General features: G+C 43.0%; 3 protein-coding genes and 2 pseudogenes across 10 annotated transcripts; 2 read left to right on the top strand and 3 right to left on the bottom strand.

Moving 5' to 3' along the window:
• The first annotated feature begins 35,195 nt into the window (after positions 1-35,195).
• Fam241a (family with sequence similarity 241 member A) lies at positions 35,196-62,183 on the top strand. The gene is made up of 2 exons (XM_050157273.1): positions 35,196-35,486; positions 60,213-62,183. The coding sequence occupies exons 1-2, from the start codon at positions 35,343-35,345 to the stop codon at positions 60,456-60,458; spliced, it is 390 nt and encodes a 129-aa protein (XP_050013230.1). The 5' UTR covers positions 35,196-35,342; the 3' UTR covers positions 60,459-62,183.
• On the bottom strand, positions 50,032-60,206 carry LOC126510529 (mortality factor 4-like protein 2; annotated as a pseudogene).
• A 24,911-nt stretch (positions 62,184-87,094) lies between the features above and the next one.
• On the top strand, positions 87,095-115,048 carry Ap1ar (adaptor related protein complex 1 associated regulatory protein). Of its 3 annotated transcripts, XM_050149361.1 has the most exons (11): positions 87,095-87,426; positions 90,226-90,277; positions 98,710-98,758; positions 99,809-99,835; positions 102,583-102,608; positions 106,545-106,641; positions 107,896-107,994; positions 110,099-110,154; positions 110,742-110,815; positions 111,004-111,132; positions 113,319-115,048. In XM_050149361.1, exons 1-11 carry the CDS (start codon positions 87,345-87,347, stop codon positions 113,594-113,596), a joined length of 969 nt encoding a protein of 322 aa, XP_050005318.1. In that variant the 5' UTR covers positions 87,095-87,344; the 3' UTR covers positions 113,597-115,048. The 3 variants fall into 3 exon arrangements, with proteins under 3 accessions (XP_050005318.1, XP_050005379.1, XP_050005450.1); XM_050149422.1 differs by lacking the exon at positions 90,226-90,277; XM_050149493.1 differs by lacking the exons at positions 87,095-87,426; positions 90,226-90,277; positions 98,710-98,758; positions 102,583-102,608 and having other exon boundaries at positions 99,816-99,835.
• Positions 115,049-128,897: 13,849 nt separating this feature from the next.
• LOC126507966 (ubiquitin-conjugating enzyme E2 variant 1-like) lies at positions 128,898-130,477 on the bottom strand (annotated as a pseudogene).
• Positions 128,898-141,696, bottom strand: Tifa (TRAF interacting protein with forkhead associated domain). Of its 6 annotated transcripts, none has more exons than XM_050158785.1 (3): positions 141,574-141,696; positions 137,017-137,077; positions 128,898-131,086 (listed from the first exon to the last, which is right to left on the bottom strand). In XM_050158785.1, the coding sequence occupies exon 3, from the start codon at positions 131,071-131,073 to the stop codon at positions 130,516-130,518; it is 558 nt and encodes a 185-aa protein (XP_050014742.1). In that variant the 5' UTR covers positions 131,074-131,086; positions 137,017-137,077; positions 141,574-141,696; the 3' UTR covers positions 128,898-130,515. The 6 variants fall into 6 exon arrangements, with proteins under 6 accessions (XP_050014742.1, XP_050014902.1, XP_050014610.1 ...); XM_050158945.1 differs by lacking the exon at positions 141,574-141,696 and adding an exon at positions 138,520-139,160; XM_050158653.1 differs by lacking the exon at positions 141,574-141,696 and adding an exon at positions 138,530-139,160.
• Between the last annotated feature and the right edge of the window lie 2,483 nt (positions 141,697-144,179).

The raw sequence follows: 144,179 nt of genomic DNA, 5'->3' as shown, positions 1-144,179 counted from the left end.
AGTGTCATGTTCCTGTTAATATCATACAAGTAAGCATCTTCCTGTGCCCACCCTGGCATCTCCTACACTTCCACACACAGCTGTACCTAGCTAGCTCTGTCGCTGCTCAATCAGGCTTCATCAATGGAGCACGTGGTCTAGATGTAATAGAAGGCAAACAAGCCAGGGTAGACACCTCCTTTTAAACGTGGTGTATAAAATCTCTTCTTTTCCCAGTAATTTTAACATCTTCAATAGATTGTGTAGATTGACGAGTATTTCACTTATTGATGGATAGCTCGGTCCACTGCACTAATTACAGCCTTAATTCAATTTGGGATTGGTTTCTTTCCTGAAGCTAACAGCAACCCCACCCAGCCTGTGTCACGTGGAAAGTGGCTGTGATCGGGAGGCAGAGGCAGGCGGATCTCTGTGAGTTCGAGACCAGCCTGGTCTACAGAGCTAGTTCCAGGACAGGCTCCAAAGCCACAGAGAAATCACGTCTCAAAAAAAAAACAAAACAAAACAAAAAAAGAGTGGTTGTGAACACTCTGTTCCTTCAGACTCCTTTATCCTCTACTACGCGGCACACCTCAACAGCTACCACTTTCACGTCTCAAAGGGTCCTCTGTTTCTAATTAAGAATCATGAGCTTTGCCTTTTAAAGCACATAGAGATAATTAAACCAAGCGGCTCCTCTTTCAGAATGGCACTTTGGCTACACTGTGGAGAGCTGATCAGAGAGGGAGAGACAAGGCAAGGTTGCGCAGGACAAGAGTTCTCTTGAGTGCTCCCTGGCCTCCGCTCAGGGTCCTTCTCACAAATGTCCCCTATGTGCCACGAAACCTTGTTGATCTTGAAAGCCCTTCCTCTACCCTGGAGCAACTTTCACTGTCATTTGGAGGACTTTCAAAAGCCCACTATAGGGACAATGACACTCCTACCCAAATAATCTTGATTTAAATGTAGTAAAACATTCAAATCAGGTTCTTTCTCCTTCAGAGTTTCCTCTGGGGCTCCAAAGTCTAAGGGCAATTGAAGTTGAAATGCCAGGCACTAAAGCAACACTTTCGGGAGCTGTAATGACTATGAGACTGATTTCACTAGTCATCCCCACACCCAAAGCAGTCAAATGTTCAGACTAGGAAAGCCCACCCAGCACATGGCTCTTGGGAGGACTTCTGGCTCTGGAAGTGAGGACAGGACAAGGAAGAGAAGAGAAGCATTCCAAAGCTAGGCCTGCAGGCTCTGAGGATGGGAGACTCAGAGACGAACTCCACCTCCACAGCAGGAAGGAGTCTGTCCGCACAGAGTACTGGGCAAGATCTGTGGTCGCAGCAAAAGTGGGAAAGGGGGCACTTGTCTCTCTGGAGTCAGAGGTGGATCCTGGTACAAAAGGCAGCTGGGACTAGTAGTAAATAAAGGTTAACACAGAAAGAGCCACACAGAGCACAGAGTTCTACTAGGAGGTTAGGGCTAGTGCGCTATGATGAAAAAAAAAAAAAAAACAGAAAACAAAAAAAAAACGCAGTCCAGGCTGTTCTTTAGAAAGGGGCTTCCAGAACGATGCAGTTCAGGAGAATAAGAGTCAATACTGAATTATCATCTCTGACAGGCTCTGGTCTCTACTTCCTGTTATTGGCTCTGGGGATGCCTATAACTCAGGTTTTGTTTATGGTGTTTTGTCTGTCTATTTTTCAGTACTGATAATTACTATTATTGCTGCTGCTGCTCCTGGTGATGACAATAATGATGATGTTGATGTTTTCAGATAGGGTCTCTCTCACTAAGTAGTCCATGCTGGCCTCAGATTTATGGGGCCCCCTGCCTCATCTTCCCAACTAGCTATGATTATAATCGCGCAACATTATGCCTGAATGGTACTCACTTTTAGCCACTCACCAGACTAGAGAAGAAAAGGCAACCCAACCCAGCTTTCCGTTTGTGTGCTGAGACAGGAATGTTTGGATTCCCGACTCTACTAAGATTGCCACCTTTGAAAAAGCCCAGGCCATAAGGAGCAAGGCTGAATGGAGCTATTCGGTTTGAGCGCTTGCTGTCATCGCGGCATAGCACCTGGAAAACCATATCTGCTGCCCGATGAGTGATGAAGATGCCTTCAGGAGATCCCAGCCCAAATTCCTGAATCACCCCTAGCCCTGAAAATGAGCCCAGACAAGCCACTGGAGCCACACTTCACACATATTCTTAATGAGCAGAACCTTTCATCACAACAAAATGCTTATTTTAAACTGCTAATTTGGGGGTGATTTCTTACATAGAAGTGTAAATATAACAACAAAAATCTGGCGAGCATTGCCTAGTGTGGCTAATTTCTAGAATTCACGAGCTCCACCCATCCCTTATCTGGCAGCTCCAATTCTCCCATATTTGTCTCTTGTAGTTTGAAGTTAGTCCCCCACCAAGTTCATCTGAGAGCCTAGAGCTCAGGTCTTCAGCATGACCTTCTTTGGTAATAAATTCTTTCTGGGGGTAGTCAAGTAGAAACTGGGAGGAAGGTTGTTTTCACGTGGTTAGCCCAGTGACATTTTCATTCAAGCCTGTGTTTAGGTCAGTCTCTGAGACAGTTGTTTTACATACAGTAAATCTGTATTAAGTGCTTATTCTTAAATAAATAATAGAAAGGTTACGGAATTTCCCTGAGCCTGGCCCAAAGCTCAACCAGATGATATTTCAAAGCCATCCAGCTTCCTGCTAGTTTCTTTAACAATGCAGTTTAAGAATTTCTAAGAGTCTATATTCGGACATTCTGACCGTGTAACTGTAATAGTTAAAGCAGAAGAGGCCTTGAATTTGAGAAGGGGTGGAGATGGCAGAAACTGAAGGGGGAGTAGGAGGGGACGGGAATTAAGGGGCCAGTCTGTGATCACACCATCCAGTTCAGAGCAGCCCATGTCAGGGATCAGTCTGCGATCACACCATCCAGTACAGAGTAGCCCATGTCAGGGACCGGTCTGCGATCACTGTTGTACCTTTACTCCAAAACTAGGAACACTTTCCAATTCATTGCTCCTGCGTCCCAGAAAACACTCCAGAGAAGTGCAGGCTGCAGTAAGGGGTTCGGCAAAGCGTTGCTAGAGATCGGTGAAGGGATTTTGACTAAATGGTTTCATATCTTAACCCAGCATGAACTTGGGGTTAAAATTGGAACTTCAGATAAAATAAAAAAAAAAAAAGTGGAAGATGGGCCAAAACCACAGAACCCAGTATACTGGGAATTTAGCATTGTAAAGTTTACGCCCTTTAATGACAGTACACAAAGAACTAAGAAAGCAAAGCCATTAGCAAGAGGGCAAGAATAGGCCATTCACTAAGTGGGTATAAACTACAAACAAAAATGCATGCTTGCATTTCAGTTGTAAAAACTGGAAGTCAAAAAGAACAAAAAACCCATACTCAGCTTATTAGCCAGCATTTCTTTTAAAAATGAGATAGAACAAGAGAGGGAAAGGTGAGCAATTGAGCAAAGAGGTCAAAACCATGATGGGGGACACCCACTGAAACAGCTTTCCTGCGCTAGTGGGAGCTCACCAACTCCAGCAGGACAGGCTAGAACCAAAGTGTCCCTCTGAATGTGGGTGACAGTTGTACGGCTGGGTACCAGGATATACCCCTACTGCTTGTATTGACTTTGGGGGAACCTATTCTCTTTGGAGGGATACCTTGCTCAGCCTAGATATAGTAGGGAGGGCCTTGGAGCTTCCCCAAAGAAATATTCGTACATACCAGGGCTGAAGTCCATCACCTCATATGTTTCCGTAGAAATTTAAGTTTTGAAAAATGACAAGAGCCGATAAATCTGCCTAAATAAATTTAGCGGGAAAGAAGGTGACTAGGAATGTGTAAGCTAGTATCATAGTATCAGTGTCCACCAATGTAAAGATCGCTGTCTAGAGGGCCCAGGCCGGTCATACCCAGAGGAGTTCCCACAGTAAGACGAGGTGATGCGCATGTTGAAATCGGGACTAGGACTACGTTGCGGAGCAGTCAGAAGTCCCCTTCTCCTCTCCCCTCCCCCATCAAAGACCAGAAACGAACTCAGAGAATCACCAGACAGGTGATGGGTAGAGGGTGAGGGAAGGGACGGGGCTCAAAGGAAGTCTGCGTGTGCTGAAAACCCAAACTCCCCACTCAGAACAGCAACCTGACGGTGGTGTTTCTAACGACTAGAAACATCGACACAAAGAGCTCAGCAAGCCTGGCACATGACAGCTGTGGGAGACTTAGCAAGTACAAAAAAAAAAATACTCCTCTACCCATGAGAGGTGGTGTGGGGCACCGTGCACCTCCACAGAGCCAAAGGTCTCTTCGTGGCCACAGTAATGCAAATCTTGGCTGTTGACTTAGCCAGGAAGGAATCTGGCTGGGCTCCCAAGTGAGGAGCTAGGACACGAGCGTATCCCAAGTGCAATCAATCCAATCATTGACCTTTGCTGTAAGTCCTCACCCCTTTAATGTCGATAGGAAACAAATGGCATTTCCCCCAGACTCTTGCTTCTACAGCTCTGAAGGGAATTTCTGTCCCAAAGCACTGCTGGAAGAGAGGGAAATGCTTGTGGCCGTGGCTGCTGGCCATTGAGGTGTTTTATTGATAACAATGTTTGCAGGGAGTGGCCTTGCACATTCCAGCGTCAACCACTTCTGGGCTGGCCCTGGGCTTTGCAGAGCTGAGAACAACACCTTGACCTTGGTGCCACGCTGCTGGGGTGCCACTGAACCCAACAGTTCCAAGGTGCCTTTGTGCTTGTTCAACTGTTCCCCTCCTGCCCTGCCCCAGCCATTGGCTTATCACCCACTTCCCTGTGCTTAGTCCAGAACGGATATAATCCCATGGGCTGAACACAGACTAACGCAAACAGAGAGCTAATTCTCAACTGACATTGAAAAATAGGAGAATGAGCCATTAGTTCTAAATCCAGAGTGGCCAGGGAGAATCTAGCAGAGTGCCGTCAGTCCTACAGGGCAGGCTTAGGAAGAAGTGCCAGTGAGGGCGTCTACCACCAAACCTTAGGCAGCCCCAAAGCATACCATGGATCTGACCTCATTCATATAATACGGTTCTAAGATTAGTGATAATGTACCACATAGGGTTGCTTTCCCCATAGGCGTATGCGCTGATTCTCTTCTCTAAAAAGTTCTGGTGTCAGGTCGATGGTCTTGCCGGAGTCAACAGAAGCAGTCTATCCAAGGTATCACAGGGTGTCTGACCACACGTCCTGTCATTGAGCTCTAGAAACAATATAGAGACCGGAAAGTGTTAACACAGACAGGGTGTTTTCACACTTGCCTGTGCACACCCATGCATTTCCCACCATTTTCGGGACACTGTATCTCTGTGATCACTTTTGGTTCTGCTTCTACGACATGAGCCTTCATCTGCGGCTGTCCGTCTGAGAGATTCCCACCAGGAGCTTAGCGTCTTGTTCTCCCTTTCTCGTCCCTGTTCTCCACGTCTCACCCCCCAGAACACTAATGCACATCTTTTCCGCACAAGCCTTCGGAGAGGCTGCTGTTACTGAAGTTTTGAGGTCGAGGGGATTGACTTTGGAGTGCTACAAACATCGAAAAAGTCTCGTTCTAAATCCTTGCTCTTAGCAGGGCCTGAAGTCTTTCTCACAGCTGGCCTCTTGTCACACAGCTGAGGCCTCTAGATCATCCCTCTCCTGGGCTCTGCCCCTCACAGGGGACAGAAAGAACAGATAGGAGCACTTTCATTTCACAAAGACACACGTCCAGTCCATTACAAAGAAGAGAATCCATACAGACGTGTTTTAACGGCTTAGCATGTACCCACGGCTAATGGTTTGTCTGTTCTGAGTCAACTCCTGCTCCTCCAGCCCAGAGGACCTTGATACCAGCAGACATTCACTTGACTCAAAACTAAGGAGTATGAGGAATGCTAATGAGAGAGGCACAGACAGAGCTTGGAAGATTGCTCCGCGGGTAATGCGCTTATCCTGTAGGCCTAGGGACCTGAGTTCAGATCACCACGCCCCTTGTAAAGCTGGATGCAGTAGCATGCATTTGTAATCCCAGCATTCTACAGCAAAACAGGGAAATGGGGGGCCCTCCTGCACACAGCCAGAGGAGATTTTGATATGAGCACTTGTCCGTGACAGCGACAGCTCATTTTCAGAACAGAACCATGGTTCAAGTGTGGGCTTGATGTCTCAGGCTCTAACTGGTGGCATTAGGAGTGGGTCCTCTATGGAGGGAGCGGTAGTGGGTCCATGGGGTGCACTTTATGGATCTTACAGCCCGTCTCCACTTCTATCTGCTCTCTGCTTTCTGTCGGGCCAGTGCTTGAGCAGGTGAGCAGTGTGGCTGCACTGCCTGGCGACTTCAAGACCCCTGTCACTGTGCCTTCCCTCTGAGGTAGACGTTGTCTCCTCAAACTGGGAAGCTCGGTGAGCCCTTCCTCCCCCACGTTCTTGTCAGATATTCAGAAACGGCAGCAAGTGACCCAAGGTAAGCCGTAAGGACAGCGTTCCTAAGTCAAACTGCATGAAGAATGACTTCCTGGTTAGGAGTGCAGTGGAAAATTTGAAGGCAATGCCAAGAGGAAATGTGCCACGTTTGAAAATATTATGAAAAGAAAACTAGCCAAGCCCCTGGATAGAGTGCATATGTAAGAGTAGGCAAAGAAACTCCAAACTGTCCTGAAAATAAGATCCTTAGTGTGTGTGTGTGTGTGTGTGTGTCTGCATGCGGTGTGTATGTGTGATGTGTATATATGGTGTGTGTGGTGTGTATTGTGGTGTGTGGTATGTATGTGTGATGTGATGTGTGTCTGTGATGTGCGTATGTGGTGTGTGTGTGGTGTGTATGTGTGTGGTGTACTATGTGGTACATCACACTATGTGTGTTGTGTGTGTGTATGTGTGTTGTGTGTGTATGTGTGTGGTGTATGTATGGTGTGTGGGGTGGCGTTGGGGGTAGGGAGTAGTATGTGTGTGTGGTGTGTGTATGTGGTGCATGTGTGGTGTGTGTGATGTGTGTGGTGTGTGTGTGAGAGAGGTGAGGGTAGGGGTGAACGATCAGGAATCAGAAGGTGCTGCAGCCTGGAGCAGACTCACCCAGCCTTGTTCCTCTTGCCCCACACCTCTATAAGAAGGTAACCTAGGGCCCTCCAGAAGAACAACTGCAACCCCGTTTGCCTCCCAGTGCTCCACCCCAGGGGAGGAGACCCAGGTCGGGACAGGACCACAGCCTTTTCTCTTCTCCCCTGGAGGCCAAGTAAGGCACCCCGCAGTATCCTTGAACAAGTCAGTCTTCTTGGTGGCTTTCCAGGAAAAAGGAAAACTCAGAGGCTGGAAAACACAGTATATCAGGTGAGCACCAGTCCAGCGTGTCTGTCCAGTTTCCCATAATTCCTAATGCTGCCTGCTAAGACTTTAATAACTGCCCCATATACCTTTGTCCTCAGTCTTTTCTTTAAATTCTCAGCCTCAAATGATAACAGTTTCTAATAAATACAGATAAAATTTCAAAGGTGGGATTAAAGCTTGTTCTCTATAGCAAAAGGCTTTTCTAATAGCTTCCTTAAACTCTTATTTTAGATTATGTGTATGGGGAGGAGGTGTGTACACGTAAGTGCAGTTGTCCGCGGATGTCAGAAGAGGGCGCTGTATCCTGGAGTTACGGGTAATCGTGAGCTGCCCAGCATAAGCGCTAGGAACCAAACTTCGTCATGTGTGACACTAGAGCTCACTCTTAACCTATGAACCGTCTCTCCAACCCCAGCAACACGCCTTAATATAAGAGCAGCGATTTCAAGATCAGCCTTTAACTTCAATAAGCCTGTTCTAAACAGATAGGTCTTAACTGGAGATAGTCTAGGCCAGCCTCTCTCATGCTTCGGGAAAGCTTAGCGTCAAGCATCCGATCCGCGATAGACGATGCACGATGGATCTTTCCCTCTGCAGTCCGCTCCCCAGTCCTGCTAACGCAATAGAGACCTGACAGTCTGCACAGCTGTATGCTAAGCTGGGGCATCCTGTTTTATACACACGGATACTTTCTGGGCGTTCCCCTTTCACACAGACCACAGGTTTCATAGTGGCCTTGCTGACAATGGTGGATCACCTCAGTTGTCAAGTTGATTGGCTCTGGAATCAAGTAAGAGACACATTGCTGGGTAGGTCTGTGAGGACATTTCCGAGGATTCCCTGAGAGGGTGAGACTCCCCCAGAGGGCGAATCACCTTTTGTTAGTGGCCCAGATATAAACAGGTCTGGAGGGGAAGCAGGGGCGCTCTTTGCCTGCTTGCCTTTCTACCTCGCTTGTGAGCACATGGTGTTGGGGGTGCCGCAACTACCATCCTTCACAGGCGGAGGAATCCGGTCACTTCGGGAATCCCTCAGGCCGACAGCATCAGACAGGGACTCCTAAGCCATGGTACCTGCCTGGACGAAGCAGATACCAGGCTCTCAGCCCCTTTAATGTACAGATAGACACAGCTGGGCTACTCAGACCATATGGTGTCGGCTTATTAGTAAAGTTCCTTTGCCATATATATGCATTTGTTTGGTTCTGCCCTGTAGAAAGCCCTGGGTAACACACTGTCTAGAGATCAATGCAACCTGACTTTACACATCTTCTAAACGCCCCAGCCTCTGTCGCTGTGTATTTAGGTTACTATAACAATACCAAACACAGTGGAACTCTGAGACCACGGAAGGCCTTCTCACAGTCCTGGGGAAGTTGGTGATGAAGACGCTGACAGATGCACTGGCCTGCAAGGGACTGCTTCCTATTTCACCAGCTGCACCTGGCTCACGAGATCCTCGTGTGGAAAAGAGGTGGCCAAGGTCTTCGGGATCTTTGGGAAGATGCTAATGCCATTCCTGAAGCTACTGGGCCTCCAGATCTATTGTGGTTATCTCCTACAGGCCCTGCTTCTGAATACACATCTTTGTGCAACCTTCTCAAACCTCTATATTTTCAGCAGTTTTGTTTAGATCTTTTACCTGTTTTGAGTTTGTTTTTGTACTTAATTTAAAGTAAAAGTCCAACTTCATTCTTTGGAGAAGATAAATAAATAAATAAATAAATAAATAAATAAATAAATAAATAAATAAATAAATTGCTAGTGATTGACAGGTGACTTGCTGGCAGCTAGGGAGTACAGCTCCAGTTTGTCTGCACTGTTTCTAGTCACTGTGTAAAAATAATCCCCCCCCCCCCCCTAGACAAATTTAATGAGCTGATAGCTTCAAAACCAGCTGAATCTTTTCCACAAATCCGAGAATGCCTAAAGAATCGGCTTGATCTCACTCTCATGAATGTCCCGGATGCCCATGTGTGAACTGAAAGTAAGCCTTCGACAAAAGTGTATTTTAAAATTTTTTTTAAAAAAATTAGAAACTACAGTGGAGGGATTAATATGCAGATGAATAATAAAGAAGTTGCTGATTTTCCCCATAAAAGTAAAAGAAAGATACAGTTCTAAAAAAAAACCTAACTTGATGGATTGTAAAACTACATAAATAAGAAGCCCTGCAAAGGATGAAAGGTAAAAGAACACCAGCCATCCTCAGAGCAGAAGATAAGACACTATCAGATAACAGCAGAAAGCCTTACCCACAACCCAGCAAGCCGGACAAGCCAGCTATGGGGATGACGAGGCCACCAAACGGCCTGGCGCCATCCCATTCCCTTCTAGAAGCAACACCCCCATGGTCTCCACAGTCTGTGAATAGTACGCCTTACTTCTCTATTCGTCTCCATTGGGAAAGAGGAAATGGGTCTGCCTCTTTCCAGAAACTTCTCTGAGTCATGTGCTGGCAGGGGCCATACAGAAGCATACCTCAGACAGGAAGATGAGGTGGGGTTGCAAACCATAGGTGACAAATCGCTTTTCTCTCACCACTTCACAGCTACGGCATTTGAGAAGGATTTAGAATACCAAGCGTCAGCCAGGCAGCAGTGGTGGCACACGCCTTTAATCCAGCACTAGAGAGGCAGAGGCTGGTAAATCTCCTGGTTTGAGGCCAGCCTGGTCTACAGAGAGAGTTCCAGGACAGCCAGAGCTACACTGAGAATCCCTGTCTCAAAAAAAAAAAAAAAATAAGCGCCCCATCTGCTGGTCCAAGTTAAGATGCACTCCGTAGCTACAGTGACTGACGGGACGGCTCCAGTCGATGCAAAGCTCAAGACTCCCTGGACAGCAAGAGTGCACACTCGCTTCCCAATGAGGTGACCCACTAATTCCTGGGGGCCATGAGAAAACAGTCACATGAGGAGTGTGGCAAAGCCTGAGCATCTGCAGAGAGCTCCAAAACTCTGAAGGGCTGACTCTCAAAGAAGGTCCTACTTCTTCACTCTTTGAACAGGTAAGCAAATGCCTTTCCTTGAGCCAACTGAAATTTAGCTTACTACTGTAACAAAGGCATTTTACTGGGTTTAACTTAAAAATTGCACTTGTGTGTGTGGGGGGTTGTTTTCATTTTCCTCTTTAAAAAAAAGATTTCTGTGCTTATTTGTTTTTATTTATTTATAGCATATGTATACGTGTCTGAGAGTGAGTTTAAGTGCATCGCAGGTGTGCAAGTACCCAGAGAGGCCAGCAGAGGGCATGGGTTTCCCTGGTGCTGGGGTGACAGGCAGTTGTGAGTAGCCAGATTTAGGTGTTGGGAACCAAAGCCAAGCCCTCTGCAAAATCGGTAAGGGCTCTCAGCTGCTGAGCTGTCTCTCCAGCCCCGTTTTCACTTCTCCTGGTTATTTGACACTTTCCCAATGTTGCCTTCCTGGGTCTTACCCGTCCGTTTTCCTTCTGATCTTTAAAGCCACCCCATGCACGCGTGTGTCACAGGAGCCAGTTGCTGTAAATCCGGGCTCTCCTCTCCCTTTCCACTAGCAAGCTGTCCCCGCAGAACTGCGTGACCCAGATTTGGTCAGCTTGTCCTCACTCTGACCTTGCCTGCTGACAGATCACCGCACCTGCTCCCTGGGGGAAGCTCTGACACCTGCCTTGGAGTCCTGCCCAGGCTACTGTGAGCTAGCTACTCTACCGGAGGAGTCACCTGCCAAGAGAGCAATCAGATAACAATGGAAGTGCTTTCTCCTGCCTTTCTGTTTTGTCCCCGGGTTTCCTGACAGTTCCACCCCCTCCCACTTTGCTGTCAGAAGTGCCCCTGGCTGTGCCTGCCCCATTAGCACTGGTGTTTCCTCAGGCTAAGAGCCACACAGGAACCCCATTGTTCAAAGCTGAGAAAGTGAGTGTTTTGCCCAAGTCCACAGTGACAAAACCAAGCTTGGAACTGGATCTCATAAAGTCTAAGGGTGTTTGGTTGTTTCAAGGACCAAACTGAGCAGTCCTAGGACAGCACCCATGGGACCACCCCTAGAGTGTCCCACTGTGGACTGTGGAGGCCACATTTTAAACAGAGGGCTGCTGAAAAAATAACATCCTAAGAGCAGTGGATCCAAGAGGCGTTTTCAGGTGAAGACAAAAAACTTGTTCAAGAAGAAAACTCTTAGAGATGACACCCACCGGCTTTGAATACCTAACTGTCTGGACAATGGGAACCAGCTTTCTTTTATGCTCCTCCTGATGAGGATTGGGAATAATGGGTAGGAAGAACAATGAAGCCAGTTTGGGTTAAATGCACAGGAAAACATGTTTTCCAAAATTAGAATTGTTCCAGATAAGCCAGGCTGACATGTAAGACCCTGAGCTCCCATTACTAAACTTGGTCAGCAGTTAGATGCCGGGGAGTTAGAGACACATGCTCCTAAGCAGAATTGATCAGACAGATTTCACAAGCTCATGTCTTCTCTAAATTCTGCAGTGTGCCTCAAATGAAATGCAGTCAGTAAATAATAGCCTTTCTGTACCCCGATAATAGGTTTCTCAGATCAAGCCTAATTGAAGAAGCAGAAGAACAGGTTTATTTAAGCAAAGCAACTCCTGGGTGGATGCTCCAGTCCCAGAGATCAAGGCTGGAGAAGTCACGCAATGAACTACAAAGCAGAGAGACTGTATAGCCTGTAGGTGAGGGGTAATGACGTGTCAGCCACAAGCTGAGTTTGTGCCCAGTCAAAAGCCCGAATGCTTAGGTGGGAACTTAGGCTCCTGGTGGCAACAGGGGAGGAAGTTGCAGTAGTCACCAGAAATGCTGAACTGGGTTTTTAGGTGCCTTTTCTTTGTTGGGGATTCTCGGAGAGGGTGGGGTTTGGAGAGAGACTGACACCGGAATGGGGTTTTCAGGACCATGCAGGGGCAAACTGGAGGTTCTACCTGGACAGTACGATCTTAACCGATGCTCCCCAAACTTTGACTTGCATGGGAATCTCCTGGAGAAGAGATCGGCTGCACACGACCAGAGTGGCACACACCAGGGATCTGGATGCAGACAATCCAAGGCAAAGGGCCAAGAATTTGCTTCTCTAATAAGGTCCCTGGTGAGGCCAATTCCTCTCGTCCAAAGGCCAAGCTTTGAATAGCTCCATAAATCAGAATTATTTATCAGCTATCTGTGAAGAGATGATGGAAAATTAACAGGCTCTGGCAAGCAAAAAGGAAAAGACTAAGTAATGCGCACTTGGCAATCGTCTAGGAAATGAAATTAAACAGTGTCATGGCGACTTCAAAGGGAAGCAACCCTTCCGGAGCAGGCAACTTCTACTCAACGGTATGAAAACATTGGGAGGGGAAACTAAAGGGTACGTATGGAGTTGCCTACTATCTCCAGTGCCTTCGTCATCAATCCCTACCAACCTAGTAACAAAACTAAAGGACACCTGTTAGGGACAAGCGGAGAAAATCGGTTTGTAAATAAATGTCTTTACTCTTAAAGTGACCAGGGGCAGTCAGCTTGGAAACGAGAGCACGTGCAATCCTTTTTCAGTTCTCCCAGGTTCATGTCGTACTGTTCATTAAATCATTTTACACCCCACCAGTAGCCTGTGAGCCCCAAATCTTCCTCTTCCTCCTGGTTTTCTTAACATACTACCTCCCGTACCAAATAGCTTTCTTGGATTATAGTGGGTGAAGCAAGAAGAATGTAAGAAAGAATTAGTAAACTCTCATCGAAGGTAAACATAAACAAGTGTAAGAAAACTAGACCTGAGAGAGGTGGCCAAGGGTGGATAGAGCTGAAAGGGCAGAGGCAGTCCCTCAGACTTCAATCGAGAAGGTATAGTTTGGGTTCATTATGGAAACAGAAGTGTTTGTTCTGGCCAGGACTTCTCTGGGGTCACCGCGAAAGCAAGAGGCTTCCCAAGAGAGGCCCAGTGGTGCTGCTGTGGAGGAGTCACCAGAACAGACTGTGAGGTCATGGGTTTAAGCCAATAGAAAATATGTATTAGCCAGCCAGGAACTGAACTGGGTGTTCAGGATCCCAGTGTAGCACCGAGCCTTATTTCAGGTGAGCTTTTCAGCAAACAAAAAAAATTCCTGAGTTGACATACTTTAGTTAAGAAGGACAGTTAGCCAAAAATGACCTACAGAAGCCAAAAAAGAAAAGTTAGCACATTTTAGAGGCTTTCCCGGAGCTCTGGACTTTGATGGATTAGGTCTTTGTTTTCATCATGGCAGGTGGTGCTGTCCACATACTGAGTTTTATGGCGTGAGTGGTACTTCCATCATGGAGTCAGTTGTACTAAGGTCTGGGGCCTTGGTACAGTGCCAGCTGATCAACTACCAGCGATGCAGATAGGCACTAGCTGTGGGAGCCCAGGGAACAGGCCAGCCACAGAGCCTGGAGAGAGATTGATGTTTCGATAAAGCCCTGTACTGGCAAGCCCCACGCAAACAAGAATTGATATAGGCAAGAAGCTCCAATTTCTGTAATAGGGAGTCTATAGAAAGCTTTCTGCTAGGCTGGCTTTGTCCTGGAAGATCACCCAAGGGCTACACATTCTAGGTATGTTGCCAAAGCAGAGTTTCCCAGGATGTCCTCCGACCCACACTTGGCTCACCAGGCAGCAGCTGTCAGGAAGAGCAGTAGACATGGTTCTAACACGGCTGCTGCTGGGAAAACATGGCATTGAAGGCGAAGGCGTGGCCAAGAGAGAAGACTGCAACCCTGTCAGTCACCCAAGAGCATGTGGAACAGGGGGTTCTGGACTTGGGAAGAAATAAATTGATAACTGACATATTTGTAAATTATTTATTCTTGCAAGAGTACGAATGGTGGGACTTCATGTAGTTTCATGTGTCTTTGACCCCAGGGCTTAGGAGGCAGAGGTGGCAGATCTCTGAGATAGAGACCTGTGTGGCCTACATAGTGAGTACCTGGACAAGCCAGGGTTACCTAGTAAAAAATCCTGTCTCAAAAAGACAATGGAATATCTCTTTTTTAAAAAAAGATTTATTTGTTTATTATGTATATGGTATACTGCCTACATATATCCTATAAGTCCGTAGAAGGCACCAGATCTCATTAAAGAGGGTCAGAGGGTTGTGAGCCACCGTGTGGTTGCTGGGAATTGAACTCACGACCTCTTGAAGAGCAGTCAGTGCTTCTAACCTCTGAGCCACCCCTCCAGCTCCCTGGAATTTCTTTTTAAGTCTCTGATTCTTAGTTATTGTAATAAACTATTCCTCAGTGACTACTGAGAACTCTAGAGCTATTTTCTTTTACATATTATTATTTTGTTTTTTTTTTTTTTAGACAGGATTTCTTTTTGTAGCCTTAACTATCCTGGAACTCTCTATATAGACAAGGCAGGCCTCAAACTCACAGAAATCTGCCTGCCTCTGCTTCCCCAGTGCTGGGATTAAAGGCATGCTCCACCACCGTCCAGGTTCCTTTACAAATTATTGAAGAAATTAATGAACTGTCCTAAAAGTCACATAGAACCAGGCAGAGTGATCCAGTCAAGCATGTGAATATCTTAGTAACTTTTCTGTGTCTGTGGTAAGACACTATCACCAGAAGTGAATTGTGGGAGAAAGGTTCATTCTGGCTTAGGATTCGAGAGAGAGTCTGTCACAATCGGGAGGCAAGGTGGGAGGCAGAGGCACCATGTCCAGAGCAAGAAGCTGGAAGCTCACATCCTTGACCATAAACACAAGCAGAGGGTGCTAACTGGAAGTCAGATAAGGCTTTAACGTCTTGAAACCCACTCCTGGAGACACACTTCCTCCAGCAAGACCACACCTCCTCAACCTCCCGAAACCATGCCACCAACTGGAAACCAAGTGTTTAAATGGCCACAATGAGGAGGGCCACCACAGTTGCCAGTGGCACAGCCCTATATGGTACTGGCATTAAGAACAAAATACAGATAACCGGGGGAGTATGAAAATTATTTATTAAATTTATCATAAAGTGATGTCTAACATATATGCCAAGATTATTTGGTGGAAGGGCATCATCTCTCAATAAGCAACTCTGAGACAATGCAATCCCCATATGCAAAAGAATCTATCTAGACTGATACTTCACACCACATACAAGAACTCTCTAGTGGGTAACAAATTGCAGTTTAAGGACAAAAAGTACAAAATTCTTAGAAGAGATAGCTTTAAATCTTTGTGAGTTTACATTAGGAAGTGCTGTGGAATGATCTTTTTTTGTATGCTGTAAAGATTTATCACTTGAATTGGTTTAATAAAAAACTGACTGGCCAGTAGCCAGGCAGGAAGTATAGGCAGGACAACCAAATTGGGGTGCTGGGATGAAGAAGGGCAGAATCAGAGCAGTCGCCAGCAGATGCAGAGAGAAGCAAGATGGGCATGCTGTACTGAGAAAAAGTATCAAGCTGCATGGCAAAGCATAGATAAGAAATATGGGTTAATTTAAAAGTAAGAGTGAGTCTGCTGAGAAGTCAAGAACAATGACACTGGGTTTTGATCCCACTGCACTTACTGGCTTTGTGGGAACCTAGGCAGTTTGGATGCTCACCTTACTAGACCTGGAAGGAGGTGGGAAATCCTTGGACTTCCCACAAGGCAGGGAACCCGGACTGCTCTTTGGGCTGACGAGGGAGGGGGACTTCTTGATTGGGGGAGGGGGAGGGAAATGGGAGGCGGTGGAGGGGAGGAGGCAGAAATCTTTAATTAATAAATAAATAAATAATAAAAAAGTAAGAGTTAGGTAGTAAACAAGCCTAAGCTATTGGCTGAGCATTTGTAATTAATATAAACCTCAGTATGTTTATTTGGGAGCTGATGTGGAACAGAAACTTCCACCAACAAGGAAGTGGTTTCATAGGTATCACATGAGAAGTACAAATGACAAAATAAAAAAAATAGATAAACTGGACATCATCAAAATTCAAAACTTTTATTCTTTTATCTGGTTTTAAAGAACTCTTTAAAATAGCATATTATATAGGCTACATAAATATGTTTTTATATTAATTTAAATGTTAATTAAACAAAAAATGTAAAAAGATAGCCCACAATGAGAGAAAATAATTATATGTCTGATAAAGGATGTACATCCAGAAAATACAAGGAACTTTTATAAAGGAATAATCAAAACTCTAGTCTTAAGAATGGGCAGAGCTTGAAGTGTGGCTCAGAGTTAGAACACCTTTGAAGTATTTCGGACCCACCAGGGAGACTAGGGGAAACATAATATGGTAAAATTTCAAGAAAATTAAAAATATACATACAAAGAATGTACTTAAATGTAATTTCATTAGCAACATTACTAACCACAGACAAAAAGAAAGAAATGACTCAAATATCCATGAATCTATGAAACTAGAGAAAACATTATATTCATACAATGAAATATGGTTCTGTATCCATGGCCTCAAGTGACAGAATATCAAAAACATTTGAAAAAATGTATTTGCACTGAAGATGACAGCTTTTATTTTTCTTTTTAGTATTCTTAAATAATATAGATATTAACATATTATTTACATTGCATTAGATATTTCAAAGAACACAGAGATCATTTAAGGAGGAGGTGCCTAGGTTATACACAGAAAAATGCTAAGCATTTCTGTTTATTTATTCCTTTGCTTAGGTTTTTGTTCATTATTTTGGTTTGTTGAGATAGTCTTACTACATAGCCCAAGCTGGTCCCAAACTTGTCACCTTCCTGCCTTGGCCTCCTGGGTGTTAGGATTATTGGTGTTCACCACCACACCCAGCTCCCACCATGCATTTACTACAAGGAACTTAAATATTTGAGGATTGTGGCATCCAAGGGGGCTCCTGAAGCCGATCATTCCTAGATAATAAGGAACAACTAAACACATTCCACTATTAGACGAATAAAGTACTGTTGCTAAAATCACTTCCCTGTTCTAATAGAAACAACATCCACCCCTCCTGCTAAGTTTCCAACAACAAACTCAAGTACGATTCCACAAAAGTCCACCCAGGAGAAGCAGCCAGTTTAAGCTTACCTGCAGAGCAGTAGGGGAGGAGTTATGGGCAGAAGCAGCCACACAGGAAGTGCTGCGCCCTGCAGGGATGATGGACAGCTTAGATGAAGGCCCTCCCCTCAATCTTCCCCATCTATAACCAGCCCAGCCCATAAGACCATAAGGACATACAAAGCTAAGGAAAAATTCGTTACAACTGGTAGGGACTGCTAGCTGGATACTCAGGTGAGGGCCCTTTGACCTTCCTCATCTGCTCCTTCTACAGGGAAAGGAAAAGAGTCAACCAGCCCAGAAATCTTTTGCAAGCAAAGCCTAGCAGAGCTCTCGAAGATGGCCCCAGTTTGGCTTGAAAGAAAGTCCTGTACTATGAGTACTGATACTCATTAGAACATGAATAAACATGACCGTCAGTGAAACGAGACATACAACAAAGGCTGCATATTGCATGATTCCATTAATATGAATGCCCCAAACACTCAAGTCGATAAAGAGAAAGGAGATGAATGTTTGCCAGGGACCTGGGGGATGGCAGAGTAGAAATGATGAGCATGGGTTTGGGGAGAGAAAACGGAGGTGCTGCAGGATGGTAAGCAACAGTGCATGCACGACATCCTACAGTCGCTGAGCCGTGTGTTTTCACGGAGGTCATCATGGTATCTAAAATATAGCTGTGTAAAGCTGTTAGTGGAAAAACTGATCTAATAGTTTGATATTTACTGCCATTTCCAAAGAGTTACAACCAGAAAACTTGTAACGAAAAAAAAAAAAAATCAGAAAAATGGCCAGGCGGTGGTGGCGTATACCTTTAATCGCAGCACTCCGGAGGCAGAGACTGGTGGATCTCTGTGAGTTTGAAGCCAGCCCGGTCTACAAAGCGAGTTCCAAGACTGGCTCCATAGGTACTGGGAAACCCTGTCTCAAACAAAACAAAACAAACAAAAAAAATCAAAAAAAAGGAAGTTAATCTCCCATCTCAAGTCTGACATATTCTTATTAAAATTCCCCATTACAAGTATTGGCTGTCATGAACTTCAACAGACCATGAAAACAATGGAATAATGGGGAATCCAGAGGGTGGAATGCCAACAGGGCACGGGATGCTTAAACCCCTTCTCCCAGGGCTTCCAGTGTGCGAGCGAGACAGAGACTCTGATAGACTACCGTCAACATGTTTTGATTATTGACCACCACGAAATTAGCTTTCAAACAAAATTCTCAAAGACCTATCATAATTAAATAAATAAATAATTTGAGTGACTCCGCCCCCCGAGGGAAAATATCTCTATTAAATGCAGGTGAGATTGTACTGTGTTCATCTCTCTCCCTTCTGAGAAAGCTTGTACCTCCTTTTCGCTGGATTAAAGTGCATGATCCTAGCTATGTGAGTGTAAATTATCCTTACATTTGAGCGTGTGACATCGTTTGAATGACTTCTTTACCTAGTTAGCCACTTCGAGCTTCTAATGCTGCTCATACTTGTACTTTAATTGTATAGATTCCATTTTTCTCTGTATCTAGTTAAAATACTGGCAGCTAAAAAAAAAAAAAAGCATGAGCTATTTCTGTCAGCCCTCTCCTGGGACTCTGCTCCCTCGTTAGGCAATTACTTAAAATTGAGCAATTGCAGTGTCTTTTCTCCTGGTGGTTATCATTTCAAAAGCCTCACGCCGTGTCTCTGTAAAGAAACAGCTCAGAATAAAGCAAAGGCTTCCCTCGGCTGGCCAGTGTGCCGCCTTTAGGCGCAGTCAGAACTCTGCAGTCTGTATTTAGATTGTCATCTATATTTAGACTATCCCAGGGAGTCCGAGGGTTGTAGGCAGAGCGTGTGTTCTTCTGTTACTCATTTTAAGAAGTCTTTTCCCACTTTGACATTTGGGTGGTGGTGGGGAAGCCATGAGGGATCACAGAGAAGAAATAAACTGTTGATTAAAAGCAGGAAGGAAATATCATGAGTAAGAAAAACTCAAATTAAGCCAAGTGTGTGTGTGTGTGTGTGTGTGTGTGTGTTTCCCCAGGGCCCTCCACAAGGGCAGAGCCTGTTGCTGCCCCCTGCTCCTAGCATACCCTGCCATTACTCTGAGCATCCATGCTCCCACTGATGTCTAGAACCCGTGTATTGATTGGTTATCTATGTCTGTCTCCTGCCCGCTAAATTCTAAAACAGGCAGCAGTGGTTATTCTTTAAATGGTCCACCGGACAGTGATTTTGTAACAGATTGAAAGGGTTGTCTCCTTGGGTCAAACATTGGCAAGATTTCTGTTTTCTTTCTTTCTTTCTTTCTTTCTTTCTTTCTTTCTTTCTTTCTTTCTTTCTTTCTTTTTAATGGTCTTTACAAGACAGGGTTTCTCTGTAAAGCCCTGGCCGCCACCTCCCAGCACCATTGGCAAGATTTCTAATTAACCCTGACCCCAGGTTCTCCTTAATTATGCACCTTGACTTCAAGGGATTTTGTAAATTTTTCTTTTTTTTTTAAATATAATTTTTTATTGAAAAAAATTTTTTCCGCCTCCTCCCCGCCTCCCATTTCCCTCCCCCTCTCCCCTTTTCCCCCCCCCCCCCCCCCCCCCCCCCCCCCCCCCCCCCCCCCCCCCCCCCTCCTCTCCCCCTCCCTCTCCAGTCTGAGGGGCAGTCAGGGTTCCCTGCCCTGTGGAAAGTCCAAAGTCCTCCCCGCTCCATCCTGGTCTAGGAAGGTGGACATCCAAACTGGCTAGGCTCCCACAAAGCCAGAACATGAAGTAGGATCAAAACCCAGTGGCATTGTCCTTGGCTTCTCAGCAGCCCTCATTGTCCGCCATATTCAGAGAGTCCGGTTTTATCCCATGCTTTTTCAGTCGCAGTCCAGCTGGCCTTGGTGAGCTCACAATAGATCAGCCCCACTGTCTCCGTGGGTGGGTGTACCCCTCGTGGTCCTGACTGTCATTTACTGAACACCACAGGGCAACAGGGGCTTGGAGCGAGCAATTGCTCCTTGTCTTTCAGGATGGCCTAGGGACTTGGAGAATCTGGAAGGAAACCTGGCTATTTGGAGCTGGGGTGTAGCTCAGTGGTAGAGCGCTTGCCTAGCATGCGCAAGACCCTGGGTTCAATTGCTAGCACCAGAAATAAAAAAGGACCCTCTCTCAAAACAACAAACAAAAATCACCCCCCCAAAAAAAACAAAAAGGAAGAAATATATATATATATATATATTTCCCAGAAAACATGCCAGTAATCCCAGCAGGCTAACAGGTCTTCCCACTTCTCACACATCACACCCAGAACATAAGCACCCGGCAAGTCTGGCTATCCACACATTTACTACCGCTTGCTTCTCTGTGTGACACACACAAGAGAAGCACAGAATATTTTGTCTCAGCCAGGATACTTTTAAAGGGGAAAGGAGCAGTAACAAATGCACCAGGACAACAAACAGGCTTATAGTCCATAGAAAGAAAATACCATTAGCTATTTTGACAGTTCATTAATTTTTATATGTTTGGGGCATATGTGCTTACATGCATGTGCCAAGCCCCCACCCCTGATGTGTGTGTGTGTGTGTGTGTGTGTGTGTGTGTGTGTGTGTGTGTGTGGTGAAAGGACAACTTGAAGGAGCCAGTGGCAAGCTCCTTTATCGACTGAGCTGTCTCCCCAGCCCTCTCAGTTCATTTCTAAGAGGCATCAGATCATTACAATCCAAATAACTGTCCCGTTCCCCAGCTTTCCAAGCAGGGCTGATGTCTGCCACTGTAGATGTGATCACATTTGAATATTTTTCTTCTGTAGAGACTTCACTCTCTAGTAAGCTAAATTCTGCAGGACTCAGCATCCTACCAGGGAATAGATGCTTTCTTAAGGTTTATTTCATGCTCTAGACTCCTATAAAACTAATCTGACAAAGTTTTGTTGTTGGTTTTTTTTTTAAGCTCATATGTCTCTAGTAAAAGAGTTTCTAGGCCTCTGATATGGGGAAGTGGGAAGACTAATAATATTTTTGTAGAAGTAAATAAATTTAATTGAGCAAAATTTCTCATAGCTTTTGTCAGACTTAATGGCCGGTATTATAAAGCATCAGTCTGTGATGTTAAGCTGTACGTTTAGCTGTAATAAGTTCATCACATATTCTCTCGATTAATCACCACCGTGAAGCAGCTACCTGAGTCCCATTCTCCAGAAGAGGAACTGGAGTTTGACAGAGGTTTCAGTGCTAGTGAGTGACAGGCCAGGGTTAGAATCCACTCTGTGGCAGCTACTGGACTCTTCCCTGTCAAAGTCCATGTAGTTACCAAGCGCTCTTTCTCCTTTGAACTTTCCTGTCACTACCTGTAGCTCTGGCATAGCCCCAAGCACCATATTCCCTAGACAACATAGCAAATATCTCTGGCAAATCAATTAGGTGCTTATTAACACAATGAGTGATAATAACCATCATAGTTTAGACAAGCGCACAGTATTCTCTGTGCTTGTTAGTAACATTAAAAACCTCAAGTCTTCTGAGATCAATTTTTTTTTTAAGAAATCATTCACAAGCCGGGTGGTGGCACACGCCTTTAATCCCAGCACTAGGAAGGCAGAGGCAGGCGGATCTCTGTGAGTTCGAGGCCAGCCTGGTCTAGAAGAGCTAGTTCCAGGACAGGAACCAAAAGCTACGGAGAAACCCTGTCTCGAAAAAAAAAAAGAAAGAAAGAAAGAAAGAAAGAAAGAAAGGAAGGAAGGAAGGAAGGAAGGAAGGAAGTAAGAAAGGAAGAAAGAAAGAAAGAAAGAAAGAAAGAAAGAAAGAAAGAAATCATTCACAAAGGGCCACCTCTTTGAATATGAAATAGCTGTAAATGTGAGGGCAGAAAGGCAGCTAAAAGAATTCACTAAATAATCTAAAAACCACCCTGTGCATTTTCAAAACCACCTGTTATCATGGTTTTTAAAATAAAACCTTAAGTAATAATTTGTGTGGGCATGTATGTATTGGTGTGCGCGTGTGGATAGGTATGTGTGCATGTGTAGTCATATGCACATACGGGTCAGAGGTCGATGTCAAGGGTCTTCCTCAATTGCTCTCTACCCTATTTTTTGGGACATGGTCTCTCACTGATCTTGGAACTTGTCAATTTGTCTTGGCCAGCCAGGAAGCCCCAGGACTCTTCCCATCTCTACCTCTTCAGCACTGGGACTACTGGAGCTTGCTTCCCTGCCTGATTTTAGGATGTGTGTTGGATTAAACTTAGGTTCTCATGTTTCCATGTCAGGCATGTTACCAAGTGAGCCATCTCTCTAATCCGCTTAAAATATAATCTATGTATGTATATAAAAATAGAATATGAGCCGGGCAGTGGTGGCACACACCTTTAATCCCAGCACTCAGGAGACAGAGGTAGGTAGATCTCTGTGAGTTCAAGGCTAGCCTGGTCTACAAGAGCTAGTTTCAGGACAGGCTCCAAAGCTACAGAGAAACCCTGTCTCGAAAAAAAAATAGAATATGAAAATTTTAACTGTTTTCAGCATTAAGTAATGCTTACCAGGTAGTGGTGGCACGTACCCTTAATCTCAGCACTTGGAGGCAGAGGCAGATCTCTTGAGTTTGAGGGCCACTAATAAGAATTACATAGTCATTTTCTCTCTCCAAGTAGGGTGAAAATAGCATAAACATCCACTAGGACATCACTGGTGTTGAATCAAAAGCAAAGTCAACACTAAAAGACAGCCGCCACCTAACGAGCATCTACTTCAAACCAAAGCTGCGCTGCATTGTCAGGCAAACACATGAAGTGTGATCCTGCTCCGTCAGGGGCAAAGCTCCCAGGCTGTCTCAGCACAGGGACCTGGAAACCTAAAGCCAGCTGGGAACAGAAAAGCCAGAAGGAGGCTTCTTCAAAACCACCTACACGGGGCCTACACTGCTCCAGGATGGCCCGTGGAAACAGGCTTCCTGCCCAAGCCCAAGGAGCACGTGATGTCCATGGAAAACTGTGAAGCTCGCCAAGTTCCCACCCACAGCAGCATCTGTCCTCAGAGCCCTGACAATCCCCAGGAACAAACAGGCTCAATGTGATGTCAGAAGAAACCGCTTGTCAGGGGAACCTTCAGCAGCTTTGCAGGGATGTGGACAGACAGTCTAAGAGAACCAAGAGTATCAAAAGCAAGAGCTGGAAAGATGTGTTTCATCAGAAAAGGAGATTTGGGGCAGAAAAAAAAAATGGGAGTTCTTTGAGTATAAATGGGGAAATGAACATAAGATGTTAAGGAAATTAATGTGACAAACGAAACCTATTTTACAAGAGGTAGAAAAGTGAAAGCTAAATAATTGAGCAGTAGGAAGTGAAATTGAGCCTTATCTGCCCATAATCATTAGTGACTGCCATTAAGATATGCTCTTTTCTAGAGAGCGCTAATCCTTTAATATACACTTAAACAAATTTAACCATCTTGAATGCAGATCTTTTTAAAGTCTATTGCACATTGCTTTGACTTCTTCAACATGACTGTTCTTAAAAGCATGTGAAAGAAAAAGCTAGCGGGGAAGCAGTGGTGCATGCTTTTAATGCCAGCACTCGGAAGGCAGAGTCAGGCAGATCTCTGTGAGTTCGAAGCCAGCCTTGTCTACAGAACGAGTTCCAGGTAAGCTAGAGCTACATGAGAAACCCTGCCTTGAAAAACCAACAAACAACAAGAAAAGAAGGAAAGGAAGGGAAGAGGGAGGGGGAAAGGAAGGGGAAGAAAGAGAGGGAGGAAATACTGAACACTGATTTGACACTAATGGCAACCTGAGGGCGTATGCACATTAGAATCAAGTGATAAAATAAAAATGCAGAGAAGAAATGCCATATTTGTGGGAGAGGGTGAGTGCTGGAATTTTGGGCTTAGTAAAAACAACACACACACACACACACACAAATACTTCTTATATGAAATAGATCCGCAGTTCACGGCACAGAGCAAGTGTGCAGTGGAATACCACCCTGGCCATCTGTGCTCAGGCTCTGTGATTGCAGGTGTCCGTGCAGGCATTCCCCACTTACTTACTGAGACTCTAATATGTCCTAATATTGGGCCCAGTTTTATTCCATTTAGGCTGTCTTAATCAAGTGTCATATCCTAGGTGGAAAATAGATAATAGGAATCTGGCTCTGGAGAGATACAGTGGTTAGGAGCACTGGCTGCTCTTCCAGGGGACCTGGGTCCAGTTCCCAGCACCCACATGGTAGCTCACAGCCATCTATGACTCCAGCTGCAGTTGTAGTTCTGGGCTCTGTGGACTCAGCATGCATGTGGTTAACAGACAGACATGCAGGCAAATCCATACATACAAAGTTAAAATGGAAAGGAAAGAATCATCGAATTCAATACCTGTTGAAATTCCACATTTTGATTCATGGGCAGTCATCTTTCTGTCTCATCATATGACAGAAAGAGCAAAGGAATTCTCCGCTGTCTCTCTTATAATGGTAAGTTTTGATCTCTCTGCCCCTAAAGACCATCATATTATACAGACTGTATTTCAACACGGGAATTTGGGGGTATGGACACAAACATTCAGTCTGAAGCAATATCCTAATATGTTCTCTGACAAGCAAAGATGAAGAAAACAGAGTTATTGAAGAATTCCCGTTCAGTAAGAGAGGAGGCGGTGAGGAAAAGATAGCCATACTTCAAGGTTTATCTTAAAGTCAGATTTACAAGAGGACTATCAGATAAGTGAAATGTGTTTGGGGTGGTGGTGTTGGTGGTCATGGTGGTGGTGGTTGTGGTGGTGGTGGTCATGGTGGTGGTGGTGGTCATGGTGGATGTATTTGTTTGCTTTTAAGACAGGCTCTCACTATGGATCCCAGTCTTGCCTGAATTTGAAATCCAGACCATACTCTCCCAAGTGCTGGAATTGCAGGTATACATGACCACACTCTTCTTGGAAAGGAGATTAAGGAAATGAAAGCAAAAGTATGAGTCATGGAAGGACCTGAGACAAGCAGACCTGATACAAAGGCGGGGCAGGGAGAATGACTGACTAGAAGAGAATTGGGTAAGAAGGATGGGAAAGAGCCCGGCTTCCTGACACAGCAATGCCGGAAGCCTTATAGCATCCCCAGTCCTGATTTCCTTTGTCTCAAAGAAGCCAGATAGATGATAGATAGACAGACAGACAGACAGACAGACAGACAGATAGATAGAGAAAGATATACTGATAGCTTCATAAGAAAATAAGAGAGAAGAAAAGAAAAGGAAGGGTAGGAAAGGTAAGGAAAAAGGTGTGTCAGGGATGGTACAGCCCTCTTAACTGATAAGACACTTATCCTTTGTAAGCGTCTTTCATGCAATTTGGAGCCCAGATGGCCTCCAAGGGAACTTCTAATTGCAAAATCTACGAAGCATTAGAGTACTGGCTATTGTATTGTTCCGTGATGACCTCAAAGTTCGTCCCTATCCTAAGTGACTCCTGGACTTCGGCTCAGGTACTATCATAAAGTGCCTCTAAGTTTCCACTTTGTGCTAACTAGAGAAACCTAATTGCGGCTGCTGACAAGGCAACGTCCTGCCGAAAGCACTCCCCCGCCTCCTGGTGTTGCCACCTCAGCTGTGTGCCCTAGGTGTGAGTAATCACCCTGCTTTGGAACTGCATAGTAGTCCATTTGCAAGAACCCACGAGACTCGAGTTGGGCTTTACTCTTCAGTGCCCAAATGCTCTAGAATCTTCATCAGAGTTTAAAAATTGAGAACAGGAAAGGCTCCTTAATAGTCCTTGTGCCCCCCCCCCTTTTGTTGCCCTTACACACACAGTACAAACAGCACCTGGCCCCTTTGGGCTCCCTGACTATTGCAGTTGTGGTTTATGAATAAGCAGGCTTCCTCCGAGGCCCTAAGAGGTACTTATTTCTAAGTGGAGGAACTAATTAATACTCAGGAGGCTCTAGAGTCATTTAGAAGGCCTTTGCATACTTTCTGGGTTCTTCACCGTGTTCTAGGTTATTCAGATCTGGAGAGATGGAAGGATAAGACAAGAAGGAAAAACGGAAGCTACCTCATCTAATTTGCTAAGAGGGGCAGCTGTGCAAGAGAATAACAGCTGCCTTCTCTGTTTTCTTTCGTGTATTTGCGTACCTTTATTTAAGCATCAGTCAAATGTGTCCCTTCTCAAAGGACAAAAAAACCTGCAAAACTCTGTGGATAATCCTTGAGGAATAATGCTTGTGTTGTTTTTTAGATTTAATTTTGCACGCGTGTTTTGCATGCCTGTGTGCATGTGCACCATGTGTGTGCCGTGCTTGGTGCCCATAGAGGTCAGAAAGGGGCACCAGATCCTCTGGAACTGGAGTTACATATGTTTGGGAGCCACCTTATAGATGCTGAGTTTGTAACCCAGGTCTGCTTCAAGAGCAGCAAGTGCTCTTAATCATGAAACCCTCTCTCCAGTCCCTTGTAGGAATACTGTCGAGATACATGTCTACTCTTCAATTATATTGTCTGCCCTGATATTTAAATCACACAAAGAAGCAACTTAAAGGTAAGTAGCATGTTATAGATGACAATGGCGCCATCTGGCATGTCCTGGATGATTTTTGACCTTGCTTAGCTATGAGTGTTTGAGGACTACATCTTCTCCACACATCTCAATCCCATCCATGAGGGCTCTGCTCTGATCTCTTGCAGGCCTCATCTCATGATAATGTTTTACTGCCCATCAGGTTTCAACATGTCAGTTGGAGGGAACACCTGAGACCATAGGAACACTGGGACCACCAGTCTTTCTTCCCTGGTAGGTGCTCACAGCCTTCTTATACAGCGTGCCAAGTCACCACTACCAATACTCAGTACACTATGTGAAATCCACTCACCTCCCTGGATCTAGGCATCCATCCACTCCAACCCCATCAGCGCGTCCTGGTTACAATCTCCTTTCCAGTCCATTTAAAATACAAATCCCATACATCCCTTCTCAGTGTTTCAAATTTCTTTACAATCCAACGACAAATGGATTACCTCTGTAAGGAAACACAAGTCCAGCCCCGTTTGCAGAGCAGATAGAACTTAAGATTTCCCTTTTACAGTTAACGAAAGAAAACAATAATAAACCAAGCCTCACCGCACGTCATCAGTTCCTCTGTTATAATATTAATGCTGACTACCATGGTTTGAGTATGAAAACAGAAACGCAGAGAGCCAGAAATTCAGACACAGCCAAGACCTAAAATTTCTAACCCCTTATACTATACCATTTCCACTCTTCCAGATCCTTCTAAATGCTCCCTGGAAAAGGTAGCACTCTTCTTAGAAGCCTGTGGTTTTCTTCATGTGTACACGGAGAGCAGCAGATCCGCTCAGGAAACTCAAACCCAGGAAAGCAAACACAGAAAAACACCAACTAGGACCCTGTGAGTTTAGTTCACATGGCTATTCATTGCGTTATTCCCGCAACTTTCCTGGAGCTATAATTTTTTTAATACAGGCATAAAAGAGCACGAGACCTACTATTGGCTGAACAAAAATTACAGTCTGAAAATTATGGGTGTCTTACCACAGGACAAGTTATATATACATCGAGATATTTCAAAAGATATCTTTACGGTGGAAGAGGATAAAGAAAGCAACTTTACGTGGCTTAATTACTAGTGATAAAAGAAGATGTGCCCTGAGAAAATTGCTTCTGCTCTTTGATTCCTATGAGTTAACCTCTCCAGTAAGAACAATTTAACCCTAATTGCAATAAATGCCGTGAACAGTAGAAGACACTCAGCTTAGATCTAGGAGTAAAGCCATACAGAGGTCAAGGAGGTCTAGACATGGGAAGATGCTTTTTAAAACGTCTACTTCGACCTGCTCGTTTTTTTTTCTGATGATGAAAGCAGAAGCAGGCATCCTAAAAGCACTGCAGCCTGGCTTCTGCAGACCGACCCTAACAGGATCATTCTTTCCCCTGCATCCCAGAGTCTGTCCTTCCGACTCTTCTCGCACTCGGTGAAAAGCCAGCAGCTGACTTACCAGGTTGTAGGTTCTGTTGGGCTGACTCAATCTTGAATGCTGTGAGATGGTTTCCCGGCAGACATACGCATGTCCTCTGGACAAGAGGCTGGTTTTTCTGCTGTACAAATCAAAGTCCCAGAGATGAATCTCATTTATCCTGACTGCCCTGAGTTGGGTGATGTGCCAATCTTCAAACCAATCCCAGTGGCCACTGGAGGTGAGGACGGGTGAAGTACATTTGAATGTTTAGTCGATATAGTCTTCTATACTGGGCCAGGAGTAGATACACTGACATTGAAATCACAGACGGCACTGGAAAAATGTAGATTTTTTTTGGGGGGGGGGTTGGTTTGGTTTGGTTGGTTGTTTTGAGACAGGATTTCTCTGTGTAGCCCTAGCTGTCCTGGAACTCATTCTATACATCAGGCTGGCCTTGAACTCAAAGACTCACCTGCCTCTGCTAATCTAGTGCTAGGATTAAGGGCGTGTGTCAGCACTGCCTGGCTAGATAGAATAATTTTTAACAGTCAGAGTATTCTTAATAAAAGAACTAGGTGCACCCTGCTTCTTGGTAGTGACATATCTGTGTTCCCTTAAAAGAAAACAAAAGGGGGTACAGATAGCAACACCAAAATCTAATATCAGCCTATGGATAATAACGGAAAGAATAAAGATGAAGATAAAACTACTTTTAAAAGAAATCCATAAAGGGGCAGCGAGATGGCTCAGCAAGCCTGACAACCTGGATTCAATCCTTGGAACCTATCTGAAGAAAAGAGCCAGCTCTGCAAATTGTCCTTAGATCTGAATACACATGCTGTGGAATGCATGTTCATACACACATAAAAAAGAATAATAACTACTCTTTTTTTTAAGTTTTTGAAGTATTGTCTTGAGGGGAGAAAAAATTTATTCGCTCTCTTGTACTTGAGGAATTAATTTGGGTCAAAAAGAGGAGGAGATAAAGATACAAATTCAAGTTAGCCGATGGGGGATGCCAGCAAGATGTCTCAGCAAGGAAAGGAGCTTGCTGTCAAGCCCAACCTTCTGAGTTTAATCCTAAGAATCCACTGGTGAAAGGAGAGGAGCAACTCCTGCAGGTTGTCCTCTGACCTCCGGGGCTGCACTTAGGAACCTCCCCCCAGAAACAAGCAAATAAACAAACGTGAGTTTAAAAAAAAAAAATGTGAAGGCAATTGGTGGAAACAACCTGCTAGCAGTTAGGGAGTTATCCAGGAACTGAGCAGATGGTATCAGGGAAAAAGTGAGTTTGCCACAGCTGGCAGCTATCCTTCTTCGCTTTCTGTGCCTGTGATAAACCAGTGACCAAAACCAACATGGCGAGAAAGGGGTTTATTACGTGTTACAGTCCCTGGGTCACATTCCATCACTGAGGGCATCCAGGGCAGGAGTTCAAGACAGGAACCTGGAGGCAGGAACTGAAGCAGAGGCCGTGGAGGAACATTGCTTATTCCTCCATGGTCTGCTCAGCTTGCTTTCTTAAACAGGTCAGGACAACCAGCTCAGAGGTGGCACTGCCTGTAATGGGCTTGGCCTGCCCACATTAATTACTAAGTAAAAGAAAATGCCCACAGGCCATTCTGATGGTGGCAGGTTTCAATTGCAGTTCCTTCTTCCCAGGTGATTCTAGTCTTATCTGAAGGTGACAAAAATCCAGCAGTCCCAGAAGCCTTCCTGAAGGGTGAGGAGGGTGACCAGCTGTCAAGAGTGTTGGAGGACTTCCGCACTGGGCGGAGGTGTGCTCAGAGCTGCCTCTTAAGTTCCTTCCCAGTTCGGATTCTAAATTATTGAGACTAGCATGAATAAAAGATCCAAGCCCGTTCACGAACTAAATTATTCAACAAACAGTAATAGAACTTTCGGCTATGAAGTTGAGTCCGCTAGGCTTTGGGTGATAACAACCCTGCTTTACAAGGGGGATAGATATAGATCTTGGATACTGTGTTTTTAAATCAAGACATTACAATTAATTTTATAAGAAAGCATCATCCATAGTCACGTTCTCTGAATGGAAAAAGCCACACACACACACACACAATTTAAAATTCTATTTGATCTATTCATCCACAGAATTCCATATCTGTAATTTGTAACACCTAACCTGAAAAAAGCTAAATCTTTGACTGCCATTTTCTGCCTTGCTCCTGGGATACAAGATAACATAAAAGATGTCATTGTTCTTGTTCATTTGGTTTGGTTTCTCTTTGTTGTTGTTGTTGTTGTTGAGAAACGTTCTCAATATGTATGGAAGCCAAGACTGGTCTCAGACTCACTGTATAGTCCAAGCTGGCGTTGAACCCTCCATCTTCCTTCCTCCATCACCTGAGTGCTAGGATTACAGGTGTATTCCCCCAAACCCAGCAGTATTTCACTACAGTCTTCCACTTACCTTATACTTTTCAATTGTTCATCATAAAACTTCATCTTAGACTCTAGTTCTACTTGAATATCTTTATACAAACAACTTTAAAGCATTTAATTTTATTTTTTATATGCATTCACGAGGTAATGTGACATTTTGACATATGCTAGTATAGAATTATTATGTCAAGCTAACAATCGATGTATCCAGAGCCTCAATTGCTTACCATTTTTTTATAGTTAGAACCTTTTAAGTCTGCGTTCAGCAACTTTGAAGTACATAATTGAGTGTTATTAACTATGGTCAGCACACTGTACAAGTGGAAAGCTTACTCCTCCTATCTAATGGCAACTTTGTTCCCTTTGAATTGCCTTCCTTTTGTCCAGGACACACCCTTTTGAATTAGCTCCTATCTGAGCTTAGTGAGCAACAGGGTACAGATATCTTTACAGATGAGTGTGTACTGTCCTAAGAAAGTCATCGGCTTGTACAACCATCTCCTTAAAGCATTATCTATATTTTGAAGACATCAGACAGATGTTGAATAGTAGTTTGTAAGTGGCTCCTTTTCCTTTTTTTTTTTTCCTTTTTTTCTGTCTCTCTCTACTAATAAGTTTAATAGTTTTCCCATGTTTCCCACCCTCTCCCCCGTGATGACAACATTCTTATTGCATGGAAGGAAATCAACAGGGTGTGGAGACAGAAGGAACACGCCAGAGAGAAGAAAGAGAACACAGGATGTGAATTAATTCCAAGACGAAGGGCAACCATTTCCCCAGACACCTGACTCCCTGGGGTGGCTAATCTGTATCCCTGATCCAGTCTCTAGTTTGCTTTCCCATGCTCTGATAAACAGCACGACCAAGAGCAACTCGTGGAGGAAGGGGTTTAGGTGACCATACAGAACGCAGTCCATCACTGAGGGAAATCAGGGCAGGAATCCAACGCAGGAACTAAAGCAGAGATCCAGGAACTGCCACTTCCCGGCGCTCATACCCTGCCTGGCTGCTACCTTTCTCACACATTCCAAACCCACTCGTCTGGGAATGCACCACACACAGTGGCCTGGATCCTCCTTCATCAGTTAGAAATTAAGAAAATACCATATAGATTTGCCACGCCCAAAGGCCGTTCTGATGTAAGCAACTCAATCGCAATTCTCTCTTCCCAGGAACGTGGAGGTTGTGCCAGGTTGACAACAGCTAACTCTGTCACCCATTTGCCTTTGTCTGCAGGAACCCAGAGCAATGCAAGAATTCAACAATATGTCCCTTTCCCTTTAAACTCACACATACTGGCGAAAAGCTAGGGGTTCCTGAACATTTACCTACGATTTCAAACATTTCAAAAATGGCCCCTCATTCTGAAGGTTCTGACAAAGAAGAAATAAGCAGATGCAAATTAGATGAGGAGCAAATATCAACAATATTGAAAAATTGTAAGAAATAATACCATAGTGTGCCAACAATCCAACAGAAGAGTGAAGTCTGGGATTACCACTTTTCTTCCCAAAGTCGGGTAGGTGTGGATCATGACCGCTTGCTTGTTCATTGTTTCCCCTGGAAAGAAGACCAACTGAAACGAATCAAGGAGGATTAAAAATGAAGTATAAAAGGGGTGGCGGTGTGATATTAAAACCATTCTTAGAGGAGCGACTTAGGCATGTAGTGCTACCCAGGACATGCCTTACACAAGCACACGTAATTCCGGGGGATGGGGGGGGACAGGTAAATATGCTAATAAAATTGCAACCTGACATGTTGCCGTTGTTTAGGTAATAACAACTTTATATTTCCCGCGGGCAAGTGCTTGATAGCTTTCTTTAGATGTTACTCATATGGCTCAGAGAGTAAAAATAGCCCACTCTTCCCATGAAAGTGCCCTTGAAAGTGTATGGTCTAGCGTGTAATCTAAATAGTGCCTTGTGTAGATACTATTATTACATTTGTAGAAAGATGTAATTCTCTTGGTCTCTAAGAAAACAGGTTCTTGGGAACAAAAGCATATCATTCCAAAAAAAAAAAGTATATAAAAAAGACTACTGATGTAGAACTCTGCCCGTGCCTTGTTGCTTTATTTATTTATTTATCTTTATTTTGGCCAAGAAAAGCATACTAGAATGAGGTGCTTAAAATGGAAGTTTCCTGAGAGTAAGAGAGAAGTTTTCTGAGCTCAGCGCCTCCTAGTCTTCAAGAACAACCCACTGAAACACTAAATGATGACCCTTCTCAAACAATCAAGAAGCCCGAGTCAGGCGTGTTAGCATTCACCTGCCGTTTTGCCCCCCTGAAGGTAGAGGCAGGAGAGACTTGAGTTGAAGGCTCTCTCCTGTCTCACAAGCAAGACCTTGTCTTGAAGAAAATGGAGAGGAAGTGGAGAAACCAGCATTAATAGAAAACCAGACGGTGTGTTCTGAAGGACCCAGCCACTGAACAAGCTTAGCTCTGCGTGTTTCCACAAACCCATCTGGACGCGTTCTGTTCTCACATGTACGGGCACTTTCTGCTCATTCTGCACCTAACTGACCAGTGCACAGCTGCTGGACTCACCGCATCAGTGGATGCAGGCCAAGGAGAGCCATGCTGGCCTAAGTTCACAGGGTTGGCAGTAAAGGCTAATGTTCTCTGTGCCATCACATATAATTCTAGAGCTGTTTTTGTAAAGAGGATTTAATTGTTAAATAAAATACTGTTTGTTGATAAGAAACAAAAGCCAAAATAAAATTTCAAAAATGAACTGAAATGTTGCCATTAGAGAAAAGGAGTGAGGCCCATCCCAGATGCTTGAGTTCTCGAAGGTGACATTTCTCTCCATTTCTGTTAATTATACAAGATAGTGGGATTCATCGTGACATTTTTATACATGTGTATAATGTATTTCGATCATATTCACACACACACATTGCTCTCTCCTATCCTCCCACTAGGCACCTTCCTGTTTCCACACAGGGCGACATTAGCTTCTGATCATGTACATATACCATTAAATTACTGTCATCTAAGATGTTAAAGTCCTGTAAGAGAGAGACGTTAAAACACATTCGTTTTCTTTCTAATCTGTGATGTCTAAAAGCATATTTTCTAGTCTCCAGGAAGCGTGTGTGTTCGGGAGAAACTATTAAAGAGGATTTGTGAGAGTCTGTGTGAGAGAGAAACTGGGTTCCATTACACACTGACATGTAGACTGTGGGTAAGAAACTATGTTTACGTGAGATAATGCGTACGAGAGAGAGAGAGAGAGAGAGAGAGAGAGAGATGACGTGAGTTAGGTGAGAGTGAAAGGATGAGAGAACCTTCTGATCACCCCTACACAAAGCAAATATTTAATATACACTGGTAAATTCCTGCATATTTAACTCCTTGGCTAGGCCTGAAGACATTTTAAAAGAGAACTCCCAAATGACTGACTCATCTCCAGACCTATGCGTCCAATATGGAAATAATTTCCATTGACAGTCTGATATGCCTTCTACCCCACAATCTTTTTCTCAGTGCACAGGTAAAAGGCAAGCACAAGAGCTTGATCTTTTTGTTTCGTTTTTCTCAGTTTATACTTATAGGGGTGAGCTAGCAAGAAACAGAAACTGGATGGCTCCCCCTCGTCACTGGGAACTTTGTACTCATATGCACAATGGCAGGTAGTTCCCTAAATGATCCCAGGACTGCAACAAACAACGCACAGCAGAAAGCACAAAGAAATAGGCACAGCCACTAGAAGACGCACTTAGGGAGAGGAAGCAAAATGAGTGAAGCAAGTGACTGAGATCCTGCATTCCTTTCAAAGGATAAGCAGCCATCAACACACCCAGGCACACCCCAGCGGCTGCCGCCGAGTGTGTGCAGGTACATGTGCCTGTTTCTTGTTCTGTCTTTCACACTCACGCAGCCTCTCACTTGGGCTCACATCTTTACACACACAGCTCCCCTCTCACATGGAGTTTCTCACTCTTTGTTGTCCTTTCTCTTCTACCTATATTCTCACACAGACTTTCAACACCTAGGGTCTCCCACACTACCACTATCTTGTCACAGTAGACTTGGGCACGCAGTCTTCCACAGTCTGTTGTGTGGAGATAGGAGTCTCTCACAAGCTCACAATTATACACGGGCTTGCATAATACAGATACAATCTCATGCATCTAATGGCTTCTTTCATATCAACTTCATGCAGTTTGTTACAGTCTGTTACAATGCTTCTCACAACACTTTACCACAACTCTCTCTCTCTCTTTCTCTCTCTCTCTCTCTCTCTCTCTCACACACACACACACACACACACACACACATCACACAATATCTGTCCGTTGTGTGTACCGATAGTTACAGACACACAATTACACAGACGCTCTCATATACATTAGTAGCCTGTCAGACACACCCAATCTCCCCTTAAGCACCTAAGGCTTCTTTCACAGTCTCTGTCCTGCAGTGATAACATTATCCCTTGGTTCCGCCCCTGGCTCCGCCCCTCCCAGAGTCCTGCCCACCCTACCAACTCCAGCCTCTATTGGGCAGCGGTTCGCCTCGGCCCCGCCCCTACCTCCATAGCCCCGCCCTTGGAGGGCTCCTCCCCCTGAGCTTGGGGCGGGGCGAGTGGCTGACAGGAGGGGCGGGCGGCTCCAGCACTTCTGGCGCCCAGGCCGGTGGGTGCGCTTCTGGGGTTCGCGTCCGCGCCGGGCTGTCGAGCGGGATCCCGGTGTGGCCAGCGGCGGCCGTGCTGGCGGACGGTGTCAGCGGCGGGATGTGTTCGGCCGGGGAGCTGCTGCGGGGCGGCGCCGGCAGCGGGGAGCGCGACGAGGACGGGGCGGCGCCGGCAGAGCCGGCGGAGGAGCGGGAGCCCCGGGCGAGCCCGCGGCGCAGGCGGCGGCAGGACGAGGGCGAGCAGGTGAGCGCGGGCCGCGGGCAGGCGGCTGGGCACGCGGCGAGCAGTTGACGGGCGGGGCCGGGCTCCGTGGACGTGCCCTCCGGTGCCGCACCTGAAAACCCCGGGCAACTTGCGCTCCGCGGGCCCTCCGCTTGGATTCAGAGCCCTGCACGCGCCCTGGACGGTGTGGGCGGCCGGCCGGCACAGCGGGTGGGGAAGCATGTGTCGGTGCCTGCCGGGGTGACACTGGGACTCTCCCGTAGCAAGTTTCGCAGCCCCACCGAGCAGAGCTCAACTTCATTTTAGAAGTGAAAAAAGAAAATCACCAACGCGAAGGAAGCTTTACTAAGAAGCCAGACATAATAGAGAGAGAAACTGGGTACTTTTTAAGTTCTCTGAATTTGATCTCATTTTGAACGTAAAAATTGAACTCTACGTAGGACGATTTTTTTATAGGCAGTTACAGTAATTAGCTACTCAAAAATCTTCCCAATAAGCAGCCCTTTAGAAATCACATAAGTAAGACCATACTACTGGAATAATCAGTTAATCCGTGTCTATTGCCATCACTCTCCGTTTTTGTCCTTTATTCTCACATTTCGAAAACTCTAGTATCACTAAATAAATCATCAACTAAATACATTAGTAAAATAAAAACATTTCAATATATTGAGAAACAGATACAATGCAGTGTGGCCTTGAGCTTGGTCACCTTGCGCAGAGTAATTGTTCATCTGTGTGACAGTATAGGAGCTAGGGACAGAAGCAAATAATTGGTAGCTAGGAGATCTTGCTGGCTGCCTTTCTGGGGGCATTCCTATCCAGCTGTCCCATGCCTGACTCAGTAGATGGGGTCTTGATTTCCTCTTACTGTAGTTGCTCAACTGGAAAAGAGGGCCACTAAAACTCCTTTTCCCAAAGGAGATGTAGGGATGGTTGTCATGACATCTGGGAACTACTTCTCTGGACTTTACCAAGGCGATGACATGGACAGCATCAGGAACTCTATCTAGTCTTACTGGGACTGTCACTAGAACTAAGAAAATGATGAAACAAAAGATTAAATATACGTTCTAGGGAAGAGATACCCTATCTCATACCTGCTTGCTTCCGTGTGTTGTGAAATTTCCTTTTTCTGCTCTCCTTAGACTGTGTTACTTGTGTCGCTTTATTTTGGCTACATTATTTACCTGCACACTCACTCACGATCATGGAGAAAACACACCTGAAATCTTGCCATATCTGTCCCTGGGAACCTCTTATCAGGAAGTCAGAATTGGTACAGCCCACTGATGCAGAAAGCAAACTTTTGTGAGCCATCATATTTTGGTAACAGTATCACAAAGCCTGTTTTCTATGGGTTTTTTTTTTTTTGCAACCTGCAAATGAAATTTAGAAATCTATGTAATGTCACATAGAACTATCTTTAGACATACAATATCTGAAGGAGAATACAGCTGACAACTATAAAACATATTCCAACGAGTCATTTTGATTTTTTTATTATGGAGATAGTCCCTTGTTCATTTTTTTTTGTTGTTGTTGTTGTTGGTTTTAAGGGTGCCAGGACTCCAGATTACAAACGGGATAATTGTGGAAAATTGCTTCTTACATTATTTAAAGTTTACACTGAAAATTTCCATAAAACCAATGATAGAAACCAAAATGGTGAGACGCGATCCAAGTATCCTGATTTCAAGCTAGTTAGCTTGAAATGAGGCAGGGGCCATTTTCCTGCTGTCTTTCAGCTTAGAGCGTTCACTTGGTCTGAAGTTCAGAGTCTCAGCCTCCTAGAAGTCAAGAGGGGACTGAAGGCCACAGCCCTCCTGGGTGGGGTCACTGTGGTTTGCCCCAGAATTACCTGGAGTGTGTTTCTCAGCTTTTTGCCCCTTCCTAGTCCTGTGTGTTTTGTATCTCATTCTGTTTTCTGTTTCCTTTTCTGATAAGAAACAGGCCCCTCCCCTGGGTTCCTTCCCAGCCTCTAGTCTCCAAAGGCTTCTCTCCCATCCTTTACAGTCTGTCCTTAGCTCGTACTCTGAAGAAAAGCTAAGTAGTATTCTAGCCTGAGTCTTTGCAGGCAGGATGATTGACAAGGGAAATATGGCTAAAATCAGGTACCTTTAAGAAGAAAGCCTTGAGAAACAGTAACTGTGCCTGGTTAGAAGTACAAGCCAAGCCTCATGGAGAGATAGGCAAGAGGGAGGAGCAATGTGTGCTGCTCCCCGGGCAACCGAAGGGACTGGGCATGGCTCTACCACATATGTTGATAATTGCATTCATGAGACATGATCCAAGTATACTGATGACAGTGACCACGTGGTGGTTTTATGGAAGATAAGTGTCCCACTTGATAGCTGGAAGGCTAAAGCTCTCTGGGTTTTATTCTGTGTCCGTAATGTCAGCGGCATTTACTTTTATTACAGCGTAGATTGCCATTCACAATATCCTGAGATGGCTGTATTTACAGGAAGACATTTTATTTATTGTACAAGTGATGTGTACTTCAGAAATTTAAAAAGTGCATATGAAGAAAACAAATGCTGGTAAGGAACTGGTCCGATACCCTCAAGTCAAGCATTGGTGTTACCGTAGTGCTGTGTTTTCCCTTACGGATCCAAGTAGGCATCATGTGCTTTAACCAAGTTTTCTATCCGATTGCATAGATTTGGAAGTTGACATTATTTCCCATGTCGGAAACGTCCCAGGAAGGAATGATTTTTTTTCAGAGCTCCCTAGTAGTCTGTTCTCCTAACAGTGTTCACTTGTGGCTTCAAACTTTCTTAAATAATGCTGTATAAAAAAATCCACTACTAATCATAACACTTCTGTGCTGGAATAGATTCCTAGAAAGTGGAAAAAGTAGGTCAGAGAGTCAGACTCCTAGAAGTGACTTGAAGCAGCCCTAAGAATGCTCTTTTTTGCTGTTTTGTTTGGTTTGGTTTTTTTGTGCAGCTCTGGCTGGCCTGGAATTTATAGAGATCCACCTGCTTCCTTTAAAATAATGATGCTTCATTTCTGGTTTTTGCCTTTTGCAGCGTCTAGACTTTTACAAAAAAATGATACTGGCTTAGAAATTTAAGTAAATAAGAGGGACTTCCATGACAGTATTTATCAGAGCTTTTCACAGACGATCTGGAAATTTTAGTGGGGTAGCCTTTGTGTCCTTTTTGATCTTACTGTTAGAGGTAGGAGTCGCTATGGATTGTGGGTCCAGAGTACGTAGGTCTGTACTTAGAACTGAAGCTTTTGGTGAGTAAATTAACCCTCCTCTGTGGGCTTCAGTTTCTTCATTTGTATAATGAGAATTAGCATGATGTCGGCCTCGTAGGAGGGTTGGGGGACCACACAATAATAATGTATGAAAAGTACACATGGAGTGATCCTTAGTATGTTAGCTAGCTAGCACACAAGTGTTAGTGGTGAGACCCAGAGGGTTGGGGGGACCACACAATAATAATGTATGTAAAGTACACATAGAGCGATCCTTAGTATGTTAGCTAGTACACAAGTGTTAGCCGTGAGACCTAATTGTCAAGTAAGCCAGAACTGAAAAGCAAGCCGGCCAGAGTGGTTTTTAAGATTTTCCACTCCTGTGGTTAACAGGGAGCCTGGGCTGAAGCTGCTCTCGAGTGGCACCCTCGTACGTGAGCAGTAGGTATCATTGTTTGCTAGGATTTTGATGCAGCTAATCTGAAGTAAGGTCTCACATTTGGCCTCTCCTAACAGATTTCTCGGGTGGTGTCGGTGCCGTGACCACAGACCACACTTTGGCAAGGAAATGGGGGGAAATATAAGCACACCAACCCACAGTATGCACTGTACTTGCCCTTCAGCCATGGTATCAGGCACAGATGTATGTAAGGAAGGAATTTAACACTTTTTCCCTCGAGTGTCTATTTGAACTCGCGGTAAAGCAAGAGTTCAGAGGCAAGGCAGGCTGACAAGGCAAGGGATTTGCTCTTGATCCTATTGTCTGTGCCAGAGCAGAGGAGAACCCCGGGTCTCTAGACTTCAAAGCCAGTTCTCTTATCTTAGACACCGTCACTGTCGTGGAGAACAGTCTCTGATAGTTCTATTGCTTTCCCTTAGATTATTTGTGTAGCTCAAAACTTTGTCTATACCCACATTGCTTCATATCTCTTAGAAGCAGTTTGCAAACAAAATTGTGCTGATGCTGAGTTTAGATGATCGATTGTTCTCAACTGAAGACAGTGTATATAGCCTTGGGATCCATGTGACAATGTGTTGATGGTTTTGGTTGTTGATACATGGTGTAGTAGGTGCTATAAGGTATCCAGTAGAAGTGGCCAGGAATACTGCTAAACAGCCTGTGATATAGAAAACAGACCCCTTGGGATGACTAGTTCTGACTGACAACATCACTGGATTAAGAAAGAGTAAAGTAGGAGTACACACTTGTACTCCTAGCCCGGACGGACAGTGAGTTCAAAGTCATCTTAGACTGTGTGGTGACTGAGACTGTCTAGAGAAGGAGGAATGCATGGATTAGTAAAACACACCTCTGGGCAGTCTGCAAGGTCCCAGGTTAGAGACAGTTAGATTGCAAAGCTCTTACCTAGTGATCCTACAATGGATTCATATTATGGTAACCCTGGGAGGTAGGGAACACCTCTTCTTGTGTGTATACTTCTTTTTCTGCTCCGGCTGTCTGGTGGGAACTGTTCTCTGCCACACCCTCTACCCTAACTCTGAATCCATGAGCCAAAATAAATCCTTGCTTCTTTAAGGTATCTAGGTCAGCAGCTTTGATCAGAGTGAGGGAAAGGAACCAATACCACCGCAAAGGTACTGTCTGGCTTAGAATGCCAGCCATGCCAAACCCTGCTCAAAAATTCGAGGTGGGTAAGTGCGGTGCTGTGGAGGTGTAGGAAGTAATTACCCTGATAGTCTGTCCCCAAAAGAGAAGTAAAAATAGCTTATATCTTGTCCTGAAGTCTATATTCCCAGCAGATAATCCCAACTGACCACTTATTTCTTTGTCTCTGCTAGAACATCTAAAACTTGCCTTGCCTCCTCCACATTCTTTTCTGCGATTTTCCTATTGGGCTCATTGCCCCGTGGCCGTCTGTCCCCTTCCATTCTCCTCTACTGCGTGCGCTTTTCCACTTCTCTGCCTCTTCTTTGTGGTATGCGGTTTTTACTGTGATAGTTCAAAGTCTGAACCCTGGCTTTCCTGCCTTCTTAACCTGAGTCTGACGACCAGTTTCCTCGTGTGTAATAGGTATAGTGCCATCCACCCCTTCAGTGAGATGCTCTTTATACGAAATGCCCAGCGCACAGTGGGTCTTCAGTAAATATTAACTCATTTCTACTCCACGTTTCCTCCTTTTCACCTTTCCCTCGGCTCTATTCTTATCCGCCTCAACTAATCACACTATACAACTGCATTTTAGTAAATGTTACTCTCTACTTTATGGAAGTAATGCTACCTATTGAATAAGTACTCCAATTTTCTGATCTAAAAAGTTAGATAAATTGTTCCATAATTGTCTAAGGAAAACCTCATCAACTTAATTTTTTTAAAAATAAAGATCTTAAATTGAATTTTTTTTCCTCTTTGTATGTCACTAATCTTTGACAAGAGAAAGAATAACCGCGATAACATTTTCTCGCTCTCCTACTTGAGAGAAATGATAAAGCAAGATGCAAGGGCGCGGTTGAAGACACCACGACTGTCAGGACGCCTCAGGGGCATAAGTAGAAACCTTGGCTTTGTCTGTACCTCTGCACCTTAGTCTGCTATCTTCAGGTTTTGTTCTCTTTGGGCTCACAGTCTTATCTTCAATAGCGATCATTTATCTGCAAAAAAACGTATTACTTATGGGGTGTGTATGTGTGTGTGTGCACGCGTGTGTGTGTGTGTGTGTGTGTGTGTGTGTGTGTGTGCCTGTGTAAGGGAATGGGTAAGATGTCTGAAAATTAGCTTAATTTGAGCAGATAAACTGGATTTTCAATAAACTCGATATAAAATGTATTTTCCACTCAGCAATCTAATTTTTCCCTGCATCTAAAGGGCTTTTCTGTTTTCATTTAACATCATTAGCATCTGCCCTTAATCTTGGCCTAGGAAGAGGAAATGGCCGGCCTTGCCTGTGCCTGTTTTCCCACAGCAACAGCTGCAGCTTATCAGCATTCTGATCAAAAAGAAAGCCTAGTGCAAGTGCTCCGAACTTTGGGGAAATGAAGAACAAAATCATTGATATCTACTGTTGAAACATAAGCTTAATTGAAGTTTTGTTATATTTCCTTTGATGTATTTCTCTGAATTCCAGTTTTAGGGGATAGTTTTCATTCTTCCAATTAGTAAAAATTACTTTAATCCCTTTGATCATATTTTCACCCACATATGTGCAGACTGTCTACAGAGGTAAGAATTTCCATCTGAGATCTTGGGCGTTACAAATTTCCTCAGTCTTTCCCAGAATTTCTCATTCCATCGTTTTCATAGGTGATTTTTCATATGGCAGAAAGCGATCTTACACTGCTATGAACTGATAATTAGGAGAAAAGTTCCAGTGTAGGAGAAGTGTGTGACTTCAGCCAGTGCCTTCGTAGTGACTTCTAGCTTCTGTGTACACTACCGTCTCCTGTTTCCTACGAAGTCCTGTCGTATTTCAGTCATGAGTTTGTTTTTTATCATATAACCATCCTCTTCTTCTGCAACTGTGTTACTCTCTTGGATAACCGTCAGTGAAGCCGAGCATACTTTTGGATATCGTGTTATTTTGCGTTTGTCACTATGAATTATGACTTTAAAGTCACTGGCGACGATTAGATACAATTAAAGCCAAATAAAAATTCTAGTATTTCTCAGCTCATACTAATTTCAAAGACTACTTAAGATCCAGCTCAATAGTTTCAGTGACTTTTATCTATTCCTCAACAAGTCCGTGTACCTTTATTGGCTCTGTCTAGTTTAGAGGGAGATGGGTATAAAAGAATACTGTAACTCTGCACATGGTGACACATGACTAGCACCTATAAACACTGGACGGTTATATAACGTGAAGTGCTATGATTGGGTAAAGCTTTATAAAGTTAGTGATCATAAGTCTGTATCATTGTTACATCTGTAGGAAGCGAAAATGTAGCATGTGCAGTAAACATGAAGCATATCCAGTCCTGTTAGAAATAAAAGAACTCAGGGTAGGGAGCTAGGAGAGGATCTTGGAGGAGTTGGGGGAGGGGAAAATATGATCAAAATCTATTATTTGAAATTCCCTAAGAACAAATAAAAATATATAAAAAAAGAAAAAATTAAAATACCAGAGTGACTTTTCACCTCAAGTTATCAAAGAATAAAACAAGATGAGTGGTGTGGGTGTGAGTTTATAGCAATAAAGTCCAAAATAAGAACATTCTCCAAGAGGCACAAGTGAGTCCAGTCTTCTGGTGAGAAACCCATTTCCCACCACATCACAGTCACAACAGCTCAAGTGTACAGGAAAAGGTGTGGTCATTATCCTTAGCCCAGATCTGTAAGGTGTATTATAAATCATAAGTAAATTTCATATTTAGTGATATGTCCTGTCCCCTTTTGAATGCATTGATCAGTGTTACAAGTGCGTTTAACAATGTAATGGAAACGGTGTAACAATTGTGACAATTGTGGATGTTTCTACAGTCCCATAGAGTCTGTCTTTAGCTGCTCTATATTTGCTTACTGCTTTAAAACTCAGTTGCTTTAACAACCTGGCCATATACTAAAAGTGGGCTCCTCCTATCCACTTATATTGAACGTTAATTGCTTTCGAAAAAGATTGTACTACAGAAAGTTTTCTGCATTCTGTCTGTTGTTTGTTTTTGGTTTTGCTTGCATATTTTCCCTTGGTGGCTTTTCATCTATTCAATCAAAAGTTCACAGTGGAGTCACCTACTGTTTTCTGGCCCTGCTCTAGGGTGGTATCCACATAAAAATATTTTTAAATTTTTCCTTTAATTAATCTAGCACTACACATGGGGTGAGGGGAGACTAAACAGAAAGGTACTAGTTGATCAGTGGATTATCGGGACTGTGAAAAAATAAAAGTGGAGAAGGTGGCTAGGGATGACGGACATAGATGGGATTGTTGTTTAGGATGAGCGATCCCAGAAAGGTCCCCTGAGGTGATGGCGGACACACTCAGAGACCTGCTCTGCTGTGCTTCAACTCCCTAGTAGGGCAGAATCGGTCCAAGGCTCCCTTTTAGCGACTGTGATAACATAGCTCCCCAATCCAGGTTCTCAATTTTTTTTCCCAGACATCCTTTTGCTTCTCTGTATTTTATTACTATTTTACTCATTTCTACTGTAGCAAGTTCAAATCCTTCTGGAAAAAAAATCCAAGGATAAGTAAATTTCTCTTGACCATGATATGACTTAAGAAACAAATCATTTTAACTGTTAAGGGGTGGAGACAGAGACATTAGGAGGAGTTCAAGGTCATACTCAGCCATATAGCCAGGTAGCATACCACCTTGGGCTAAATAAGACCCTGTCTCAAAAAATGCACCTTCATCATATAAACTATATCAGCATAAATAATATCATTAAAGTAGATGAAATCTCAATCGAGAGAAAGTATGAAGTAAATAAGATCACCTCCAAGTACATGAGTTTCTAACATATGCCTCAGAAGGAAATGACTTGGCAAAAGTAGAGCAAAGGATGAAAGAGGAAGATGTCGAGAAAGAGCAGCAGACTTTTCAGTTACACTTCAGACAGTGCAGTTTGCTAAAGCAGGGTTTCCTGGAGAGAAAAACAATTTGAGAGCAAGTGATTGAGTGAACTTGTTGTATTTGGGGCTCCAGGACATCTGCTAGAAAGTGTTGAATTTGGGGTTCCAGGATCTGCTAGGAAGTGTTGAACTGCAGTTGAGCGTATCAGTCAAGAACCCTGGAGAGCTGCACGGGCTCAGAAGCAGTGCTCTGAGCTGCCTCTCGGGATTAGGAAGGCATGGGCAGCCATGTTTAACTATGAGGATCTAGATGTGTGCCTGCCTTTCTTTACACACACTAAACAGCATGGTGACAGGGAGCTGCTTTGCATACCTCGCTGCGCCTGCCTTGCTTGTGATGTGTAGTCGATCCTTTGCTAAACTGGAGCAAATTGATACGAGTCAAGGATTGTGAATCATCAGAGTTAGTGTTTAGCAATCCAAGTTAGGTGGTACTCAGGTACACCAAGAGCCAGGGTGGGGTTTCCTGGAAGAAAGCAGCCATCAGTCAATCTATCAAGTTCATAGCGTCCTGTCTGCCTCAAGCAGAGCATAACACGTCCTGCACAAAATACCAGGCAAAACTTGCCATGAAGAAATGTTTTAGTTTTGGAATGTTACTGTAAACTGTGTATCTAAGCACAAAGTCCCCAGCGTCATCATTCACCTAAAACAATGAATAGACTGATAAACCAGCTGACTTTACTTTATTTACATGTGCTATTTTCAAACATTTTTTCCATAAGAAATGCAATAAATCCATGTTCTTTTCTTTTTAATTATTCTCTTAATCATTCACATTAACATACAAAGTATCAAGCTTCACCATGGCCTATGAATATCACATGTATATCATCCTCCTTGCTTCTCACTTCTTCCTCACTCCCACTGTCTCTGCCCCTGCAGCTGGTCTCTTCCCTCCTCCCAGCTAGTCTCCACTTCTGCTTTTCTCCCTTGTCCTCTCTCCTGCCTCTCACGATTTCGTCCTCCCTCCTCATGATGCATTTTCTATTTGTAAGACTTACGCATGAACACATACACAGATTTAAACCTAGCCTCCCCATCTAAAGAAAACATAGTATTTCTCTGTCTGGGTCTGACTTACACCCTTTAACATAATGGTTTCCAACTCCAGCTATTTCCTATAAATGTCAGTTTTAGTTTTCATTTTCCCAATGACTAAAGATATTAAATACTTTTTCATGTTTGTTTGCTATATGCATTTTTTAAAAAGTATTGTCCAGTCTGTTTTCCCATTTATTGACTGATGGGTTGGGTATTTAATTTTTGCTGTTCTTTTTATACCCTTGCTATTAATCCCTTCTAATGTGCAATCCACCAAGATTCCCCCCCCCCCATCAAATTTTATTTAGAGTCACAGTAGCAGAAACAGCTGGCCGTAAACTTACTTCTTAGAATTGTTTTTTACTTTATTATAAAAATTCTGGTAAGTTATGCTTTTATTTTCAGTTGATTCTATGAATTTTTAAATTGCCTGCCTTATTTCTTCAGTGACTTTTTGGTCATTCAAGAGTGTTTTGTTTGTATCTAAGATTTGTACACTTTCTGTGGTCCGTGTGTGTGTGTGTGTGTGTGTGTGTGTGTGTGTGTGTGTGTGTGTAGGTATGCATTCACATGTGTGGATACTAGAGGTCCACATTGGGTGCATTGGGTGTTACTCCTCTGGACAATGATCTACTTTGTGTTTTGAGACCTGGAGCTCAGCAATTAGACTAGGCTGGCTGGCCAGAAAGAACCCAGGGCACCACCTATCTCCATTTTTCCAGTGCTGGAGATACACGTATGCCAATAACTCCTGGCTTCTTATTTGGGTACAGGGAGCCAAACCTGAGTCCTCGTGCTTGCCCGGCAAACACTACCAAATGCCCAGCTTCCCAGCCTGTCTGAGATCTCTATTTACCAAATGCCCAGCTACCCAGCCTGTCTGAGATCTCTATTTACCAAATGCCCGGCTTCCTAGCCTGTCTGAGATCTCAGTTTACCAAATGCCCAGTTTCCCAGCCTGTCTGAGGTCTTGCTTCCTAAGGTGTCTACGTTTGTGCCACTGTGATCTAATAAGATACAAGAAATTATTTTAACCATCTTATATGTGTCAAAGCTTGCTTTTTGACCTAGACTGTGCTCTGTTTTGAAGAAGAATCTGTCTTTGGTTACTGAGAAAAAAAATGTTTATCTTGTATCTGTTGGATGAAATACTCTGAAAATACTTGTTTAGTTTGATATACTATAATCTGACTGATATTTCCTTGTTGCCTTTCAGTGTTAGTGACCTTACTGGGGGTGAGAGTGGCAAATTGGAGTCACCCTCTGCTTTTGTATCTAGATCCTTTTGACCTTTATATCCACTATGTCCCCTAGTTGTTTGCTTTATGAAACTGGAAACCCCAACATTGGGTGTATTTACTCACAGCTGTTAACTGTTCTCAAGGAAGTGTTCTCCTTACTAATAAACAGTAACCTCCTTTAGCTTTTCTTAAGAACCTTGTAGATAATAATGTACCCAAAATATCTACTTTACCAGGTATCAAAATAACTGTGCCAGCACGTTCGGGGTTTCCATTCACTTCACAGTTTGTTTTTTATCCTTCAACTCTCAGTCTGTGGGTGTTTCTTGGAGACAGCAGATAGTTGAATCTTTTTATTTTTTGAGATTAGTCAGCTAGTCTGCATCTGTTGATGAGTTCGGGCACGCCACTGACATTTATTCACCCCCCCCCTTGGGAGAGATTTGCTAATTCCTGTAATTTTCTGGATGTTTTTCTTATTAGATTGTCTGTTCTTTCCTCTCTCCCATGTCAGCATTAGGAGTTAGCTGCTTATCATGTTGGACATGATGGATTCCTTCCTAGCTCTCATTACTTCTTTGGCTCTTCTTGTGAACTGTGTTCTTGTGAGAGAGACTTTCTTCCTTCTCTCTGTGCTTCTCAGCCAGGCATCTTCTGCAGTGCTGGCTTATAGTCACGAACTGCCTTTCCTTTGCTTGTCTTGATATGTTCTTATTTGTCTGTCCATTTTAAAGAACAGCCTTGCTAGAAAAAGCAATGTTGGTTGGCAATTATTTGCTTTCTGGCCTTGAAATGTAACAATTCCAGACTCTTTTTGGCTTTTGGAATTGCTGACAAGACATCTGATACTATTCTGATGTTTCTGCCTCTGTTTGTGACTTGGTTTTTTTTTTTCTTTCAGTTTTCAAGATATGTCTTGTATTTTTTTAAGACTCACTGTTTTTACATTATGTGTATGTGTGTATGTTTGTAAATGTCTGGGGTGCATTTCCTGTGTAGGCCAGAAGAGGGCATCAGATACTCTGGAGCTAGGTAACAAGCAGCTGGGAATCACCGTGATGTAGGTGCTGGGAACTGAACTGGAGTCCCCTGGAAAAGCAGCAAGCACTTTTAACCAGTGAGCCGTCTCTCCAGTCCCAAATTTTTAATTTTGATATCATGACCATAACATGGTATAGAGAAATTCTAACTTGGTCATGCATGTTTCTCATGTTTGAATGTCGTACCTTCCTCTAAATTTGAGAGGTTTCCTGCTATAATGTCCTTGAATAGATTCACTAGATCTGTAGTTAACCTCCTTTTAGAGTTCAGGCAGGCGTTAAGTTTCTCTGCTGATGTTTGAATGCACTGTTCATTCACCCTGTCTTCCATCCCCAATTCTTTCCTCATGTAGCCTTTCCTTGGCTTGGCCAAGTGTGAGGGTGATGCTGTTAACTGTGTTTTTATTTCAGTGCGGTTCATCCACGGGCCTCGGCCTCAAAGCTTTCAGCCACCAGGGTTCTTGTCAGCTGATGAGACCTGCTGCCAGCCTGTGGCAATGGGCTTCCCTGCCTGAGCCAGTGTCCTCCCATCTGCACCCTTCGGCTTGTCAGTATTAACCCTAACTCTTCCAATTCTCTCTGAGCCTTCTCTTACCTAGGAGTTGTGCCAGGCCGAGTTAAGTCTCTCTGACATGATCTGAGGCCTGTGGAGTCAGTTTTTAACACTAGCTCCTCTCTCAAGATGGTTCCAGGCCCTGTGGGTCATAGAACATGACAAAATGGAATTTCTCTCCACCACTGACCCATATGCCAGAGAAATTACTGCTCACCAAACCCCAGGAGTGGATCTGAGGCTCATGAAAGCTATGGCCTTGTCCTGAGGGTGGGGTTGCCCAGCCTGTACCTTGTTTACCTTCTAGAGTCTTCTATTTCCCTCCCATGGCTAAGGAACAGCATGGAAGAGTGAGTTCATTTTCACTACATTAACCGTCCTGGCTTTCTGATCTTTTCTGGTACCTTTTCATTCCCCTTGTGAGTTTCCCAAGCTCTTCCTTTACTTCTATCCCTGAGGCATGGTCTGTCTTTCCATATTCTGACTCTGCTATCTCACACACAAACCCTTCATTCATTCATTGTACACTTTTCTTTATCTGCGGGGTAGATACCTGCAGATTCTTTAGTGCTGTAAATAATGAAACACTATTAAAACCATTTTCTTCACCTAGTCCAGTGACTGATAACTTAGACACTTCTCTTAGTAAGAACTGCAAAGTTATTTCAGAACAGAAAAGAGCTGACCAAGTCACTAGACGTGACAGAAAGAGCGGTGTACACGACAGAAAGCCTTTGTTGCACAGGATGTAATGAGCAACTCCCAAGCCTCGCTGTATGAATAATATTTGTGTATGTTTTTGAAAAATTGTCAGACTCATAAGTACTGTTGACTTTGTTGAAACAAATCCCACTATAGGCCTTAGAAATTAATGAGAGAAGAATTTTAAAGAAACTTAATTCTAGCAACGGCCATTCATGTTTTTGAATATTTCTTATAAACACCCCAGCATATTCTAAAACAAGAACGACAGAGCTTATTAACATCTGTCAAGCTGTGCTTCCTTGGCCTGGTTACAAACTGGAAAACTCTATTCTAAACTTTAACAGAGGAGTATTTACAAGCCATAGTTTTTAAAAATCCTTTTCAATAGATTATGTTCAGACCACCCAAACAGCGGCACTGTGCTCTGAGGGGCTAGCCCTCGTCTAGACAATGTTTTGTCCATAGCTTCTAACTCTGCAATATCCTTACCTGGTTTTTCTCTAAAGGGAAGCATAGCTTGCCTAATATGAATCTGTTTTAGTTCAACTCAAGATTTTTTATTATTGATATAAAGAATATATCTCTAGGAATAAAAAGTCTATGTTATAGTACAGAATCCATGAGTTCCGTTGGATGTTTTTTCCTTTTTCACTCATTGTGGTCCCATCACCCAGCTCCCTAGTAAATAATATGTACAGAGGCTTCTTCTCTAGTCATCTTTTCTTAAATTATCCCATCTCTCTTTTGTCTCTGGGCTTTTTCCTTTTCTTACTTCTGTATCTCTTACTTTCACTCTTAGTCTGTGGCTGACTATATGGCTGGGTGACTGGCCCCTTGCATCCTCCTCTCCTTCCTTTTCCTGCTCCTTGGTCTCTCCTCCCAGACTTCTGCTTCTGTTTAGTCTCTCTGCCTGACCTGCCTATCCTTTCTCCTGCCTTGCTATTGACCATTCAGCCCTTTATTAGATCAATCAGATGTTTTAGACCGGCAAAGCCTCACAACTTCACAGAGTTAAACAAATGTGACAAAAGAATGCAACACACCGTTGCATCATTAAACAAATGCTCCAAGTGTAGCACATCTTACAATAATATTCTACAACACATGAGTGGACCTGGAGAGATGGTTCAGTGAACCAAGCACTTAGTATACAAGTGAATTTGGATCCTCAGAACCCACATTCTAAAAAAAAAAAAAAAAAAAAAAAAAAAAACTGATAAGTAGTGTATACTCCTGTTATCTTAGCATTTCATATTGGAAGATGGGCGAATGAGACAGGAGAACTGCCAGAATATTGTGGACCGGTTAGCCTGATATGTGCAACAGTGACTTCCATGAGACACGCTTCTCAAACAAGGCAAGGGTGGAGACTTGAAGGTACCCTCTGACTCCCATATTCATGCCATGCACTCATGCACTCTTACACAAACACACGCACAAGCATACAACAAAGCATGCACGTGTAAATAGGAAGACGAGATTATACACTGAATTTTAAACAGAAATAGTAGTATATTTAGGAAGGAGAGTATAAGTAAAATATTTGGATCAATTCCCATGAGAAATTGAATGAACAGTTCTTGAGAAGCGACTGAAAGGATTTGGGAATGTGGGAAAAGTACTAGGAACCATGAGACATGCTCCTCTTATAACAACGTGACTGGACCCAGTAATTACCAGCAACACATAGCAGCCTATCATGAGGAGTAGGGAGAATGGAGATCCTTCAGGAGAAATGAGGAAGAGCAGTGTCTATAAATTCATAATTTCTGTGATAAACTGGGGTTCTAAGTTGCAAGGAGAAAATACAAGCCAAAAGAGCTAAATGTGGAAGCAATGCAGAGGCTTTCAACATTCGTAACTCCTTAGTAGATTGCCATGCGCATCTTCCCTGTACATATGATGTTCTGCCCTATTGCTGCTTTGCATGTCAGTCTCCTCCCGAGGGGGTAACAAGGCATTTTTCAAATCAAGCTTTCTTCTGAGAGGTTGAGGGGGATACGGAATAGGTTTGGATTAAGTGGAAGAAGGAGACTTCAGTGTAAAAGGCCTTAGAGAGGGACTCCCAATTTATTTTATGATGTCTGTAGGCAGCATCACCATGATCATTGGAGCTCATTCTGCAGTCCTTAGCTCTGAGATATTCATACGTATATTGCAACCAAGTCAAGAAACATTTGGTGGGGAAGGGATGGTAGTTAGCTCTGGTTGACTAAATTCATTTCTTTCTTTACTGTGTATAATTAGAAGACTGGAAAAATTACCAATCTGATGTTTCTAGTCTGTTAATTTTATTTTTTTGTGGCAGCCAGGATTGAATTTAGACTACTTTGGTGAACTCTACCACTGGTTTATGAGACAGGTCTCATCAAGTTGCCCCTAAAGACTTTAGAACTTGAGGTCCTCCTGACTCATCCTCCTGAGTGGCTGGGATTTCAGACTTGTGCAGTGTTCCTGTTTCCATGCTTGGTCTTTGTGCCAACTTCTCTTGATTTTTTTTGGTTTTCATCTGACAGACAAGAATAAGATTAAGGTTAGAGAACGGTTTGAATTTGTTTTTCTTTTTATAAAGAAAATTTTAAATCCTGACCAAATCATAAATCTCACAGTTGAGTGAAATATGATAGCCAGCCTCATATAAGGCCATTTAAAATTATTTTTACTAAATAAACTTAATGAAAATATGTATTGCTCAAAACTGTCAAAAACTGATATATGAAGGCCATTAGAATATCAATGATGACATGATTGATTTTATATTGATAAGAAGGCCTTAGGAACATGGTCGTTGGAGCCATGCTGCCAAATGCAGTGCTGAAGTTACATATACCCTTCTCTTCAATTTCTTCCTACTTTGAATATCAATACAATTTAAACTTTGACCCATGAACACTAGACATTTAACAGATTTTACTTTTATTAATGACTGTGTTGTAAAATCAGTTTAAAACTTTATTTCAACATTATCTATTTCTTATTTTTCAAGATTAACAACATATTTCATTTTTGAGATAAAGAGAAAATGGAAGAAATTAATCCTTGCAAGTAATTAAATATTGAAGTAAAGTGTTTTCTTGTTTGTCAGTAGATGACGAAACCTATGTTCTCCAACTAAGAAGCAAGGCCACAGAGGATTTGATTGTCTTAAACAAGATTGTGTGCTGGAGACGATCAAGTTGTTTTCTATGCTACAAATAAATTGACCAGCCCTGCAGAAGGGTAGATAGAATAACAGGCTCTCTGACACGACAGTAGGTTCTCCAAAAGAAGCCTGTGGTACAATTCCACACCATCTGGCAAACTGAAATTGCAAGTTGTTTTAAAGTCCTTTCAGTTAAGCTTTTTATCTTTTTCATTTTTATTTCTTTTTTGAACCATGGAATATAATAGAAGACACTTAAAAACCATTTTTTAAAACATAAAGTTAATATTTGAATATTTGTATTTCACCAGCTCCCTTCTAAATTAATTTTTATTCAAATTAAGCCAAAATACAAAGCACTTTATAACTTTTAAAATATCACATTTCAACCTAAAATATGCTTAATACTAACTTCTTAATACTAACATCTTATACTAGGTTGCTATGCCTTTGAAGTTAAGGTATAGTCATTTGCTTAATAAAGTATTGACATCAGGAGTATTTGTTGAATTGTTGTATTGGATCAACATATTTTTGAAAGCAATAAGATGACAAATTGCTGAATGTAAGTGCCTCACTTTTACTTGTCTTAATGTGTATGTTTTTGTCCTATAAGAATGGAAAGGAGATCGTCTTGACACAGAACATTCTTTGTTTAATTCTGACACCTGAATTTTTTAGTTTTTATGGAACTCTTTCATATATATGTTATTGATAGAAGATATTTTAGTTATACAAAATGGGCTTTTTGCTTTGAAATTTACCAACAAGTTTTATTTAAGATCTAGAATACAATTCCTAAAGTATCGACTTTTCTGAAAACTATGGCTGCACAATAATGCATTGCCTCTACCATGTTAGAACGTGCGTTGGACCCAAGTACAAAAACCAGGAAGCAAGCCACCATCCTTCAACAATTTGAGCAAAGATAGAATGAATGCCTACGGAACAACAAAGATGAATTTGCAGAGAATGGACTGTTTACGTCAATCGAGCACCATTATTTAAAAAACACACACACACACAAATGCATGGGTTTTCAGCTGTATGCATTAAGTTGAACCTTTGGCACTAGGAACCAGGGCATCTTATCATGTAGCGTTAACATATTAGAAAACCGTGTGGTGTCTAAGGGATAGAACCACCAGCATTCAAGCGGTGTTGTCAACTCGGCAACAAAATGTTCTACTGAATTTCTTCTTTGTCTAATCACTGCATGCACTGGTAGCAAATTTGAAATTAGGAAAGGAGCCAGGCACTCCGTTTATTTTCTGTTTACAACGGAACAGAAAACAAACTGAAACATAAGCCCAGTTTTACACTGACAGTTTTGAAGAACATCAATTATACAATGAAAGGACTAAACAGAAGTGTTTACAGATACCAGACAATAGCGAGTGGTCAGTACACCTTCACAGGGCTTTGCATGATACTCAGCAGAAGCCACTTTGTAATCACTGGCAGTAAACAGGCAGAATCCTTTGCCTAGAACTTTAGCGAATCCTGCAAATAGCCCAACAGTAATGCAGGCTTTTCCTAAGGGGCATATAGGCCAACATCACCCCAGTTCTCACAAATAATCTCAGTAGGTGTGGTGCCCCATAGATCTGCGACATTGGCATATCGGGGTGAGCCAGAAGAATCTCAGCATATCGGGGCCTCTCAAACTTGTAGAGCAGCTGAGTGCCCGGCACCACAGTGAAATGCTCTTCCTCCTCCCACAGCTTCATTAACTGCAAATGCCTCATCGGCATTTCCCTGCGCTCTCCTACAGTTGGCATACTCCTCAATAACGGCATCTACATTCTTGTTAGCGGGGAGCTGGAACAACCGCTTCTGCCTAGTAACCGAGTCCCAGTCCTCCACAGCCGCGGCTTTAATTCTTCAGGACTCGTCACTTTCCCTTCCCTTCTTTTCTTAAATGCCTCCTCACTCTCCACAGCCGGGTCTGCCCTGCGCTCTTCTTCTGAGGGGGTTGGGGGAGACTTGGGCACTTCGCTAGCACTACCACCATCTCTGTTGCCGGGAGTCTTCTGCTTGTTCTTCCTTGTCTTCCGCACTGAACCAGAAGGGGGATTCTCAGCAGAGCAAGCCACCCCCCATTTTCCTGGGAGAGCGGATTCAAGATTCTTTGGCTGTGAACCAGCCGACTTCTCTCCTGAGGCAGATCCCGTCAACGTACTTCTCTGCACGTTGCTTCAAGTGGGCTTCTTTAAGTTGTCTTCTTCAGCAGATTGGTGTCCACGAGTTTGAGAAGCCTGCTTTCTGGAACTCATTCAACCCTGTTTTTATTCCAACAGTCTTCCTTCTTTCCCTTCCAAGGACTCCTAGTAACTTCCCAGATGGAATCTTACAGATCTCCTAGGATGGTCTGGAAGGATGTGTTGGGGAATACAACTGGTATTCTGTAAACAGGAATGGTTCTGCCCCCAGGGTCAGATCTCATGGTCCTTACTGTGTAGCAAACTTAGATTTTCTGATGATGACTTGAAACGAGAATCCAGTTCTTTCCGGCAGCCGATGGTTGGTCACTGCTGTTCCTCTAACCACCATCTATACTAAAATGTTTTAACACACAAATTTGTGTATGAAGTTTAATCTGTTAAACACAACTAAGGGAAAAATAGGACAGTTTGGAGATTAGATTCCCGTTAGCTTTCCATGGGCTTAATGAAAACTGAATCAATTACTAACTAAAGAACATGGTAGGATCTACGGAGCAATAAAGGGAAATTGGCTGTTTAATAGTATATGTGAGAATAATGAGAAGGAGCAAAGAGGGCTTTAGAGGACTAAGAACTGTCTGACTAAATAGATTCCCAAAAGTCAAACTTTCATCCCCTGAATTTGACAATCATATGATAATAAAATTTTTTAAAAATACACTCAAGATTGCTTAAAATTCCAGACTCATTTCAGAACACCTGGAATCCTCTGGTTAAGCCTTATAGAAATTGACCTTCAATTTGCCATCAAAAGTAACTAATACCCACAAATAACCAGTATCAAGCTTTTGGAACGATAAGGAACTCAGCAGAGTTCCCTTCCCTGCAGCGCAATAGTTAACTGGTGAGATACTAACCACAGCAATAGTTTAAAGTCTAGAGTGGTTTTAAGGGAGCTGGCAAGTACAGAAACATTTACTGTGTCTTCATGAGAACAGTGTCTGTGGCATTTGAGCGACACCCATGCAGTCATCGCCCCTCGTGGTGCTGCATTGGACTCTCTGTTCCCATCTCTGATCCAGAGCTAGAATTTCACCTGAAAGGTGGCTTCCCGTGTTTCTCACCCCTTCCCCTTCACTCCCAGCTCCCTTTATGGAACTCTTTTCTGTGTAGGCATGACCAGTGGGAGCAGGCCTCTTCAGCCAGCCTGCCCCCCCCCCCCCGCCCCGAGAAAGGGACTATAATTCATAAAGGGGACAGACAAAGAAACAAGCAGCTGTGATCATTGCTTTACATCTGCACCACACTGGACATGTCCACACACACCTTTAACCCCAGCACTCAGGAGGCAGAGGCTGGCATACGACAGCCTGGTCTACATAGCAAAGTCCTGTCTCAAAAGAAAAAAAAATATATTGCTTAAAAAAATGGAGGAACCAAAGGACTGAATTTTCTTCTGAGACTTCTGAAGTTGAAAACACAGTAATCCAAATGTAAGTCAACAGAACTATTTACTCTCCAAATCTGCGGGGCAACTCCAGTCGCATCAGTATAGAAGTAATGGGATACTGAGCAGAAAGAAAGGACAGAACATTTAAAATAAAACTCCTCAAACTTGATGAAAAAGTTTAAGGTACACATAACTCAGGCAAATCCAAGTAGCATAAACACGAGAAGATACACAGATATGCATTTGTTAAAAGGTAGAAAGGTAGAAAACCATAAAAGCAACAGGAGGAAAACAATTGATCACATACAAGAGAACTTGAGGAAACTAACAACTGACTTAGAAACTGTCACTGTGCTAAGTGGAGGAAAGAGATTGGTTGAGAGCGAGCAGAGGCCAGTAGACCAGAATGCCAGTGAAGCCGAAAACCAGTCCACAGAAGCAGCTGATAAAGCTGAGAAAATCCATCTAGCTTTGAGCTGCCATCTACTTCTTTACTCTTCTAAGAGTAAAGCTCAGTTCTCAAACTCTTCACAAATGCTGTCCAAAAAAAATTTCTCTTTTATATGTGTACTTGCAATAAATTTACCTTTCTTATTATAACTTTCATGGGTTCGTATTACTGAAAATAAATCCAATCTTAGTTTTTACTAAATTGATTTGTATCTTCTGAACATTTACAATATGGTTTATCTATATTTTTGCATGCAGTATTTTTAAACCGCCTTGTTTTTTGTTAGCAGGCTTATGGAACCTGACCTCTTTATACTTGGATTCTAAAATATGTAATTATTTTAAGGATTCTTCTCAAAACTCCTACTTAAAGTCTTACCTTTAATTTGTTATAATTGAGAAGGATTTTGAGGGCTAGCAAAAAGGCTCAACTGGTAAAGCTGCTTGCTGCACAAGCCTGGCAACATGCGCTCAGTCCCCAGAACCCATGTAAATGTGGAAGGAGAGGACCATCTACACAAAATCATCCTCTGGTCACCACGTGTGTGCCGTGTATACCCACCCAAACATCACACACTCGTGCATTCGTACACACACACACACTTGCATGCAACAATAGTAAGAAGTAACAGAAAACTTTTAAAAGAATTTTGAATAGGTTGGGTCACTCTTGTATTTTCGTGTGTGTCTTCAATCATGGACAAACAAGGGCTGTCAGGGCCTCACTGAGAACACTCTCTGGCAGTCCCGTGTAACCCTAAAAGGAGCCGTCCGCTTGACAAACGTTCTTCATTAGAGCCTCACATACAAAGAAGAAAGTCTGGCAGAAACACAGATGATTAATGTCACAGCGGGGAAAGCTCCATCTGTGTCTCTGCTTCGGTTTACTGTGCGTGCGAATTAGATTTTCCTTCTGCAACTATGCTAGGTGTATTTCTTCATTCTCGCTGCCCTTTTTTGACACTTTAGTGTGAATTCCAGTCACTACTTTATAAGCTATGAAAATGTGCTAGTCTACAAATAGCATTACCTCATTTCAATTCTTACACGAGATGAAAATAGAAGTCCCAACAGTTTTCCTGTTTGATAAACTTACTTTGAAACTGCTAAAAAGGACGTAAAGCGAGAATCACGCTGACACTCAGTTTGCTCTGCTAATGGGTTAAACTAAATGTTACAGTGGCCTTTTTCCAGAGGTGAAATATACAAACTGTTTCTGAAAACTGAGGTAGTCATCACTTCCTAGACACTAGCAATGAATGGGGATGAGGGTGTGGGTGCTCGCAGTCCTGACCGCTGCTGAGTGTAAGTCAACGCTGGCAACTTCCTCGCCTGTCTATAGACAAACATTGCTGGAGAAATCAGCAAAGGTAGCGCTGTGCCCAGCACATAGTAGGTGCTCGGTGTCGGGACTCCTGCTAGATCGGTAATAGCGCTACTGAAATCACAGTTACCTGGGAAGTAACAAACCTCTGAGAAACATGCAAGGACCCCAGACGTTCTCCGTGGGTACAGAAAGCACTGAGGCCCATGGGACCTTGCAAATTTACCAACACTGCCCATTTCTTCCCTTTGTTTGCGGTGTCATCTTTGGGTCATTAGAACCCCTATTCAGTTCACTGTAGGAGTCTGATGTTTTCACATAACTGCGTTTATGAAAATGCATTTGGGGAGCATTTCCCTAGTAACCTTTTCTTAGTTGGCCACATTGAGCAGCGAGGGGGCAAAATTTAGTAATCATTAAATTTGGCTGATAGGTACATAGTTGCCAATTGTACTTATTTTCTCCAATTTATATATATTTGAAGGATACAATATTACCTGCATTATATATATGCAATATGTATATGTACACATATGCAATAACTACAGCTTGTCCAAATTTACTCTTCCTACCTCGCCATCTCAGTCCACCAACTCTTAAAGGATCCTTGCTGTCGCTACACCTGGACTGTAGAGTTAACTAATTCCCTGCAGGAGTTAAGTATTACAACACCTACCTCTTACCCTGAAAAATTCAGGAACATTCATAGACTTAATTCATTTTACAAAGATATTAAAGAAAACACATATTAGGTTTGGTCTGGATACTTTGTTCATATTAAAACCACAAAAATACTAAAAGTAAAATCTTAGAAACCTTCAAGTTTCTAAACTGGAAGTACAATGCGTACGTAGATAACAACTGATTACAAAGAGGGTTTTTAAGCACTTTAAAAAGAAACCAAAACCGCTATCAACATTATTAAACACTAGAGAAATCAAGATATGGACCCAGAACAATTGCAAGCTAAATCAAAGATTCTTCAAATGCTGCTGTAGAGGGAAATAGCTTAATATCAGACAAAGACAAATTTGCATTAATGCAGTATAGTTATCATGTAGCACATAAAAGTATGAGAAACTGGCCGGGTAGTGGTGGCGCACGCCTTTAATCCCGGCACTCGGGGGAAGAGGCAGGTGGATCTCTTTGAGTTTGAGGCCAGTCTGGTCTACAGGAGCTAGTGCTAGGACAGCCTCCAAAGCTACAGAGAAACCCTGTCTTAAAAAAAAAAGTAAGAGAAACTAATAAATATAAAATTAATCGAAGCAAATTACTTTCTCTCCATCTTGTGGTGTCTTTTTGGTCCTTCTGTTTGCAGAGCCTAATAGGAATCAGAAATGTTTCCAAAATTCCAAAGGACTGTTTTATTGGTCAGTTTTTTGTTACTGTCATGAAATACCAAAGAGAGGCTAATTTGTACAGAAAACCTGTTTTATTTAGCTAATGGTTTGGGATTCTAAAAAAAATCTACCTTGTCTGCCTCACCTCAGGGTAGACTGCAATCTCAAGAGCGATGGCTACATGGTAGGACGGGAATCCAGACAAACACTGAGGTGAAACAAGGTTTAAGCCTTTCCTCACAATCCTCTTGAAAGAACTGATAATTGCTTTTTAGAACCCCCATTTGGCATAACTGCCCACGGAGCCCCACCTAATAAAGCTTTCACCTCCTATCATCATACTAAAGACCAAGACCTCAACACATAAACCTTTGAAGAAACAAATATCAGAACCCCAGAAGTGGGTTGAAAACATTAAGAACTAGCATGATGTTCTGAATTGTAGTAAGACTGGGCAATAAGAAAAATCAGTACTCTTGGAAGATATTGTGGGTGTACATGGAGATTTCCCAGGCGCTGACTTCTTAGTCAGTTTTCTGCCTTGTGTAAAAGTAATCCTATTTCAAAACTTTGTTTCCCCTGTTGAGATTAACAGGAAGCATTTATGGTCTCAGTAGTGTTTTGACAGGAAGCTATGCAAGGGCCCCATGTAAGCCCGCATAGCTGGCTGAGGCTTACAATGAAAGATCGCAACAGCAATGGCTGAAGACTACTCCAACAGTAACTAGGCATCCTCCGGACAGCTGAGCTTGAACGGTTAACGTCTCAGTTTGCTGGAATGTCTTCACCGAGAGAGAGACCAGGAGCCCTGCTTCATGAAACAGGAGATGGGCAGAAAGGTGGCCCTGCAAACAGGTGCTCAGAGAAGAGAAATAAAAGCATCATTCTTCGTCTACATAGGCACCCTGGTGCAATTCCAACCACTGGAGAGTGAGTGGAGGTGAATGAACTGTACCCACGTCTTACAAATCAATGGTCTAGTTGGGGATTTAGCAGTGGTAAGTCTACAAAACTCAATTAGTGCTTTCTCGGTTCTTGAAAGGTAGGACAGACAGTATGTCAATCCCAAGGAACAAGTATTTTATTCTACAAGACAGATTTATCATCTTATATTCTTGGAGACCAGCAGTCTAGGGCAGCAAGGATGTGTTCCTTTCAGAGGTATCAAAGATCTGTCCGTTCTCTCCTCCAGCCTCACAGTCTGCCTACATTCCCCACCCATGGCTCCTCCCTCCCTCTACCAACGAGGAACACAGCATCTTATTATGCTTCGTTCTGACTCCCTACTCTAAAGGTTCTTGTGGTTAGATTAGCCTACAAGGGAGTTCAGGATGACCTTCTTCTCAGCATCAGGGCCTTGCTTGCATCTGGAGACTACCTCTGCTGTGTGAAGTTATGTACTCATGAGTTGTGGGCGTCTTCATAATATGTATTTACTAAATGATTATCACAAGTATACGCCCAGTTATTTGGAGAAGATGTAGTGAGCGCATTGTTATTAAAGGTATTTACATGTTTCTTATGTCCATCTCTTTGTTTTTTTTTTTTTTCTTAAGGATGTTGAAGAATCACAAAACCACCCTGGCGAACCCATTGGAGATGACTACAAAAAGATGGGAACACTTTTTGGTGAACTGAACAAAACCCTCCTCAGCATGGGCTTCACACGGATGTATTTTGGAGAGCGAATTGTGGAACCAGTAGTGGTCATTTTCTTTTGGCTCATGCTATGGTTCCTTGGCCTACAAGCCCTTGGACTAGTTGCTGTTCTTTGCCTTGTCATTATTTATGTACAGCAGTAAAACACTGGACATTTGGTAGCCATGTATGTGGGTGATAGAGCTACAGACTTGGGCTTTTTGAAAGCCAAAGAGTTTGGCATATTTCATATTGTATACTAACTGTTTTGTAATTAAAGTTATAAATGAATTTCTTTAAAATGCAACTTTTTGTTAGTACAAGGATGAATATATATTTTTGACTATATATTAGCTTATTCAAACTCTTTTTCACTCCTGTGATCTGTACCTACCTTTCGACACCTGCTTCCCCATGCCAAATCTGATGGGGCAAATAGCCTGGCATGGAGCAGCAGTGGAGCAATGCAGATCTTGTAAAGTTCCAGTGAATCATTTTGGAAGAAAAAGGAAAAATGAACTAAGAATAAGTTTTAATTGGAAAACTGTTCCACCCCCACCTTCACTGAAAAATCCCATTTGAGGGAGATACTTGTCTGTCTGTCTTCTCTGCATAGTCCAAAACAAGTAAGTGATAACTGCCACACACCACCATGGAGCTATGAAAATGAACGATGCCAGCTGTTTCCTAAAGACTGAAAATACCGTATTTATTATTGGTGGTTAAGTTTGGGGGCTAAATGTAAGTTTTTATGTGTTATACCTGAGCCTTCATTACATTGTAACGTTAGAGATGATTCTGGTGCTCATTTCTTCCTGTGAGTTTTTAAGGCTGCACGCCTGGCAGTGCCTGTAATTTGTACCTAGCCAATTGCATGTTTTTCCTAGAGACGTTCTCAGTGCATTTGTTTCCAAAAGTTTATAATTTTATAGTTCTTTTCTAACAATTATTCTAAGGTTTAAAACAATGCCTTTTTCTGTCATGGCATGGAGTTTTTCCAAAAAAGAATGATTTCTATCTTATAAAAGAAAAAAATCACATCATTTTTCTTTGATATCTGTATTGAAGAATACAAAAGTACAAAATAAAATACATGCTTAAATTGAGAACTCAGTAGCCATTTGTAATATTCTAGGATTAAAGTCAATTGACTAGCCATGTTTTTAATGTTTACTATGGGGTTTTATATTGAAGTAAGCATTTCTTTAAATATACTTTGAAAAATAAAAATGGCTGATACTTTTGGTTTTGTTAAAGAACCTAAAATCTTTATACTTTTATCTAAGAGTCATCTAATTGAACAAAGAAACTTAAATACAAAAATGGGGCAGCGAGGTATTTTTGTTTGGCAGGGCGTTAACTAAAGCAATAGGGTGTTTACTGGGCCACTTTGTAAAGCCCTTACTCATGCCATTTTGAACATTATTCTGTAGGAAATTTCAAAATAGAAAATTATGAAAGCAGGAACACTAACATGTACTGTGCATCTGTGTGTTGTGTATAAACACGGGCCTCTAAAATTTGGCTTTTGAAAAACAAAAAAAAAGTTTGTGCTGTCCGTGTCTTTATTGTGTTCGCGATATTTTTGTAAATCACCTTTCTGAGATGAGTATCAGGGCAGGGTGTTTGGAAAAAGGGCCCTTTGCATCCGGTAGGATTGCAAGGTTCTAACAGAGGCCGGGAGACTTTGCATATGTGCACAAAATGCTAATGAGCACTTTCTTCCCTAGCACTACCAGGAAGGCTGATTTCCTTTCAGAATGCAAAATAAAAGCAGTGGACATAACAGCAGCTCTGGTCCTACCCGTGCTTCTCGTTAGGAATGCTTTAAAGGAAGCCCTAGCATTTATACATAACACCCTCTCAATGCTATGTATGTGCACACTCGTGTTAACGGGCGTGTTTTATGGAGAAATAGGCTGCACTTGCTGCTCTCACCTCCACATACATTATGGATTAATGTAGTGTGCCATTAAAGTTTTGCTTAGTATTGAAAAAAAACGTGACATAAAATATTTTCTCTTCTTCAACATGTTAGAATATCGATTGTACTGTTATCCTGAAGTCAAACCTCATTTCTTTGGTTCACAGTGTAAAAAAAAAAAAAAAAAAAAAAAAAAAAAAAAAAAAAAAAAAGTAGATTCAAAATAATTCTCAGTTATCTCAGTTTTAAACGTAAATTATAGAAAAGTTACTTACAAACCAAGAAACAACAGTTAAGTGCTAAGGTCCTTGAACTGCTGGTGTGCATGGCGTCCTGTGTTCAAAGGAAAAGTCAGGAGCTAACCCCAGCCGACCACACATCAGCAGACCCCTTCGCTTTGAACTGAGCAGTATTTTGCACAACTCACTTTCTTGTGTTACGTGGCCATTCTAATCAGAACAGGGTACATCTGTACACAGGAGCCGCTCGCACTGGCTAACAAGAGCCTCTACTGTATATTGTCCTGCCTCTAGTGATAGCAAGTTAGTAGATTAAATTGGCTATGGTGAAAATATTTACATCATAAAATTTGCTAAAACTACAAAGAAGGACGTTTTTTTTTTCCTAGAGAGCCAGCTAAAAAAAAAAAAAAAAACTCAGCATATTCCCAATCAGCCACCCTGGAAGCCACATTCCCATGGCCACCACAGTCTTCAAAGAAAAGACAGCATGTATTATGAAACAAGAGAAGCACATGCAGTATGTCCCCACAAACCCAGGTACCCAGAGCCACTGTGGCGTCTTCTCCACGTGGAGGTCGGACCACAGTTGTCTCTGAAGTATGTGTCTGATTGGACATTTTGATGAGAGAAAAGTCTCTCTGAGCTGTCAGTGAGCTGCAGATCCAGAAAGGAAGAGGCAGGAGATCAGGAGAAGAGAGACAAGACTTAAGACACCATGATTTGGGGCTGAAGTAAAAGCCAGTTGAAATTTCAAACCTTAGAAACAGTCCAATCCAGGCAGTGGGAGGCCCAGAGATCTTTGGTTTATAGCGTCTATTTAAGTCATTTTACAGATGTTTGTTGATTACAATGATTGAAACCGCTTTCGCCTTACAAAGTGAACAAAAGAAAACAATCAGATCATACTTTCAGACCTGTTAAAACTCTGGTAAATAACTGGCCAGGACACACGTGTGTGTTAAAAAAGAATACACAGGTCAAGGCTTTGACATTATTGGTGGATTTCATCTTTTATAACTACTATTTCTCTGCCCGAGACTTAAAATTTGGTCCTTGGAGGTCAGACCAGCGCCTGCTCTTTCATTCCTCCACACATCTCCTGTTTGTTGCTCTTTGTCTACTAACGGCTACATTTGCATCTCCAGGTCAGAGCACTGGGCAGACTAGAGGATCCCCCAGTTTAAGGGCTGGCTTGCTTGCTTGCTTGCTTGCTTGCTTGCTTGCTTACAAAATTCCTCAAAACAAAAAGACCTCACCATCTTTCTCCAAAGGCTTTTCTTTGCATACCTCTCCCCTTCAGCATTGGCACAATTCTCTCCCCAGCTATTGAGGAGGAACGGTAAATCCAATCTCCAGCTCCTATCTCTCCCTCGCTGCCCACATATAACCAGCTGCCTGTTTTGTTTCTAGGAACTTCTTTTCTCTTCATTCCCAGCATCACTCAGCCCACGCAGCCATCTTCTCACCTGGGAAAGTCTCACCTCTGAGAATCCTAATCAGTATCCCCACCTTCACTGCCCACTCCGGATTTAAGTAATACTTCTAAACTATGACTTGGAGCTCCTTGATTTCAATGTTTTTAATGCTTCTTGTTGCTGCTATGGCAAAACCTACACTCTCTAATAGCTGTGTGACCTTTCATGAACTATTCTTCCCCCCTCATCTTTCCACGCCACTGCCCTTTCCAAGACACTAAGTGCTTTTCTCAGTTCCTTGAAAGAGACACACTTTCCCCCAGAACTTCATATGTGCTTGACTCTCTGTAGCTCCAACCCCTGCCTCACCTGGCCAACAACTACATGGAGTACTCAAAGTAAGCATCCTTTAACTTCCCCCTTAAGTACACTTTGGGCACCTCATGTGCCCCTTTTTATCCAGAAATTGATCAGCACACTCAAGCCTATTTGTCAGTTCCTTCCACTAGATAGTGGGCTTCTCAGGGGCAGAGAGCACGTCTACTGGTCTACTGTGTCTATAGTTACACTGCCAGTGCCTACCAGGACACCTGCATGGACCAGGTTCTCAATGAGTAAATCCACCTCATATCTTCACATTCTCCCTGTTGTCCATTAATAGAGAAGCCCAGAGGTAGTGGCTTGTGACCCTATGGTAGTATGCTTGCCTAACGTGCTTAAAGCCCTGGGTTCCTTCCCCAGTATTGAGAAGGAAAAGGAAAAAAAAAAAAAAAAGAAGGAAGACCTAGAGTTGGTTGTATATCAGAGTTCTTTGGCTCCAAAAGTAGTAGTTGTTCATAAGGAGAATGGTTGGGCATGTATATTATAATGACATTTATTCATTGATTACTGTAGCCGTTTGTACACATACATATACAGCATTGCTACCATACGTTCACACTTTTAGGGGACATGCATGGTTGATGCCGATAGATATGCTTACTGATGGTACTAAAATTTCATCCTATCAATATTTTTCTGTCGAGTTTTATCTGCTAAATTTACATTTTTTTTCAAGGACAACTTATAAACAAAAATTTTCAAATATCTGATCTAAATATTTTGGGCTCCAGAACAAGTTCACCATTCCACTTAGCCTGGTAGCCCAAATGTTCTATTTTAAAAGCAAGTATATGAGGCACTTTGCTAACCTGTCTAGTAAACAATGTTCTTTTCCAAGCCTGTGGATGTTCTCAGCATCTCCTCTGTCCCCCTGCACCCTGTGTGACTGACTCCTCAGGTAATCGCTGCCACATCAGGTTTGGAAATTGCCAGAATAACAGCACACCTGAGGCAGAGTAAATTGTACCTACTCATTGCTGCAGCTGGAGCAGAAAGCCAGAGCCCACCGTGTGTGTGTGTGTGTGTGTGTGTGTGTGTGTGTGTGTGTGCATGTTTGTATGTGTGGACCTTAACCCAGTAGAGAAGTAGGAAAACTGAGGTCAAGATCACCTTCTACCTCCATGCTGTGTGTATTCTTTCTGTTGATTTGGCTGTTGTATAACTTAGAATTCTGGAAGAATTTTAGAGGCCCAGTGAAGTTCAGAACAGGCATTCATATGCTTAGAAAATGTGAGCTAATTTGCAACAATTAACATCTTAATTTAAATTTCCCAGAACATTAGAGAGTAAAGTGACTTATCAGGAGTATGAATCTTTACCTCCATGTTATGATCATGCAATTTAAAATGCCTTTTTTTTGATTAAGAAATTAAAAGTCTACATACAAGTATTATTAATTGTGCAAGTTGACTTTAGAAAAAAATTTAATTCTTCCTCTTTAGAGTAATATGTAAAAACACCGCCCCGGCCTGAGAATATACGTCATGCACTGAGCCCTTCTCTGGCTTGTTGCAGTCACTTTGTTACTGAGCTTTCTAGGTTCTAGGTAGGTGACATTAAAAACAGACATGATGCATTCCAATAGCGAACGCATTTTCTCTTCTGAGGCGTAAGCATATGTGTATGAGTACAGCATAAAAACAAAGCCTAAGAAGACAAAAGGAACCATTCTCCCTTGATGTTTGTTTGGAAGATTGTTTTAGTTAGGGTTCCTATTATTGTGAAGAGACACCATGGCCGTGGCAACTCATATAAAGAAAAACATTTAACTGGGGCTCACTCACTGCTCAGAGGTTTAGTCAGTTATCATCACGGCAGGCAGATATGGTTCTGGAGAAGGAGCTGAGAGTTCTTACATATTAACTGATGGGCAACAGGAAGTGGTCTGTCTCACTGGGTGTGGCTTGAGCATATATGAGACTTCAAAGCCCACCTCGCTGGTGACACACTTCCTCCAACAAAACCACACCTACTCCAACAAGGCCTCACCTCCTAAAAGTGCCACTCCCTTTGGGGGCCATTGTCTTTCAAACCACCACAAAGGTGAACAATAAATTAGTCTTGCCTATAAAACCATGATGATATAATTTTCCTTACTAGGTGAAGTATTTAAGTGTGAAATCAGTTTGATTTGCTTTCACTTCAATCCTACTTGAGTATTCTGTATACAGAGGCATATAAAACTGTGGTTGTGTTCTGATAATTCCAACATGAGTTAAAAATATCTTTCATGGGTCAGCAATACATTTAACCTTAACGCACAAGACTATCATAGTTTAACAGATTGGCATGAAGAGTGTTAATTATTTACACCCATGATCCTATGAATGATTTGAGAGCTGTGGCTCATTGCCGTATCACACAAGACTGCCTTCCTGCATATCCCTAACCTGGGAGCTGATCAAAACCAAATTTTGAAGTACAGTCTATACTGAATGGTGGTGTTTTTACACCATTATAAAGTTAAAAACTAGTTAATCAAACCATGTTCACCGGGGATAATCTATGCAACTAAAGCAGAAGAGCAAGGCTGCTGTGGTACTGACTCTAGGTCAAGTTCCCTGGGAAGCTGGCTCAGAACAATTTAGCAGGCAGGGAAACATCAGGGAGGCCCTGGGACCAGCACTTGAAAAGGCATGAGCTCTGGTGGAGAATGTCTAAAGCATAGTCAGAACATGCCTAGGGAGCACCGTGGAGTCCTTCTACACTTACATACTGGCAGAAGGCAGTGATCTTTGGCCAAAAACAATCTTCAAATATGTCTTCAGGATGGAGTTGGCCAGCTAGCAGATATCAATGTAAAGCCTTCAGTCTCTGGGAAAATCAGTATCTACATCTACAGTAACAGCATCTACTCTACCCTCCATTCTTTTCTTCCCTCCCCTTCCCATAGTGCCTGAGTCCTTCCAGAAGACCCGTTCCTAGCTGGGTGTAGCAGTGTACCTCGTCAGCCCCAGCACTCAGGAGGCAAAAGCAGGCAGATCTCTGAGCTGGAGGCCACCTGTTCTTTGGAGTGCTATGTAAATTATTTCACTGTAAATGAGTTTGTCACAGTGGTCAGAGGAGGGCTGAGCTGTGTGGCCTGGCGTCTCTCACAAGGCTAATAATGGATGGCAGTAAAGTTTGTGTGCACTGTTAACAGTGTATGCAGCAAAGACCTCCAGACAGTATTCGGAAGTGGCGGAAAAGTACATAAAATGCCACCATCGAGAGTCACAGGACATCCATTTTGTGCACATAAACTACTTAGATTACTATCTCAGCCAACCCCTCAAGTGGGGCAAGTCACCCTCAAAGCTTGTCTTTGAGCTGGTGGGTTCAAGGGTAGATGTAGGAGTTTCCAAACACTCTGGGTTGAGCTTTCTGGCTCTGTTCCAGTTCTCAAGGCAGTTTGAATAAATAAGAATAAAAAGACTTTCAGAACATCTTTGTCATAAAATATTCAATGTCGGAGAAGAACTCATTTATCCAGAAACCAGGTCCTGTGCCCCCCACCTCCACCCCAGCATGCAGTTGCAACCTATTTATGACTTGGCTTTAATCATGATTTTCCTACTTATTTTTAGCACAAAGGATCTTTGCATCCAGATTTGGTAGTTCAGCGGGCACACACACAAAAAAAGTTTTCTCCAGTCTTAGTAAAGAATACTGTAGAGCCCTTACAAGTCCTTCTAGCTTCTATTTTTATCCCTAGAATCTTAGTCATATTCCAAGATCAAGTAAGACAATGACCCAAAGCCAGTTATATACCAAAACTATAACAGTGCTTAGCCATAATTTTCCCTTTTGCTTATAGGAAAACATTAGAACTATGTTCAAACAAACTTTCAGATCAAAAGATTTCTTAATGCCAGATTTGAATTTGAGAGTTGTTTACTGACTGCAGGATTTGTAAAAATCTTATCTACATCTTTTAAAGTTCAAATACCTACCTGTGAAATGGTAAAATTAATATAACTAAATGAAGTGATTTACATATAGAAAACTTTCAGTCAACTTACATTATTAAATATAAATATTAGTATCAAAGACATGGCATTCACTTTAAATTTCATGCATTGAAAATCATTAAAGCTTATTTTGTTGTTGGTGCAAGAAAAGAAAATATAATTCTAGAAAAGAAAATTTGCTTTCAACTCTTTCTAATTTAAGTCCTTGTGAACTGTTGTTGCTTCTTGAGGACCCCAGAGTTGATGAGCAGGATACAGGGTCCTGTGTAACCACATCGTCTTTGGCTTTGTTTGCCTGAAACACTTAACCACAGACCCACACAGTTTCTGTTGCCCCCTTGTCTTAGCAGTCAGATGGGAAACCACACTCAACAGAATACCCACAGTTCTGCTGTGAATTTGAACATTTACAGCATAAAAACAATCCTGAAAACACTTCTAACTTCTGTGTGACATAAGCCCAGAGTATTATGGTATGTTTACAGGATCAGAGAGAACATATTAACACTTTGTCATCAAAGTAGAAGTTAAAAACTTAGCTGTGTGGTGGCGCACACCTTTAATTCCTGCACTTGGAAGGCAGAGGCAGGTGGATCTCTGTGAGTTTGAGGTCAGCCTGGTCTACAAGAACTAGTTCCAGGACAGACTCCAAAGCTACAGAGAAACCATATTTCAAAAAAGAAGAAAGAAAGGAAGAAAGGAAAAAAGAAAGGAAGGAAGGAAGGAAGGAAGAAAGGAAAGAAAAAAGTTGAAAACCTAATGCACTAGTATATATTATAATTTTAGTGCACTGATTGAGATACTTTATCAGTTAAACACAATTGGACTAGGCGTAATTCCCACTCAAAGTAGTATTCTCACATAAAAAAACAAAATCCAACCCATGCCAGTGTCCACGGATGCAGTCTGTACACAAGAAGATAGATGCCAAAGCAATGCGATAAATGGGTAGTATTATTTTCATAAGTCTTATCTTTGTTGGTCTATGGAAGTATGTTGCATATATAATGTGATATTTCTTTGGCTTTGTTTTGATCACGCCAACTCTGCCATTAAAAGTGTTCTATCTTGACCCACCCATTAATATTTTCAATCTGGCTCACCCTTCACGCTTCCTTCCTCTACACACAATTCTCCAGGCCTGAGAGTAGTTCCTTGCGGTAGATGTTCATGGATATGAACTTCTATGAACACCTGTGGCCAATCTTTTTTCCATCGCACGGAGCTTCCAAAACTGGTTCTCCCACATTTTCTGCACTGTCAGGTTGTGCTCGCAGGGACATTTATGAGATGTTCAGATAGGCCAGGTAGAGTGCTCCTCGGGCATTTCATTCGCCAGCCAAGAGGGACGTTTCTTGGACGCTCTGTGCAGGGCCAGCTGATCACAATTGCCTCTGCCGTGGAAACTCTGCGTTTCCCCTGCACACCACATGGCTGACACCCAGGTCATAGGTGGCATAGGCTTTCTCCCACCAACCTGGCTTGCAGATGTCTTTAGGGTATCAGAAGACATTTGTTTTCCATCCTAGCCACAGTTTCCCCCCTCTTCCCATCCCCTCCCCATGCTCCCTCTGTTCCCCCTGCCATCAACTCCTCCTCCACCAGAGGACATTTTTTAAATGACAGAAATACCTAAAAAGAAACAAAGACCTGGAGTTTAAGTCTTGGGTATGATTACAGGGCTTTTCCTAGCACCCTTTCCTGACGCTGGGTGGTGCTCTATGGTCTCTGTCAATCAAGTAAGACAAAGAACCACTGAAACCACTCTATTTCACCAAATGAGTCAGGTCTCTGTCTCTGCTTGCAGAATGCTCATATCAGAAGCATGCAACTGTTGAATCCTCAGGGTATATCCATACTTCATATGCCCTATCAGCTTTGCTAGTCAGAGAGCATCGTGGCTGTCCCTCGTGACCAGCTTGTTGGTCTTGTGAGGTCTATGCAGGGCCCTGTTCCCAGAACTATGATTTTACTACAATCTAGTTTTTCAAAGCGGCCTACAGATAAGATTTAAGATACTGATTTTTGAGTAGTTTGAGCATGCAATCATAGCAAAACCGAAATAGAATTTCCTGTGAGACACCATCTGCTGCCATTTTTTTTTTTTTTGCCTTTCAGTACATAGCAAGGAACATCAATATGAACTCATCTAGAGTTTAATATAGATGTAGATAAATACATATGGAGATAAGCTCGGAAGTGAGTACACGTGCTAAAGATGTTGTGATTTAACTGTGAAATGCCCCTGTGTTGTCAGCATGCTCATATATACTGAGTTATTAGAGTGGCTTACAGACTGTGACCCAGCTAGCCCAACAATGGCTGTCTTCTAACAGAAAGTCAAAGAATCTAGCAGTTATTCCATCCATGAGGCTGGATGTCTCAGGTGGTCTTCAGTAGATGTGGGAATCCTGAAAAGGAGGCTCTATTGACAGCTAAGTATTAAGCTTGCCAGTGAGGGCTAGAATAAGCAGGCAGAGCAAAAGCTTCCTCTTTCCACGTCCTTTAGATAAACTGCCACAAGAAGGTGTGGTCCAGATTTAAGGTGGATCGAAAGGTCTAGTTTAAAGATGGGTCTTCCCACTTCAAATGATTTAATTAAGAAAAGTCTCTCAAAGGTGCTCAGCTGCATGGGTTTTAGTTGATTCCAGATGTAGTCTAGTTGACAACCAAGAATAGCCACAAGATCACCCCTTGTCTACTTGACACACAGTTGTATCTCCTTATCTCATGGTTAGTTTCCAAATGCAAACAATTCCCAAGTCATAAGTACGTCTAACATGATATAACTGTCCCATGTACTATGGCAAACACATGTATTTTAGAATAGGTGGCACTGTCTCTTAAGGAACATTCATTTAGAATTTCAAACTTAAATATAACAACTACTGGTATTCTCTCAGTTGATGTTATATTACATGATAAATCAAGAAAATAAAATACAATACCTGCACAAACATATTCTGTTTTTAAAAGACTTATTTTTGTTATGCATACGGTGTTTTGTCTGCATGTATATGCGCACCCAGATGAGAGCACCAGACCTCATTACAGATGGTTGTGAGCTACCATGTGGCTGCTGGGAATTGAACTCAGCATCTCTGGAAGAGGAACCTGTGCTCTTAACCTCTGAACCATCTCTTCAGCCTCTTCAGCTGATAGCTAGGTCTCTTCACTCCCTGCTTCCTGAGTGATGGATGCAGTCAGCCTGCAGCTCCTGTCAAGCATGCCTTCATGCCTTATTGCCATGTCTTCACCACCATGGCAGAAGACTGTAGCCTTCTAAATTGTAAGCCATAAGCCAAGATATACCATTACTCTCCGAAGTTGCTTTCATCCAGGTATTTCTTAACAAAATATGAAAGAAACACTGATGCCAATTATAATCCTCGTTTTTGTAACTGGTTACATGACAAGCAGTTAACTACCTTCCTCTACTACCCATTCTGTCTTTCCTCTTCTCTCAGCAAGCTCCTTGGCAGGTCTTTTCCTAGAGGGGAGGAGTGACCATTAACTTTATTACTGAAGGGTCTGTGCCCTTTGTCATCCTGGATTGGGGTGTTGTAGTTTCCTGTTGTCTTTAAACTTCTGTTTTATCTACTGTTCTATTATATGAAGAGACACCATGGCCAAGGCAATTCTTATAAAAGAAACCATTTCTTTAGAGGGGGGGGGTGTTTACAGTTTTAGAAGGTTAGTCCGTGATCATCATGGGAAAAAGCAGACAGGCATAGTGCTGGAGCAGTAGCTGAGAGCTTTACATCCTGAACTCAGGCAGCAGACACAGAGGAGCCTGGGCTTAGCATGGGCTTTTGAAACCTAAAAGCCTACCCCTTGATGTAAAACCTCTTCCAACAAGGCCACACCTACTCCAACAGTGTTGCACCTCCTAGTTCTTCCCTAATAGTTTCGCTAAGTGGTGACTAAGCGTTCAAATACACAAGCCTATGATGGTCATTCTCATTCACCTACTGCCTTAGGCTCAAATGTTTGAACACTTGGCCCTCAATTGGTGACGCTCTGTAGAAAGGTCATGAAACCTTTCAGAGGTGGAGCCTTCCTGTAGGAAGTGGAACACAGGCTATAAGATTTGATAGCTAGTTCTCTTCACTCCCTGCTTCCTGAGTGATGGATGCAGTCAGCCTGCAGCTCCTGTCAAGCATGCCTTCATGCCTTATTGCCATGTCTTCACCACCATGGCAGAAGACTGTAGCCTTCTGAATTGTAAGCCAAGATATACCATTACTCTCCGAAGTTGCTTTCATCCAGGTATTTTATTACCGCAAGGGGGAAAAAGCTAAGAAGTTAGTATATACTACTCCTCCAAGCTTAGAGTGCCTGGAAGCAGACCCATCACAAAACCAATCAAGAATCCCGAAGTGGGTCTCTGTTTCTAATACTGTTCTCCAATAAAAGGAGCCCAGAGTCCCTGGAGAAGTGGCTGATTTCACTGCTGGCCAGGCAGCAGGCAGCATGAGCCTGAAATATCTCCCTGTGCTCGTGCTCAAGAAGTGCCAGGACCACATGAAACTCTTTCATCTCATCTCTCTCACCCTCCGCGTTGTTCCTCCCTCCCCTTCTCCCCTAATACACTCATGATCATGTGCACACGTGCGCGCACACACACACACACACACAGTAGGGAGTAAATTGAAGAGACAATTAAAAGAGCTCTCAATAACCAACTAGCTGGTACAATCTGCGCAGCAAAGCCTTAAAGGACTCTGGAGAGGAGCTGGAAGGAAGGCAGCCTGGCAACTTCCCCTTTATTGATGCTAGCCATGGAGCCTCTTCCATACTTCAGGGTATCCCCGAGAGTCCCTCTTTGGGAGGAAATAGCAGGTGCTCAGTCCTCTCTGGAGTAGAAGTTTCTCCGAGACCTGACAACCCCTTCTGACAGCGCCACCTGTTTTCTGCTCATTAGGAGAGCCTCCAGTTCTCGGGAACCTGAGTGTCTCCACCCTAGGCACGGTTCTGCTGCCTGGGTATCCGGTAATGACTGTGACACTGTGCGCAGTGGACATGCAGAGCTGCAAAGCAAGGCAGGCAGCACACCCAGGCTGCTCTAGAAACTGCACCGTGTTTTAGTTTCCTCCTTATAAATACCAACAAATAGTTCTCCAAGAGGCAAATATTGCTGGAGAATGGCTAAAGCATGGTTTCCATGTGTGATAATTTATGTACTTAGTGCGTAAGATTCTCTACTTCTTGTCTGTAATTTGTCTGCCACAGGGAAGTGGTTTTCCTTTTATCTCCTAAAGAATGGTCTTTATTATTTTTTAAGTACCACAAAAATATTTTAACTGGGTTTCTTTAGTAAATAAAACTCTTCTCAAAGTTTTCCACAAGGGGCTGGCCTTCACGATAAAACTTTCCAAAGTATTTTTATTTGCCACAATAAAAACTGCATGAGTGGTCAGGCCTGGTCGCAGAGGGTGGAAGGCGGCGATGCCTGGGTGAGGACAGAGGGTTTCAAGGCCCAGATGTGAAGCTTTCTCCTCCGGGCCGCGCTTGGTCTGTGGGGGGCCGCGCTTGGTCTGTGGGGGGCCGCGCTTGGTCTGTGGGGGACCAGGGGCTGTGTCATCACTGACTGCTGAGACAGCAAGTTTAATGCCAAAAAAGGTCAGGCATGACGCTGAAGATTTTTGAAAATGGAAATTTACCACTACTTATCCCTTTAATTTAATTTTTAAACAATTACTTGCACAACTGTTTGCAACTGGGGGGAGGGGGACAGTGATGAAAGCTTAACTTCTGGAATCCCTGAAGACATTTTTGCAGAAAGTTCCCTGCCTCTGCTTCTCTTCCGTTGCCAAAGCAGAATGCCAGGAAACTGGGAATAAACACAAGTGGGGGTCAAGAGGAGTTCCTCGCAAAGCCCTTTGGGGTGTCTGCTTAGCGCCCTTGTGATTTTTTTTTTTCCAGTTGTTAATAATGCCTGTCTTCACTGGACTAAATAAACAAGTGACCAAAACTCATTTCTTACATTTAATACTTCTTCTATGATATCTCAAAATGTGTTGGGGTCCTGCTTAGGTGATCCTTGCTGTATCCTGGGTAGTTTAGGAGTTGGACGTAATAGCTCAAAATAAAGAACCACAGTAAAGGAATTCAGTGAGAGCGAGTCCAGCCATCTACACGCTGTTGCTAGCACAGCCAGCCATCTTTACAGCCCCCACCTCCCTGTGGCAACGGACCATTAAAAAGGTGGGTCCTCCAAGAGTTCAAGGCGTTAGGAGGAGAGCACTGGAAATGGGGGGGTTTCCACATTTACTTGGAGGAAGGGACGGCCAAGGTTTTTTAGGACAGACTCAGAGGAGAGCTCAGCCACAGATAATGGGGTAGATTGGAACTTCCCACAGAAGCCTAAGTGCCTCCATGTCCAATCTTAAAGAGGCAAGCAAATCTCATCTAGAGCCTGCTGTTCCCATAGCAACGCCAGCAGCACAGCACAGGGCCATCCAGCGTTCCTGGGGCTGTCCAAAGGCAGAGACTGAAGACTGGAGGAAACTGAGAGGGGCTCCCACTAGGACTTGTTCTCCTTGGGAACTTACAGGCATACGTACAGAAAGTCAGAGAGAGAGAGAGAGAGAGAGAGAGAGAGAGAGAGAGAGAGAGAGAGACAGACAGACAGACAGACAGATAAACAGATAAAGAGGAACTTTCTGAAATTGATAGATAGATAGGTGATAGATAGATTGATAGATAGATAGATGATAGATAGATAGATAGATAGATAGATAGATAGATAGATAGATAGATAGATAGATACTTTCATTGCAATGGGATCATGAACTTGGCTACTTAAATATTTTTATCACTGAACTTGAATTAGCATATAGTGAAAACTGACAATATGGGCCAAATATCAAGTCAGAATCATAGCAGTGCACTTCCTGTTTTACACATAGGTCGTACGTTCTATATTTTAAATACTATAAAACAAATATTTTATGACTGAGACAAGGCTGCACTAAGTAGCCCAAGCTAGTCCCTTTTGATTCTGATGCTGAGGTTACAGAATAAGCCACCCATCCGTTATATATAGTAGATCTATATAACAGCTGCCCAGCTATTCTGGCTGATGTGAAAACAAGGATCCCTTTTGAATGTTGAGGTATCACAGTAACTTGTTAAATTTTAAGTCCACTGTTGATACGTTCCAGTGAAAATGGCTACTTAGTCTGGGGTTTTCTTGAATTATTTGGTAATAGGTGTTAAATATAAGAAAAGGCCATGGAGCTATTGACAATTGTTAGCTTCTGGGACAGGGAGAGCATACATAGCCCCTGGAAAGCCACCAGAAGCCCACATCCAATAGGTCATCCAGACAAAACTCAACAGAAAAATGCTGGAGCTAAATGATGTCATAAACCAAATGGACCTAGCAGATCTTCCTATTACATTTCACCCAAACACAAAGGAATATAACTTCTCAGCACCTCGTGGAATCTTCTCTAAAACTGACCACAATCTGGACAAGTCTCAACAGATACAAGAAAACTGCAACAATAGCTCGTATCCTGTCAACCATAAGTTAAAGCTGAATATCCAGAGAAAGAGGGAAAGATGGGTGGTGGGCAGGGCCCTTTTGAAGGGGAACCTAGTGGCTGTGCAAGGAGGTGTTCTTAGTGACTAACAGCTGAGGATATGTACCCCAAGATCAGGCCGTTACAGATGCCTGAATACTAACATTCAGGACTCCACGGACAGACTCAAGTCAAGAGACTGAGATCTCTGTGCATGAGGCTTCTGCCTCTGTCAAGGGAAGGGGCTTTACTGAACTACTTACTACTGCAGGCAGGGGACACGCTACCCTGTCTGGGTCTCCAAGGCTTCACACTGCAGTCGGCTGCCTCACTACAGCCACCTAATCTTTGACAGAGACGTCAAAGCATGCATGCGGGGGAGGGGAGAATACAGTATATCCTCAACCAACGGAACTGGTAACACGGGATGGAGTTTATCCTTTGAAAAGAAGGAAGCGCCATCCTTTTCTCGCCCTGCGCAGGGCAAAATTCAGTTCACAATGTACCAAAGACCTTAATGCAAAACCCGTAACTCTGACATTTCTGGGGCAAACACGGGTAAGACACTGCCCCGAGAGCCCGGTGCGGCGCAAGGGTTCTCTCAGCCACACCTCTAGCTCAAGACTGTCGTAGCTCCTGGCCACCACCTGCAGCCTCACTGAGCACTGCTGCGCCTCGTAAGCAGTCATTTAAAACACGGAGAAGTCTTTCTTGTTGGGGAGAACTGTGCCCAAAAGTCAACTTCTGAAGAGCGGCAAAACTGAGCTCAGATCTTCGGAGGTGACGTGGCTCCCCCTTTTGGCTGAACAGAAAGCAGCTCCTCTTGCTCTCCGCCGAATCTCATTACCAGCCTTCGTGTAAGGCTTTCATTGGTATGACCTAATGCTGTTCTCTAACGTTTTATAATAGACCTAAAACGTTAGTTTTCACTTAAGAGGAAAATGATTTGGTTTTCCCTGAGGTATTTAGAGGGCTTAACTAAAACATTAACTAAGACATAAAAAAATTGTACTTATTATTACAAGTTATTGTTATTATTATTATTATTTATTGATCTAGGGTGGGGCTTTTGCTATTGCATGCACGTTGGAAGTCAGAGGACAACTTCATGAAGACAGGTTTCCCCTTCCACTTTTACGTGTTTTCTGGGATTAAACTGGGGTCACTGGGCCAACACCGTAAACAGTTTACGAGCTGAACCTTCTTGCTGTTCCCAACACGGTTTCTATAAAATGTAAATTTTTAGATATAAATTGTAAGACAATTTGATGTCCTATCAAAATACTTGAAACAAATTGTCTAAGGAGGGGAAGAAAGTTGTTGATTGCTTCCTGTAGCTGCTGTTGTTGGCTGTCCTCTATTCTGATGATGTCTCCTTAGAAAGCATAGCAGCCCTTGCCAATTCAGCACTAAACGTAGCAGAGTGAGCTCTCTGTGTGAAGGACCAGACAGTAGACGCCTCAGGCTTCACAGACCACGTGACTTCTGATGCAGCCTCTTAAATCTTTGAATAAAGTATGGAACCAGCCCACTATGGAAAAGATGACCACTGTTCCACTCCAACAAAACCATGTCTGAATAGTAAAATTGAAATCCATTACATTTCACTGAATTTCAATAGATTAGCATATTTCTTTGAGGGCAAAAATAAGCCTTAATTTTTGAGTTATGCAAAGTGGGTAGTGGGCTAGCTAGCCAGGGACCAGACTGCTTGACTCCTATAGCCAGGGCCAACCTGCTTGAGTCTGTGTCTCCCATTTGGACACACATCCTGAGTTGCAGCTACCTTTTTAGTAGTCTCCAATTCCTCCCGCTGTGAGTATCCCAAAGCACCTCAAACCAAAGCCCTTTCAAACCAGCTCAGAACATATGTCTCATCCAGGCCCGTCTCCCTGTCGAAAGCCACTATTTCTGTTCACAGCGCATCATCTCCCAGTCTCCAGGCCTGACAATTGGAACTCACGGTACCCTAGCAGGACCCTTGTCTAGTTCTGCCTCGCTTTGAGACTCTCTTTGCTTTCAGTCCTCATCTCCAGCATCTGGGTTGTGCCCTTGCCCTCTGAGCCATCTTGACAGCCTAGTACTACTTGTATAAGAGTATTGCAAAGGATAGAATTCCATATGAAGAATATTGCACTGTACACATTACTATCGTCATTAGTTGTCATGGTGATACTTGTGCCATGCCAATCCGGAGGGTGTTCTGGTCATAAACACAATGTAGCTTGCCAAGGGGTAGGAGGTTTCGGTTTAGGGAGTAATTACCGCAGGCCAGACTTCGGGTGATATATATTATACATCATTCTACTGACTGAATTTTTTTTTACTAAAGTTTTATTGGATGTTTTAAAACATGATAGTACTGTTTTATTCCTTCCTCTTGCTGCATAGAAAGGGTAGAAAGACCTTTTCTGTAAAGTGCTGGTCAGAAAGTATTTCAAGTTCTTGCATAAATTAGTTCACGAGCATGGCTGTGTTCCAACACATTATTTACAAAACAGAAAGCTGTGCCTGTTGTTTTCGGCTTGTGTCAAGAAACAGTAATTCTTGAGCCTGAGAACATGAACCCCTCGTGGGAAACTTATTTTAAAAAACCATGGAGACCAGACTAGACAGATCAAGATTATAAAGATAGATTTCAGTACTGATTGACTTTTTTTTTGTTTTATTTTTGGTTTTGTTGTTGTTTTGAGAAAGGATTTTTCTGTGTAACAGAGCCCTGGCTGTCCTAGAACTCACTCTGTAAGCCAGGCTGGCTTCAAACTCACAGAGTTCTGCCTGCCTCTACCTCCTGAGTGCTGGGATTAAAGGCGTGTGCCACCATGCCCAGCCTGATTGGACTTTTAAGAGTTCCTTTTTTTCTTAAGAACTTCCAAGGTGGTATTAAAGTATTTTATAATCAATAAGCTAGTCTAAGTTACTATAGAAATCAGTGTACAGACTAGAAGATTTTAAATGCATTTTGTGCTGTGCTTTCAATAAATGAATATTATACAACTATTTACTAGACAAGCAAGCTGTATGTACATCACTCATCGACACTGCAGCAATTTCCAACCCTTTGCAGACTTTAGTACCTGTCGCTGCAATCTCCTGTTTGACACAGGTGTCTCCACTCCTAATGATTCTTCTCTCTTAGCCATGATTTGATTCAGGAAAGGGTTAATAAATTCCCCATCAACTCAATAGTACTTAGATGACTTGTGGTCGAGGGATGTAGTTAGCTTAGTGGCAGAGGACTTGCCTAGCATGTGTGAGTCCCTGATTTAAACCTCAATTCTGTTAGAGAAAAAAAAAATAATTTTTTCCTGTTACATTTTTTTTATCCTCAAATCATTCCCAAATTATTTACATAAAGGCTATTAGCTTTTACTGGCATATCATATTTAGTTAGTTAATACTCCTAATGCCTAGTATTTGCAGGGAGGATGAGCATGGATTTCCTTTACTGGATGTCTTTGGTGATTTCCCAACAAGGGACCATGTTAATCTCCAGGGGGACACAAGATGACTATCTGAAGAAAGTTTGGGTTGTCACGGGAGAAAGTAAGTGTAGCTGCCATCCCTTACATAGAGACCAAGGATGCTTCTAAACACCCTCCGTGAACAGGACATCCCCGTGACAAAGACTCAATTGGACCAGACACTAATGCTGATACTAAGACGCCCTGTGCTAGGGACGAATATATACATCCTAAATTTATCAGATTACATTGAAATTACATTAAACCACATTTTTTTACAAATAGAAATAAAGCTCACAACTTAAATGTCATTCCAATGGACACTTCCTTTATTGATCTATTTTCTTCAGCATTCTACAATTTCTAAATTATGCTGTTAATTTTTAATAGTGAGATCAATTTTCCTCATAAATTTAAAAAACAGTGGCTTGTATTTATCCACTTCCAGTTCTCCTCATTTGTTCTTTTCTATAATCTGGGTGTCCATCTGCTGTTTTTTCCTATAGGCTGCTGTGCTCCTGTAAGCATTTGGTTTTGCTTTGTTTTTTGGTTTTTGTTTGTTTTTGTCAACCCTCTCTTCCAGAGTCCAGTAACTAGATCTAGGTCTCAAAGCCCACTTCAGTGTTTCCTCTTGTTTATGGGTTTCCATTCTACTTATTTTTGTATCCACTTAAAAAGTTTTAATTTATTGCCACTGTCTAAAATGCAACCTTAAAGACAAAGCGTAGTTTTGTTTTGTTTTTTTTCTTTATCATTCCTAAGGAGTAAGGATCTTTTTTCTTCCTTTTATGCAAAGGCAATTTTTCCAACTCTCCCTACATTGCTTTAAGCTTTCATTCACCTGCATTTTGCCTAATACTCAAATAATAACTGTGTCCTTGAAGTGTGTGTTTGGTGGTTTTCCTTCTGTTTTACAGCTCAAAGGAGGGTGTTACAGTTTCAGAGTTTTGACTCACTGTCATGTTCAGCCCCTGGGTCCAAGACCTTAAGTGCTACGGGGTATGCAGAACGGGTATCCCATCTACTTCCCAACCCACCCTCCGCTCTCACTTTCTTGTCGATGCTGTGACTGGTGAGTGGGAAAATAAGGGTTTTATTTTCAAATCCACAGAATATTCTGCTGACACACTGCATTATTACACATGACCACGGATTTATTAGGTCTAAATCTGAAAATGAAACGTTTGAACTGAAATCAAATAGTAATATTTGAAATGGGAACAAATGTTTGACTACGCTTGGGGGATTGCATGAATCAGACTGGCTAGGACCCCACGGCAAGGGGCACGAATCATTTAGAGACAGCACTGATCACGAGTGTGCTGGCCGATGCTGATGATGCACGTGATCCAAACACTCTCCTAAGACCTCTCCTCATGCGGGCGCCTGAAATTGGGTTTGCAGACTTAGGAGAACCAGTTGTGCGGCCAAGAGTGGAGCAGCTAGAGACTGCTCCACACTGCCACCTACAGCACCCTGAAGACCTCGGAGATGGGTGAAGTTGGAATTCTTGGTTTTGTTTTCCAGGATGAGTCAGTGTATAAAGCAGAGTCGGAGCTAATTAAGACAGATCCCACAATGGATTTAAGCTCCAGGGCTAATAGGAAAAGAGGTGCCGGGGAAAGGATAAGCTACACCTAAATATGGGCGTGGCTTCTCAGAGAGTTGGGTTTAACTATCTTTACAGTAGCTAAGTACACGTCTTTGAAGGTTTCTGTACTTACTTCTCAAAGAGTTATGAAGGAATTTAAATGAGATGAGAGGGTGTCCCTGAGGTGCTCGGGATAGGATTATAGCTGAGAAGGTAAAACCCTAGGTCACACAGTTGCACACGGCAGCTAAGACTTATTATTACTGTAAATAAGGTTTATGGTCCTGTTAGTGAGTTCCCAGAAAGGAATAAGACCATACTTGAAGGTCATATATGCTCAGGCCTTAGGCATGTATGGTGGTTTAAATAAGGATGGCCCACACAGACTCACTTGTTTGAAGGCTTGGCCCACAGATAGTGGCACTATTAGTAGGTGTGGTCTTGATGAAGAAAGTGTGTCACTGTGGGGGCCGGTGATACCTGCTTGAACTAAGCCCAGTGTGGCTCTCTACCACCTGCTGACTGCAGATCAAAATGTACAACTCGCAGCTTCTTTTCCAGCACCATGTCTGCCTGCATGCCACATGATAAAGGGACTAAACCTCTGAATTGTAAACCAGCCCCAACTAAATGTTTTCCTTTATAAGAGTTGCCATGGTCATGGTGTCTCTTCAAGGCCATAAAACCCTAAGACAGCCTTGTTAATTGCTATTAATATTCTTACTAATATAATTAATATTATTATAATTGAAATTAATATTCTTATTCAGAACACTTCTATATGAAAGGAATATTGTCCTTAGGTAGGCAACCTCCAGAACAAGTGTTAGTTGTGCTGGAATTCTTGACTTTTCAGCTGGCGAGAGTCTTTAAACTTCCACTTTGGAGTGAAGGGTTCTCCTCTCATATTCCCTTGAGTCCCCCATCTTTCTATCCTGCCTCAGAAGCCTTATCCTTTTTTTTTTTAAGTTAGCATAAGAGATAACCACCAGATAATAGATATTTCTGCCACTGTCCAGAGCTTAATTAGATAAAAGGGAAGGATCATGGGTTGTACCATCAATGGGGAAACTTAAAATTGCACTGTAGGACAGAACACCGTCAGTGGGAGATGATGAAGTCACGTGGATGCTCTGGCTTCACAGTGTTTGGTCTCAACTCTTCCTCTTGTGGCGGCCCAAGGTTCTCATTTCAGGACAGTGGTGAGACCTGTACAGTTTCTTACCCTTCTTTACCATGATGCCTGATGTCACACAAGCACTGCACTCTAGCTAAAAGGTTCTATGTAAGGATCTTCCAGTGGAAGACACTGCGAGGATGTTCTTAGTGTGGAGGTAATGTCTCCCTTCCCACTTCCTGCCCATATGGCAGCAGGTGCATGGGCAGGAAGGAGTCATGCCACGTTCCCCAGTGGTGAGCACCCTCCTGCACAGTGAGTGGGTTCAAAGTAGGCACCTTCAATTACTGTGTTCTCTGCAATCACGATGGAAGGCAGCATGTCTCCACAGCACCTATTAACCATCTCAGAAATCGTGTCCGCCTTCAAGGGACTTCTGAACCTCTAAATTCCTTCCTTGTTCAATGTCCAGGGTTCTCAGGCATGGTAGCTGTTCCCTGCAACAGCCACATCTGCGGGACCTGGGAATTTCCTTCTAGCATTAAGCACAACTAACTGGCTTAGTGATTCCTTGCGCTGAATTCTCCCCGTTCTAATTAGTAATGTGGTTTCTGGCTTGGCAGGAGAGATTTGAGACAAACTCTGCCCAATAAATGCAATAGGCCACTTATATAGTCATTTGTGCGAATGCCTCTCCTGTGGAATGGAAACGTTTGGCAGGCAAAGAGGGAAGCAAATCACCTGGTGTCTTGTAAATGATGTTGAGCAACCATGCTAATTTACCACACACCCATAGGGCAGACAACAAGCTGCTAGTGATTAGGTTACATAATTATCCTGTGTGTCTTCAAGCATACTGCCGTGTGCTCGCTTTCTTTGAAAGGCATCCACACAGTTCATTTCTCTATTTAACTACACACATGTAAAGTAAAAATCCCTTCATGAAAAAGAAGGGATTTCATTTTTCTGTCTTGCAAGTCTCTGTGTGCTGGCTGTGTGTGTGTGTGTGTGTGTGTGTGTGTTTCCTCACCCCTAATAAAGCCTTTCTTCATCTATAGAATAGAATTTATAAGTACCTGGAATACTTTGTTAGTATTAAAGAGTTAGGCAGTGCTGGGCCAATTTAAACCTGAACTGGATAATTAACCTTTCACATGATATTATTTAAGCTGCCTAAAGGAGATTTTATGAATCTAAACGAGATATTACAAATTCCTGCATTGAGATTGTTCTGTTTGGGTTTAAGATACTATTAATAGATAGCAGTGTCTCCTTTTATTGGAGATTATGTGACAGACATGGGCTGAAAGTGTATAATTTTTCCTTAAATTCAGGGTACCTTTTCTTTTCTTTTCCAAGATGGGGTTTCAGTATATAATTCTGGCTGTCCAAGAACTCACTATGTAGACCAGGCTGGCCTCAAAATCAGAGATTCACCTGCCCTCCCCTTTTGAGTGCTGGGATTAAAGACATGCACCACTATAGTAGTATGAATACACTCGAGGAGGGGGGCAAGTCTAAATAAAAGGTTGAATTCTGAAGAGGAAGCATTTCTCACAGGATGCTTCTACAGAAACTACAAGGTATATCTGTATACTTAGTAATCAGGAACATTCCCAATTAGGGTATTTAAAGTTCACATAATACCGTGTCGGGATTAATATACTAAGCAGTTGACAGTATTTTATCCTCACAAAATAAGCTTTTTAATAGTTTTATTTTGTTGAAGAGGTTTACTGTAATTTCAGTTTTATACTGGTCATATGCCACATCCTGTGTTAGCTTTGGTAATCTAAACTATGAAGTGAATTAAATGAAATCCGTGTCCCTGCTTTGCAATAAGGAGCACAAAATTCTCCCCAAGAACTGCTACCATGTTAGAACATGATCACACACAAAAAGATTACTAACCAGTGAGAAATTCTGGGCAAAGAAAATCAAATTCGGAATCACATGATCAGAAGAGAGGTGGAAGGTACAAAACATTTTCTGACGCCAGAGCATCTATGAGGGAAAAACTTCATAATAAAATACTAGCAAAGAGAATTTTGAAGCAAGCAAGGAAGAAGAGGGGCCCCTACACCTGGAAGGCAAGGGCAGGACTCTCTAGAAAGCTGACATTAAAAGTCAATCACTGGGGTGGATTTATGTATGTGTCTCTTATTGATAAACAGAAAGAAAAACAAGATTGTACCTTAGTAGGAACTCAAGTCTATGTCACCAGCACTGGGTTTTCTTCACATTATCTGTCGCATAAATAATCCTTATATTTCCAGGTTTTCTGTCTGTCAGTTCTTAACCAACCGATCAATACTTGACTGCATGGAAAAACTTCAAAACTGCATTGCACATATTTACCAAGAAAGCTCCCCACCCCCGGCATGGTGGGGTACACCTGTAACCTCACTATTAGTTCAATAGTAGGGAGATCTCCAGTTAAGCTACGTGGCAAGACCCTGTCTCAAAAACAAACAAGCAAGCAACTAGCATTTTCATACATTATTCAAAAAGCATTTCCTCTTTCATTAGCTTCTAAAGATACTTCTGATGACTACAAAATGCGAAATGCCAGCAAACTTACCATCATATGTTAATCATTTAGTTTGGTGATTATTGATGAATATTAGCAAATCACTTTCCATCACGAGTTTCCGTCTGAGGCTCGAGAGAGTGACAATTCACTGTATCCTCGCAAAAATAATGGGATATTCTATTTGCAAACCTTTCTTCACACATGAATGACTTATTATTTTAAGTTGCTTAGATTTGCTTAGCAAAGTTTTTTTTTAAGGTTTATTCATCTACACTGATTCTGAAGAGCATCCACATCTCTAACTAAGCCCTGATTTAAACAGTGTATTTACTTTTCATGGAGGTTTTAAGAGCACCTGTGAGAAGTGCCCTGTCAAGTCTATGGCTGTAATTACTTACTTTGTTGTTGGTTTTGAAACAGGGTTTCACCATGTAACTCTGGATGGCCTGGAATTCTAATATGTAGACAAGGTTGGCCTAAATCTCCCAGAGATCTACCTGGCTATGCCTCTCGAGTGCTGCGGTGAAAGGTATGTGCCACCATGCCCCACCCATTTCATAAGTGTTCTAAATTAGCAATAATCATGGGGTCACATGACATTTATGTGACTGGAGAGAGGGGTTAGAGGACCTGAGCTGGGTTGCCAGCACCTACATCTGGTGACTTACGACCACCTGTAACTTCAGACCCAATGTCCTTTTCGGGTCTCCACGGGCATCTGCATGCATGTGACACACACACACCCAATCTTAAAAAGACATTAACAGAGTTTTTATGGGCTGGAGAGATGACTCAGAGGTTAAGAGCATTGCCTGCTCTTCCAAAGGTCCTAAGTTCAATTCCCAGCAACCACATGGTGGCTCACAACCATCAGTAATGAGGTCTGGTGCCCTCTTCTGGACTGCAGACATACACACAGACAGAATATTGTATGCATAATAAATAAATAAATATTAAAAAGAGTATTTATTATTATCATCGTTGTACCTTAAGCGGCTTTCCCTCAACATCAGTGTCCTACAAAACAACAGGGTGGCACAAACAAGGGTGTGCCCACAGCCACAGAGCCAAAATGCAGGCTTCCTATCATGAATCCACTTCTTATTACCTGTTTGTCATTTGTGTCACTGTCTTCTTTTAGAGTTTCCTACAAGTATACTTATGCGATATGTAAGCTTTGCCGACTAGTTGTTCATTTAGCCTACTTTTCTGCAGAGCCATGCTCTCGAGGTATGCTCGTCGGCATTATGGGTAATATCCATAGGATTCACGTACCAGCATCCTCAAACATTTATAGTTCAATTTCAAAGACTACTTTATTAATATTGATTTCAGGTACGGGAAGGAAGAAGGAAAGTGCAGTAACAACTTAGGTTTCAAACCATTAAGTCATTTCACCAGCATCCACTGAGCCGGTACTTGGATACCAAAGAGTCAAGCGCATTAGTTTAAGTGCTAGCGCTGAAATCCTGATTGGTCTCGACAAGAATCAACAAAATGACCAACTCAAAAAAATGTTTATCATTAATATGTTTTTTTTCAGATGTAACTACTTCCCTGGCATTGAAGCACGTTAAGGCGGTAAGATTTGGTTGCCAATGAAGCATATTACCCACAAGGTTTATGAAACCATGTTTTGTATCCAACTGGGGCCAGGGCAGGATTTCATTACATAGTCAGTCCTAGCTGGCCAGAACTGTAGACAAGGCGGGCCTCCAAGTCACAGTACTCCTGCCTTCCGCTTTCAAGGCTATCTGGTGCCGGAAACCAGGTTTTAAAGCATAATTTGAGAACATGGACCTTTCCCTTAGACTTGCTTCACTTTGGGACAGGATGTTTGGATTGGCAACGGCTAGTGCTCCTGAAAAACCCAAGCCCTTTTGATTATTTCCCCTGGATCTCAACTTTCCTACCTGAAATTACTGGATCTTCCTTCCTTCCTTCCTTCCTTCCTTCCTTCCTTCCTTCCTTCCTCCCTCCCTCCCTCCCTCCCTCCCTTCCTTTCTTTTTTTTTAAGGCAGGGTCCCGCAGCGCAGGATGACCCTGAATTTAGGATTCTGCGTCCACTTCCCAGGTGCTGGGATTGGAGATTTTTCCACCACTTCAACCAACTGAGCTACATCTCCAGCCTGGAACTTTTCATTTTTAAAAGAAAACCTTGCTAGTAGTGCACCATTAAGGTCTCTCCACAATGCTTGCAGTATAGAAACTGTCCCGCAAACGAGACTATTTGAAGAATTAAAAAAAAAATCCTTTTTGTGTAGTCTAAGTAATGGCAACGAGTCCTTAGCATCTACCTCCAGCTATGGTTGCAGTACTGGAAGCCACTTGCTGGGTGACTTCCGACCCGCTGCTGCAGGCGGGAGGCTCGCATGCCTTAGCTACAAAGTTTAAAGACAGAACTTGCGCTCCAGGCTCCCCGCAGGATCCTTCCCGCTCGAAAGCGACGCAAAGCCAGAAACGCCACAGAAAGAAGGCAATTCATCGCCTAGGACCAGGGCTCAAGGCAGTAAAAAACAGCCAAGAACAGCGCCTCCTGCCAGGCTGAGACGCCAAAGCGGAAGCTGGCGGAAATGACGCACGCACCGGCCGCCGGAAGCGGGGTCGCAGGAAGCGTGTCCAATGGGAGCGCGGGAGCGGCAGGGGGCGTGGCGGCACGGGCCTCCCGCGGCTGCCGGGGCGGTGACCGGCGCGGGCGGTGGATAGCGTGCGGGCCATGCGGACGGCTGGCGACCCGGGACCCCACCGCCCTGCGCTCGTCCCTTGCGCCGCGGTAGCCCGGTGCCCGCGTGCCTAGCGGTGGCCTTTGTCCCCTGGGTCGCCGATTGCCGCGCTCCGGCCGGCGCGGATGCAGCTGCTCCGCCTGGGCTCGCGGCTGGAGGAGGAGCGGCGGCGCCGGGCGGCATGCGATGGGGAACTGCTGCTGGACGCAGTGCTTCGGGCTGCTCCGCCGGGAAACGGGGCGGCTGCAGCGAGCCGGCGGCGGGTAAGCGGCAGCGCAGGCCCGGGAGGCCCGGCCGAAGGTCGGCGGTGATGGTCCCTGCCGCCCCCGTCCAAGCTCTCTGTCCCCGAGGATCCGCCTCGGGAGGCAGCGTCCCCGGTGTGCACCCGGCATTGACTCCTGGACACACCCTGCTTTGAATTTGTTTCATGTCAAAGCGTCCGTCCATGTCTTTGATTTTCTTTTGGGCCTTAACAGAGCAGGTGAAAACCTGGCCCCGAGGTTAATGCCTCAGGTGAATTTTAAGTAGAAGTCACTTTCTCCAAGCTCTGATGAACTAACTCTGTTAGGTCAAGAGCTGCCGGATCACAACGCACATTGGACATTTAAGTGATTGGTGCGGCACAATGTAATTCTTTTCATATTAATACTTAGAAATTTGGAAAGGATAGCACGCTGTGATTGCTACTCGCGTTCTTGGTAATCCAAGTATCGCCAAACATCACTTCTCTTGTGCGAAGTGGAATATGCTTAAGATTTTTCTATCCACGCCATCCAATAGCAAAATTTTATGATTATCTCCTTGTTATACTTTTATTTCCTAGAGTACTGTGAAGAAAAACGAGGCACATAGCACATAGCGTTGGTGTTGACTTTATTGTTACTAAGTATTTTCCGGGAACTTTAGCCTAGAATTAAAAAAATCTAAGCCAGGCACTATTTTGTACTTTCTTAAGCATACTGCCAGATTTTCAGCCAATAGCTTTGTACCTTCCAGCATGCACACTGAAACCAAGGGATTTGTAATTTAGAATCTTTGAGTCATGGAGACGTTTTAAAATATGATTCACTAATCAGGCAGCATATCCCCTGGGATACAGAATAACTAAGGCTTTACACTATGCGTCCCTAGAATCGGAGTGAATGGACTTAGAAGATTTCTGCTTAGTTTGGTATTTTGATTTTCCTGATTTCTATACTGTTATGGTCACAGGGGAGTGACATCTGTTTAATATTGTAATACAAAATCATATTGTAAGTTTTGTGTGGATGAACCCTTTCACTAAGCTATGCAAATAGACTCATGGAAGGATTGGACATGTACCATCTTTGGCTTTAGGTTATTGCCTTGGAAGGTGTAATGTTCTAACTTAGGGAAGGAGTGTTTTGTATTCTGCAGTAGATAAAATGTTTTTATATTTAACATTACTTGGATTCCCCTCCCCCATGGTGATTTTACAAATGACATTTTGCATATACTGTTCATTAAAATTGTGGATTCTACTGGCTGAACACGAGCTTGGCAGCATAGGATAGGAGTAACAGGAGGGACTGAGGGAATCAAGTGTGCGTTGTCTGTACATATGTCATAATACTTGATCGTGAGTCTGCACTTTGCCCTGGGTAGACACTTTGAGTAAGCCCTATGTGGCATGGATACTGATCTAAGACCATCTGACCAGTACCAATCCTGTTTCCTTACTCGAATCTTCTGGTGAACGCACTGTTTAATATTAGTCTTAACAATTCTTAGCAGCATCCTGGAAGCATGTAGTTACTTAAACACAATAAGATTAAACAGTCTTTCAGTTTAGTTGCTATGTTAGGCATGCATCTGACCAGTTAGTAGTTACTTCTAGAGGTGAAAAAAAAAAAATGGGTAATCACAAAAGTTTACCTTGAGTTTATGTCACTGTACTTATCATGACTAGAAAAATATAGGACATCCTAGTCTTTCCTAGGCTCATTTAGGCTGAACTCCACAACTCCACAGGGGTGCTTTGTCATTCGAGGCCTGATTTCTTAGCCTTGCAGATTTCCCTGGAGTCTCTCAAAACGAGATCACTAACTCTACACCACGCAGTCTCAACACTATAATTACCCACTGTACTCGAGTGCGCTCTAGGATTTTATATGCTAGGATAACTGCTGACCAGTCAAAATACCAGTGTAAGTGCTAAAGCAAGTTGGAGACCTTAACTGCCAAGAGACAGAATGTTGATATCCTGAGGGGTTAACCTTCTTCATTTTGAGGGTTAGCTGATGAGCACATTTTGAAGAACTCCATATGCTCACCAATTCTGTTTCTCTGGACGATATTAGAAGTGTGTGTTAACTTTTAGCATGTCCCTTGAACTTCTAATTGCTCTGTCTCCAACTCCCAAATTCTGGGACTAGAGGTGTGCAACCTCGCCTGGTTCATGCAGTGCTGGGGCTTGAATCCTGGGTGTCACATGGTTTAAGACAGCTCTCTCCAGCTGAGCCACATCCCCAGCCGTCCATGGCACTTTCTCTTAGATAGGGTTCTTGGAAACCTAGTTGTGTTTTGTTGTGTTCTATTTTAATTCCATACTTTAGGTCGCGGTAAAATTGCCCACACTTGGTCCGGTTAAGATGTATGACTTATGCAAAGGTGTGATCGATCACGTTCGGTGTGTTCTATTTAATGGGTGTCAGCCCTTTGGGTTCTAGCAGCAGACTTGCTTCCAGACAATGGTTTCCAGTGAAAATGACTTAGTGCCTGCCAATGTTTAGCTATTTCCTGTGTGCCAGGCAGTATTCGAAATACTACACGTTATCTCGTTTATTCTTTTGCACACTCCTGTCTGTTGAAAATTTTGTACACTAGCTAGCCAAGATGCTTGAGACCGATTTCTTAATTTTTCAATAGGATTTTGGAATATTTCTATATACAACCCTGTTAGACATGGACCCAAGTTGTATTTCATACACACTTTATATACCTGAAAGTGATTTTGTAATATTTTTAATCTGTCTGTGGTTTTACACTGTTTGCTTTAAACAGTGTAATGTTTATGTAATGTTTGTCTTAATGTTACCCAGGCTGGCCTCAAACTCTCCTGCATTTGACCGTCTTCCTGTTGTGTGAAGTCAGGTATGGAATTTCCACGTTGTGGCCTCAGGTTGGCTCACAAAAGGTTTTAGAGTTTGGAGTATTTTGGATTTTGAACTTTTAGATTAATGTTATTGAGCTTGCACTTGTATAATAGGCTGAAAACCAAAGCTTAGAGAGTTTAACTGGCCTGAGATAACAGAGCTGGAATTGCAGTCAAAGTCCCTCTGCAACCAGAGCCCTTATCTGGTAATAGCTTATAGCTTTTTATTTTGTAGATAACATTTCTTACCCTCTGTGTCTGTGAAGAATCCTGGACGCTCTTGGTGAAGAATTTATGAGTAGCTCAACAACTTGACCCTGTCTTGTGTGATAAGCTTCTTGAAGCTGTTTACTTGATCTCTGCAGGGTCCTGCCGTCTTCTCCTTTTCTGTCTCTTTCTTGGCTAGTCTTACTCTTTCTAGCTGTCAGATAATGGGGTTTCTGGTGTCTTTCCTTCATTAATTACCTTTACATGTACACTGCTTATCCCAAGGAAATTTAGCCTTTCCTCTTACTTCAGCCACTACCGTTTCGTGTACCTTTGTAGACTACGACAAAGCATGGGGATGCTCTTGCCTAGATTCTGTTTTAGTCTCCCTTTATACACTTGGACTCTGTTTTGTCTTTCTAAGTGTTGGCTTTCTTTTCATCCAATTAGTGGCTTCCAAATTGTTCTCGTAGTACTTTCTGTACTCATAGTAATTGGGCTTTCTACACTGCATCGTGGTGTTTCCTTGTTTAATGACTTCTGCTGCTATTTCCTATGGCTAAATTTCTGGATCTTGTTTTTCTCCTGCAGCAGCCTGATCACTTGTGTGGAATTCATGTTCATCATATATCCATTTTATCATGTGCATTCCTGTGTTTCAGCATCTGTAACTTAATTTTGTTCTCAGCTAAAACACATCAATACAAATAGATCTGAAAAAAAGCATTTTTAAAAATTAAAGAAATGAAGATATTCTTGTTTCAAAACAACATATTTACAAATCTTCATATTTTAACTTTTTGATAAAATGTTATCCTTCATTTGAAAATAGTATTGATCCTATCTTGCCTCAATTCTCCGATTGGCCACTCCTTTAGCATCCCCTACTCCAGCCGGATTGTGTTAGCCCTGATGCTAAGGAGCAGTGTTCTCTCACCCTTTGCCTTTACGTGTGATGTTTTGCCATACTGTGTGTTGCTAAGATAGGGGAATCTGTGTTGTCGATAGTAAGGGATTTGTTTTTTTGGTGTGCATATTTATGGGCTTTGAGAAACTTACAGATTAAAGATGCTTCCGAGATTTCACAAGTTACCTTTCACAGTAGTGGATTTAAATTGATACAAAAAACGTGGCCTGTTCTGTGTTGCCGCTTAGAGATTTCAGGACTTTGCTCTGATCTTTGTTCTTCCTGGATATATTTTTTTCCCAGTGTACTTTTGGGTAGTACTGTGAACCACAGCGTTTACCCACTCCCTCTGTATCCTGTTGTTCCGTCTACTCCGTCTGTGTCCTGAGACACTGCCTGCTCACTCCCAGTGGCTGTCAGTACAGCTTGCAGTCCATCTCACAGTGCTGCGCTCTCTTTCCTTCTCAGCCCTTCATTGTTTCCTGCATTCTTAGAAAACTGCTCTACAGCCACCTTGGCTGTGAACCTTCCTTCCTGTGTCTGCAGCCTCTGCGTCCGTGCTGGCTCGTTGTGTGTGTTTGTTGTTGTCAAGATGACACAAACCTAAACATATTTTAGAAGAGGGAATCTCTCCTGAGGAACCGTCTGCATCAGACTGGCCTGCAGATTCCTCATTTTAGTGCTTACCTTACTTCTAGGATAAAGGCTAAACTCTGCGGAACCTTTAATGTGTCCTTCCAGATTCTACACTATGTATTTCTTGCCTGTTTTTTTTTTTTCTTTTCTTGTCTCTGTGCTACATTCCTCCTTGAATCTGTTTCTTCCCTTTTCACTTAGATAACACCTGCTTACTCATCTTTTCACTGGCTATTCAAGAATTATCTTCCAGAGTTTCCTTGAAGCATCACCAATCCTTTGGCAATAAGAGCTCACAGCCCAGCTGAACGGTCTGCTCTTCTGAGCTCCTCTTACCTACTTAGCCTTTTGAATACACGCTCTGTCGTCACGTCCACGCTGATCTTGGCTTCCTGTTGAGTACCTGGGTCCTAGTTAAGTTCCTAGCCCATAGTAGATGTCAATAATTGTGACTCTGGGAATATGGCTTCTTTACTGTGTCACTGTTTTCACGTCCCTGGCTTTTGATCTCTGATATTCTGAACCACCCTTTCCCCTATTTGGGTATGGGCCGATTCCTCTTCAGGGTGATTAAAACACAGCCTTGTTTGTAATTTAAATTTGTGTCTTCCCTGTTTGACTTCAAGGTTAATTATTATTTATTTTCACATCCTAAATATTAACACGTTGCTTTGCCTGTCAGTCAGTAACTTAGAGAAGGAAGAAGAGAAGATTCGGTGTCACCCATGAAAAGAAGTCACATGTCTTACCTTCCACAGCAGGGGCTGGGTGAGTTCAGGTGTGCACACAGCAGGGAAGCTGGAGGCCTGAGCTTCCTTTTGTTACTAGTGTCCTCTTGAGCATGCTCTTCTCAAGAGGCAGTGGCTGTTTCGTTTGTTTTTAGTCTATGTTTTCTGTCTTTGCCGTGCACAGAGGGAAAACCTAACTCCACTGCTCTTTCAAGGCATAAAAATAATTTTCTGAATATCCATTCTAAATTTCATCATTCAGAAGGCACTGTTAATAGTAACTCTTTTCCCTTTATGATTACCAGTTCTGTAAGGCCTCCTCAGATACATAGCCATATGTCTACCAGTAGCTGCAACGTAGATACACAGTGACATTTGTTATGAGGGATTGGCTCCAGTGCAAACTGTCAATGTCTACGGTATACAAGCTTCTGACCCAGGAAAGCCAGTTTGAGTCCCAGCACATAGGCAGAAGACAGCCAGGCCATCAGCTCAGGCAGTGAGGCAAAGAATAGGCATGACATACTCACGTTGGCATCATCCCTCCTTGAGACATCTGTCAATCTTACCCCTTCAGATTTGAGTGGTTAAACCTCCGCTGAAATATTTGATGTCAGCTGGAGAGCAGTGCCCATCATCATCTTCATAATAGTGTTTGCCAGGCATATGATTTATATCCTGCCCAGTCTTTTGTTGGGAGTGGGGAGGTATCTTGGGAGGCTTTTAATTTTTAGTAGACTTTGGAACCACTTACCTTTGTTGCTCATCATTTATTTATAATCTTCAACCAAAATACGAAGGATCGTCTTACTGTGTTTCACCAGGTAGGATATAAAATGAGTTGAAAAAGAAGAACACCAATGTGTACTTTTGAGTTTTATTGGTTTTTTTTTTAGCCCACTATGCAACATAACAGAAAAGCATTAAAAACTTCATTTTCAGCCTGTTTTCAACAAGATTTAAATTTATCTTTGTATCTTGATAACAAGGCAGTACATTTTTTACTCCCAAGCTATTCTGAATTCCTTTATTAATACCCCATGTCCCAACCACAGTCTGTTTTGCTTCTCTGCTGCTCTTTTTATGTTGAGCCCACATTCACGTTTTTTTAGTGGTAGAATGAACGCAGGAATCTGTCTCATGTTGAGACTCCTCAGGGACATAAGGACTGTCTACTAGTCAAGCATGGTGACGCTCAACTTTGCAGAGCTCCAGGCTGAGATGGGAAATACACTCTGTTTTCTTTAATTGCTGTTTAGATCGCCCTGGTGCAAGTGTGCATCTTATTACAGCCATGGTCAAGTTTTGCCTGCTATTGCTTACCTCCCTTTTCTCCTGCGCAGATGCTTGACTTGATAAAAGTTAAATGTACATGTGATGTGACCTTAATCATTGTCTTCTCCGCTCAGCTCTGTGGCCCTGCTGTATTCCCAGAGGACTCTGCTGGCTTCTCACCTCCCTGTTTCTTATCCTTTCCCTCCTGAAGTCTTGCATCTCTGACTAGCCCTGTTTACAGTTTTGCTGTCCCCATTCTTGCCTTTTGTCTCTTGCACATTGTAACCCCATTAGGATTCTGACCCCACTTCCCATCATTCTCACTGTCCAGTCCTTCCCTGGGATTTTTTTATCCGCTAAGTATTTGTCTGCTTCTCTCACTGGCACCACCCTAACCCAAGCGATTCTTGGTTTCTCCCCAGCCTCAAGTTGGTCACATGTATTATTCATGCGTTCACTCTGCATCATCTCCACTCAGTGCCCTCAGACTCTGTGGTTCCTGGCACTTGAAGCAAGCTTATGCTGACTTGCCTAGCTAGATTTAAGGAAAGAATTGCGTTCTTGCTCCTCTGTAATTACCTCAGATACAGTAAATATTTGTAATGTTTGTCTTTGCTCCCAGTGACTTTGAACAATGCTTGTCCGAAGCTCTTATTTTCATACCTGATCACCCACTCATCTCTCTTCCTTTGCAGCATTAAATTATATTTTATAATACCACAGTTTATCCATTGATAAATTGATGGACATTTCTGTTATTTCGAGGGTGGTTGTAGTCTTTTCCCTTTGTTTTTTTGCTGTTACCATTAGTTAGCATTCTAATGACATCACAAGAGATTCCCAGGAATGAAATGACAGGTTCATAGCTTATGCACATCTTCATCAGTATTAAACTATGTTAAAGTTTTTCAAGTTTATGACAGTGTATACTTTTACTAATAAGAGATTTTCATTGCTCTACTTCCTTAGTACTAAGAAGATAATTTTTTCTAGCCCATTAATGTGGAATGCCAAGTATTTGTACAAGAACTTCATTATAGCCCTTTGTGCCTGTAACAAATAGAATGTACAGAAATTCTCTTAGTGATAGCAATGGGAATAAATATAAGAAACTGGGAATGAGTAATAGGAAATATTTCAAATTATAACAGTAGCCGGGCAGTAGTGGCACACACCTTTAATCCCAGCACTGGGTGGGTGGGGGGGCCCGGAGGAGGGTAGATCTCTGAGTTCAAGGACAGCCTGATCTATAGAGCTAGTTACAGGACAGCCAGGGCTATGCAGAGAAATCCTGTCTCGAAAAAACAAAACAAATAAAAAACCAGAAGTGTAGGCATAAAGATAGACAGAGAGAAAGAGAATAGAGCACTTGTAGGTGACACAGCCGTCTTCATAGCAAGGTGGCTGCCTCTTGTCACATTGGAAGAATGGCTGCTTCCAACCTGAAATAGTTCGTGGAACTAAACAAAATCTGTTATTTTATGTATGTTGTCCAATCCAGAGACTCTTCCTTCTTGTGCCCCTTCTTTTTCTCTTTTTCCTAGCTCAACTATCCAAGGTGGCAGCAGTGACCTATTAACCCATTTTTCTGTTGATTTTTGCTACAAACAGGACCTGGGGGACTCTGTAGGCAGAGTTTTCCTGTCCTGCCATAGTTCTCAAATAAACACACTGAGGCTTATATTAATTACAAATGTTCAGCCAATAGTTCAGGCTTGTTACTAACTAGCTCTTACAACTTAACATAGTTCTATTCATCTGTATGCTGCCTTGAGGCTTGAGGCTTTTACCTCTCTATCCTGCCTTGTGTATCCAATTCCTTCTGACTGGCTGGTCACTCCTGACTCTGCCCTTCTCCTTCCCAACATTCTCACTTACTTTCCCACCTAACCTTATTCTGTTCCACCATTGGCCAGTCGGCTTGTTTATTAAACTAACCACAGTGACACATCTTCACAGTGTACAAAAGGGTTATTCCACAGCAGACTTCCTCATTTGATGGTGCCATCTTGCTTGTTAACTCCAAGAATCTCTGAACTTGGGAGTTATCTTGTGACCTTATTTTATTATCATAAGTGAAATCATTTGAAGCTGAGTAGCTTGGCCCTTGCCTCCTTTTTTTAATATTTATTTATTTATTATGGATACAATATTCTGTTTGCATATATGCCTGCAGGCTAGACGAGGACACCAGACCTCATTGCAGATGGTTGTGAGCCACCATGTGGTTGCTGGGAATCGAACTCAGGTCCTTTGGAAGAGCACACAATGCTCTTAACCGCCGAGCCCCCCCCCCCCCGTTACCTACTTTCTTAAGTGTGTATTTTCTTCTCTTAACCCTAGTGTTTGAAATCTGTACCAAAGAAACACTAGCTCTTCTTCCCAAAGCATTCAGTGTCTTTAGTCACGTTGTACAAATGTGAAAAGAGAAAAGTTTTTATCTTCTTATTTTCTCGTATAAGCATGCTAGAAGAAAATCAGATTTTCCATTCTGGATTGCTCTTTTTTTTATTTTTTAAGTAAATCCAGAAACTTTTGTACGATCTGACCCACTTATATGCTAACAATAGAGTTCTAGAAAGTAGAATGGCTGTTTATCCCTTATTTATAGATAGTATGATTTAAATTACTGGACCAGACCTGTTTTGAATGTTGTCACATTCAAAACAATTTTTTGAATTATTTGTTACCAATATTTGGTGAGAATCTTTTTTATGAAAAACGCAGCCATGTGTTATGTGAAAGCACTGATGTGGGTGCATTACATCTGAAATGAACACAGCTAGACTCACAGCTGTGCTCTTAGTCCTGGAACCTGTGTGGGGATGTTTTCAGCTGCAGAACTGATAGATTAAACACAGAGACGGGATGAATTAATGACGTTCTGGGCGTTTTTCACATCTAACCTTGCAAATATGCTGAGGAGCTTAGTGACTGAAGTAGATATTTCGGTTGCTTTTATTCTGTCTTTAACATCCATTTTGATTTGGCATTTCATAGCCCCCCAAATTCAGATGGTTGCATTTCCAGTGCTTCATAGCATTTACCATACCGGACAGTGGGGTTCACTCTGGGGTAACTGCCACTGTAGGAGTGTGGAGGAAAGGAAGTTTTTAAGAAACAAGCGGGAACCGTTCTGGACACATTCTGTGTTCTTGAAGTCTGCGTTCCTCACCCTGTTAGCACCTGGACGCTTGGCTTCATGTGGATGTTGCTCTGCAGGCTGCACACTTGTTCCGTTTTTAACCTTCCTCATCTCCGACAGCTCATCTTGATTTCCGCCCTCTCCCATAGTCCACCTCTGTTAGCACATTCTGCCTGTCTGTCTTCGTGGTTCTTGTCATTCTCTGTGCTGCCTCTTACAGCAGCAACTCATCTCTGAGATCCCCTAGGGAAGTTCTTACAGCGCTGAAGGCTTCTGAAAATTGTGTGAGGAATTGAACAGTTATGGACGTGCGCATTCTAGTGAGGCAGAGCAGAGGCTGTTGATGGGTGTGGCAGCCATGGTAAAGGTGAATATGGAACTGACCGTAACTGGATGCGTTAGGATCTTGGGTGATTGACAAAAGACTCGCCCTTCACTCTGGAACAGATCTGTAAGGTAGAAAATAAGTCAAGATAGCTTTTTGTATTCCAAATTTGTTAAACCTAGCAGTCCATAGTGTGGAAGACTTGAGTCCTGGGTCCTTCATGCTTTTGATGGAGTGCCCACTGAAGGGCACTGCGGTCGACTGGCACTACCTGTGCTCTAAGGAGGCATCATTGAAATGTTCTTTCTTGTTTCATTTGTGAAGGCATAAGAAAAGAACAAAAGCTTTCTGTGAATATATGACTATTATCTAGAAGGCTCTCTTTGTCTTGTTTTGTCTTAAGACTAAGACCTGGCTATGTAGCCTGAGCTGGATTCAGACTCCCAGCAGCTCTCCTGTCTCAGCCTTTTAAGCAATGGGATTGCAGGCAGGAGCGCCCCCAGCTGTAGATCATCATTCGGCTTCACACGTTGCCAGATATTACCCTTCCAGAGTTGTGATATTTTGCATATCTAAAATATAAAGGGCATACTCATTGTATATTATTTAGTATGTGTATTTTAAAGGACTTTCTAGTTTTTGACATATTAATTATACATAATAATGAAATTCACTGAAATATTCATACATAATATGTCAATGCATAATGACATGACAAACGCGTAATATGGTTTGGTTGTATTCGCCTCCATTATTAACAAGATATTTTACTTGATAACAGTAAAGGAAAATAAATTTTAAATGTTATTGTATTCTTTACTATGTGATAATTGTATAAATTATTACAGTCTTAGTATGCATTAGTGCCAATAAAAAGATTGGTTAACTAAATTTAAACATCTGGTGTGAATGCCTTTAATCCCAGTAGTCGGGAGGCAAAGGCAGGCCCATCTCAGTGAGTTCGAGGCCAGCCTGGTCTACAACGTGAGTTTTAGGACAAGCAGGGCTGTTATACAGAGAAACCCTGTCTCAAAAAAACCAAAAGAGAAAAAACCCTAAACTATATAGTCTTGGATAAATTTGGTTTTTAGATATACAAGGTGTTCTATATTTCTTGTTGTTTGCTTTATGAATACTTTATGCCATAATATTAAATCTATTTTAAGAGTTCGTTGTGATTTTTATCATTTTTATGTTTTTCTTCCCAGATCAAAGTACTTTAGAACATGCCCAAGAGGAGAGCATTTGACCATAGAGGTGAGTCCTTGAGCATTTAGTGGAATCCAAAAATGTCCACAATTCTTTTTTTTCTTCTTCTTTTCTTTGATGTGTTTTATGTGTATAAGATTTTGCCTGCACGTGAGGGCACCGTATGTATGCAGTGCTGACAGAGACCAGAAGAGGGCAGCAGATTCCTAGTGAGTTACAGACTTTGAAACAAGGCTTTACCTGTAGCTCTGGCTGGCCTTGAACTGGCTTTGTAGACCAGACTGGCCTTGAACTCTCTGAGCTCCTCCTGACTCTGCCTCCCAAGTGCTGGAATTAAAGGCAAGTTAACTGACTTTTGTGAGCCACCTGGTAGGTGCTAGGAACTAAACCTGGGTCTTTGAGATAAGGGGAATGAGGGCTGGAGATGTGGCTCAGTGGTTACGAGCACTAGCTACTCTTCCAGAGGACCTGGGTTCAACTCCCAGCACCCACATGGCAGTGCACAGCAGTCTATAACTCCAGTTCCAGAGAATCTGGCACCTTCATATCAAATGAACATAAAATAAAGTTAAATAAATACTTAAAAAGAAAGATGGGAAATGGTTCAGAACCACGTCTAGTATGGACTATAAAATTTACATCACATGTGTCCAGTGTTTATTTCAGTATTGTCCCTTGTTTAGGAGGCAGGTCCCAGGAGTACTTGGTTAGCACTCTGAGCCACATCCGCATCCCTCTTAGTTCACTTTTTATTGTGAGACGGGGTCTCACTGACTCTCACAGGCTGGACTTAAACCCACGCTGTCACCAAGGCTGGTCTTCCTGCCTCTGCCTTCAGAGTAACTGAGATCTGTACCACCAGGCCTGGCTTAGTATTGTGAATTCTGATGCACAGAAAAAGAATTATATATGCTTGCTTGTGTTGGCCATTTTGTGGACTAGAATATACCAAATATGCTCATCATAAAAGACACTCATATAAAGATGAGTACCTTATAAAGATGTGTTATTTTGAAGGTTAAAAGACGTGTCAGTTTCTTGTGAGATGTGTATACTCGACAAACATCCCTCCTGATGGTTGTCTTTTTATCCTTTCAGTTTGAGAACCTAGTAGAGAGCGATGAGGTAAGTATATAACTTACAGTCTGTTCTTACTGATTGGTGCTTTAGTTATACCTTTATTGTCTTGCTTTTTACTTCTTTCTCATCCCTTCTGCATCTTTTTCTTCTTTGATTAATTTATTTTAGTAATCAGAATTTTCTACTGTATTGTGAATATGATGCTGGACACAAGAGGGGTTTTTTTTTTTTTTGCCTTTTATAGAATCCAAGAAACTTCAAAAAGAAGATATTTCTAATTCCTTTCCCTTACATAAGTAGAATACTTCAATCTAGAATCCCTGTTTTCTGTGGCTTTTTGAGGATAGAATGTATGTATGATTATAAAATTCCTCACTTTAACCTTTACCTCCCATCAATTGCTATTAATATTGATTTTCTATATCATTTTATTAAAAGCTCAGTCAAATTTAAGATGAACGTAAGAATAGAAATGCCAAAATCTTTTTTAAAAAAAATACAATTTCGAGTCAGTGAGCTGTGCTATATACTGAATATGCAGAGGCACAGTTAGGAGAGTTTGAGTCTGTGTGCTGAGGTCCAGCTTTAGCCATGTGAATGTGTGCGGAGGACTCCCCTTCCTAGGGTCCTCCGAAAGGAAAATGTGTCTACTTTCCTTTGAGTGTTTACATCACTGAGATAACTCAGTAGGTAAAGGCCCTTGCCACCAGGCAAGAGTTCAGCCGCCAGGACCTACCTGGCAGAAAAGGGAAGCTGACTCCTACAAGTTGTCCTCTGACCTCAACATGCCTGCCATGACTCACGTGTAGAGTTGAGCACAAATATACATACATAAGTAATAAAATGTAATTTTAAGTTACTAAAGTAGTTCAAATTTGTCCATTTCAACATTTGTATTTGATAGAAAAACTGCCCCAGCCAGGCAGGACTGGCACACACCTTTAATCCCAGCATTTGAGAGGCAGAAGCAGGTAGATCTATGGGTTCAAGGCCAGCCTGGTCTCTACAGTGAGTTCCAGGTCAACCAAGGCTTCACAGAGAAACCCTGTCTAGAAAAAAAAAAAAAAAAAAAGAAAAAAGATTTTCCAAAAGTAGGCACATACAACATCATCTAGTAGACAGTTTAGGGAACCAGCCTTCGTTTTTCTAGAGAAGCAGCACCCGCCTTCCTTGAAGTCTCCTCCCTTCCCTTCTCAGCGGTTCCTCCGTCTCCTTCTCCTCCACAAATACGGCTTCTTTCAGCTTCATAGCCCACCTCAGCATCTTGCTTCTCAGAAGAGCCGGTGCCTTTCCCTGAGGTGCTCTTTAGGAGTCTGCTAGGGGCGTTTTGCTAGCTCTCACTCTGCTGACCAGCCCTTCTCCTGCCCCACCTGGTCCTGACTACTCACCATCCTGTTTTGTGATGCTACTTCCCACATGACTGTGGACCTTTGAGAATTTAATTCATTATTTTGTAAAAGAAACTGGGCCAGCCCATTTTTTTCTTCTTTTTAGATTTATTTTTTATTTTTATTCATGTACGTGTGTATTCTGCTGAGTATATGCCATGTGTGCAGGTACTTTCAGAGAGCAAAAGAAGGCAGTAGATCAGGTCCTCTGCAGCTGGAATCGCAGGTGGCTATAAATCACATGGTTTGGTGCTGGGAACTAAACTCAGATCCCTCTGCAAGAGCAACACTGGGCATAATAATCATTTTCCCAGCCCCAACTCATGTGTGTGGTGATTTAAGTGTTTCAGAATCCCCATGAATGCTGGCAGCAAATCCTCCTAGGGGAACTAAGATAGACTCCTGAAACCTGTGTTCTTAGCATTTCATCACATGATAAATTGATAGGCTTATTCCATGTGTTTCTATTGAAAATACTTTCCTTAGCATAGGTGCTAGCTCGAACTTTGAACTCACTGTCAACACGCTTTACTGAAACTTTTCTGCCCACATAGTCTCTGTGCGAGATCCGTCACACCTTGTGCTAGGAACATCAGGGAACAGCTGTACACCATACTGGGGGGGAGGTTGTATTTTAACCCAAAATCTCTCTGTGCTAGGGATTATTTTAAATAGTGAAGCCACGGAGCACAAAATGTAGGCAGCATGACAGAAGTTCCCCTTCTGTGTGAGACCTGTAACGAAGGCAGAGTGACAGCCATTGTACTTCCCATCCTTGGCCGGCTCCCAGTCATTTGCTCGTCTGCATGCTCTCTAGTGGCCAGAAAGTCTATGGCAGTGGTTCTCAACCCTCCTAACACTGCAGCCCTTGGTACAGCTCCTCATGGAGTGGCCCCAGCCGTAACATTAGTTTGCTTACTTCATAACTGTAATTTTGCTACTGTTAGGAATGATATGTGATGCCCCCCCCCACACACACACACAAAGGGGTCATGACCCACAGGTGGAGAACAAGAGTTCTGACTTCCAGGGCAGGGTTACAAAAAATCTTTTTAATAGGTATGTAAATTTTAAAACTTTAAGATCTGAATAGCAGACAGCCACAAATGTTGAAGACATAGTGAGTGTGTTGTCTGACACTTCCTAACTGTGAGTTCATTTCCTACATAACAAATATTAGAAAAATTTAAGAATTATCCAACAAATGGTTATTCTGTAATTGAGTTTTGCCTTTGAAAAATAGTAAAGGTTTTTTTGTTTGTTTTAAATCCTTTTAATAATGAATTTGCTTACTGTGGCAGAAGTAGGTAAGTAAAAATATTTTTGATTAAATGAAAATTGCTTTGGCTTGCCTTAGTGAGTACAACTAGTGAAAATCCTTTTACTTGTTTAATTTTCGTGCAGGGGGAGAGTCCAGGAAGCAGCCATAGGTAAGGCTTTTCAAAACAATAAAATGTTTAAGTGTTATGTGACAGAACTTTTCCCGGGGAGATACAGCACACCCATCTCACTCCAGACAGGGAGCCCAGACGGACCACAAAGTACAGGCACCACTGAGTCCCCCTTGAGGTACCAGTGAGTTAGCAGAAGTGACTCAAAAGACAGCTGGATCACCTAGGCCACCCCAGTACGGGTGACAGCTCACAAGACTGGGGACCTGGAGCTTACTGCACAGCCTACAAGTGGTTCAAATGGCTGGGCTACAGGGTCCTTTCCAGATACCTTGGTTGGTCTAAAGTTCTTGTAGGCAACTGGTCTGATCTCAGAGTCTTCTTCACAGCTTGGTTTATCTAAGAGGGACTAACTAGAAGCTTTCATTGCTCACTGTAGCAGGAAAAGGGCCTAGTGAATCCAGTCAGTTTCAGGGACTTTCTGAAGCCATTTTGAGTGTGTGAGCCCTTGAAATAAGCATTCCAGAGAGTTTCTTATCATAGTCTTCAAGACCGTGAACACTTGTGTTTCAGAAGCAAAATTTTCTCTTTATATAAAAGAAAAATAACCAGGTGGTGGTGGTGCACGCCTTTAATCTCAGCAATGAGGAGACAGGACAGCCTACAAAGATACAGAGGAACCCTGTCTCAAAAGAGAGAGAGAGAGAGAGAGAGAGAGAGAGAGAGAGAGACTATTTTGAATAATAAAAATGTTTGTTTATGCCAATTTATCGATTTTCTGTCTAAGTTAGGCCTAGGTTATAAATCATTTAGTTTTCTTAGAGCCGCTTAGCACTGACAACTCCATCTCTTTTCTTGTCCTACCCCGTTTTCTTCCTTGTGACATTCTAAACAGTGGTTCTCAGCCTGTGGATGGAGACCCCCTCTGGGGTCTTTTCACAGTGGTCACACGTCACATATTTACATTATATACCATAACAGCGAAGTTACAGTGTGAAATAGCAACAAAAATAATTTGATGGTGGGGGAGGTCACCAAAACGTGAGAAACTGTATTAAAGAGCCGCAGGGTTAGGAAGGTTGAGAACCACTCTACAAAAACATTCTACAATTCAAAACCCTTCTTACTACTTCAGAAGTAACTAGAACCTTATACTGTAGTTTATTCACATAGTCTTCTTATCTGCTGTTAAATTGCATAGACTGCTTGCTAAAGAAGGCTTGGTCTTTAACTCAGAAGTTCCTAAGCAGGAGAGATGGCTCAGTGGTTAAGAGCACTGACTGCTGGTCCACAGGTTTGATTTCCAGCACCTGCAGGGTGGCTCACAATCATCTGTAACTCCAGTTGTAGGGGATCCAATACCTTCTACTGGCCTCCCTGGGTACCAGGCATGTCGTGGTGCATAGACATACATGCAGGCAGGACAACCCATACACATAAAAAAGAAAGATGTTCCTAATGTCAAGGGAATTGTTTCCTTTTTGGTCATTTTGCTCTTGCATTTTTTTAGTTTAGCAAACCTTTTTGGGCAGCTATCCATGTGCTAGATACTGTGTTAGATACTGGGATTGAAAGGTTGAGTGTGCACTTGATGTGATGTTGCAGATTGTGATGGCTGCACTGGAAACAAAATCAGGTGAAGTAGGCTTCTGATAGCACACTCAGGAAGATTGCCTGGGCTGCACGAACCTCTTACAAAGAAAAAAGCAAAGGCTGAGAATATGGTTTGGTGGTAGAATGCTTGTGTAGCATGCACAGGCCTCCCTTGTGCAAAGCCCTGGTTAGTCTAGTCTCAAGCTCACTGGTGCGCTCTCTCTCTCTCTCTCTCTCTCTCTCTCTCTCTCTCTCTCTCTCTCTCTCTCTCTCTCAACTATTATAAAACATACTAGTGAAGCTAGGGAATATGACAAAGTATGTGTGGGGAGGTTGTCCAAAGGGGCTTCTTTTAAGCCAATGACATCTGGCCTAATCTCTAAAGAGTTGGTTAGCAATTATTAGCCTGGCGAAGGAGACCTTCATGTATAGTCAAAAAATGTGCATACAAAGTGAGATAATTGATGAGAAGGAAGCACTGGGGGACCGTATAGAGTGATGGAAATGTGTCTTGCTTTCAGTGGAAGATACGGAGAAAACAGTTAAAGTCCAGGGTCTCTGCACAGGTTCAAACCAGACAGAATCCCAGCAATGACAATGGGGAAGTTGACACAGGGTCCCACCCCTAACCAAGAAGCTGTTTGTAGTTGTTTTAATCTTAAGTGATTTTCTTTTTAGTTATCTGTTTTCATTTTTGTTTTATGTTTATTTTTCTTCTTTTTGAGGCAAGAGAAGAGAGGGCATGAAATTGGATGGAGAAAGAGGTAGAGAAGATCTGGGAGGCATTAAGGGAAGGGAAAGAATACAATTGAAATATATTACGTGAGAAGTTTTAAGTTAGCTTTTAAATAAATATATCTAAGGTCTTAGTATTGTTGTACTTTGCTTTGTTTCAGGATGTGTTTGTCTGGGGTTGGGAATTTGCTACACAGCCCAGCTGGCCTCGAGTTCTGTGTGGTTCAGAGTGGCCTTTAATTATTGATCCTTCTGAATGCTAAGAATTTTAGCCTACTTTGCCATGCCCAGGGGTAACCAGCTCAGTGGTAGAGCATTTATGTAGCATTTACTAAGTCAGAGGGTCATTTCCCACCCACCACCTCAGAGGGCTGGGCTCGCAAACCTGTGGAGGATGATAAAATAGAGCATGAGGAAGAGTGGTGTGGGAATCACATAGGCACTCAGTGGAAGAGTTTGAAAACAAATGAGAAGTGGTAGGAAGAAAACGATCACAGCCTAGGAAGGCGAAGGTAAATGAGAAGGGTCAGGCCAGGCTAGGGGGGATGCTCAGCCTGTTCATGAAACTTCAGTAGGAAGGACTTAAGTTGTTTAACAACACAGAAGCTATTGAGTCCAGCGTTGCTGGAGTGGCGGAAGCTGAGGACTGTGTACTGATGAATGAGGGGAAGCAAGGACGAGAGGACAGGAAACAAGGGGTTGGACCGCCTGCATTTAAATCCTAGCTGTGCCACGTGCTTCCCCTTAATCTGCATCCATCTCATTGCCTTCCCATGTAATCGCTGCCTCTATACTTTCAATGTTGTTGGGAGCAGCTGGCACGATACACGATCCAAGCATTGACTTGAATGAATTCTCAGTGTAGCAATGACCTCAGGTAGGTTACTGCCTCGTTAGGAGAGGGAAGGAAGAATAATTTGATATATTTAAGCAAGGGAGTAGAGGTCAAATTAAGTTACCTTTAAGAAAAAGTTTGAATAGGAAACTTAAAGTTACAGAGTTATGTAACATGGTAAGTTAAAGGACTGTTGATGGAGACTGAGGGCCAAATTGTTGCCGCCTTTTTTTCCTCGCAGCCCACAGCAGAAAGGACTAAAGTGGAAAATGTTCAGGGCCCAGAGATAGGCAGAGTAATTGGTGTGATTGTAGGAACACAGGAGGGTGTGTGGTAAGAAAGGAATTGGGGCCTGCTGTGAGATCCCCGCTGTCTTGAGTGGAGGCCAGGAGATACTGGCTGGATGGCGCAGTGTGAGGAAGGAGCCCGGGCTGATGGGTGGGAGGACTAGGCTCTGGCTGTGAGCCCTGGGAAGAGAGTACAGCACACTGAAGTTGTGCTCTGTGGTGAGCTGTTTGGGTGTAGTGTAGGATAGCTGTCAGGTAGAGCCTGTGCAGAGAGTAGCCAAGTCTGTACTTATTAACGGGCAGCTACAGAGGAAAGGAAAGCATATCCTCTTACACCGGCAGGAAGACGACTATTGTACTTCAGTTTATAGTCTCACAATTGAAGCTCTATCAGGTTGCTTTCATTCAGTTTTGGGTAGGAAAAGTTTAGCGTTCCCCTGGCTTTGGAATGTTCTATTTGGACTCAGGTTCGTCAGAAGGCTTTTGTTTGTTTTGTTTCCCTTCCCCTCCCTCCCTGTTCCCTAGGCCACTTACTGAGGAAGAAATTGTTGACTTACAAGAGAGGCATTATGATTCGATTGCTGAAAAACAGAAAGATGTGGATAGGAAACTCCAGAGGGAGGTAAGTGCTGTACCCTGTTGAGTAAATATTCTTGAAGCCTGTTGGTTGGGGTCTCACCGGTGTGTTACCAACAGTCACTGGGCTCTGTTTTCATAACTACAGAGAAAAATGATTTAAAAGTGGAAGCTTATTCCGCCTTACTGTGATTGGTTTGATAGAGGTCATGTGATGTGGCAGCAAAACAGGTAGTTCTCAGTTCACTAACAGGAATTGCCAAGCCAGAACAAGCACCTTTGCTGCAGCCAGCCTAAATCAGCTGCTCCGTTTCTCACTGAGTTGTGTTTAAGGTTTTGTTTGTCTTGGGTTTTTTTGTCCTCAGTGAACCAAGGACCCTACCAGTCACAGTTGTTACATATATCTATGGATGTGGCCTGTGACCACAGCTTCATTATCACTGAACTAAAGAGAATTAGTTGTATTCCACTCCACAGTGAAAGCAGTCTTTTGAGCTGGGCATGGTGCTATGTGCCTATAACCCCAGCCCTTGAGAGGTGCAGGCAGGAGAATGAGTTTGAGGCTAGCCTTAGGAACATAGCAAGGTCAAGGTTGGCCTGAACTATATATTTAAGGAGACCCTGTATCAGAAGTAACCTTCTGGTCCTCTAGGCCAGCTATAGTGTACAAGATGCTGGGCTCAGTCTGCAGTACCAGAGGGAATTGCTTAAAGTAAAAATAAAAACAATACGTTTAGTACCATTAGTAAGTTACAGTGTGTTAATTTAATCTACACAGGAGATGACGACAGTACTCTAAAGAAGAAAGGTTAATACTTGGTGTGTTAACTTTGGTTTCATATGCAATACTTACCACTGAGCTTCTGTGTAAGCTATTGTGGGAGATCAGAGCTTAAATTGGAAAGCAGTTTTTGAATGATGAATGCTAATAAAATTGAAAAATATGTATGGATGTCAATTAAATGGAAAGACCAGAATTCGGAAAAAAGCATAGATATTATTGGCCTTGTATTTAGGGCTCTTTGATTTGTGAGGGCCAAACCTACTATAGTCGGGGTGACAAGTATTAAAATGGTGACTGGAAATGAGGATCATTGCACTTTCTAAAGAACTCAGTCATGTCTTACATAACATCTGGGGTATGTTGTGGGCAGCCACAAAAATAGCAGTATTGATATGCTTCATAGATATCATTATTTTCAATGATTTCTGTTTTGTTTTGTAATTGGAATAGCTGGTGTTTAGAGCAGCTAGACAGGTTCTGGTTTCCGTTAATCCTTACCGTTTTGTTCATGTACAGTTAGCCTTACAAGAGGAGAAGTTAAGACTAGAAGAAGAAGCTTTATACGCTGCCCAGCGTGAAGCAGCCAGGGCAGCAAGGCAGCGAAAGCTCCTGGAGGTGAGGGGGAAGACCCCAGCGCACACCAGGGTTACCTCTCCTTGTTTTCTCTGACTATTCCAAGTTGGGACTTTCCTGCTAGAATCAACAGCTCCTTGGGAAGCAAAGGATGTACTTACACATATATCCCTAGGATTCTCAAAGGCAAATGAATCCATCCTGACCTTCTAGAAGAAACATAAACATGATACTGTGTACTCTACAGCTTTAGATTAGCAGGAACTGATCCTTGTTTAGCCTAAGATGAATCCTAGGGTTCTGAATTCATATCCTTTTAGGGAAAATGTATTTAGAAGGCAAATATTTCAAAACTGATCTTCAGTATAATTTCTCAAGCGTTTTATTGTATTTTCATGAAGATTTTTTAAAACAATTTCTTAAATTATAAGATTCTTATACTTAATATAAGTCAAGATAAATGATTTATGGCTCACTAGGGGTATTGTTTAATTCTCAATTTCTTATGTGTCTGAGACACTAAGAGGTAGAGAACATCTTTGGCATCGTATCAAGAAAGACAGATGTACCATCTCTTCCCGTGACGTGGGGTTATGGCATTGTTCCACATGCTTGACAACTGTCAGGAGCAGGTTTTTATAGCAGGGTCAGGAACGCTACTAAGAAGGTTCTTAGTAGAAAATTCACAGCAGTCTGGGAGAAAGGGGGCATTTGAAATCTCTACTCTACAGACGAGGAAGGTGAAGGGCAGGTCTTATAGCTGGGACCCCGGAGAGCCAGAGTCGAGGCACGGTGGTACTTAGCCGGTACACTGCTCACTATCTCCCTCCGTCATTGCCTGCGTGGGTTTGCCACCAGTGTTGTGGTCCAGTGTTGAGTACAAAACTCAAATCACATGGAGATTTAGACAAACTGAAAATTCCTGTCTTTGTGATTTCTGTGCCCCTACCTCTCTCCTCCTTCCCTCCCTCCCTCCCTCCCTCCCTCCCTCCCTCCCTCCCTCCCTCCCTCCCTCCCTTCTCTCTCTCCCTTTCTCCCTCCCTCTTTCTCTCTTTCTCTCTTCATGGGGGTGGGTTTCAGCAGGGTCCTTATGGGGAAGTATCCTTTTTAGTATATCCTAAGTACTGGAAAATGTTAAAATCAACTTCACTTTCTATGAAACTAATTGATGCTCTTAATATAGACATTCTTTTTACAATAATAAATTCTCTGCCGTATCTGGTTAAAGCAGTGGTTCTCAACCTGTGGGTTGTGACCCCTTTAGGGGTCAAAAGATCACTTTCACAGGGGTTGCATATCAGATATTTACATTATGATTCATAGCAGTAGCAAATTTATAGTTATGAAGTAGCAATAAAAGTAATGTTATAGTTGGGGGCCACCACAACATGAAGAACTGTATTGAAGGGTCACAGCATTAGGAAGGTTGAGAACCACTAGGTTAAAGCATTCCACTGAAGCATGTGTCACTGTGGGTAATCGAGGTTCTCTGTGTTCTTGCTTCCGTGGCTAAACGCTTGTTCTGGGAATATATCATTTGCATATCATACATGAACCCAACTGTACAGACACGTGCTGATTCATTGCTTTTCATAGTAACTGAATATGCTAAGGCAGGAAAGTAGCCATCTGTATTTAAAAGATGCAGAAGCAGAAGGTTACACTGTGCCAGGAATACACAGCCACTATCAAAGCACAGCTCCAAGAGGTCTAGAGAAGCCTGTGCTAAGTCACAGATGCTCCACCGCCATTAACATTCCCGGGTCAGCCTTCCAAACCTTTACATTTCTCATTATTCCGTGTCAAAGAAGACGGCAGCATGACCTGAATGCTGGCTTCCTGCCATACCCTTCTAGTCATGGAGGTTCTTAGAGTGTTGAGAACGTGAGGGGCTCTAGTACACTTCACAACCGCAGAATTCTCAGTCTGACAGCATCACACTGATGAGCTGAGAGTAATTCCTTAAAATTTAAAGTCCTTAAATAAAAGGATGTAGAAGTAGCGATGAAGGAAAAGACTTCAGTGGAATAATACTAACTTTTTGTTTTTAGAAATTAGGCAAAGGATGTTGGCATTGCATGGGTATTTTTTTTTAAAGTGTTAACTTAACATCAAAATAATTCTGTATTACATTGTGTTTCCAAAGCAAGAAAAGCAGAGAGCTACACAGCGCTATCATCCTGGCAGTGGAGACTATCAAAGGTAAAGAGCAACGTGTTTCCTCCTCCATTTGTGGCAGAAAGTGTTATTTCCAGACAGACCACTGTTCTCAAGATGTGTGTAAATGTATTCCCACACTCGAGACCCCGGGTTCAATCCTTAACACCCTTTCATATATACACTCATATACTTTCCTCTAAGACATTATCATAGAGAATACTGAGAACTTCTTCTTTTAGCTCTGTGATCATTTATTCAAAATGACTTTGCATTTGTAAGGATAACAGCATCTTCATGTAAAAAAGGGCTGTAGTAACTGGACTTTTTCAGGTAAGTTGGTAGCAACCTTCATTGTTTATTTTCCTTAAGGAAGAACATGCCTATGCTTGTTGGTCGAGGGTTATTGTGAATTGAACTTACCAATCAGCTTTGAGGATTGGCCTTCACAGTTAATCTGTTTTCAGTTTCATGGTAGCATTACAAATATGAAGACCCATTTTCACCAGAATATTCTGATTGTTCAGCAGTTACAACTTGGGGAAGAGGCTTCAGGCGAGAAATCCCGTCACTCACATAAGTATTCTGTTAGTCTATTCCAGACGCATTTCCTAAATTCACTTTCATTACAGTGCAGGACCAGAAGATGACTTCGAATCTTGTTTGAGAAACATGAAGTCACAGTACGAAGTTTTTCGAAGCAGTAGTAAGTCTTTTAAAAGATTCTCTCCACATTTTCAGTTTACTTTTTGCCACATTAAGAGCTGTGTTGGTGGAAGCTTGGAGGAACATTAAGATTTAGAGAGACAGTCGCTACCCAGGAAAAGATAAGAAAGCAGACGGCTGCTGTGGGAAGAGCACAGTGACATCTCGTCCGTGTGGTGTGTGTTCCAGGACTCTCATCTGACGCCACAGTACTGACACCAAACACTGAAAGCAGCTGTGACTTAATGACCAAGACCAAGTCGGCCAGCGGGAACGACGACAGCACCTCCCTGGACCTGGAGTGGGAGGATGAAGAAGGTCTGTCACCTTGTCCCTCGCAGTCACACTGACCCTTGTTGTTGGCCCGAACTCATAGAGATCCACCCACCTCTGCCTGCTGAGTACTAGGCTTCAAGGCATGAGTACAACATCCAGCTGTGTGTGTGCACATGTATAGCAAGTCTTTCTCCATCCTGCCAGCCAACTCCCAAATTATGACCAGAGACTTCCTATTAATTGTGAAAGCTCAGCTGATAGCTTAGGCTTGTTTCAATTAACCCATACCTTTTCATCTACATTCTTTTACATGGCTCGGTTACCTTTATGCTGTATTGCCCATGCTGCTTCCTCTGCATCTCCTGGCATCTCTCTTCTTCCCAGCGTCCTCTGCCCAGATTCCTGCCTAGCTGTTGGCCGTTCAGCTTTTTATTAAACTAATCAGTGACACTGTGTGCAAAAAGTTTATCCCACAACACACAGGTGCACACCACAACATGTGTGAAGGACAGGGAACAGCTCTTCTACAGGACTCCGGAAGCTCAGCCCAGCACTTAGCTGTGGATCTCTGCATCTGCTTCCATCAGTTACTGGGTCTAGGTTCTGTGATGAAATTAAGGTAGTTATCAGTCTGTTTACAGGGGGAGGCCAGTGCAGGCACCCTCTCCGCTATTGCTAGCCTGGGAGTTTCTCTAGTACCAGATTTCTCCCTAACCCTATAATGAATGGCTCCTTGTATCAAGATAATTGCTTTCCTTGCTTTCCCTCTGTCTCTCCCCCAATTCAACCATCCTGTTTCCTCATGTTCTCCTCCCCTTCCCCTTAATCCCTCCCTCTTCTCTCTTCTCCCCTTTACTCCTCCATCCCCTCTCCCCCTCCCAATTTTCTCAGAAGATCTTTTCTATTTCTCTTAGAAAGCAAATATTAAGTTTAAAAAAAAATGTTTCTAACCTAACTCAGGAAGTTTTCCACATGAGGGATTACTGCCTCTTTCTGAGCAGTTTAAAGTCAAAACTCGATTAATGGCTGACTCACTATAAATGAGCAATTTAATTCTTAAGGATTTTTTTTTTTATAGAACACAAGCTGTTGTTCTATAGAAGTCTGAATTTTATCGGGTTAGTCTTCCAAGTCATAGTATTAATTAGTTGCTTTACTGAGTTAAGTCTGATTTTTTTTTTTTTCAGGAGTGGCAGACAATAGTGGTGAAGGTTTATTTAATACTCCTTTTCCTTTCTTTACTGTGAGAGCTGATTCTTTAAGGTCAGAAGATAGAGGTGGTTGTGTCTCCTATTCCTTAGAACCTCTTTGCCCACCCTAGATTTTAGTTTTTACCAATGAAGGTTAGTATTTAGAAATTTTTGTTCTTTCTCCCCTCCATCTGCTTCAGTATTTTTGAGATTCATGTTACTAACAATTTATATCCAGAATGAATATGAAATATCTGCACTCTAGTGTCGTAGAGAATCTAAATAGCAGGAGAACACAGACTTTGGAGCCAGACTGGGTGCACTAGAATTCAGTCTTGGCTAGGACGAAGTTCAGCAGTAGAGACTTCAGTCTGCAGAGAGCCCTGGGTTCAGTCCCTGTTCTGCTTCATAGCTGTGTGACTTGTACCTCTCTGCTGCAGACTCTTTTCTCTAAAGTGTAGCTGGTGCTTGTGCTCCACTTGACTTCACGGGGTTGGCTGAGGCGCCGGAAGTGCAGGCAGTGTTAGCAGGGACCTGGGAGATGCAGGAAAGCCTGTCTTCTCCTTTCCCCAGGAAACGCAGCTTTCATCCAGTGGGAAAAAGACCTTGGCAAAGCTACTGAGTGGCCTTAGACTCAGAGCAATGGACTCTCGGTCTCTGTTGTGTTTGATTTATGGCCCTTCTGAGATCCTATCAGGTGATGAGTGTTGCGTTTTTTATCAGAGACATGTGACGTGATTGCACCCCAGATTCTTCTCTGAAGAAAGCTTCCACAGGACTGGCTCCCTAGGTTAATTCACAACTAGAGTCACAGAAGAGCAGTCCTGTTATTAAACCGACAAGTCTTGGTTGGTTCATTGGTTTGTTCGTTTTTTTGAGACAGAGTTTCTCTATAGCCCTGGCTGTCCCGGAGCTCACTTTGTAGACCAGACTGGCCCCAAACTCAGAGCTCTGCTTCCTGGGTACTGGAATTAAAGGTGTGTGCCACTATGCTGGTTTAGCTGGCAAGTTCCTTAATACAGCTTTTTATTATGCTAGGAATGAATCGGATGCTGCCAATGAGAGAGCGCTCGAAGACAGAAGAGGACATCCTTCGGGCAGCACTGAAGTACAGTAGCAAGAAGGGCAGCAACCCCACGTCCGCCTCTGATGATTCCAATGGGTTGGAGTGGGAGAACGACTTCGTCAGCGCCGAGATGGACGATAACGGCAATTCTGAGTACTCCGGGTTTGTGAATCCTGTCTTAGAACTGTCGGATCCTGCCACCAATCAGTCTGATATGGACCAGCAGATCCGATATGATGAAACTGTGTGACCTACTTACCAAATGTTAAAAATCACCTAGAATGTACAGATGGATGCTGAGCCTTTTTGTACGGTGGCATAGAAACCTTGTGACAAGTCCAGGAGTGGAGAGACAGCTGAATGCTTCTGTCAGGTGCGGTCTCAACATCTGCCTTCTGTGTCCCAGGACTGACTCGGTGAGCTGACATATCAAACATTCATGGCATTCCTGTTCACCCTGGTCAGAGTTCTGCATCTTAAATCATTTTTGTTTTACTTTGACTGCTTTAGTAAACCTATTTTATTACAGAAATAAAAATCTGAAAGTCTTTTGTTAGTTCTCAGCAGATATAAAGGCAACATGAGGGAGGGATGTTGGATTTATTTATAAGGCTGGTCCCTTTTCCAGCATCGTTTACGTTGACGACTTCCTTTAATTTTGTTGTCGAGTAGTCAGCAGTTAATCGGAGATGACCCCAAAGCGTGCTGAGATCGGCTTTCTTTCCACACCTCTCACATATACACATCCTAATTCAGTGCTTACTCAATCTGAATAGAAAATAACAAGATTAAAGAAACTTTCAGTTTGGATACTTTGAGTTGGTAATAATCATATAATAGTTAACAATATAAATTAAATTTTTTTACTTCCTTTTACATGCCACTATGTTGGCTTTAAATTGAGATCTTAACTGTTTGCTTTCATTTCTTTTATTTCTATATTTCCAGTGGATAATCTTTGCAAGATTTTATACAGAACATATTCTGTGAATGAATTAAGAAAACATTAAAATACGGGTATTTCCAAGTAAATAAAATCCTTTCTGATAGGAAAGGTCCTGTTGATTGTATTGCCCTTCCCTTTGCCTTGTAGTACAAGGTGCTTTGTGGGACGGAACTAACGTATCTGTGTGTCGACGGCCTGTGTCTGGATCCATGTGGAAGACCAGGGCTGAGAAACGCTCCCTAACTGCATTCCCTTGGTTTGGCTGAGGACTGAGTGTCACTGTGGCGGGCACACTGTTCTGTCTCCCTTGCTGTCTTGCTTTCTTCAGCAGTGATGGTGCATGCTCTCAATGGTTCAGGAAGGCCCAGGTAGAGATAGTGAAGTTCTTCTGTCCATGAAAAGTTGTGTGGCCCTTTCGATATCTGAACTTCTATACAATGACATCTGCAGTTTTGTCATTTTTTAGTCTCATAGAAATAAATATACTTTGATATGTAAATATGCATTAGGTTATGCTATTATTTATATCTGTCTTAAAATTTAAATTGCAGTTGTGCCATGGAAATAATTTAAAAAATACTCTATATTCACATTGCCTGTGTTCCTGCTTTTTAAGGTTTATATTACATCAGATGTATATTTTTGGTTTGGCATAAGCTACTGTTGTAATTTTTTGGCTTTTTGTTCATAAAGAATTTTCTGAAGGAATGGTAACTTCTCAAGGATTGTGAATAAACATTTTTACATTTAATGATATTTGCATATTGCTGGTATTGCTTCATAACAGTAGAGATAGTGAGACTCTTGGTATATAATTATTTTCCTTAATCAGATATGAAGATAAAAGACTAGAACTACCTGTAAAATTATGCTTTCATTACCAAGAAAAGGAATTGTTGTGTTTTGGGTTTTTTTATTGTTGTTGTTTGTTTTGTTTTTTTTTTCTCTTTGCTTTGTTTATAAAATGCTAAGAATGACATTTGTTCAGCAGACTTTGGCGAATCTGCTGGGTAGGGAAGAGTTTGAGGGGCCCTGCTCTCTCACTTACTGTTCTGATGAGAGACATTGATGAACACTGTCTTAGTGACTTTTCTCCTGCCAAAACAAAACACCGTGACCAAGGATCTGTTGGGAACTTATGGTTCCAGAGGACTGGAGTGTATGACCGTCATGGCAGGGAGCGTGGCAGCAGGAGAGAGGCATGGTGCTGGAGCAGAAGCTGGGAGCTCACGTCTCATCCACAGGCACAAAGCAGACAGAACTAACAGACGGCATGGGCGTTTGAAACCTCAGAGCACAGCCGCTCCCACCAGCTGTACAAAAAGCATTCAAATAGATGAGTCTTTGAGAGCCGTTTTCATCCAAACCATCAAATTTTGCTTCCACTTCCTGGCCCCCATAGGCCCATGACCATACCATAATATAAAGTGCGTTTAGTCCTGTTTGAGAAATCCCCACAGCCTTGCACAGTCTCAGAGTTTCATCTGAGGCTCGAGGCAGTCTCTTAATGGTAACCCTTTGCAAGATGGAAAAACATGCGTCCGATATACAGTGGTGCAGAGTGTACAGCACCCTTCAAAAGGGAGAGATGGTGGCAAAGCAAGGAAGTACTGCACCAAAGCCAGACAGAAACAAAGAACAAACTCCCAACTCCTGTAGTTCTTTGTCCAGTACCAGCGGGCTTACGTGGACCCATCCTTTGCTGACTGCAACACACTCCTCTATCCAGGGCTGGTTCCACTCCCTCTATGCCGCTCTCCTTGACAGACATTCCAGGGCTCTGACATCTCCAACACAATCTAGGCTTCACCTCCACATCTTCACTCAGTGGTCTCCGTACAGAGACTCCCCTGCCACACCTGGCTTCAGGCTTTCCTTAACTGGAGCATCCATAGCCCCTTACTCCCCTATCCTTAAGACTCTGAAGTCAGAACTACAGGGCCCATGTTGCCAAGTTTGGCTGCCCACTAGGGATACGACCTACCTCCTCATTACATTTGAATAAGCAATGATTTATTGGTGCTTTCCTATATTGGATAAGCTTTTCTTTATTTTAGAAGATTGATTTGGCATTTCCTTTTTGTAAGGTGGACACATAGCTGGGTGGGGCCTTGCCCGGAAGGTACCACTCCTGTGACTCCATTTCACCCCAGACCTTTCTGTAGACTTCTCTCTTTAATCACAGGGTGGCTTCGGCATTAAACTTCCTGGTGCCCCTTTTCTCCTCACACTGTACATTTCGTGTGCCTTTTTGTCCTGCGTGGACCTGCCTAATGGTGTTCACTAATAAGCACACCACAGCCACTATTAGGCTGTCTCCTGTGCCAGGGAAGTTAGTCCCCAACTCTTCACTTGCTTCAGGCAGAGTCTTAGGACAAGGGTGAAAAGCAGTCACATTCTTTGCCAAAATAGTACAAGAATTTCCTCTAGCCCAGCTGCTAATATTGTTCCCCTCTGAAACCTCTTGAGCTGGGACCCTGGAGGTCACATTGCTTTCAGCACCACTCTGGGTTTTGTTTTGATTTGATTTTTCAAAACAGGGTTTCTCTGTACCTTTGGGTTCTGTCCTGGAACTAGCTCTTGTAGACCAGTCTGTCCTCAAACTCACAGAGATCCACCTGCCTCTGCCTCCCAAGTGTTGGGATTAAAGGTATACACCACTGCTGCCCAGCCACTCTGGCTTTCAAGCTTCTGCTAGGATGGCTTACAGCATTCAACTGCTTTCCTAATCCCAAGCCCTCCGTTTCCTTCAAAAAACAGCATGGTCAGCCTTGTCTTAGCAGTACCTTACTCACTGGTACCAACTTCTGTCTTTCTTGGCAGAAGTTTCTGTCCTGCCTGGTCCCGCAGCTGTTCAGTCCCAAAGAAGCACATAGAGGTTTACATTCATTGTGAATCGGTTGGCCTCTTAGCCCAGGCTTCTTATTATCTTTCACATCTTAAATTCACCCATAATTCTTATCTGTGTTAGCCACATGGCTTGGTACCTCTTATCAGTGAGGCATTCTCATCTTGCTTCCTTTGCATCTGGGTGATGACTGCAGACTGAGCCTTTCCTCTTCCCAGAATTCTCCTATTCTAATCACCTCGCCTTTACTTCCTACCTGGCTACTGGCCGATCAGCATTTTATTAAACCAGTACAACTGATAAATCTTTACAGGGTACAAGACCATTGTCTCACAGCATGTCTTATTCCATTGCTGTGAAGAGACACCATGACTAAGGTATCTTATACAAGATAAAGTGTATTGGGGGTTCGTGGTTCCAGGGGGTTAGAGTCCATGTCCATCATGGCAGGAAGCATGGCAGCAGGCAGGCAGGCACTGAAGCACTGACTGAGAACTTCTGGTCCACACACATGAGGCAGAAAGAGTATTGAGACATTGCATGAAGCCTACCCCTAGTGACACATCCTCCAAGGCTACACCTCCCAATCCTTCCCAAACAGTTCCGCCAACTGGGGACCAAATATTCAATTATATGAGCCTATAGGGGCCATTCTCATTCAAACCACCACAAATATATATGTCCAAAAAAAAAAAAAATCACAGACCAGTTAGGAAATACACAAAGCGATAGGGGCAAGGCAACAAGATCTAGTGAGGTCTTCCCCACAGGTCAGGAGACTTCATGGAGGAGACATTTGTTTTGGGTCTTGAGCAGGTGGGAGAGCCTGGTGAAGAAGGTTGTAGGTCAGGAGAAGAGTATGTGCAAAGTTCATGGGGAAAAAAGACTCGGGGACTGAAATATCGCAAGTGAGGGGAGGAGTTGTAAGAGATGAGAGGAGCGTGTCAGGGACCATTCATGGACACTTCACAGGCCATTGTCAGGAGCAAAAGAGAGAAACTGTTGATGTGTGATAGAATGCTCCTGACAGAATGATTCTTCATTTCTGAAAGTTATTAAGTAGGGAATAGGTCATAAGAAGGGCTAGCTCAGACACATAGTACTCCCAGTGGCTAAGTTCACAATGGCCATAGAGAATAGGAGCCAATTTTAGAGGGAGACCCACGAGGGGTTCCCATTGAGTTGAATATGGGGATAAAAGCAAGGGCTGAATCAGATCGTCTGCTCGATGTGTCCAGTCCATACAGGCAGGACTCAGCACTGATGCAGATCTTGGCCGAAAGCCTTAGGAGCTCTCCTGGGATGTGGGGAAAGTAGTCAGTGCTTATAGGACCCGTCAGGCATTTCTCATCTCCCTCTCTGCCAAGAGGCAGTGCTCATCCATCTCCATCACTCCAGTGACACATAGAACTGACGTCACCCCATTGAGACATCTACTAAACTTCTTGGCCACAGTTCAGTTGGTCCTCAACAATGTAAACATACTCTGATTCTGCTTATGTCACCTCTAATTTGTCCCCTGTGACTCAGTGACATCTTAAGAGCATCCCTGAGAATGACCCCATACCTCTTTTGGTTTGCTCGTAAAAATAAGTATCTGAGTTCATTGTTTCTCTTCTGGATAAACCTGTGGATACTTGACAGCCGACCTGGCAGTCACAGCCCTACCTGACAATAACCTCTTGCTTCTGACTTGACTTAATCAGAGCAATGGAAAGAACAGGATTAGTTAGGTGGGAGAAATGACATTTTTTTGTTGGAAAACTTGAATGAGATATTTCCATGAAGGGCAGATCAAAAGGTGTTTGTGTATGTCTGCCACTCAAGGAAGAATTGTCGCTGTAAGTCTGAGGATTATTGGCAGACATGTTGTCTCATTTCTGCCATTAAATACGCAAGCAACAGCCACTTAAGGGGAAAAAGATTTGTTCTGACTCACGGTCAGGAATGCAGTCCATAACAAAGAAGTCTGGACATGGACACATTCTGTCCACAACCAGGAAGCCCAGAATGATGATTCCAGGCCTCGGCTAGTATTCTTTCTGTGTAGTCCATGTCCCCATCCCCTCAAATGGACCGTCTGCAGTTAAGGTGCCTCTTCCTACCTCCACCTAGAGAATCCCTCCCAGCCACGCCCCAAGGTGTGTCTCCTAGAAGACTCTAGATCCTGTAAAGTGACATTAGTTATCCCAGTAAGTGGGTGCTATTTTACGTCATATCAGCTGAGAAGTCCAGCTTCTTGGGATGGGGTGGGGGGTGTAGAAAGTCACCTATCTGATGCAGATACAGAGTTGGGTCACCGGCACCAAATGATTTGAAAAGGTGACCCGTGAGCTTAGGGAACAGCAGGACTGATGGAATGCGGGTGTTAGACAACAGAAGGGTGGTGAAGAACAGACAAGAGTCGGCATAGATGCTCTGTTTGCAGGGCTTTTCTGTAGAAGTGCAGTAGCTGGAGGGGGATAGAGCATCCTGGGAGGATCTCACTGAAGAGTCTACGGTATCCCTCTAAAATGGTGGAATTTGGAAAGGGGCCCCTTTTGTCAGAAGTCATATGAATATATTCCCGCAGAGGACAGACTTTACGTTTTACTTTTGCTGCAGTCATCCCAATCATAGGTTATTAACAGACATCTACTAAGATATTCTATTCAATACAATATTTTCCCGTCTCCATTTACTTTGTGTCTCCTATTAGTATTCTGATCGTAGAGAGAAAAATGGAATTCAGTGAAAGAAACAGCTCCACCAAAACAATACTTAGAAAACATTAAAGAAGAAATGAGATGAAACTTGAAGATTATTCTTATGAGTATTTGGTTAAAATTCCATATTTTTTTGAAGGAAATCCTTTCCCTGGCACCTAGACGTAGTAACGTCCTTTCTGTGTTAATCCTTTAGGAGAATAATGAGCTGCCCCGCGTTGAGTAGTCCACACGGCTGACGGGCCAGTTCAAACTTAACCATGTGGGAGAGTTAGACTGTTGCAGACTCAGAGCTAAGTTTATCCCGAGTCATTTGTAGTCCTTTGAAAGCCTCCATTGCCTGCCCTTCTGTCACACCTAATTTTCTTTAAGAGTCATCCAAACCTTTGAAATGTATTCTTGGTTAATAAAAAAAAACATATATGAAACATCTGGGGCAATCCTGGCATATGGTTGCTCAAATTTGACTCAAGAATAAACTATCTCTTATCCCCTTTTTAGTTCATAGAGGTGAGAGCTCTTTTAATTCAGAGAACGTTAGATACAAGGACCAGATGCTCAGTGTTCCTCCTCCCACAGCACGGAGCACTGTGATGAGGGACTCCAAGTTACACCTCAACTGGGCCTCCCAGAGCCCTGTGGGGGAGGCACTGTCTTAATTCTTCGTTTCAAAAAAAGAGAAGAGGGAAAAGTGTCAGGATACATAGGAAATGAGTAAACCCTGACAGTGGGTCGATCATAGTACTAATCCCATAGTCGAGAATAAGACCACTACCCCAGGTTAAAGCTGAATTGGAAGCACACTTTAATTAAATACTGGTCAGGTGTGTGGGTTCTGGCCGGGTCCATACTCAGGTTCCTGGGGAAATGGCCCAGAATCACAGTGTGTAGAGGAATTGTGGGAAAACCCACAATTCATTGCATTTCCTATCCGGTCCAGTCAGGGCAAGCCTACCTCTAGGCATAGGTCCATCCTGTGAACCTCCCACCTCTATGAGATCAAGCACATCGGTGCAGATGGGCCAATCAAACTTGTTTAGGGGAACGAAAACCTGTGGCTTGTTGACTCCTGTAAACAATAGCCTCGGACATTTCAGGAACATTTTTGTTTCATGGGTCTCTTAGGCATAGTAATTAAAACTAAAAATGTAACTTTAGCTCTCACAATAGCCCACATCATGTTTCCTTTTCTAGAAACTGGGTCAACACTGTTTATGGATGCTCGGAAGTTTGGGGTTTGTTTTGTCTTATTTTCTTGGCTGAGGCTTTAGAGCGAGTTTTAGGCTAACCCAGTGATTGTTCTTGTAGAGGACTCTCTCCTGTAGAGTTCAGAATAGTGCGCTCCAGAGGCTAATCACAGTTTATCTCCAGCTATTTTTAGCCCATCACACAGCCACTCCTGGCTCCCATCTATGTTAAAAACCTAACCTCCTAATTACAGAGAAAACCTTTTGGCGTCTATTAAGAATACCTTATACCTGAGTTTCCCACCAACCCTAAGGGTATGAGTCATCAAACCGCATCCGAGGCTTCTAGCAGAGATTTTTCCACGCTGCTGTAACCACCCACCCTGTCCCACCACTGCCTTTGAAAAGCACCTTGATTTACGACTTCCCTTGTTGTGTTACTATAAAAGCGTCATGAGACTGCTTCCAAGTCGATACACGAAATTTGGGGTAATCTAAATCTATGTTTCCAGGCCTCGGTCACTCATAATTTGGCTTCAAAATAAAACTATTTTTTATCCCCTTTGAGTTGAGATTTTTTGTGTGTGTGTGTGTGCCCACATCTCTGAGTCAAACTGCTGTGCCCACCTACACAGGATCATCGCAGCTGGCCTTGCTGACTCCTGACTTCCTTCATGGGAGGAGGATCTTGGGACCCTCACCCAAATATCCATCCCTTCCTCGGGACCACTTGCATGCTTGGTTCAGTATGTGTGACTTCAGGGAGAGTCAGAGTACACAGGTGGGAAGGTCTAGGGGAAGAGGCTCCATCTGTGAGGCCAGAGGCCACCATCCACCCTGGGGGCCACAGCCCTTCCTTCTAGTGTGGCTCCTTTAAGGCCAGCCATGCTCCTGCCTGTAGCCCCTCACCCACTGCCCTGTCTGTAAACCTACTCAGCTGGTGAGAATGAACTCCATTGGAACCACACCTTGCTTTGTGGTTGGGACTTCAGGAAGAGGGGTGAATGTTATTTATGTCTTTTTGGGGGAAAGGAATTAACCTCAGAAGTTTTCTGTTTTACCATGATTTGGATGTTGGGGCAGTGACTTCACTGATAGCGGCGGCAAGGCTAAATACTCACCCTTGGTTCCTTGGTGGCCTTCCATCACGAAGAAAATGAACCGTGCAGCAGATCTGAAACCACTGTCCCCATTCACTTCCCCAGAGCTCGTGACCCTGAACCTAGCGATGCTTAGCAAGTGAGCTCCAGACAAAAGACTCTTCTCCCATAGAATAGCTGAATGATGAGTAGCTGGATTCTGGAGCAATGCAGACCAACGAGAAGCTCAGCGAATCCCAACCACGCTTTTCCACGCTCTCCTTAGTCACTGTCTGCAATGCGGAGTGATGATCTCAGTCACAGGCCGTGAAGTGGTAACCACACCTACTACACTAACAAGTAACCATCAAGGAACCGTATGACTACTAAGTGAAGAAAAATAAGACAAAAACAAAGGCGCCATTAGGTAACATCGAAAGGAGCAGCTGGTACCTGAAACCGAAACAGGAACGCTAGACCTTGCCTGTTAATCGGAGACCAAAACCGGAAAAATAAACCTTTGCGGTCAGACAGCTAAGAGTAAGTTCCTATTTGTCCTGTGCTGGATAAGGTTTCTGTTTGTAGTTGAAGAGTAAGTTCCTGGTTTTCCTGTGTTAAGTTCTTGCAAGTTAAGGTTTCTGTTGGTAATTAATAATAAATTCCAGCTAGTCAGCAATGGTGCACACCTTTCGTCCCAGCACTTGGGAGGCAAGGGCAGGAGAATATTATTTCTGAATTCAAGCCTGGACTGATTTACAAAGTGAATTCCAGGACAGCCAGGGATACACATGGGGGCCCTGTCTCCAAAAACCAAAAGCTAAAAACAAAACAAACAAAAAAAGAAAGAAAGAAAGAAAGAAAGAAAGAAAGAAAGAAAGAAAGAAAGAAAGAAAGAAGGTTCCTGTTTGTTAACTGCAAAATGTGTTTTTCAACCAACACTAAATTTGCAGACCCATTCACGTGAGCATGTCCTTACCCTCGTTCCTTCTCGTTCATCGTATTTTCCTGGCAATGTGTAACAGCCGACTCTCTTGCCCCTGTGAATACCTTATTTCTCCTATAAAAAAGATCTCAAGGGCCTGCTCTCTCAAATCCCGACTTACAGGTGAGACAGACAGCTGACCAGTCCCGGGTGCACCCCCAAAATACAGCTTGCTCTAATTGGGCATTCTTGGATTTGGTCTTTTCTCCTCGAGAGTCTCAGGTCTAACAGCTACGCAAACTATGAGCAGTAGTATCTCCTGACAGAAAGGCTCTGGCCAGTTGTCTTAACACATAAGATACTTTCTACATCTGCAAGTTATTTTTTAAGGTAATGCCCCAGTGGATACACCCCCAATCCTACACCCACTGAAACAACTACTTTTACTTGTTATGGAGTTTATACCTGTCAGTAAAGGTTCTGGATACAGAAATAAAATTTTCAAGAAAGTAGTTGTAGAAATTATATGCGGGAGGACCTAACTGACCTTCAGAAGTCGTCCTTTGACCTCCACCCATTCATGTGTGTAAGTCTTCATATAAATAAATCCAATTTTTTAAAAAAAGAAATGTAGCCTGGTTTTTGAGCCTGGAGAGATGACTCAGCAGTTTAGATGGGCTTGACTACTGCCTGCTTTTGCAGAGGAGCCAAATTTGGTTCCAAGCAGCTCACAACTGTCTGTACCTCTAGCACGTATCCACACACAGGCAAGTTTATACACATAATTTTTAAAATCATGTCATGTGAGTTTGCTTCTTCAGTGGATTGTATGGCTTGTCTTGAAGCTCCAGATCCAAGGAAAGAATGCTGTGACACTGGCACCAATTGGCATGACCTGTTACAAGCCGAATGCCAACTCCCAGAGGCAGAGCCCTGAAGACCTGTGTGGAAAGTTTTTACTTAGCTACACTGCTTGTTGCATCAAACACCGCTTTTCTTTTGTCCTCATTTCCAATCCACAGTGGTGTTTTTGTTGTAGCTGTTGTTTGAAAATGCTTCTTCCTTCCACATGGTCACGCACTGGGGTGGCTGTTTTAGACTGTGATTGTGTCACCTTTGAGAGTTGACTGGTGGAGGCTTGGACATCTCAGTCAACATAACTGTCTTCAACTCCACCAAAGACCCCAGAAGAATATAATATTACCTAAGTAAACTGGAAGTGAATTGTAAGCAACTTCCAAAACTCTAGAACTGACAGAGACAGTTCGCTGCCTGGACAGTCACCCAAAGTTCTTCTGTGACATTGGGGCATCCATCTTCAGCCTACAGGTCCATAGTATCTGGTGGACTTTTCCATGAAACAAGAAATTTGAAAGACTGTTTTGCCTGTGTTGGCAGTTTGTCAGTCACTTTTTTCTGTGTCCTGCAAAATATCATAAAGCAGGAACCCTGAAGAGCTGTCTTATCATCTTGAGGCAAGTTCAGCAGTCATTTTTCTGTGGATCCTGCATGTCCAGTTCATACAGCATATCATCAAGCAGTCCAATCAAGAACAATTTCTTACCCAAATGGCTAACCTTGTCACATTGAAGACAAATTTCATAATGAGTTTATTTAATGCCCATCAACCTCTCTGAAGTAATTGGTGCTGCCAGAAGCAGACATATCTCACTGCTGAGAAAAGTTTAAGTTTTTAAAATATTTTAAATACCATGTTCTGTAGGTCTTTGAAAGGTTTGAAGATTATTTATCTAACTGAAATATATCTCTGTGTATCTAGAAAACCTAACTAACATGATTATAAGTTTGACTTATTTATGTGACTATTCATCTGTAATTTTTAAGTGTATATTACATTTTTAAAATGAGTTGTGAAACTTAATACTTTAAATAAGAGTAGAAATATATATACACAGTATAACAAAATTGACCTTAAATTTGTATCAATAAAATACAAAAACAAAAAACCCCAAAATCATGTCACTAGACCAAGATCCATACCAATGCAAAGTATTCATCTCTTTATCATATCCCCTTATTTATTTTATTTTAGAAACTGACTGTGACCACCAGTCACTTACACTCACCCCCCCAAATGAAAACAAATATTTATAAACAATCATTTTGGAAATTTTGGTGTAGTTTTCTCCAAACTGCTTTCTGCTGTTTATTGGGTGAAGTATTTTTAGGGTTCACTGAGACCTTTTGGGAGTTCTGTTTCATCAAATCACATTAGCCTAGAAGAAATTTATGGGTTCTTGTCCTCTGTGGGAGCAGAATCTCTTTTCCAAAGTAACATATCCTTAGACTCAAATTTTGAAGTCAATATACCTTTAAAATATATGTTGGTTTAGTTCAGCACCCTGTGCAATGAAATGTCTCTCTGCATTTAGCTCATTCACAGTCAAAAAAATTCAAAGAAAACACAATAGTATACATAATCTGGACTCTCTGTATTTTCCATCTTTACATGGCTTTTTTTTTACTCTATTACTTTTTAATATTTAATTATCCTTACTCCTTTAATCTATGACATCCTGTATTCTTCTATCTCATAAGCCCATACACTATGCCCATGTACACTGTGACACATTTAGAGGTCTTTTCCATCTGGATATGCCTTTATTGCATATCTGTAATCATTTTCTGACCAGGAGCACCTTTTTTTTTTTTAATGCTAAGCAGATATGACTAGGACCAACTCTGCAGCCCTGCCTGTTTGTTTCAGGCAGTCCAACATGGCAGAGGCATGTTCACCACCTCTATGAGCAATGCACATCACCTCAGCTTCAGGGATGCAGTGGGTCTATGTCACCATTAAGCAATTTGTAACACACTGCTCACAGACACCTTTTAAGTGCAGGACCTCCGGAAAGAGCCAGAATCTCATGCTACCAGCATGAACCAGGAAGACGGCTCTTAAACCACTCAGTTTTTGTTACTAATGCTGAGTCAGGAAGTCTTCTCTTTAAGGAATCACACCTTTGCCTGATTTTCTCAGAGCCCACCTGAGAAAATGCTACCAAGAAGCCGCGCTTAAGTCTGTTCTTTTGTGTCTAGAATTCCTTCCCAAGTTCTCTCAGGTTTTATGTGGACATAGTCCTCCCACATTGACACCATCTATTGGTTCGGTTCCAGTTTCCAGCACACACAGAGGACTGTGGATCACTACTGTCTCGGTGAGTTTATCCACAAATAAATAAACCTCTGTCATACTCCATTCTGAATTATTGTGGAATGTTTTTGTATGCCAACATCTTGCTGAGGTTTCTCTGCCTTTTCCAGCATGTAGATCTCTATACACATTCTCTGGCTTCAAGGTGTTGCTGCGTTCCTTAGTTCATGGCCTCCTTCCTCCAAGTGCAAAACCCTTCACAGCAGGTCAAGTCCTTGTCACACTTGATCATTCTGATATCTTTTTTCTTACCCTCCTGCTTTGAAGGGCCCTGTTATTAAATGGTTCTGGAATAATCCAGGATGATCTCTTGTAATTCAAGGTCAGCCAGTGAGCAACCTTAATTCTACCCACATCATTCATTCGTCTTTGCTGTGTCATGACACACTCACAGGTTCTGGCAGTTAGCACACAGTCACCTGTCTGCCATGCTTTGCTTACCACAGTGGCCAGCAGCAAAGCTAGACAAGAAATGAAATAGTCAGCCTGACACATAGCACAGAGACAGAAAGCAGTGCCCATAGCAACAGGCCCTGGACTGGGATAGCAGCTAAGGTCCCGTTCCATAATCTAGGAGTGGCTGGCGATCTACATCAAGAGGCATAATGCGCATGACATGCACATGGCATCAGCTGGAAAATTTATTAGAAATCGTTTTGAAGGGTGGTTGTAGAAATATAATTACATTAAGCTAAGCACAGCGTTGCACACCTGTAAGCATCACATCCAGGTGGCGGATGCAGGAAGATTATGAGTTCAAGGTCAGTCTGAGCTTCAAAGTAGGAGATTGTCTCAAAAACAAAGAAACAAAAATAGGTATAGGGGCCTGGCGGTGGTGGCGCACGCCTTTAATCCCAGCCCTTGGGAGGCAGAGGCAGGTGGATCTCTGTGAGTTCAAGGCCTTCCTGGTCTACAAGAGCTAGTTCCAGGAGAGGTTCCAAAGCTACAGAGAAACCCTGTCTCGAAATACCCACCCAAAAATTATATGATGAGTTCCCCCCACCTCATCTGTTATAGCACAAAATTTCATATACCAAAGTAATTACACAGGAAACCTTACTTCCTGGTAACGTTAGAATTTATCTTAACTTGGTGGCTGTCATTCTCTTTAACATACCATTCACTAACATTTATCTTAATCAGATCAAAATGAGTTGAGTGAGAATCTCTTAAAGAAACACAACTTCTAAAAGTTGTAAAAGTTCAGACATATGTAAGCATTTATTGTAAATATTCACATATACTTAACTTCTACACAGCAGTCTAAGTATGAATGTTTTCCTTTAGGAAGTTTCAGAGAAGCAGCTAGGGGACTGAACTCTGACTTTATTATATGCAAAGAGGCTGTTAAAAGTTTTGATCTGTACAATTGAAAAAATATGTAAGATACATAAAATTCATTTTCAATTTTGTTTTTTGGGGGGGTTGTTTTTATTTATTTTTTTGTTGCTTTGTTTTGGAGACAGTATTTCTCTGTGTGTCTCTGACTGTCCTGGAACTCATTTTGTAGACCAGGATGGCCTCGAACTCATGGGGTTCTGTCTTCCTCTGCCTCCCAAGTAGAATCAAAGGCATGCACCATCACCACCCTGCCATTTTCAATTTTAGCAGAAAACATTTTTTTTTGCAACACAACGAATCGCCTTTATTTTGGTATACATCACATTTCAACATTTAGTGGTCTTGAACAGAGTGGGGACCATGGCAACGAGCTAGGAGACCAGGCTCATTGAAAACTCGTGACAGAGAGTTCCTCCAGGTCCCTGCAGAGGATCTGAATCTACAAGATCAAGGCCTGTGTTCCAGCTGTTCAGCTCTACCTCAGACCTGATGGGTGACCAGGGAGCCCTGTCCAAACCTCTTCAGTGTATAAAAGCAAAGTGATTATGAGAAAAGGAACCGACTCAGAACTCTATGTGCTTAGGACTCTCCACAATGGCCTTTCTCTAAGTGGAACCCCCAAGGCCCCTGAGCAGTGCTGGCAGGTTTGTCGCCCCATGACTGCTCTGTTCACCTTGAGCCCTGAGCTCAAAGTTCATCGGCTGATGGTGGCAGCAGGACCGAGAACCCAGCACTCCCTTCCCAGGGTGGTGGCAAGTGAACATGTGGTCCAGAGCTACGTGAGGGAGGCCAGGCTCTTCCAACCTCATCTGATGGCATCTGGCCACAGCAAGTGTTGGGTGGTGATGGGGAACAAGTGAGTTGAGGAGGAGGGGGAAAGTAGCATCCCTTGGTAAAGGTGGGGAGATGGAAGCCCTGAATTCCTCACTCATGGCCAATTTCAGAGGGAGGAGAGAGTTACAATCTAAGCTTTGGCCAAGAATGGCAGTGGAGGAATAGGGGAGACAAAGGCTTGGATGTGGCATCCCTTAAGACTTAAGAAAGCAGGGGTGCAATCAAAGCACCCCCAAGCCCCGTAGTGTAAATGGAGACCGCACGTTCATTTCCCCACCACCCAGACCTGAATAATCACACAGAAACTATATTCCAACACTGTTTGGCCAATGGCTCAGGCATATTTCTAGCTAGCTCTTACATCTTAAATTAATCTATTTCTATTATTTTATATTTTACCATGAGGCTTGTGGTTTACTGGTAAGGTTCTGGCATCTTTCTCCTTCAGCAGCTACTTGACATCTCTGACTCTGCCTTCTTTCTCCCTGCATTCAGTTTAGTTTTCCCACCCTGCCATAGGCCAAAGTAGCTTCTTTATTAACTAATGGTAATAAAACATACACATAACATACAGAGGAGAATCCCACATCATCTCCCTTTTTCTGTCTAAATAAAAATCAAGGTTTTATCTTTAACACAGCAGTAGTCCCATGGCTGCTACCTGAAGCCTTGCCATCTATTCTAAGGGTCAACACACAGCTGTGGCAGGAGGGTGGGGTGGGCAAAGTCAAACCCAGGTCACATGTCAGCAGTAGGCGATTGTATGACGTGTCTATTCACAGTTGTGTTAGCTGTGCCCACTGCTGCCAAAGGAAACTGATTTCAACACACCTTCTTGATCCCAGAAGTTCAACTAGGCAGCCAGTGGTTACACTCCACAGAAGATATTACAAAGCACAACTCAGGCATTTCAAACAGACAACAAGTCAGTACCAAAACAGTGTCTAAGAATGGATGAAGTCTCAGTGGAATTTCCTCTCCAGGACTGTGAGGTCTACAGAATGAATCTAGAAAATTTATCACTGTGGAAAATAAAGACTTAGGTTGGATTGGGAAGAAATGGCTGGGGCCTTAGTGGCTAATTGCTGTAACACTGTCCTTCTGGTGGCTGTGTCAACTTCATGTTCTCTTTTGACACTGACAAGAGCCGAAGCTCCTGTAGGGTAACTTCGAGGCTGTGGGAATCCTGCCACTTTGCCAGCACCGATGTGACCCGTGGATCCACCACGCCATTTGAACTACTCACGCCACTCAATGACTTTCGTTACAAATCATACAGATGGAAGTGCTTCTGGGTATTTAGGCCCACATCCTATTTTAAGGCTGTATATTCAGTTTTCATAAATTGTTCTTGGAGGCCCAGGTATCATCCCTGTCCATCTTGTAAATGTCAGGTCTTCATCGTCCTCTAGACCTCAGCTAACTGTGCTGTGCCTACTCCCTCCTGGCCTTCTTCCGGCTCTTCCAACAGTCGTAAATTTTGAGGGACTTTTACTCCCGAGACGGTGGTGGCTGCCACCTTCTGTGGCAAATAATTGTAATCTCAATGTTCTTTAAATGTTAATTGTAGGTCCTCCATACAGAAAAGCAACACTGACATCTTAGGAGTAGACTTTATAATTCCACAGAAAGAAAATCAAGGTGCTTTTCTCAAAACTTTCCATAATGAACCCACAGTGACTCAGAAGGGACTCGAGAACTCATTCCAGGATTCCAGCTCTGCAAGTAGGAACATGCCACAGGCACCAGCGAACAATCCGCCTGCGCTCTGAACCTGGAAGCTAAAGGCTGCTATGAAATGATGTGACCAAGCCAAGAGATGGCTGTTACCAAAACAAAGCATGGGCGAGCCATCAAGCAGGAAAAGGAGCAAGAATAACATTACACAGAAGACAGGTTTTATACACTAACCCTTACAGGAGTATACTTAATTCTCTGTAGGTCCAGAATGCAAAGAGCTGATGAAGTTGATGACAAACACAGTCCACAGACTTCCAAATGCTATTAGTAAACCCAAAGTCAGCATGCAGATATCTGTGCAACACTAGGCTCTAAACTCTTAAGAGGTAGAGTGTCTTTCAAGGGTCTACCCATGGGTCCTCATCCTTCATGAGTCTCCGCTTGGACTCTGTTCACACTTCATTCTCATCCATCTCTGTAGGAGAAGTCCTATGGGTGAAATAGGATGAATAGCCCCCATCCTCGGGTATCGGGCTCTGCATTGGACAGTTGTTTTCTTGTAAGAGTGGTCTCGGAGACAAGATAAACTGTGTCTCAAAAGATTCCACTGACTCCCCGTCTTCCTTCTCCAACAGGAGCTGATACTCTCCAAACCTAAGCATGCACTTGTAGGGCAAGTCCATCTTATTGAGGTAGCCAAGCTCCTGGTTGTCCACCATCAAACTGGTCTTCTTACTCATGTTTTTGATTTCAAATGAGAGAACAGAGCTGTTGAACTGTTTAAATGGCTGCAAAGCAAACTGCACTCGGGAAACCTGTTTGTCCTGAAAAGTGTAGCGACAGACATTGGAATTCCTTCCAAATCTCACCACTTCAACAGAAGGAAATTTCTCTTTGTTGCAAAACCTGATTGATTTAAATATTCCACTTTGCTGCTGGCTGGGATGATAAACAGTCATCTGGAGACAAGTTACGGTCTCTTCTGTGTCAGCATCTTCAAAGGACAACATGACGCTCTCTGGCCTGCAACAGTAGAAACACCAGGTTAGTTCAGCCCAGACTGCCCTAAGAGGATGCTCAAAATGTGGCCGGGGATTCTAAGCTAAGAAAACGATGTACAGAATACTAGACTAATCCCTCTTCTCTCTCTTTGTTTCATTTCTCCTCTGACCATTTTCATCATGCAGGTGATGATTATTAGCAGCGCAGTGATTCAGGGGAAGCCGAGGGAAGTCTCAACTCTTTTCTCATTTAAGTAGTGACACACGCCTAGAAACATGACGGATGTAGTTTAAAAATAAAATCAGGTGTGTCTTGGTGGCACACCCTTTTAATTCTTGAGATGTGGAGGCAGAAGGATCATGAGTTCAAGCTCAGCGTGGGCTACCTAGTGACACTGTACCAAAAACATTTGGTTTGAGTTTTTTTGTTTGTTTGTTTGTTTTTCGAGACAGGGTTTCTCTGTAGCTTTGGTGCCTGTCCCGGAACTAGCTCTTGTAGACCAGGCTGGCCTCAAACTCCCAGAGATCCACCTGCCTCTGCCTCCCAAGTGCTGGGATTAAAGGTGTGCGCCACCACCGCCCGGCTCTGAGGATCGATACACAGTGAAAACCTATACTCTATTAATTCTAGTATAACATGATTAATAAAAATTGTGAAACCTGTTTTAAATAAAAAAAACTTAAAGGTTATAAACAAGGAGCTGTAGAGATGGGGTAGCTGCCAAGGGCACTGGTTGTTCTTCCAGAGGAGCCTGGTTAGATGCCCAGCATCTATATGTGGCTCACAACCTTCTGTTACTCCAATTCCAGGGAATACAACGCCCTCTTCTGGCCTCCTTGGGCGCTGCATGCACATGGTGCACATATACACATATAAGCAAAAACACCCACATACACAAAAAATAAACATTTTAAATTATAATTATATAAATAAATCTTGCAACATTACCACCTTAAATAACGAAATGTTGAATTTCTAGTAGATTAATGATTAAAAAGTAAACACTTTGAATGATTGCTGTATTCTATAATTTAGACATCACATTTTTAGCAACTCGCAAGCTCAGTACCACGGCCTTCACTGCTACTGGGGTCACTTATGTCCATGGTGTTTTGTAAACATCTTGAAAAGTCTTCATTAATCACAGCGATTCCACCTAGCTCCTGTTGACATCCCTGGAACCAAGGCCTGAGGTGCCCCAACTAGACCTCACACTGCGTGGATCTACTACAGTGCTAGTGGGATGGGGTATTGTTTACAGGATTACAAGAGGACAGGAACATTCATTTCTTAAAATTTCCTAAAGCTTTTTTAATACAGAACTATCATTTAAAATAATATAACACTTTAAAACTATATACACATATGACTTAAAAGTTCAAGAAATAAAAAGCACTTAGAAACAAGGCTCTCATTCAATCCTAATCTTTTATTTTATTTTTTTTTTGTCTTAGAGAAAGCCACTACAAAGCAGCCTTTAACTCTGCATAGTATCCTCTATAACATAAGCATAATAATGTGAGCATGCACACACGTGTGTACATACCCATGTGCACATACACACACACACATACACACACAAATGCATGCAAGCACATGTTTCTCCACAGAGAATAAATTCTCTCATAACAATAGAAATACATTATATTTAGTTCTGGACCTTGATCGCTCCATGCCTTTGGATGACTTTTTGCCATAGCCACACAACTTCCACCAAGTGTGCTGACGACACCACTGTCAATAGTTGCAAGTGTTCACTGTGGCCTCCCTCTGAATGACTCTCACTTGTCCATGTGGTTGGTTTTTATTGCCTAGGTAGCAATAATCTTCAATGATGTTTTTACATTTTATCTATTTTTATTTTATGTGCATTGGTGTTTTGCCTGCATACATTTGTGTGAGGGTCAGATTCCTTGGAACTGGAGTTACAGCTTACATGGAGTAAGCTGCCATGAGGATGCTGGGAATTAAACTGGGGTCCTCTGGAAGATCAACCAGTGTTCTTAACCTCTGAGCCATCTCTCCAGTCTCCATCAATGAGACTTTATAAGTAAGTGAAATTTATAGTTGTTCTGGTCTTGTTTATAACAAAGCAAAAATCAGTATTTTTTTTTTTTGCTTTGTTTTGTTGTTGCTGGTTTTTTGAGACAGGGTTTCTCTGTAGCTTTGGAACCTGTCCTGGAACTCACTCTGTAGACAAGGCAGGCCTTGAACACACAGAGATCTGCCTGCCTCTGCCTTTGGAGTGCTGGGATTAAAGGCATGTGCCACCACCGCCCGGCTGATCAGTTAGTATTAAACTACTATCTTGGTCTCAAAACAATGCTGTTTTGAAAACTACTTTCACTACCCTTTGATCTTTGCCTTTTGCTGTGTTGCTTTTCTTAAGAGGGTCTGTGGTGGTTTCAATGAGAATAGACCCATAGACCCATAGACTCATATATGACAGTATTTGGTCCCAAGTAGGTGGAGTTGTTTAAGACTGATTAGGAGGTGTAGCCTTGTTAGAGGCGGCATAGAGATGGTGGCCTTTGGGGTTTCAAAGGTTCACATTATTCTGAGTTACTTCTCTCTGCATGGCGTTTGTGTTTCACTGTGAGTTCTCAGCCTACTGTTGTAGTGGCAAGCCTGCCTGGCAGCTGCCATCATCCTCACGGACTCTAACCCTCTGAAACTGTAATCCCCAAATAAACTCTTCTAACAGAAAGCCTTGGCCATGGTGGGCTTCACAACAAGAGAACACACCTAAGTCCGGGTCTCAGTATGTAGCCCCTCCCGACATTCCCATCATACCCAGTGCTGTCTACTTGGAAGACATCATTCTTCTCTGTTTTACAAAGTCAGGCTGCTAAAATCAAGCTTCGTTCATTTATTCCATAAATGACAGCCAAGCAAAATGTCTTTGGTAAACTTATAAATTAATCTTTCATTTTATATTCATATCTCTTAGACATTGTTGCAGGATACAGAACTTTGTAACAAAGAAAGAGATCCTTGTGTAAATTAAAAAACAAAAGCAGTGAGAGGAATCCTCAAAATCTTGGGCCAAGGATATAAAAATAATTAAAACTAAAGCAGGCAAGAATTAGCTAGCATGCAACGGGAAGAACTGATTAAACCGCTTCACGATATCTTTTGAATATTCTCCATTATGATAATAAAAGTCCCATTATTCGGGAAGCAGACAACATGCATGAGAATAATGGCACTAAGTTATGCAATGATGTAGTTAGCAATTGATAAAAAATTCACTGTTATGAATCTTATGTGATATCGAATTTCCACCTATATTCCTTGTTCACTTAAAATTTTTCTGCAATAAAACTGCATTGCACTTGCAAGTTAAAACGTCAAACTAAAATGAAGGACTTGGAAGACAGCTCGGCTGGTGAAGCACTTGCCTTGCCAATGTGAGGAGTGAGCCTAAGTCTCCAGGACTCATAAAAACCCGGAGTGTGTCCCAGTGCTGTAAGAGAGGGGGCAGCAGCATGCAGGCCCCTGGAGCTCACTGGCCAGCTAAGCCTAGCCTACTTTGCAAAAAGTGTGGGCCAATGAGAGGCCTTGTCTCAGAGAAGGCAGGAGCCGCCTGAGGAGTAACACCTGACCTGAGCCTCTGGTCTCCACATGCATGCAGGTACCTGTGCGTACAACACATATCACACACACACACATGCACACCACACACACACACATGCACACCACACACACATACACATGCACACCACACACACACACATGCACACACACACACATGCACACACACACACATGCACACACCACACACACACATGCACACACACACATGCACACACCACACACACACACCACACACACACACACACACACACACAGTGTTTTCTGATAAGAAGCAAAGAGTTAAGAAAAACAAAAAGAAGAGTAGAAACTATCTTTACTTTGTCCAGAGAATGCTTCAGCTCTAGCTCATCTGTGAGCTTTGATGATTATAAAAGAACTATGTTAAAAAACAGTAGTTTCCCAAATACAGTGTGTTGAGTGACCGCTAGATATTGTTCTGTATGCTTTAAATAACATGTCTGTCTTTTGAATGGATTCATTTGCCAAAAGCCTCTGCTGCAAATAGGCTCTCAGCCCCGGGACCCAGGGCAGACAGACATAGCTCTCACTGTAAGGGGAAAACTGGCATACTCTTAAGTCAGGGGCCCACAGGAGTCTTGGTGTGAATGCATTCTTAGGATGGACCTCTGAGTCCACAACTGTGATTCCTTCCAGCCAACGCCAAGGTAGAATGCTTACTGTTCCTTGTTCTCTATTGTTCCCAGTTGGTCCTTTAGAGAAGGCTCCCCTACTTGAGACTGCTGGCCCATTAACAATGACCAACACAAATAGAAACACTTAACAATGACGTCAACACAAATAGAAATACTTGTGGAAGCTGTGTCGAAGCTTACTTCCTGGCAGTTTTTTTTTTTTCTCAAGACAGGGTTACTTTGTGTAGCCCTGGCTGTACTGGAACTCACTCTGTAAACCAGGCTGGCGGTTCCCCCAGCCTCTGCCTCCAGAGTACTGGGATTAAAGGTGTGCGCCGTCACCAAGATGCTTTAAAAGCCAGCGCCATGTAGTTTTACCTTCCTTCATGCCTTGCCACAACATCAGCAGCCCCCTAAAGGAGTAGTTCAGGCTGAGTGCCAGAGAGAAGGGCCAAAGATGGACACATAAGGTATATTACTATCATATGGACAAGAGATCCATTTCCTGGGATTCGCGAGGCATTTGCTGCTGCCTCGTAGGGTCGCCTAAGATGACAAATGCAGTCACCTGTCTCAGGGCGCTGAATGACGACAAACTGACAAAGAACTTCTACTTATGATGTGCCTCTCACATGCTAGGCGGGGTGCTGAGTCCTGTACTGTACCATCTTAGCTTATCTTCAAAAGAGTCCTATAGATTGCCCTTTTACAGGTGAGGGAGATGGAGTTACCGAGAATTTAAAGAATGGGTTCTGGTCTAAAACAAGGAGTCAAAGCCCAGATGCAAACTCTAACGCACTGTCTCTTAGCCCTCCACAGACCGCTTCCCTTCCAGGGCTAACAGTTATACTTGGGAAACTAAAGAAGCTAAGAGAAGGGGGGCTCAGAAGTATGTATGCTCTTGCCAGCAAGGTACCAACTTAGACACCACTGTGAAGGGGGGAAAGCTGCTGGTGCTGCCTCATAGAACAACACAGTCCAAAGCATCAACTTCCCACGAATGCCAATCATCCTGACTCCTGCATATGAGACCATGAGCACAGGCCTACCATTCCCTGGCAGCTGAGCAGGTTGTTTGGGGAATCACAAAGGCCAATGAACAATCTAATCGGCTAATTTCCAGAGGCACAAGGTTTCTCTCCAAAAGCAGCTTGATCTCTCCAATCTCTAGTACTTCAGTCTTCAGTAGGAAGACAGAAATGAGTAATTAGAATAACAAATTTAAGAGGGATAGCAGTAAGCTCAAAAAAAAAAGTTTTGAACTACGCTAGTTTTCAATTACCAAATACACAGAAGGCCATCAGGCTATACAGGGTAACTGTGTTGTCTTAGAAAAGGCAAACCAAGCACCAACAAGAGAGACCCTTCTTACCTCACATTCTGCATCTTTGGAATCTGATACCACGTACACTCAGACCTATTCAAATAGTTAACGATATTTTTCTTTACCAAAACCACAAGTCATCTCTGTGGAATAAAGTAGAATTCGAGAGAGTAAAGTCTCATCAGCAATGCGTGCATTACCCTGTCCGTTACTGCTGTCTGACCTCACTAACTTGTAAAACACTAACGTCTGGCCGACAGCAAACTCTGTTAACAAAGAAACTATTCTATAACAAAGAGATACATGAAATAAAAAGCAAGTTCTGCCAACAGTCATGAGCCAAGGCTCCAGACTCAGGGCCAACCTTTTGCATGCTGGATCCCAAAAGGCACACTCACCTGAGAGCCTTCCAGTGACGGCAGTTAGCTAGATCAGGACTCCAGAGCCTTGTCTCTTCTCCTGAGGGGGAAAAGAAGAATGATACGTGTAGGTGTGTTGGGTGCAAAGTAACATCGACACCCCAACTAAACACACGGCACCTCCTCTCTGACCCCTGTGTCCTGTGAAACCGGTGAAGGGCTACCTGGCTCCGCTTTGGCTGGAGGCTGATATTGGTTTCAAATGCCACAAATAGGAAGATGGAGAGCGATGTTTTTCTAAAATGAGCCAGGAGGACAAACAGTTTAACAGAAAGTTTGCTCGGCTCCCCTGGGAGGTCACGTGCGATTAAGGTTTCTCACATTTTGAGAATTTGTTTTGTTTTGTTTAAAATAGTGCTGGCTGTAAAGAGAAGTTTCTCCTCCGAATGGTGAGCTAGGAAAACTACCCCTCGAGCACGTTCACCTTCACCTCCCCTGCTCCAGTTCTTAGCCTCTAATACAGAGTATGATTTCAAGATGGACATTTCTACTTTTAGCAAAAGCTGTTCTCCCTGACAAACACCCAAAACCGAGATGGTAGAAAGGGAAGAGAAACTTAGAAGAAACAAAAGGCAAAAAAACGATCCTCTTGCCCAACTCCCTCAGTTGCCATGGCCCCGCGGGGTGGTTTAGAAGACTTCTGTCCTCTAATTTTATGCCAAAGAAGACCTACTCTGCAGAGTCAGCAGCCTTTTTTGTTCCCAATCTTGTAGGGGGAGTGAGGAGAAGCAAAAGCAAGCACCAAGAGTGGAGAGCGGGAGGCGAGCACAGCGCTTCCCAGTGACCGCGAGTCTCTGTCCGGCTCTGCTCACCCGCCAGCTTCTACCCTCTTCCGACTCCCCTTCACCCCCCTTCCGTGGCTGCGGACCCCCTGCGGATCACCCCTCCCCCTCCAGCACCCGGAAGTTCTTTCTGAGCCGAAAGCCCGGGAAAATCCCTGACCAAGACGACAGCGGACTTTTCTGTAAATCTGGTTGCAGCTGGGAGGTGGGTCTGGACCAACCCTGTGCACCCCGGACCGGCTCTCCGGGGAGCCTTGGGCAGGTGGGAAAGTTTCCCTAGTTCAATGACAGCGCTAGGCGGCGGGGAACCAGGACGTTGGTTCCCGTGAGCCAGAATGCACAAACGACATTCTTTTTCTGGTTTCCGATTAGGTGAAAAGTTTACAAAGAACGGGAGAGAACAAAGACACACACACACCCGCCCTCCCAGTATTGTTCGTTCCTCCCTTATTTTGTAAAGATCACATACTAAATTTATACACCTGGGATCGAGCTGTCTATAATATTTTTAAACTTTTCCTTGTTCTGCAGTGCACATCTGCCTGTAAATCAAGCCATGGAGGGGCGGCAGATGATGACCCCCCTGAAAACTTTTTGACAAAACTGCCCTCTTGGAGGGGGAAAAAAAAAGAGAAAAGAAAAAAAAAAGAAAGAAAGAAAAAGAAAGTGACAATCCTCACCCTCACCCCAGACTGCTGACCTACAGGTACCTGGGGACTTGAGGGTTCGTGAGCCTTGCTGAGCCTCTGATGAAAATGGCAGGACGTGGCCTCGTGAGGGACCGTCCCTGCCACGGCAGTACGAGCTCGCCGAACCCGCCAGTCGCCGATCCTCCGGCGCCACGGAACCTCCCACGCGCGCGCCAAGAGCGGCCTCGTGCGGGTGACTTCGCAAAGTCCTCGGCCGGCAGGAAGCCCGCAGAGCCAGCCAGGAGGTCACCACCGTCCTCCCGGCCCTTTCTCACAGGAAGCCCTGCCCTCCGAGGTCTCCTGACCCGGTTTGGGGAGCCGGGCACCCGGGCTGACCGTGCCTTCTCCAACGAGAGGCTGCTCTAGACTACGTGTGACCCGGGAGCTAGGCTTCGACAAGAAGGGAACTGGAGCCCGTCCAGGTGAAGGGCGGCCGTGGGGGTGGTGGAGGAATAGTTGAGGATGTGCGCCCGCTCTCCGGGATGGGGACCGTGACTACTCTCTGCTGATGCTGAACCCGGGGCGGGGCGAGGGGAGTAAATAAGAGTCCAGCCTCAGCAAAACAGGATTAAAACCTGCCTCCGGATGTTGCCACCCTGTACACACAGCAGTCCAGAAGCTTCCTCACCTGTTACTTCCAGCCGACCCTCCCTTCTTCGCCCAACACAGTCCTGAATGGTGGGGTGGGGAGCAACCTTGGTGGTGGTGGGGGGGGGGTCCTTCAGAGCACAGTGAATACTCGAACACTGATTTCGGAAGTTCAAGGAGATTGGATTGGGAAAACAGAAGGCGAGAGTCTGGAGGTGGATGGGAGTGGGATTCTGTATAGGGAGAAAGGAGATGAAGAACGGAAGGAGAACAAACCAGAGCGACTGGAGATGTAGCAGAGGATGTACAACCGTCCTCCGGGCTTGGGAACCCACGTACCAATTCTTCTCGTCATTTATTTTTCTGAAGCTATTATTTGTCTGGACTCTGTCCTTAATTTCAGCGGAGCTATCTATTTGTCGGTCTTTTTCTTTGGCAATTAAAATGATGAGGACTTTGTGGTTTCTGCTTTGTTGGCAGTTTACCTGGAGGGCTTTTTTTTTTTTTCCAATTTCAGTTGGGAACCCAAGGGTGGACCAGGAAGTCTGCTTTTAAGTAAAGCATATTCCGGTAAAGGCTGTGATTTCGTTTGTTAATGATCAACATTTATTATTTCTAGAGACAACCACAGTATCTTCTTTCAGTTGGGCAGCATCAAAGCAGGTGGAAGATAAGACATTGCCAATTTGATTGTGCCGAATAAACTCATGCATAAAATAATGCAAAAATTGGGGTTTCTGCTCTCTAATCTTTTGGTTGATACTGGTTTTATTTTTTAGACAAGGCTTTGTCATGTAGCTCAGGCTAGCTTCCATCTCAAGATCCTCCTGCCCCAGCTTTCCTGAGTGCCGGCATTATGGGCCTACTCATTATACCAAACTCCTTAATCTTTAAGGTTAAGTCAAAGAAAATGTAGGGAAAAAAATAGGTAGAGTAAGGAGGAGTGGTAAATCAGTGAATTTGGTCAAAGTGCATTATATACAAGTATGGAAACCTTTGCTTAATTCCATTAATATAGGAATAGGGGCTGTTAACACTAATAAGGAAAATGTAGGCAAAAATCAGGATACTAGAGAGCGAATGTTCTCTTAGCTTCCCTGCATTGACTGAATTGGTTGATCCAGAACAGGACTTTAAATAAGCAAGTAGTTTAAAATGAGAATTTAAACTCTGGGGCCGGGTGGTGGTGGCGCACACCTTTAATCCCAGCACTCAGGAGGCAGAGGCAGGCGGATCTCTGTGAGTTCGAGACCAGCCTGGTCTTCTACAGAGCTAGTTCCAGGACAGGCTCCAAAGCCACAGAGAAACTCTGTCTTGAAAAACCAAAAAAAAAAAAAAAAAAAAAAAATTAAGCTCTGTCACAGTTGCTTCCCTTGACAACTGGTCAAAAATATTGGATCCCAGAACTGGAAATGAACTTGTGAGCAACAAGAATCAGCTAAGAGTGTGCACCTGGGAGCTTCTGTTGCCTCGGGGCCTGAGGGATAGGTAGTTGGCTGCGGTTACTGACCTGGGCTTATCACCTTCCAGACAGTTACAACTCGGTCATTGCAGTAATCTTGGCCCTCCCAGGCTTCTTGACAAGTGACAGAAGGCCCAGGAGTCTAAAACCTTGTCTCGGACAAGGGCCCAAAAGGAACGTGCTCACTTGTGTCTGTGATTTCAGTTTGTTGAGTCTCCTGAAGATCCCCAGAGGACACACACAAAATAAGTGACCTCAAATCACTCAGTCCCTGAATTAGTCAGCCTCTTCTAATTGTGCCTTATTGCTGTTCCTTCATATAAGACCATTAAAAGCAGTTTTTTTAATGAGATTATTTCAGAAAGTTGCTTCAGATTTTGCTTCATCTTTATTCAGGTTTTTTTTTCTGTTTTTTGTTTTGTTTTGTTTTGTTTTGAGACAGGATTTCTTTGTAGCTTTGGGGCCTGTCCTGAAATTTGCTCTGTAGACCAGGCTGGCCTCGAACTCAAGGACATCTGTCTGCCTCTGCACCCTAAGTGCCTGGTGCAAAGTTAAATCTTAAGCAAAGTCGTGTTAGTCAGCTTGGAGACATGCACAGCCCACTGTGTTGCCCTTACACATCTACCAAGAAGGAAGAGAAGAAAGAGCGTGGTCACAGCATATTGCATGAAATTCTCAAAAACATATATTTTTTAATCTGCTAAGAACATGATTGCCAGAACTCATGTTTCATTTCTTCTTCCTCCTCCTTCTTCCTCCACCTCCTTCTCCTCCCCTCACTTTTTCTTCTTCTGCTGCACCCTTAAAGGGAATGAAGGGTCTCCCTGTACAGCCCAGCTTGGCCCCAGATTCCTGCCATCGTCTCTCCTCAGTGCTAGGATTACAGGTGTGCACCACCATGGCCAGTTCTGTGGTTTCCGCTTTACTGTGGTTGTCACGTGAGCAAACCCTTCTTTGGGGCCCTTGTGAGCCTAGCTTTTAACGGCTGAGCCCTCTCTTCATCCCACAAACTCACCTCAAGGAATGAGACTTCTGATATTCAGAGATGTTCGTGGCTGCCAGGGTCTTCGACATCAGAGACCAAACTCCTTTCTTGAGACCTTACCGAAGGCCTCAGCCGACTTGCACACTTAGTTAGCCTCCCTTGACTGAGCCAAAGGCATTGAGTGACGTGGGGTTCATAGGAAGAACACTGAAACTGAGCTGAGCTCTTTAGGGAAGTGGCTACTCCAAGAGCCAGGCCGGAATCATTTACTAAGCCAAAACCAAAGCAAGCAGTATCCTGTATGTTCTTAATACGAAAGGAAGGGGTGTCCCCCCCGTCGTAATGTGACTTAGTATTTAGTTTGAAAATAACATCAAACGCCCACAAACCAGCAAATGTCTATCAATCCTTCAACAATTTGAAATGCAAAATTTCTATTCCTGTTTTAAAATTAAATAAAATTTTGTCAAGGCTAGTCAGTTAATGTCTCATTGTTACGGTCTGCCCATCATCACTGCCAACCCCCATGATATAGGTTCCGTATAATTCCTAGTTATCCTTAGCTTTTTGGCGCATTAGCCAGGTGGTTCTGTTCTTAGAGTCGAGAATATGAGAAAAGGGGTGGTGGAATCTCCCTCTGTGGCTAAGGAAAACCGCTGAGGCTAGATGTGTGTTGGGGAGTCCCTGAGTGGAAGCCCAGAGAGGCCATTGTGTGAAGACGATGCCTGGATTGTGCTGGAGACCCCAAGATGTTGGGGATGCCACAGTTATGAAGTATCTGCCAAAGAGAGCTTCAGACCCAGTGTGGAACCAGTCCGAGAGAGAGCGAGAAGTACGCGGCAGTCAACAAAGTTGAAAAGCTTTAACCTTAGACACAGCAATGCAGAGTTCGGGGTTTGTCCTGCAGGTTTTGGTCTTGCTTTAGTCCAGTATTTCCTCACTATGCTCCTCTCCCCTGGTTTTGGAACGGTGATGTGTGCCCCATGCCATTGCATGTTAGAAGTATGTGGTCTGCTTTTTTTTAATTTTGATTATACAACGGGTTAGTGCTTTTAAACAGTGTTGAGACCATCATAGACTACAGGGACTTTTTTGAAGTTGGACTGGATGTATTTTTGCATTACGATGTGGCTACAGGCCTCTAGGGAGTGGAATGTGGTGGTGTGAATAAGAATGATCTACATGGGCTCATATGTTTGAATGCTTGGTCATCAGGGAGTGGCACTATTTCAGAAGGATAAGGAGGGTGGCCTTGTTGGATAGGTGTGACCTTGATGGAAGAAGTGTATCACTAGGGGTGGGCTTTGGGGCTTTAGAAGCCCAAGTCAGTCTTAATGTCTCTTTCTGCTGCCTGCTGATCCAGGTAAGAGCTCTCAACTACTTCTCCAGGAATATGTCTGCCATCACCTTTCCTGGCTACCCAGCCTTCAGGCAGGACTGGTATCAAGTGCACGACCCTGGCTGAGTCTGATGTCACCTTGTTGAAATCCTCAACCAAATCCCTTTTGAAGAGGAGCTACATAGAATGTCACTGGTTTTGTATGATTTGCGGTACATAATTTTGTTTCTTCTTTACTGCCATTTTTGGACATTTTCTTCCCAACTTCTTTGTAGATCAAATCCCTCTTTTTCTCCATAAATCCTGATTTATAGTCTGGTGATTGTGTCAAGCACTGGATTTAATCTTCAGAACAAAGAGTTGGAGGAGAAAGAACAGTCATCTACTTCCTAGTGTCGTCTCTATTTTACCGTGTGTCTATCTCTCCTGTCAATCTCCTTGCTCATTTCTAATGCTGGTTCTTTTTTTTTTTTATCATCTCTAAGTCATCTACTCCTATTTGCTTATCTTCTCAAGCCTGTTTGTTCCCTCCATTATCAAGGTTAAATTGAGCCCAGCCCTCAGTTATGTCTAGAATATCACAATAGCTTTAGAATTCTTGTTTCTTGATTCCTACCATATCCCACAATCCAGCCTTCCTACTCCAACTTTTATTTCTAAAATTTATTTGTTTATGATAATAAACCTGAAGGTTTTCCAAGATTTGCCAGTGTTTTTCGAGACAAACGTGCATACTAATTATGACGAAGCACAAAGCGCTAATTGTGCATGCCTACTCCTGCCCACATACCCAGCCAATTCTCAGGCCTATCCTCTACTCACCTGCCACCGTGGGTCCTTGAGGGCAATTGCTTGTGTGCCCTGTCAGCACCCCAGCTCCGAGGCAGCACTTGGTACAAACCTGACACTTCTATCATGCAATACAAATGAACGAGTAACATCAGCTTGCTTCAGCATTTTATACTCAAAATTATAAAACCTAGATGAGCATGGTGGGGTAGCCAGTTTTTCTAAATATATTATAATGTACTTGCTTTATAGTGCCCACCTCAGATATTTACAGAAAATGAGGCTTTCGCTTTTAAATTTCTTCGTGAAACTGTTATCCTGGAAAGCTTTCTGGAACCCACACTCTGATTAAAAATAGGATATCACATCTCATCTTTCTATGGCTCTGAGAATTTCGCCAGGAATCCTGATCAGAGATAGATGTGGCCTTTGTCCAGACTCTACAAAGACGAATGACTCAACCGCTGGCTTCTTCTCCCTGTCAGCGTCTTCTCATAGTTCCGTGTGT

The sequence above is a fragment of the Alexandromys fortis genome, unplaced genomic scaffold (assembly GCF_014885135.2).
Source record: "Alexandromys fortis isolate MF-2015 unplaced genomic scaffold, M_Fortis_MF-2015_v1.1 scaffold_19, whole genome shotgun sequence".
Lineage (NCBI taxonomy): Eukaryota > Metazoa > Chordata > Mammalia > Rodentia > Cricetidae > Alexandromys > Alexandromys fortis.
Note: the sequence above shows the minus strand (reverse complement) of the source record. Positions and strands in the feature narration are given on the sequence as shown.

Bases quoted from the DNA above. Each gene is read 5' to 3' on its own strand.
- Ap1ar (XM_050149361.1), top strand. From the start codon at position 87,345: ATGCGATGGGGAACTGCTGCTGGACGCAGTGCTTCGGGCTGCTCCGCC. The intron at 98,759-99,808 runs GTGAGTCCTTGA...TTATCCTTTCAG, and splicing joins GAGAGCATTTGACCATAGAG to TTTGAGAACCTAGTAGAGAG. The intron at 102,609-106,544 runs GTAAGGCTTTTC...CCTGTTCCCTAG, and splicing joins AGTCCAGGAAGCAGCCATAG to GCCACTTACTGAGGAAGAAA.
- Tifa (XM_050158785.1), bottom strand. From the start codon at position 131,073: ATGTTGTCCTTTGAAGATGCTGACACAGAAGAGACCGTAACTTGTCTC.
- Fam241a (XM_050157273.1), top strand. From the start codon at position 35,343: ATGTGTTCGGCCGGGGAGCTGCTGCGGGGCGGCGCCGGCAGCGGGGAG. The intron at 35,487-60,212 runs GTGAGCGCGGGC...TTTTTTCTTAAG, and splicing joins GGCAGGACGAGGGCGAGCAG to GATGTTGAAGAATCACAAAA.